The following is a 118417-nucleotide window of genomic DNA, read 5'->3' on the forward strand; positions in this document are numbered from 1 at the left end:
CCTCCCTCAGCTTTTTTTTTTTTTTAACTGAAGATCATGCTCTAGGCTGCTAAGGAAGGCTGCTCTGTGCCTGGTCCATCTGTCTATCTGGGAACCAAATGTCCTCTATTCTGGGGCCCTCCGCTGATTGGTCAGAGGAGCACTGGGCCAGGTTCCCCTGGGGCACCTGGGAGGACCATGCCCAGGGTTAACCCATGCCCTCTCCTGGGGATGGAACCTGAGGGGGACAGAAGCTCCCTGCATGCATGCCTCAACAGGAAAGCACTCAAGCCCGGTGACACTTGAACGTGATACAGAAGTGCTTGCGGAAACGGCTGTCCAGGAAGGCATAGAGAAAAGGGTTGAGACAGGAGCTAGCATAGCTGAGGCTGGTGATGGCATAGGAGATGCCCACCACCAGCGGCGTCGGGGGAAGGTCCATGGTCAGAGCCAGCACAGAAGCCAGGTGGAAAGGGGTCCAGCAGAGAAAACCCCCAGCCAGCACAGCCAAGACCAGAATGGTGACCCTTCTCCGGGCCTTGCCCAGGGCCTTGGCCCCAGAATGGAGGCGCAGGGCTCGCAGGCGACGCAGGAGGTCGGCATAGAGGATGAAGAGGGTGCACATGGGCAGAGCAAAACCTAGGAGCAGCGTGTACACGCGGCTGGCTTGGAGCCAGGCCTGCTCAGGCTGTGGAAAGCTCAGCCCACAGCTTCTGACCTGTAGCTCGTTGCTGTAGACGCCTGCGAAAGCGAAGAAGGGCAAGACCATGGCTGTGACTCCCAGCCAGATGCCCAAGCTGATGAGCCTGGCCACCCGCAGGGTACGCCAGGGCGTGCGGCGAGAGCGTACCGTGGCCAGCACCACCAGGTAGCGGTCCACGCTCATGGCAGCCAGAAAGTAGGCGCTGGAGAAGAGATTATAGTGATCCGAGGCCAGCACCAGCTTGCACAGCAGCTCCCCAAAAGGCCAGCGCTGCAGCAGGAGCTCTGCGATGTTTACGGGCAGCACCAGTGTGAAGAGGCTGTCTGCGACGGCCAGGTTCAGCACGAACACGTTGGTCACTGTCTGCATCCTGGGCGTGCCCACGATGACACAGATGACCGCTGCGTTGCCAGCCAGCCCCACAGCACAGATGAGGCCATACACCGTGGGCAGAGCCACGTAGAGGGCTGGCAGAGGCCCTGGGAAGAAGCCACTGTGACCAGTGCTGTTGTCCCAGGAGGGGCCGGCACTCGTGGGCAGCCTGGGCACCGGCTCTCTGCCACTGGCCATTTCCAGCTCAGGTGCCTGCATCCTGCACCTCCTCAGATGCTCCCGGCATGGAAGGGGACCTTGGAGTTGGGTCTGGGCTGGATCCTGGGGAGGACACGGGAGGACTGGAGGGGCGAACCTGTCGTCCAGAACCTGGTGGTGTGTTTTGAAGAGGGTCTCAGCACCCCCTGCTGTGGGTCTAGGATACAGGGGCTTAGTTACCACCCACCATCTAGCAGCCGGATAGCAGTGTGTGTGTGTGAGTGAGTGTGTGTGTGTGTGTGTGTGTGTGTGTGTGTGTGTGTGTGTGTGTAGGTGGGGTGTCAGGGTTCCTCCCACCCCCCTGCAGAGAATGCCTGCTGGATCCCTTGGAAGAGGGCAACATCAAGGTAGTATGACCCCTTTCCCCCAGAGTCAACCCTGGATTGCTGCGCCTGCAAACCCCACTGACCTTTCCGGAGGTACAGCTGCGGGGTCCCCCAGGGTCCCTCAGTCCCAGCAGCAGCAGCAGTCTCGGGTAGGAGTGGCAACCTGACAAGGGAGGTAGGGAGGGGCACCCCCCACTGCTGAGTGGTGGGAGGGGCTTCTGTGCAGCCCTGTGCGGGTGGGTGGAAACCACAGTGGCGGGAAGGCGTGTTAGCACAGGGCCTCTTCACTCACTACAAATATGTTCATATACCACAGGCACACATGTGGAGCTATAGACAGATGAATACATTCTCACAGATGTGAACATTCTCACACAGATGTAGCAGAAGCACTAAACCCTTGTTCACTCAGAGACATGCTTAGAAAGACAGAGGGATGCACAGAGATACAAAGACATGCAGACACGCGTAGGCACAGGACACATATGGAGGCATGTAGAGACACACAGACACACAGAGGCAGACATACAAAAAGACATAAACATAGAGACAGACTGAGGTACAGAAACACACATACAGACACATGTAAACACGTAGATTCACGTAGACATGTGGACAGTAAAGACCCACAGATAGGTGCATACACGAATAGATGTAGACATACATACATGTAGATACACAAATATATGCAAAGGTAGACATAGAGACACATGTAGACACGAGACACATGTCGACACACAGACTCATGTAGATATTTAGACATGTATGTATTACTATGGACCTGGTTGGGCGTGTCTCCCTTTGGTGCTTTGCTCACCGGCCTCATTTGAGTCTAGGGGGGCTAAAGTGTAGGCTCCAGAGGCCTCTGAGAACTGAGAGGTGTGAGCTTTGCCATGGGGTGGGAGATCACGTGGAATACCCCCTCTTTTCAGGAAGTCCTCCTGAATTAGCTTCTCTGGACAGGGAGTGCCACTCTCCTCCAGACCTGACCAGCCCGGGAATCAGAGCAGGAGAGCAGAACCAGCCTTTCTGGGCCTGCTTCTGTGTAATGCAGCGCAACCCTGACCCCCTGTGGCCGGATGAGGCCTGGCAGATGGCTGAGTGGGGAGCCCTGGGTTGCCTTGACTCGGCTGCCTCCCTCCCTCTCTTCCTCCCTCCCTCCGTCCCTTCCAGCTCCTGCTGTTTCCTGACTAGGTTCCCCACAAGGCTCTGAAGATGCTGTACTGCTGGGGATCCACTCACACCGCTGATTGGTTTTGCTGCTCAGTTGTTGTTCCTGGCTCTGCGCTCAGGGATTGCTCCTCTTGGTGCTCAGGGCCCTTGATAGGATGCTGGGGATTGAACCCAGCTTGGCCGTGTGCAAGACAAAAGCCCCTATACCCACTGTGCTATTGCTCTGGCCCCAACCCTCATATTTTATTTTTATTTTTTGTTTTTGGGTTATACCCAGCAGCTCTCAGGGGTCCCTTCTGGCTCTACGCTCAGAAATCGCTTCTGGCAGGTTTGGGGGACCATATGGGATGCTGGGATTCGAAACACTGTCCTGCATGCAAGGCAAACGCCCTACCTCCATGCTATCTCTCAGGCTCCCCAATCCTCACATTTTAGTAATTTGTGAACTCTTTTTTTTGGGGGGGGGGCACACTCAGTGATGCTCAGGGATTACTCCTGGCTCTGTGCTCAGAAATCGCTCCTGGTTTGGGGAACATATGGAACGCTGGGGGATCGAACCCCAGTCCGTCCTAGGTCAGCCGTGTGCAAGGCAAGGCAAGCCGCTGTGCCACAGCTCCAGTCCCAATTTGTGAGCTCTTATGAGGCAGCAGAACCTCAAGGACCAAGTTCAGGGGGTGTTGGCCCTCAAGAGTGTATTCTGGGGCCCGGAGAGATAGCACAGCAGTGTTTGCCTTGCAAGCAGATGATCCAAGATCAAAGGTGGTTGGTTCGAATCCCGGTGTCCCATATGGTCCCCCGTGCCTGCCAGGAGCTATTTCTGAGCACACGGCCAGGAGTAACCCCTGACCCAAAAACCAAAAAAAAAAAAAAAAAAAAAAAGAGTGTATTCTGGGGGCCTTCACAATGCCAGAAGCATATCTGGGTCACAGGGACAGTGAAGGGTCTAGAGGTCTCCCCCCTCCCCCCTGCCATCTCCTGCCATCGCCTGCTGTCCCTCTTCCCTGTTTCTGCTCTCCCTCCTCCCTGTCCTCCCCCTTCCTTGCCCTCCCCTCTCCTCCCCTGCCTTCCCAGGGACATCCCTCTCCAGCCCTCCCCTGGGAGAATGGGGTCTAGCACAGCCTGTTCAGGGGCTCAGAGATGGGCACGACACGTCTGGACATGGCAGTCTCTTCATGTGCCCAGCTGAGCAGATGGTCCAGCCCGTTCTGAGTGCCTCGGGCACTCGGGCCCTTGTATCCCTTGGTTCAGAGTCAAGTCCTTGATCCGGCTGCTCCTGCGGCCTCTGCCGAGTGGAATGCCCAAAGAACCACCACGGCCCTGCCTACACGCCTGGCCTGCTGCATTTCCACGGCACATTTATCCTCTGAGCTGCTGTGGAAATTCTAGAAGCAGAGAAAATGCATTTGCTCCATCACCTTTCCAGATGTGACGAGTCCTATGAAATCTCGGAAAGCTCAGAGCGGCTCCTTGAATAGATGTGCAATCCTTTTAAATGAAAATGTTTTGGAGCCCACAGTCTTAGCCAGAGAAGAAATTGAAGGGACAGCGCCCCTCTCTGATCTGCTCAGACTTGGGCCTCTGGACTCAGGGTTTTCTGATGAATGCTGAGTGTGTCAACTTTTCCAATCTGGGATGGGTGTCAGGGAGTGATTGTCCCCCACGAAACAGCCCACCTCTGTCCTAAGAGGACCACAGGTGAGGGAAGGCCATTACCTGTGAAGAACAGGGTTCTCTGTACTAGCTGACTGAGGATGTCCCAGGTACTGGAGGGACAGACATGCCTGCACAGGGTCACTCCAGAAGTGAGAGTATGAAGAATGACAGTATCAGCCAGCTGTAAAAGGACTCTGCCCCTTTAAATAAGACCCTAATCGTGATTGGCTGGCTGAGTCTATAATTGCCCTCCTAAGACGGGTAGTGGAGAGTTGGTTGGCATTTTGGAGACAGTTAAAGGAGCCAGTAGATTGAACTGTTTCTACCCCTGAGTATAGCTTTTCTCTCTTTTTGTTCTCCTCCCCCTTTTTTAAGATGCTAAGAACCTCACAAACATTTTATTTATTTATTTTTGTTTTTGTTTATTTTGGGGCCACACCGGCAGTGCTCAGGGGTTACTCCTGGCTCTGTGCTCAGAAATCTCTCCTGGCAGGTTCAAGGAACCATATGGGATGCTGGGAATTGAACCCTGGTCTGTCCCGGGTCGGCCGCATGCAAGCAAACACTCTACTGCTGTGCTATCTCTCTGATTCCATGATTTTGGTTTTTTTTTTTTTTTTTTTGGTTTTTGGGCCACACCCGGTAAAGCTCAGGGGTTACTCCTGGCTATGTGCTCAGAAGTTGCTCCTGGCTTGGGGGACCATATGGGACACCGGGGGATCGAACCGCAGTCCGTCCAAGGCTAGCGCAGGCAAGGCAGGCACTGATTCCATGATTTTTCTTTCTAGTTTGGACAGGCCTTTATCTACTTTCAGCTGTATCCTTTTACCTTACCTGGCCCTCAATCTGATTTTACCCTGGTCCCAAACCCAGCTCTCTCTCCCTCTTTATCTCTCTCTTGGCCTAGGGGTTGTCATAGGCCCCTGGGCTTCTCTAATAAATAAAACTGTGATATTGGTTAGAGTCTTCCGTGCAAGGCCCCATGGACATCAGCAGTGTGGGCCATCTCTGGTAGCTCAGCTCTGATAGTGGGGTAGAATTCAGAGCAAGGTGGAATGGAAGAAACGGGATGACAGTATAATTAAAGGGTCTTAATGAAAGAGATGACGGGCCCGGAGAGATAGCACAGCGGCGTTTGCCTTGCAAGCAGCCGATCCAGGACCAAAGGTGGTTGGTTTGAATCCCGGTGTCCCATATGGTCCCCCCGTGCCTGCCAGGAGCTATTTCTGAGCAGACAGCCAGGAGGAACCCCTGAGCACCTCCGGGTGTGGCCCAAAAACCAAAAACCAAAAACCAAAAAAAAAAAAAAAAAAAAAAGAGATGACACTCAGAAGAGGGAGATGACACCAGGCTAGGAGATGACACTCAGCCCAGGGTTATTCATTCAGATTTGGGGTAGAATGAAGTGTTAATTGGTGGCTTCAGGGCAGACCTGAGCTCTGATGGAAAGAAACCAGATCCATTTGCTACAGGCATCGGGTCCCCCTGCTGTGCTGGGAAATGTGGCACATCCGGAGAACCCCCAATGGAGTCTACTTACAGGACAGGGCCAGGGGGATGCAGACATGTTCTGGGAGGGAGTGGGTCTGGGATGAGTCCGGACTGAATGTGGACATGGCTTGAGGAGGGAGTGGATTTGTGGACCTGCATCTTTCTTTCCCCCATGACACATGGTTCACGACTGAGCTTGTCTCCAGGGCCTGAACATAAAGGAGTTCCAGGAGGCTGCCTGGCCGGGTGTAATCAGGGCGGGCTGTTTCCTGCAGTTCAACAAGTATCATCAACACAGTTAAACTTTTATTTATGGCACAGCTGCTAATTGCACTGTAAACATTTTCCATCAAGCAATTGCTGTTTACTCTCTTGCCAATCAGCTCTATCCAGCCCCCCCTCTCCCTGCTCACACTCCCCTGTCTCCTGCTGTTGCTGGGCTGGGCCCAACTACCGCCCTGTGTCCTGTGGTCTGCTGTGAGGCTGTCCTGATATAATGGAAGATATGCGGAGGGCTTGATTTGAAAGAAACGGGGTGCCCCTGGAACCCAGTGTAGTGGGAAAGGAGCTTGCCTTCCACAGGCTAACCCTGGTTTGATCCCCACCAACCCTTATGATCCCCTGAACCCCTCAGAAAGGAGGAGCTACTATCGTGAGGGCTATTTATTTATTTATTTATTTATTTATTTATTTATTTATTTTGTTTTTGGGTCACACCCGGAAACGTTCAGGGGTTACTCCTGGCTTTATGCTCAGAAATCGCTCCTGGTAGGCTCAGGGGACCATATGGGATGCCAGAATTCGAACCACCATCCTTCTGCATGGAAGGCAAAGGCTCTAGTCTATCTCCATGCTATCTCTCCTGCTCCAGTGAGGGCCCTTTCATGCTCTTCCACATCCCTATTCTCACAGACTGTGGACTCTGGGGGGATGATGGAAGGAACCCCAGGTCCTTGTCATCTCCAGACAGCACCATACCCGCAGGTGACCATCTTGAGCCTGCAGGCATCTTTCTACACTGGGGTGTCCCCAAAGATAGGGCTGGTGTGGGCTACAGGCTAAAAGCTCTCACACAGTTTCAGCTCCACAGAAGGGGTCCACCTCAGAAGGGGACCCCAAGCTCAGGACAGGCAGTTTACTCAAGCCTCAGACACCTCAGGAATGGCATGCTGGCTCATCCTTGGCACTAGGAAATCGCCCTTTCAGACCTGGGGCCTCTCAGAGAAGAGGTTCTTTTTCGTGTGATCCCTTTTCCCCCCACTCCTGTTGCTCCCAGCTGCACCTGAAGTTCTTCACAAAATAGGATAAAACTGGGAGAGGGAGGAGGGGTCTGCAGGAAGCATAAACGCATCAGCCTGTTCTCTCTGGATGCTTCTTGTTCCCACAACAAATCTCACTGCTTGGTAAAGCAATTTCCAATATAGCATAACGGCCCCACATTGTGGAATAAATGGGAAAAGCTACCGAGAGAGGCAAGAAAGAAAATCATGTGCCGAAGGAGAGAGCAGCAGGCTGGGGCTTAGCACTTATGTTTAGGGGAGCAGCCCTGCAGACCTTACACTTGCTGCCTGTGGCTTCCAGCGTGGTGAGAGGCAAGGCAGGGGGACATGGACACAGGCTGGGCAGAGTCACAGTCCGGGTGGGGGGGCAGGGGCAATTAGATGGAGACAATACCAAAATGGGTCAGACCCTTGTCCAGGTGAACAACATGTGTGCTCAGAAAGACACATGCCAGGGTCGGAGAGATAGCATGGAGGTAGAGCATTTGTCTTTCATGCAGAAGGTCATTGGTTCGAATCCCGGCATCCCATATGGTCCCCCAAGCCTGCCAGGAGAGATTTCTGAGTCCAGAGTCAGGAGTAACCCCTGAGTGTTGCCAGGTATGGCCCCCAAACAACAACAACAACAAAAATTGAATGATTTCTGAGGTTTTTTTTTTTTTTTTTTGAGAATGTGCCTTCTTCATCAGTTATGCTTGGAAACTCTGGGTGGTTAGTTTAGAGTGTCTTTGTATTCAATTCCTGTTTCTTTTTACTTTATTTAAAAAATGAATCACATAGTTGACATAGATGAGCATAAGACATTTGTTCCAAGATAAGTGAGGACAAAGTAATCAAAGAATAGGAAAAAAAATAAAAAGGAAGATAATAAATAAAATAAAAAAGTACAGTGGCAAGATAAAAAGTCCCTCTAGGACTCTGGTTTCCAGCAAGACCCTCGCCTGCAGCTGGTGACGTGGGTCTGCCTCTGTTCTCTCTCCCTCATTGCTCTGTGTGGGACACGGACCCACAGGGGGTATATGTGGCAACGTGGAACAGGGCAGGATGTGGTGCTGTAATCAAGGAAGGTGGATGTGCGTGTGAGTGTCTCTCTGTGTGTACGCATGATGCAGGTTGTAAACACACATTGCTCTTTCCTGGGGCTCTCACAGGTCTGTCCCAGGAGCACCTATGTCTGCCCCAAGGGTATCCACCTGTCTGTCCCCGAGTACAAGTGAGTCTGTCCTGTCTTGTGACACTGTGGCACTAGTGGCTTCCTGCTCCTCGGTGCTCCCTGGCAGCTCTCCAGGGCAGGGCACCTGGGAGGGGCGGGGAGGGGAGGCCTTTGCCTTTCAGAGCCAGAGCCCTGGGCTTCAGCCCTCCTCTCTTCTGTCTGCTGCTGGCTCCTCCTGGTTGGGTCCTGAGCACCAGTGGCAAGTGTATAGTGTCCCCCTCGAGGCAGTCCCGGCCAGCCTCATGAGTGCCCTGCTTGTAGACCCACCCGGCCTCCCTGCATTTGCATACAGGTGCCTGCCCAGTGCAGCTGCAGGACTGGGGTGGGCCCAGGTGGTGGGACAATGGCGGTACAGAAAGTGGCTTCCTGCTGAGTCAGGAGCAGGGAGCGGGTGGGACAGGATGGCAGGAAGGCCCTCACACCTCTGGGAACAGCTGGTTGGGGGTGGCTGGAACCCCCGCAGGTCCGAGTACCTGCCCCAGTTGTCATCGGGGGCTGATTTTAGGGGTCTCTCCCAGCTGCTTCTGCTGCAGTCCCCAGTCTGTGCCTTGTCAGAACCCATAGGCACTAGCTGTGGCAGGGTGGGCATCCAGGCAAGGACCTGGGTCTACACCCCAAGCCTGTCCTCACGTGTGTAGGTTGAGCTCACGGCTGCTCATGGCAGACCGTGGCAACCATCCAGAGCCCCAAGTCCAGTCCTATCTATCATGCCGTCTGCTCCACTGCTGAGTCCCAAATGTCATCAGAACAGAACTGGGGCAGAGGGCTGGAGTGATAGCACAGGGATAGGGTCTTTGCCTGGCACACGCTGACCTGGGGACTGACCCAGGTTTGATCCCCGGCATCCTATATGGTCCCCCGAGTCTGCCAGGAGTGACTTTTGAGCACAAAGCCAGGAGTACCCCATGAGCGTTGCTGGGTATAGTCTCAAAACAAAAACAAACAAAAAAAGAACTGGGGCAGGGAGGGGCATTGAACACACAACCTCTCAGACTGTGTACCCACACACGAGCCCCTATACACACTTAGGGTGAACCTACTGCAGGGTACAGGGCCATGGACACACACCCAGGGCACCCTTCGCAGCCCTTCCTGGGAACCTGGGTCCTGCCTCTCTCACTGTTCCCCACCAGCTGCCCCCACTTGCCCAAACCTGTCTGATCACCTCTCAAGCCTCACAGCTCTTTTCTATTGCGTGTCCCTCTCTGTTGTGTGTGTGTGTGTGTGTGTGTGTGTGTGTGTTTTGGTTTTTGGACCACACCCGGCAGTGCTCAGGGGTTACTCCTGGTTCTTCGTTTAGAAATTGCACCTTGCAGCTCGGGGGACCATATAGGATGCTGGAGATTGAACCAGGGTTGGCAGTGTGCAATGCAAGCATCTTTTTTTTTTTTTTTTTGGTCACACCCGGCGGTGCTCAGGGGTTACTCCTGGCTGTCTGCTCAGAAATAGCTCCTGGCAGGCACGGGGGACCATATGGGACACCGGGATTCAAACCAACCACCTTTGGTCCTGGATCGGCTGCTTGCAAGGCAAATGCCGCTGTGCTATCTCTCCGGGCCCCAATGCAAGCACCTTACTGCTGTGCTATCACTTCGGCCCCTTTTATTTGTTTGTTTTTTTCTTTTTGGTATGGTTTGGTTTGGTTTTGGCCACACCCAGTGATACTCAGGGGTTACTCCTGGATCTGCACTCAGTAATCACTCCTGGCGGTGCTCAGGGAATCATATATGGTGCCGGATATTGACCCCGTGTCAGCTACTTGCAAGGCAAGTGCCCTCCCCACTGTCCAGTCTTTCAGCCCCTGTTTGCACTCTGACCCTGTTCTTATCATTTAGGTTGTTTTTTTTTCTCTCTACTCTTTACTGGATCTGCTCCCCTGGGACAAACCCTCTAGACCTCTGCTCAGGGTCGGTCTCCTGGACACCCAGAATGAATGAGTTCAGTTGATATGTCCAAGACACACAGGCCCCAGACTAGACCCTGGTGTACATATACCCTGGTGATGGCCACCCCTAGATGCTCCCTGCTCCCCTTCTGTGGGCCTTGTCCTCTGAGCCTGTCTGTTCTGCCCTGTCTCCACTCTTGTTCTGTGTCTCTTGCTGCCCACTCAGTTCCATCTTTTTAGGGTCCCGTAGACCCTGAGCCCTTCAAACAGCTACTCTCCTTTACCCACTGATTTTTGCTGCACCTGAGCCTCTTTGGGTCCTGGCTTCATTCCACAAACCAGCTTTCCACCTCTCAGCCTCTCTGCTCCCTTCCGGCCTCACCATCCCTGTCTGCCAGCATCCTTCTGGGCATGCTCTATCACCTGTCTGCCCAATTCCTGTCAAGCTGCCCTGGGTGGGGGGGTCCATTTAGAAGTTAAACTCAGTGATTTGTGGTCGTTGGACAGGAAAGGGACTGGGACAACCAGGGCTAGGTCTGTTCTAGGACCTTAGAAGGGAGTCCCAGGGTGGGAGGGGCAGGAAACACAGGCCCATGGGAGGGGGGCACCCTGTTATTCACAAGTATGGCCAGTATTCCTGGATTCCTCCTGGCCTGAGAGGGGCCTTCCCTGGGACACAGGATGTGGCACTTTGAAGCTCAGGGGCCATGGAGGAGGTAGGGAAGAGCTCTAAAAGGGCTCCCTGTGCCCAAATTACCATATTTTTTTTGTACCGCAAGACTAACTTTTTTCCTCACCAAAAGATGGAGGAAAATGTCTGTGGGTCTTATGAAGCGAATGCCGCCTGTATTAAAGTCTGAGTGCAGGGGAGGAGAGCATGTACTTGATATCTGCAGTGTTATGCCCCTTTATTGTGCAAACAAGCCACATAGAATGAGCAATCAGGTTAACGCACTTTCACCGTCACATAGAGAGCTTTCGTTTAAGACTATCTGATTGCTGAGGGGGCTGGTGGTAGGGTGTTTGCTTTGCATATGGCTGACCCAGGACCGACATGGTTTGATCCCTGGTGTCTCATATGGTCCCCTGAGCCAGGGGTGATTTCTGAGTGCAGAGCTAGGAGAAATCCCTGAACACCGCCAGGTGTGACCTCCCCCCCCCCCAAAAAAAAAAGACTATTTGATCGCTGCTGCGACTTTTATTTAATTTAATTAAATTAATTAATTAATTAATTTTGTTTTTTGGGTCACATCTGTGTTCAGAAATTGCCCCTGGCTGGCTCGGAGAACCATATAGGTGCTGGGAATGGAACTGGAATCTTTCTGGATTTGGCCACGTGCAAGGCAAATGCCCTACCACAGTGCTATCCCTCCTGCCCGACTTTTTTTTATATTAATGAAAAAGTATTTATGAAATGTTTTTTTTTTTATTTTTCAGATGTAAACAAAAAAGTCAGGTAAATGTGCTTAACCAGCTGCGGAATTGTCATATTGTAAATATACTTTGGCCTCAAAGGTTGGTTGTTACCAGCTGCTGTCTCCTGACGGTGTCTCGCCTTGCACCATTTGCTTTAGAATATTTTTTTTTTCTTGTTTTCCTCGCCTAAAATCTATGCGCGTCTTAAGGTCAGGTGCGTCTTATAGATTGAAAAATACAGTAGTCTCGCCTGCTCTTGTCTTCCCTCCTGACCTCGCCCTGAACCTGATTCTGATTTGACCCAAGCTTGACCTTGATCCTTGACCCTGACCCCCAAGGGACTTGACTTGGTCCTGCCTTCTCTCCCACCTGCTCTTCCGGCCTAGAAGAGACAAGAAAAGAAGTGTGTATTTGGGGTCGAGGGTCCTCCACTCCCAGTGAGCATTAGTGAGGGTATTAATTAGGAAGGCCCCAGGCCCCTGGGCCTCACCCTAGCCCATCCCATCCTTATGGGTCTCTCAGCCTAAGAGCTGAGGGTCTGAAGGGAGGCTGAGGAGCAGGGAGAGGAAAGGGTTGACAGGGATAGGAAGGTAGAGAAGGGAAAGTTGGGCTAGAGGAGGGTAGGAGTGAGGGAGAGAGAGGTAAGGGAGGACAGGAGTAGGGGAGGAAAGAGGAGGGCAGGGCAGAGGTGAGGAGGGAGGAGAAGGGCAGGCAGGGGAAGGGAGAGGGGGAGCAAGGACAGACAGGGGGTGGGGCCTCCTCCTCCTGCTCCTGGTGGGGCTGGGCTCATTGTCTGGGCCAGGGTCTATTGTGTGGGGAGGAGCCTCATTGGTCAACTCTGGTATCACTTTGGCAGTGGCTGCTCCCTGGCCCCTCCTGGCCCCTCCTGGCCCCTTGAGAGCAGCTCTTGGGGTCCGGGACACAGAACTCTTCAGCGACTTTCTCCTGTATGTCGGGACTGCATGGAGATGCATGGCCCAGTGAGGATGGCGCTCTGCGGGACCTTCCTGGGTGCGTGCCCCTGACCCTCTGCAAGGCCTTCCTGGGTGCGTCCCCAGCCCTGTCTGCGGGACCTTCCAGAGTGCGTGCCCAGCCTCTCTGTGGGATCTTTTTGGGTGTTTCCTCATTCCTTCCACACACTCCAGGGCTTGTCATACTTTTGTGCAGTGGGACTTGGCAGCTGTTTCCCCTTTCTGGCAGTACAGGAGGTGACAGAGCACAAATCCCATCCTGGGAAGCCGGGACCCCCACATTGGCCATAGCCTTGACTTTGGCCTTGAGGTCTGCGGGGGCTGCTTTCCTCTCGTGGTGGTCTTGCTCTCAAGGGTAGTGGTGGGGTGCGCTGAGGGTGGGGTGCATACACAGCGCCTGTGAGGCACTGGGAGAGGCCAGGGTGGAGAAAAGCAGGTGTGAGACTGCAGAGGGCTATGGCAGCCCATGACTCTGTGTGTGTGTGTGTGTGTGTGTGTGTGTGTGTGTGTGACAAGTCAGGACTGGGAGCCCCCGTCTGTGTGTGAACCAATAAGGACTGTGTGTGTGTGTGTTTGTATGTACACGTGTTTGCTGTCTCAGCAGGAAACAGCCTTATACCATGGGTGATGTGTGTGTGTGTGTGTGTGTGTGTCAGAGAGAGAGAGAGAGAGACAGACAGACAGAGAGAGAGAGAGAGCGAGAGCGAGAGCGAGAGAGAGAGAGAGAGAGAGAGAGAGAGAGAGAGAGAGAGAGAGGAGAGAGAGAGAGGGGTTCCAACCGGCATGTGTGTATGTTTCTGTGGGAGAGCGAGAGACAGGCACTCAGCTGAGGTGCTGAGAGTTTTGTTGGTTTTGTTTGTCCCATCTGCCAGCCCCTGCCTGGGGCAGTCCCCCTCACCCTCAGCTGTTCGTATACAATATTAATGCTGACCATCTCAGCTCCGCACACAACGGCCCTAATTGTCGTCTGCGGCTTTAAGGCGGGCGCCCATCTGCAGGGAAGCTTTGAGAAGGAGAGAAGAAAACCCTCACCCCCAGCTGGTCACCAGAGAAGGTGGTGCCCCATTATAGATGCAGAAAGTTGAGACCAAAATTGCTTGAAAGAGTTTTTATGAAGCAAATGAACTGACACTTGGAATGTCTGTGTGCAGATTTGCACAAGTAATTACACTTGATTTGAAAGATCTTCCCGGCTAAGCCATTATTAAGCCCTCTCTCCCTTTGCACAAAGCACTTCCTCTGTAAGCAGCACGGCCACTCCGGGCTGGCTCCTGTTTGCAGAGCTACTGTCCTCCGGAGGGGCGTGTGTGTGTGTGTGTGTGGGGGGGGGGGGCTGTAGGCTGACAGAGTAGTGTTTTTCTGCCGATCTTCCCAATTCAGAAACACACGGAGTTCCCTGCAAGTTTTAGAGGCACTGTGGCTGCAAATGTAGCTATGGAAAACGTTTTTCTGATTTTAGAAAGAAAGAAGCGCTATTTGCACTTATGTCAGAAAGTCTCCAGAAAACAAAACAAAACAAAACAAAACAGGGTGTGTGTGGTGTGTGTGTGTGTGTGTGTGTGTGTGTGTGTGTGTGTGTGTGTGTGTGTGTGTGTGTGTGTGTGTAAGATCCAGACAAAGGGGTGGGGGCCAGGGTGGGAAGGGAGGAGCGCTGTCCAGAGTGCTGACCAGACCCGGCATATGTATGTAGCCCAGGAGGTGGAGAGCAAACTTCCCCTCAAGTCCCTTCCTGCTAAACCTTCCTCTGTTCCCCTGAAAAAGCTGGTTTAAGGTTCTGAACTCTTCAGAAAAACCTTCTGAAACACTTGAATCCAACTTGAGCCTCCCCTCTCTGAGCTCTGGGATTGTTCCATCGTTCCCTGATTTGAAACGTTTGGTACCTTCAGCTCTGAGTGCCTGGCAGGTGGGGTCTGGTGTCCCCTTCCCAAACTTAAGTCCTTCACAGACAAGCACGGTGCTGTGCCTTCCAAAAAAGTGATTTTGCTGTAGCAGGTCATTTAGGAGAACAACAGGGTGACAACTATTGTGGTTTCTGTCTTGTGGTTATTTCCTAAGTCTTTCTGTAGCTGAACTTAATGGCTTTCCTGAGAGATTGTGGATTGTCGGGAATACGGCTGATTCAGCACTGGTCTTCCCTTTGATTCCACAGTCAGTGGGGGGAACAATGGGGAGCGGCTGCCCCGAGCCTGCAGGCTGCCGATAAGGGCTTAATAGAATTCCCGAATGCCAAAGGTTTGGGATGTGGAATATCTTGGCACTCGATGTGTCCAGAGGAGATAGAAAATGGCTTTTCAGCAGCGCTCTCCGCTGAATATACCCTCTTATGCTAATGGATGTGAATTGATGGAAGAATGAAAAAAAAAAAAAAAGGCGAGCCGTATGCTGTAGCCTCACAAGCTTCTCCATGGGTTAATTAATATTTCATCCCCAGTTTGGTCAGTGAAGGGTGACACACACTTCCTGTGCTCCATCTAAGAATCGTCTGGAATACACAATTTATTTTTCTTGATGTGCTGAGAATAACATGTGTTATTTCACCTGGAAAGTGGAGGGCAGCATTGCATGTTAAAACAATGGCAAGTTGTGAGAAGTTGTGGTTAGTCCTTAAGGCTGCTCTCCTAGAGGAGGGCGAGGCTCGGTTCATGGGCCACTCAGTAGCCTGCTGGTTCTGACACTGGTGTGTGACACGGTGACTCTATAGGACATCCCCCTCTGCCCGTTGATGCTGAGTGGGTCATGCAACCCAGTTGTGATTTAGGACAGCTGTTCCCCAGCTAAGCAGGAAAGAACGGAATGTGGAGAGCGTGAACAGTGCCTGGGCCCCGAGTCCTTTCTTTGAGGAAAGTCCAGAGTTGCCTTATGGCAAACATCGCACACAGATGCAGAAACAGTACTGGTTGCTTGGCTTAAAGAGTGTGTGGGTGTCTCGGGGTGCCCCAGGCCATGGCTCCCACCCTCATTTCCAGCAGTATCACCTTCCAGGCCACTTAGAAGAGGCTCAGATAGTGTCTCCAGGGCTGTGCTGCTTCTGACTGTGATAAAGTTGTAGTTTGGAGGAAAGGAACACTTCTGTGTCAGGAGCACACAGCTCTCTTTGAGGGAATGGATTATTTTAAAACTTGAAGCAAGAAGGGACAGTGCGATGAAAGTAAAAAGAAAAAGCACCTTTTCCAAGTCTATTTTTGTAGGCATGACTTCATTTTTCTAGACTGTGGCCATTGGTACCTTTTATGAACCAAACCAAACAAAAAAAAATGTAGGGATTGAAGTCATTGGTACTTGAATATGCAGATGAGCCAGTAAGTCATCGTCCCGGTTTGTTGGAGTAATACATCTGTAGTCTCTTCTTCAGGATGGTAGGTCATATTCCGAACTACCAATAAATATTGTAAAGTACTTTCGCTGCAGCCGTGCAAACTCAGGGCATCTGTCATTCTGCTCGCTGCTATTAGAAATTATTGGACTAAACCACTGGTGGAGGAAGCAGGGGGGGTGGGTGAGCATGATGGTTTGATGCTCTCTTCCCTTCTGTGTGTTTTGCATTCAAAAAAAATCTCCATCACGCTGCATATTAATCATGAATTGTTGTGGCCAGCGCAGGCATCTCTTGTGCACTGGGGCTGGAAGTGGAGACGTGGCAGTCCGCTTGCCGGCCACCTCTGGCGCTCCCAGTCCGTAGATCCATCTTTCTGATGCTGTACTGTAAATTTATTTCACCTCAGAGAGTAAACAGATATATTGGAGCCCCAAGGGTTCATGGGTAGCGTATTTACAAAGGAGCGTCTCCGCCAGCCCGTGCCACCGCTGCTAATGAGAGCGGTCATTAAGTAAATGAGACGTCGCCTTTAGCTGGCTTAGGAGTTCGACACTAAGGGGAGAAGATATTTAATTGAAACCCTCGCATAGGCTTCCCCACATGTGATGCGAGAAGGAGCCAGCTGCCTTCCTTCTCCTCCTCCTCCTCCTCCTCCCGGCCAGCCTGCACCCCCATGTAAATTTCATGACTGCCTTCGTGATGTCATTTTGAAGGAGGACAGACAATAGCAGTAGGGAAAGGTAAGTCGGCAATCTGCTCTTCGGTTGACAAAGGCGGGTGTCCTGTGGGAGCTGGGAGTGGGCAGTGAGAGTGCTGAGGGCTGAGATGCGGCTTTCTGTGCTGGAAAAGGCAGGTCTGGGCTTGTGTTCAAGCCCTTGGACCCGGTTTTCTTCTTTCTCTTCGGGGTGCTCTCTCCTCTCTCTCTCTCTCTCTCTCTCTCTCCTCTCTCTCTCTCTCTCTCTCTCTCTCTCTCTCTCTCTCTCTCTCTCTCTCCTCTCTCTCTCCTCTCTCTCTCTCTCTCCTCTCTCATCTCTCTCTCTCTCTCTCTGCTCTGCCCTCCTCTGCCATCCCTGCTGCCTTGCTTAGCTTTCTGGGAGACAGGATTACAGGAGAGATATCGGGAGATCTGGTGTCAGGACCAGAAACTTTATGTGGAAACAGAGCACAGAGAGAGAGAGAGAGAGAGAGAGAGAGAGAGAGAGAGAGAGAGAGAGAGAGAGAGAGAGAGAGAGAGAGAGAGAGAGAGAGAGAGAGAGAGCTTCTGCCACTGGAGAAGCTTCTGTTCTTTCGGGCTGGGAGCTCTGCTGCCTCTCCTGGGGGAACCCCCCACCCATGTGGATCCCCCCCCCCCACCCGAGACTGTGCAATCTCCGTCATGTGAGCAGTTGGTCTGCGTGGCCACGTAAGGAAGGCCAGGAAGGTGCTGTGTCTGTGGGGAGATGCCTGACAGCTTTTGGGACTTCCCCTTTCCCTGTGACTTTGGGGTTAGTTAAAGTGGGTCTTTGGCGTAGCTAAAAGTGGGCCGGTGACCAGAGTGAGTGTAGACAGTGTCCTTGCTGCGGACAGGCACCGGCCCTGCCCTGGATGCCAGCTCATATCTCCTTTGTGGCCCAGGACACAGTTAGCTCCTAGCCAGGGGGCTGCCGGACTCGGTCTCTCCGCTGGGTGAAGTCTGCTGTTCACTTTCTTTCTTTCTTTCTTTCTTTTTTCTTTTTTTGTTGTTGTTTTTGGAGTTATCCACCTGGCGATGCTCAGGGATTACTCCTGGCTCTGCACTCAGAAATTACTCTTGCTCAGGGGGGACCATCTCAGAAGCTGGTGATTGAACCCAGGTTGGCCACGTGCGAGGCCAGTGCCCTCCCTGCTGGGCGATCCTTCTGGCCCTCCCTGGCTGTCACTTTCTACAACAAAATGTCTGAGTGCTGTGCTCAGCTGGGCTCAGGCGATGGGCTGGGTCTTTTCACTCTGTCACTGTGAGGGCAGTGGCAGTAAGGGGGGGGGGTTGAGAAGATTATTATCTTCTGCGAGAGTGAGGTTAGGAATTTTGCTTTGGAGCTTTAAACAACAAGCAAAGCAAAGCAAAGCAAAACAAAACAAAACAAAACACTAGACAATCCTGAGGTCGTGCCCGAGGCCAGTGGACAGAGGAGCAAACAAAGGGGGGGAGTCTGAGGGGCAGAGCTCAGAGGCCAGACTAGTCTTGGAGGCCCTTATGAGAGGCAGCACCTGGCTTTGCGTCCTGAGGGCCAAGACTTGCTCAGCTGAGCCACAGGGCTAGCCCGGAGGGCCACTCTTGGGGGCTGGGGAGGCCCTGGCTTGCACCCCAGTCTCCCTCCCGTGGGCCCTTGCTTCGATTACTGATTACTGCCTCCTTCCATATGGCCTGTTAATTAATGGTAAACAAAAGGCTGGGGTGAGGGACAGGCCTGAGGTTTGTGGTGTGGCCAGGAGGCCCTGCCAGCAGGACAGAACCTACCTCAGTCTCTGGGTGCTGTGTGATGTGCACAGGAGGCCAGTGAAAGGGCCCTTCTGAGGGGGGTGCTTCTGTCTAGAAAACTGGAGACTCCTGTCCCCGGGTGCAGCATGTTTGCTGGCCTAGAACAGTGACCTTCATGCCCTCTGACCCGCTAGCTGTGGGGCTTCTGAGTAAGTGAAATCTAGTGGACCCCATGTTCCCAAGTATTGCTCACTTGTCCGAGGCCACCCCAAACATTTCTAGCTAATACTTCAGGCCAGAACCTTCCAGAACCCACAAGTCCCCTTTGCTCCAAATTCTCCTGGACTTGAGGTGAGATAACCCCACACAGTGAACAGATACAGGGGTGGGGGGCATGGCGTCTGCCTCAGGGCACTAGGGACTTTTCAGGGAGTGTGTTGGGAGTTTTTGGGTGACATAGGACCCTCCCAGCAGCGGATCTAGAGCTTGGATGTGATGAATTTGCTCCCCGAGTCTGTCCAGTGCAGTCTTGTCCCTCCTTTCTACTCCATTATTTCCCTCTGGGGTCAGCAAGTGTGGCCCTGAAGACAAGGAGATATGGTGTGAGCGTGTTCATAGCATTTCCAGCCTGTATATTCAGCAGAATTCAAACCATCTTCATGATGTGACCCCTGAATACCTCTGTGTTCTGGCCCAGATATGAGCAGAGTCAGCAGAGGGAGCCCCCAACTCTGTCAGTCAGGTCCGCTCCAGCCACACAGCTGATCTGGTGGCAGAGAGAGATCTGTGAGAGCCTAGTGGGAGCCTCCGGGGGTCAGCCCTAGATCAGTGACCAGCGGGGGTGGAACTGACTGGTCACCTGACCCAATTAGGGGTCACTGGGCAGGGCGCTGGGCTGCTGGCTGGCTAGTGGCTAAAGACATGCAGAGTTCTCTATGCTATCCTGGCCAAAAGGCTCTTCAGTGGATTGGATCTGGCACATACTGACTGGAGAGGGCAGGGGGAGGCTTCTGTGCTCCCCTGAGAACGGTCTCCTTTACCCCATTCTCTTATCCCCCTCTTCTTGGCCAGGCACTCATGAATAAATATGGGTCTTGCGTGTATAGTTTTTATGAGAATCATGTGGTGTGTTGACAGGAAATGTCTTGGGGAGCTGGTCACTTGGAGATTGGTCACCCCTTTCCCAGAAGTGGGGAGACTGACTGTGCCACCCTCTGCCCTGTGGGGTGCTGCACCTCGGCCCAGGGTCTGCCCCGCCCAGGCCCCTGGGAACTTTGGTGAAATGATGACATCTCGGTATGTCTTTATTTTCATGAACTACAGGATTTCTCCAAATGTTTAAGCCGAAGGTGAGAGGAGCATTTTCACCTGATGTGAAACGACTTTGCTCTTAGCCTTGCACTGAGCTTGCTTCTTAGATAGGGAACAGATTGTGCTGGTGAGTGGAGTGCTCCAGCCTCTCCTCTCAGGCTCTCAGGGTCCCTGAAGCAGCTTGTCAAGGCTCAGCCTCACAGGGTTGGGAAAGCGTGCTCTTCTTCATTCTCACTCTTCCTTCTCTCTCTTTCTTTCTTCTTTCCATTTCTTTCTCTTTCTCTTGCTTTCTCACTTTTTCTTTCTTTCTTTCTTTCTTTCTTTCTTTCTTTCTTTCTTTCTTTCTTTCTTTCTTTCTTTCTTTCTTTCTTTCTTTCTTTCTTTCTTTCTTTCTTTCTTTCTTTCTTTCTTTCTTTCTTTCTTTCTTTCTTTCTTTCTTTCTTTCTTTCTTCTTCTTTCTTTCTCTTTCTTTCTTTCTTTCTTTCTTTCTTTCTTTCTTCTTCTTCCTTCCTTCCTTCCTTCCTTCCTTCCTTCCTTCCTTCCTTCCTTCCTTCCTTCCTTCCTTCCTTCCTTCCTTCCTTCCTTCCTTCCTTCCTTCCTTCCTTCCTTCCTTCCTTCCTTCCTTCTCTTCCTTCCTTCCTTCCTTCCTTCCTTCCTTTCTTCTCTTTTCTTTCTTCCCCACACCTTGTGGATGCTTAGGATGCTCAGGGCTTACTCCTGGCTGGTCTCAGGTTATCATATATGGGGATCAAACCCAGAGCAGCAGCAAGTGCCTTACCCACTGGCCTCTCATTTCCACTTTTTAATGTGTATTATTTAAAAAAGTGTCCTTGGATGGAGTGTCACTGATTCAGGGTATCTGCATACACCCAGCTGGGTTGTGAGCACTTGGACTCCTTACACAACTTCAGAGATGGCAGTAGAGAGGGTATTGACATGGTTGTGGCTGCCCATAGTCCCTCCTCAGACCTACAAGGCTGGTCTGCTCAAAACTCAGGCAGGGCTGGTCCCAGGGTAGGATGGTGCCAATGTGTGTGTGAGGGGAAGGCTTGGGGGGATTGGTTGGCGCTGCACGTGCAAGTATCAATGCCACCTAAAACATGGGGGGACGCATGGGTGTGCCATATGGTCTGAGTGGAGGACAGCTGAGTCTGCTTGGCTCTCACCTCACCCTCACGCCTGGCTTCACACCTTGATTGTACTCCACATGGTCTCAGGGCCTTGCCGCAGCCATCTGGGCTCTCCGTTCTGACCATTTGTTGCCCAACCACAGTGAGAGGAGTGTGTGAGCTCTGTGGTCCATAGCCCTCGGCCTCTCATTCAGACCTGCACTGCCCAGGGGGTTGGCAGTAGTGTGGTCCTCCACTGTGCCCAGTGCCCAAGTGTCCAGACTTCAAATTACAGGGACAGCAGCAGGAGCAAGCTCACAACCAGCTGAGTTCGTGACAGAACTCCTTGGTCTTTGAATCTCCTGCACTACTTCCGGCTCCTCTGGGTAGCCCATGTACTTCCCTGTCAGAGGTGAAGATGGCCTTGCCTCGAAATCCAGCTGGTGTCATCACTGAGCACTGCTGAGACAGTCTCTCCTTGGCATCTCCTTGGCATTGACCCTCCTACTAGCCCAGACTCTTTTCAGAGCAGACTGAACAATGAGTTGGCTTATTACCTAGAGGTCTGTGCTGGACTCCTGTGACCATCACATCTCCTGCCTTATTTAGGTTTTGCTCTGGAAGGACCAGGACTGAGATGGATGGGCTTGCTGTGTGGAACTTTGTCACTGGGGTGCAGCGAAGGGCCTGTGATTCTGTTGTGTGCACTGGAACAGGGGTGAGCCCTCACAATCAGTTCCCAGGGACACATAAGCGTGGGTGCACTGTTTCATAGGCAGAGCTCTGTAGCTGGCCTGGAACCTTCTCACATTGGGGTGCAACTTCCAGAAAGCACCTCCCTTTACCATCCCTGCCTTGCTGCTCAGACTCCCAAAGGGAAGTCTGACTCCCTCCTACTTTGGGTCCTAGCCTTACTCTCCATCCCTAGACCCCAAGACCCCCCACATTCCCATTCTCTCTTCACTTCCTGCTTTGAAATCTTGCCTTACTTGTCTTTTTCAGGTTAGCACAGAGGTTTCTATTTCCTGGGGCTTCTTGACTTCCCTCTTGCCTTTAGTGTGTTTTGTTGAAGAACTTCTCTGGCTTCTTGGTCACATTCTGGGTATCTCTGTAAGACCCCAGGTCCAGGGCTGGCTTGCTGGGGGCACACTTAGGCTTTGGATCTGGCTTCAAAACTAGTGTTGGCTCCAGAGTGCATCCTTATGAACTGAGTGTTCAGTGCTAATCTGAGTATTGCTAAGGAAAGGTCTAAGTTTTGTTTGGTCTTGGGACAGGAAGGAAAACTGAATTGGGAAGAAAAGGCTCTTCAGTACTCTCGAGCAACTTTCCTTCTGAAATTCCCTCTCTTGCTCCTCTTGGAGGCCAAATGGAGAGGCAGATCTTGCTCTGGCTGTTGTTTGATGTTCTGTGTGCTCATTTCCTGTCCCATCTACTCTTAGCCATGGGGACCATTTGATCTCTTTTGGTACCACAAAATGACTGTGAGGATGCCCTAAATTGACACACACCGTAAGCATATCACTTTTTTTTTTTTTGGTTTTGGGGCCACATCTAGTGGCGCTTAAGGATACTCCTGGCTCTGTGCTCAGAAATCACTCCTGGCAGGCTCAAGGGACCATAGAGGATGCCAGAGATTGAACCCGAGTCTGTCCCAGGTTGGTCACGTGCAAAGTAAATGCCCCCACCATTGTGCTATTGCTCAGGCCCAAGCACATCACTTTTGTGGAAGTTTGGACAGTGCTGCTCTGACTCTGAGGTCTTTGGAATATTCTGGAAGCAACAGTGATTATTAGAAGAGTGCAGAGACTCTAAGTCTCTCCAAGTTTATATCTTCAGGCCACACAGGCAGGGAGAAGAGCGAATTGTTAGGTGAACTGCATCCGGCAGAGCTTTGCAGTAATGGCACTGCGGGAGCAGGTCCTGTAGAGTGACCCCCTGTGCTGTCCCTGGCATGTTTGCTCTTCCAGCAGTGGCTACATTTACACCTTGCCTCTGGGTGTGGGTCCCTTTGGTGAAAGAGAGTCTTGTGTGAGAGATGCTGTGTCAGGAAAGTATGCATGAGGGATAATTTGTGTGAGGGACGGTATGTGTGAGGGACAGAGTGTGTGAGGGAGGTCATTTTGGTGAGAGGTGAGAGAGGGTACTATGAAGCATGGTGTTGTGAGGGAGGGTGTGTGTGAGGGATGGGGTGTAGTAAGGTGTGTGTAATAAGAGATAGTGTCAGGAGGGTTAGGGTCTCCCCTCTAGGTTGTTTATCTCATGTTGGCTCTTGATGTGTTAAATGCTGTGCATTAGATTGGAACCCATATTCCTAGCCCTCAAGGGCTGTAGAGTGAGTTAGTTTTGGGTTCCTCCTGAGCCCCAATATTGACCTTGATGGGGGCCACTGAGCCCTGGAGCTGGGACATCTAATGTTCTATCTTCCTTTCAAGATTTTACTATCCTGGGCCTGGAGAGATAGCACAGCGGTGTTTGCCTTGCAAGCAGCTGATCCAGGACCAAAGGTGGTTGGTTTGAATCCCGGTGTCCCACATGGTCCCCCGTGCCTGCCAGGAGCTATTTCTGAGCAGACAGCCAGGAGTGACCCCTGAGCACCGCTGGGTGTGACCCCCCCCCCAAAAAAAGACTTTACTATCCTTTTACTCTGTGGGTAGGGCAGAGCTTGAACCTCTCAAGTGGATCCTGAGCGGCCTCCTCTGGGCTCTGGAGCAAGGTTTCTCAGAAGCTCCTAAGACCTTGGGGAAGGTACCCCGAGGAATCCTCTTGCCCACAACCAAACTTGGATTCACTTTGGTTCTCTGTACATTGAGAACAGATAGCTTTGTGAGCATGGCCTGCATGTGTCCTCCTGTCCCCTCCTTTCCTGAACCCAGCCTTCAGGGACAGTACCCACACACTCCAGCTCATATTACCTGTGTCCCCTCCCAGACCTGAGCCAGGACAGTGTCCTTTGCAGAGTCAGTCTCCACATCTGTTCCTTCCAAGCCCAGTTCAGGAGCTTCCCTTTCTTCTCATCTTTTCTGTTGGGCTGGGGCCCTTGGGGGGCTATGGAAAAGGTCAGGGGGTACTGGAGGAAACCATTTTTTTTTGGTTTTTTGGCCACACCCGGCATTGCTCAGTGGTTAATCCTGGCTGTCTGCTCAGAAATAGCTCCTGGTAGGCACGGGGGACCATATGGGACACCGGGATTCGAACCAACCACCTTTGGTCCTGGATCGGCTGCTTGCAAGGCAAACGCCGCTGTGCTATCTCTCCGGGCCCCATGGAGAAAATCATTTGAGGTATGCCACCTCTGACAAGTGTGGGACTCTTTGGTATGGGCAGGGTCTCCATGAAACCCCTGTGCATCTGTGTGGTCAACAGCGCCAGCCCTTCCCTGGGTGGACAGCAGGGTTCTAGAGGGTGAGGAGCAGAGATGCGAGAGAAGCCTTGGCCACCAGGATCTCGGGGATACAGTCTGCCTAGGGACTCCCCCCACCATCTTCTCTGGTTGCCAGGCTCATGACAGGCCTCCTGGAGACAGTCCTGTGATTTGGATTGGGAAGTCATCATTATGGGGAACAGTTTAGCACTTGTTTTTACAGCCTGGGTAAGGTTAAAAGAAATAATAATAATAATAACAACATAAGACTCAGCCACTGTAACTGCCTCTAACATGCTATTTGCATTTTTAAGGAAACTTCTTTGAGACAGCCTGGGTGAAAGGTCACTATTTGCATATAAATAGGAAGAAAGTGTGTCCTATTGTTTTCTGTGCCTGCACTTGCCATTGCTGCCGCTGCTGCAGAGATTACGGGACACGGCCTGCATTTGGCTTTTATTGAATAGAGAAAGTACCAGAAAGGTTGATCTAGAAAGCAGAACATGGAGAGAAATGTGCAAAGCTCGAAATTGCTGTGCTTGCCCCCCCTCCTTCCCCCGTTTTCACCTAAACTCAGCAAAAGCAGGTCTGTCTTTGCCCCACTCAGCAAATCTTCCTTGGATTTCTCTCTGGATTCCAGCCTAAAAAAAAAAAAAAAAAAAAAAAGAAAATAAAAAAGAGCACAATTCATCCACATTTCTCTTCGGACTTGTTTGTGTTTCTGCCAAAGGCTGGTCAGAAGAGTGCATGCGTTCCTCCCTACCAAAATTGTGCGTCTAGGTGTATCTGTGTGGAATGTACTGGGACCACAGGTCTAGGAGTGTGTGTGGGGGGTGTGATCCTGGGGAGTGGTTAGGGGATGTTGCACAGAATCTGGCAGGCGCCACCTCTTATGCCTCCCTGTCCTGGCACATAGATCACTTCCTACGGGGTTTCCAGGACTGCCCCATGGAGTCTGTCTCGGGGCCTGGCTGGAGCTCCTTCCTGTCTCAGCAGTGGGGCTGCTGGCATTGGCATCAGCCTTAGTCCAGGATACTGGTCCCTGTGGGCTGGAGATTTGGCCCTGGGACTGTGGGAAGCGGGACCTCACCCTCCTTTTCTGCTCATGGAGGTTTCACTGAACACCCTTTTCTGAAACTAAGGGATGACCCCACTTCCCAACTCTCTTCATGGTACAAGTGTCACCTTTTCTCTGAAGTCACCTGAGGGCTGAGGAGCCTGAGGTTCTGCTCTCACTTCCTCAAGAGTCCCATCAAGGTCTTCCCTCAGCTGGTGCTGTCTGCCTGTGCCCAGCCAGCTAGAACCTCACTTGGGTTTTGCCTTTGACTTGGTCTTGTGCTTGGTTCCTTCTTGGCAGACCCCCCATTGTGGATCTATCGGCTGTTCCTAGGAAGACGCTGCAAGAGGCAGCCCAGCCCTTGGCTGACCCTGTCAGACTGTGCTTCCTGTCCCTCCCTTTTGGTCCACATTTCTGCCTTGTGCCAACTATGGAGACTCACAACTATTTTTATCTGTGGGTTGTGATAACCGACTCGATGCTTAGATTGTCCCTGAAGCTCTTCCATGTCTCTCTAGCCCCAGACACTTTGCTCTGCCTGCTGCCCTAGAAACCCCTGCGTATCCAGATCACCATTCTAGGGGTGCAGGGGTGCACCACACACAAGCATACTTGCTCCAATTCTTCTTTTTCTCCATCTTTTGTGCATGGGAAATGAACATGCTTGCATGAAACGCCAGATGCTGCACCCCACAGCCCACCCGAATTTCCTGAGGGGGGCCTGCCTTCTGCATGCAGACTTCCAGCTTCACTACCTTGCTGACTTCTGGTTGGACAGATCCCCTTCTCCACCCAGACATTGATATCGGGCCCACTTTCTCCTCTTCATAGTGGCCAGTCTTGGTGTCCCTCTGACCTCCTTATTCCTCCAGGTCAGGCTTGGTTGGGGCACTCCCCCATCCTGGCTGAGGCCCTGATGTGGGGGGAACTCACTAGCCAGTGAGGGGACTTAGGGTAGAGGGTGCCTGGGATGGGGCTTCACTGCTGCCTCTTCCATTTCTTACTCTCTCTCTCTCTCTCTCTCTCTCTCTCTCTTGTTTTTGGGCCACACACAGTGGTGCTCAGGGATTACTCCTGGCTCTGGGCTCAGAAATCGTTCCTGGCAGGCCTGGGGAGACCATGTGAGATGCCAGGAATTGAACCCAGGTCCATCCTGGGTTGGCCACATGCAAAGCAAACTCTCTACCACTCTGCTATCTCTCCAGCCCTATCTTTCTCTCTCTTTTTTTAATTATAAGAAGATTGTTAGCAGCATCCTTTATAATAAAGCTAATGTTTGAGTATTGTGTCACAATGTGGTCACACCCACCACCAACATGTCAATATTCCTACACCCTGTCCCTTTTTTTTTTTCACAGATTCATTGCTGACCTCTGTTCTATGTCAGGCCCCCCAATTTTTTTTTTCAGTGGTTACAGGTCATCCCTCCCTTTCCTCGGGTTCTTTAGAGACCAAGTAATGAGTGCGATCTTTGGCATTCGTCTTTCTTCCTTGGGCTTAATCTGCTTAGCATGACCTCTCTAATTTTATGCTGCAGTAAAGGCAAGATTCTCTTTTCTTAGAGTTGAGTAGGATTCTGTTATGTATTAGTTTGCACACTCGATCTTCTCATCTGTTATTGGGCCCTTGAGTGTTGGTAGACTCTGGTTCTTGTGAATATTACTTCAGTGAACACCGGTGGGCATACTTCTTTTTGCATTCTTGGAAGAGTAGAATTTCTGGATCCACAGGTGAATCTATTTTATTTATTTATTTTGGTTTTTGGGTTATACCCGGCAGTGCTCAGGGGTTACTCCTAGCTCTGCACTCAGAAATTGCTCATGGCAGGCTAAGGGGACCAGATAGGATGCTGAGAATTGAACTACTATCTGTCCTGGATGGGCTGTGTGCAAGGCAAATGCCCTACCGCTGTGCTATCTCTCTAGCCTGGTGAATCTACTTTAAATCTTTTAAGCAGTGTCCTTTCTGCTTTCTATTGAGGTTGACACAGACAATAGTCTAATCTGTGAGTGTGAGGGCCCCCTTCCCAGCACATCCTGCCAGTTACTTCTTTCTGGAAGTTCTAAGAAAGCATCTCTCCAAAGTTGACCTGGGGTTGGTTTTGTGGGGACTTGAAATGGTTTCTGTCAGTTCATTCAAACACTCTCTTTCCTTCCTTCCTGAACCTTTCCTTGGACCTGAGTAAGAGTGAGGAGGGAATTGGTGGAGACTGGGATGAAGGCAGGACCACTTTTCCTTTAAAATGTGAGATGTGTTTATACACAGTACCGTTTCCAGTCTTTAGATGGGCATATTTGATTTTGTTCTTCTTTGAAACTGAAGCTATTTCTTTGTGGTGCTGATGGACATTTCTCTAAGGACTAGGGACTAAAGCATTTTTTCATGTACTTATTGGATATTTTGCTGCCTTTGAAGACATGCCTCTTCAAATCCTTTTATATTTTAAAATTGGATATTTTTTCTAATGGAATTGTAAGCATGGCTTTTTTGGGGGCGCTCCTGACTGGTGCTCAGGAGGTCCCATAATACTCCCTTTAGATACCTGGATGCTTGGGACCTGTGTGTTGGGTTTCACCTGGCCAGGAGGGGTTTTTTGGGGGGCTGTGTAGCACTAAGGTTCCAACCTGGGTTCTCCCCAATTCCCTGGCCCTGTTTTATGCCATTTGAATGCAAGATCCCATCAGATCTGTGAAAACAGTGTCAGGATGTGGGACCCAGAATGCCCCAGTGCTGCAGTCCTGCTGGGGAGGCAGGAGAGTGAGGGACTGGGGTCATTAGGTCGGGACAGGCTGTCTTGGGTTGGGTTGGGCCAGTGCATCTGAGCATGTCTGCACACCAGTCCCACTGGGGGAAGTCTGGGGCAGGTCCCTGTGCCTGGCTTCGGGGTCACAGTCTTGGGCCCTCTCTGCCTCCCACTACTAGTGACTCCCTTGCTGTTTGTAATGCTGCCTGGGACCCTACATGCTCAGCAGAACTAGGGACAGGGCTCTGCCCTTGGCTCTTGGAAGGGGGGTTCTTACATCATACTCACCACCAGAGATCTCCAAGCCCCTCACTGGTCAGGATGGTCACTACAGGCCAGGCCGGGTGGGGACAGAAGCAAGGATCCTCTTTTTTGGATCCCAGCACTGGAAATCTCTGGGTGTCTCTCAGAGAAGTAGCCTCTGCCTTTCATCTGCTAACATGACCCCCATTTAAGGTAAATGACCATTTCAGGGCAGTGGGCTTCTCTGCAATGAAGTCCTGTTTGGGGGTTTTGCTTGGTACTTTGGGGTGTGGCCCCAAAGATGTTGACAGAGTCAGGGTAGCACTGGAGTTGAGGTTCTTCTGCCAGCTCTGGGAGAAGTGGCATGTTGGGAGTTGGGGCTTCTCAGTCACTTGCACCCCATCTTTTGCAGGCTGGTAGAGGGGCCTGCTTCAGGTTCTCTGTCCTATATGACCACAGATTCCTTTTCAGAGCTGCTCAGAAACTGCTCAAGGAAGTTGGTCTAGGAGAACTGGGTCCTGGGTGCTCCTGGGGAGAGGGAGGAGGGAACGGAACTCATGCTCTGCTCATGGCCCTCAGCCAGCTCATTAACTCCAAGGCAGGAGAACCTACTGAACTCCCCCCCCCCCCCTGAAGCAACACAAGTCTCAGTCCCCTTGCCCTGTGGGAAGGGGGTGCCTATTTCTTCACCCCAACTCTGTAGTCCTCAGGCTGTTGGCAGCCCCACTGTAGCTTTGGGGGTCGTTTTGCACCTCCCTCTCATCCTTGTCAGACTGAAGAGGGCGGGAAGGTTGTGGGAGGTGTTGAGACTCCAGGGGACCTGCAGTCCCTAAACTACCCCAAGTGGACCACCCTTAGGTTAGTGAGGGTGCTTGACAGGCCTTGGGGGAAAGTCTGTGACTCCAGGTGGCTTCAGTCTGTGCCAGAGCTCCTGGGGACCCTGAGGCATTTTCCTAGCATTTTCCAGAGAGATCAGGGGTCCTACAGATTCAGGAGGCGCTGGGTTCTAGAAAAAAACCAGCCTTTGGGGTGCACATTAGAACAGAGGCAGCAATGGTAACAGGGACACGGAATGTGTGCGACCTGCCTGTACAGCCCCACTGACTTCTAAGGAGTAGTGCTGAATGGGGGAATATTCATTTCCTGTTGTTTTTTTTTTTTTTATTGTCACTTACTTAATGACCTTCCTTTGAAACGCTGCCATTGTAGAAAGCTGGTTGTCATGGCGACCGGGAGTGCCGGTGGGGGGGGGGTAGGTACACAATGCATTTCTTTGTCCTGTCCAGCTGATGCCTTCAGCCTTGGTTCAGACGTGTGAATTTATGTGAGGAATTAAATATTAACTGGAGGCGCTGCCCTGGAGTGAGACAGAGCGCAGGGAGAGAGAGGGAGGTGCTGGGATGGAGGAATAGGAGGCCGTGATGAGGCGCCATGGGGCACACAGGTGACCCTCCCTGAAGCCAACCTTACAACTGGCCATGAGGCAGAAACCTGGGTTCCTCTGTCCGAAGCCAAGATAAATTTAAGGAGCAAGAAAGAATTTAGGGCTCTAGGGATCTAGGGGGTCCAAGTCAGAGGCTGCCCTGTAACAGTCCCTGAAAGGAAACTCATGTGTTCCATGTTGGATATCAGAAAAGGGGGAGTTTCTGGGGCCGAAGAGATAGCACAGTGGTAGGGTGTAGGCCTTGCATGTGGCCGACCCTGATGGTAGCCAGTTCGATTCCTGGCATCCCATATGGTCTCCTAGTCTGCCAGGGTTATTTCTGAGTGCAGAGCCAGGAGTAACCCCGGAGCACCATTGGATGTGGCCCAAAAACCAATTAATCAATCAATCAAAAAATAAAGTTAAAAAACAAGGGGGGGTTTGCAAGTGCACCACAGGGTTGGCAAGTCTTGCCCATCCCTGTCTGCCCTATTGAAGCTGGCTCTGTGGCCGTTCACCAGGCCTTCCTTCTCTCTCCCTCAGAAAATGAATTCCGGGGCGAGCTGCTGAGGCAGAGGTGGACACGTGCAGACAAGGGCAGCGTTGCCAGCTCTTCCAGACTCCTCGTGGGTGGACACGGCGAGGTGAGGTGGCCAAGTGCAGCTGGGCTTCCTGCCCGGGACTCATGGCGGAGGTGACTTTTGGCCTTTCTGCCCTGGGGTTGATCCCTATCTGGGGGGAGGGGGTTGTATGTTTGCACCGTCCTTCATCAGCTGCCACAAGCCACAGGACACTGCACCACACCACCACACAACACTGGACAGTAACCAAAGCACACAGATACACACAGCGTGCATATCACACACAGCAACACAGGACTCACAGTCCATCTTTGGTTCTAGAACTTCCTGTGACAGGTTTGGGTGTAACCAAGTATCAAGGTTAGGGCATCGCAGAGATAGATGTGCATGTGACAGTGAGCTGGGGTGACTCTTTTTCAGACATGGGTGACCCAAGTTAGTTTGTAAACATGACCTGGATGCAGACAGGAGGGGGCTAAGGATGGCTGCACCCCACCCCCCATATGTCAAGCTTGACATTCTCATCTTTAATCACCATCGGAGTGGGAGCCAGCTACTTAGCATCCTGGCTACGTCACCGGACCTGTTCCTGTCAGCTATTAGCTCTCACCTAGTTGGAGTCTGAAGCAAATGAAAAGTCTGTGAGACCAATCCTGTCAAGACTCAGTCTGGGCATTTTGTTCATCAGAGGGTTTGACAATGATGTTTTAAAGTAGTTGATTAAAGTATCAATTTACTCCAGTTACTTCATTTTTTTCTCCTTGAATTTGCCTCATACTTCCGCATTACAGTTCTAATCCTTCCAGCAGCTCCTGAAAGCTTCCAGATTTGAGACCTGTTCCTCTGAGTCTTTTTTTTACTTTTAATTAATTAATTAATTGGTTTATGGACTACACCCAGTGGTGCTCAGGGGTTACTCCGGCTCTGCACTCAAAAATCACCCCTGGCAGGCTGGGGGATCATATGGAATGCCAGGAATTGAACCGGGTCCCTCCTGGCTCTGCTGCATGCAAGGCAAATGACCTACTGCTGTGCTATCACTCCACCTGAGTATTTGTTTGTTTGTTTGTTTTTTGGGCCACACCCAGCAACACTCAGGGGTTCCTCCTGGATTTGTGCTCAGAAATCATTCCTTGTAGGCTCAGGGGACCATATAGGATACTGGTGATCAAACCTGGATCCATCTTGGGTCACTGCATGCAAGGCAAATGTCCTACTGCTGTGCTATCACTCTGGCCCTCCTCAGAGTCTTGGTTTCCTTGTTTCTTCAAGTCTGGGGATGATGAGAGGCTAGAGAGGTGAAGGGAAAGGAACTGCCTTCCCTGGAACTCGGGCATGGCCAGTGTGAAATGTGACCCCGGACATGGCTTTACTCAGCTTCTCTGGGGACTTCTTCCTTTGCAGTCACTTGTCTCTGTTTGACTGGCACACTCACTCTGTTCTCATGATATCTGTAGGCAGCAAAGGCAGAGGAAGTATCTTCCTAGAGGTCTGCAGAGCAGCACGATGGCCCTTTTGGAGGGCTTCAAAGTAAGGCACAGCCCAAGAAAACTGGTAACAAGAGAGCAAGGCATTAGCTCTGTGGTGGTGACAATGGGTGAGAGCCGGGCCTTGAGAGAGGCTAGGGGCCCAGTGAGCTCTGGAGGGCAGAGCAGAGCTGCTGTGAACCGGGTGGAGACGGCTCAGTTCCTGCCTCTGAGTTCAGCACCAGCCAGTGGACAGCTCAGTATTGGAAAGGACTGTTTGAAAGGCGGGGTGGCTTTGTGTTTGGGGGCGCCGGGCATCTGCTAAGGAGAAGAGGACAATCTTCTTTCCTTGCCTGGCCTAGAAGGGTAAAGCCTCTGGGTCCATTTCACATTCTGTAAGTGGGTATAAGTTGTGAGGCTCAGGCACAGGCTGGCAGGTGGGCATTCAGTTGGGCTTCTCTGTTTTTGTTTTTGTTTTTGGTTTTTGTTTTTGGGTCACACCCGGCGGTGCTCAGAAATAGCTCCTGGCAGGCACGGGGGACCATATGGGACACCAGGATTTGAACCAACCACCTTTGGTCCTGGATCGGCTGCTTGCAAGGCAAACGCCTCTGTGCTATCTCTCCGGGCCCTGTTGGGCTTCTCTGCCATTCAGAGTGGTGCTGCTAAGGCTGAGGCCTTCCTGCCCCCCCCTTTTTTTTTGTTTTGTTTTTTGTTTTTTGGGCCACACCCGGCGGTGCTCAGGGGTTCCTCCTGGCTGTCTGCTCAGAAATAGCTCCTGGCAGGCACGGGGGACCATATGGGACACCGGGATTCGAACCAACCACCTTTGGTCCTGGATCGGCTGCTTGCAAGGCAAACACCGCTGTGCTATCTCTCCGGGCCCTTTGTTTTGGGTCACACCCAGTGGCTCTCAAGGGTTACTCTAAGCTCTGTGTTCAGAAATTGCTCCTGCCAGGCTTGGGGGACCATAGCGGATGCCTGGATTTGAACCGAGATCCTTCCTGTGTTGATCATGTGCAAGGCAAACACCCTACTGCTATGCTATTGCTCCAGCCCCCCTCCCCTTTTCTGGCTGCTTCACTCAGCAGGGCTAGTCTCTGCCCTGGGCAGTCAGTGGCTCCATTTATGTCCCCTTCAGACTAGACATCTTTTCTCAGAGCATCTAGTAAGCAGTTACGAGTTTTACTTTTGGGGTTAGTGGAAGTTATGAGTCCATGCTTAGAGGTGTCAGAAGGACCACCCCCAGGACATGTGCTAGAGAAACTCTAAGGAGATCTTCTCCACACAGGCGTGTGCCCTGATACCCCGAGGAGAAGGCTACCCCGCTCAGCCGACAGGGGAGCCAACAATAGGTGGAGGAGCTTCAGGAGAATTTCAGACACACAGTGGGGTGCTTCCAAGAAGGGGCCAGACCTGTCCTGCAAGGATAAAGGGGGTACTGTGAGGAGTGGAATTCTGAGAGGCTGTGAGAGATTCAGGGTTTCTATGAGGGATTCTGTGAGGGGTCAGGAGTTTGGAGAGGCTTTGAAGCTTCAGAGGTTTTGTGATATTGCAGGGGTGCTGTCAGCACAGTGAGGGGTGCAAGGATGCTTACAGGGGGGCTGTGAGGACAATGAGAAATACAGGGATGCTGTGAAAACTGTGAAGGGTGCTCTTGGGACTGTGAGAGGCACAGGGGTACCACAAGGACAATAAATTTGCAGGGGTGCAGGAGGGTGAGATTCAGAATCTAGGGAGCAAGATGCATGTGGAGGGCTTTGAAGTGGCGGGATTTTCCACTATGAGGCCAGTAGACTGAGTCTGGTCTGAGCAGGTGTCTGCTCAGAAGAAGGGGAGACAAGCAGGTAGCTTGAGAGACCACCTGAGAGGACCCCGGTGGGCTAAGTGTGGGCTCAGGTAAGGGCTGGGTGCTGCCTCTCCCTCAACATGTGCCCTCAACTTCCTCCTGAGAGGAAGGTTCCTTCACTCTGTGCCCTACTGGGCAGGGCTGCCAGCAGGCTCCTGAAGTGTCCAGAGGCCCCCCTCCTCACCCAGGTCTCAGACAGACCAGGCAAGCCTCGCATACGTCATAATCTCCAATTCCTAGTCACCCTAAAGCCATTCTAATCCCACAGCTTTGCAGGCTGTCAGACACATTTCCAGTGAAACTGGGTCTTACTGAGTCTTGACCCCCAGCCCAGGGCTAATCTCAGGGACCTCCCTTCTTCACCCACATGAGCCAGTATCAGTTTAGCCCCCATACCAACTGAAGGGTTCAGAGGTGACTGTCCACCCTATCAGGAAAAGGGCAGTGATAAACCATAGCTCAGCTCTTGTGGGGTCATGACCTTGGGGTAGAAGCAAATGTGCTTATTCTAGGCAAATTTGAGGACCAGGAGAGCTCAGCCAGGCACAGGGGAGGACTGTGGGACTGAGAGAGGAGGAGTTTCCAGGCCCCAGAGTTCTGTTCCCAGCTGCAGCACATGACCTCGGGCCTCCCCAATAACCTTAAAGTGGATCTGTGGGTCCCCACTTCTGAGGACCCATTCTGGAGTAACACCATGCTCTTGGGGGAGCCATGTGTCACCTCAGGGCAGGATGTCACCTGAGTGAGCATGAGGTGGTGGTGGGAAGATGGGGCCAGGGTTCAGTGTGGTTCTGCCCTCTATCATGTCCTGGCCCTCTGCTGGGGGCAGAAACTTGGCACAAACTGCTCAGGACACAGAAGAGCATCAGCAATAAAAGCCCGAGAAAGGCTCCAGAGAAGAGAGTGACAGAGATAGAGACATAGAGACATTGAGAGATACAGAGACAGACCCAGAGGTAGATACAGAGACACAGGCAGAGACAGAGAGATATGAAGAGACACAGAGTCACAGAGACAAATGCAGAAACATGGAGAGACACAGAGATACGGAGAAAGACACAGATACATAGGACCCTGGTTCTCATTTCTTTTTTTAAATTTTTATTGTGACCAAAGTGCATTACATATCTTTCACTGCATCATTTATGGTACATAGTGACAATGAATGAGGAGCATTCCCACCACCAGTGCTGTCCTCCCTCCGCCCCTGTTCCCAGTATGCATCCCATATCTCCCTCCTCTACCCCCCAGTATGCTAGTGCAATTGGTCTCCACTTTACAGCTTGTTGTAGATTGAGCATCTATTCTACCGTCATTGGAGATAAAAAGGATAAGAAAAAGGGGAGAAAAAAAATTGGAGACAACTACCAAAAAAAGAAAAAAGAGAGAGAAAAAAAGAAAAGAAAAATGGAAGAAAAAAGAAAAAAAATGAACCCGGCAAATAAAAATAAAAATAAAAATAAAAATCTAAATAATAACCACAAGAGTGAAAAAGAAAGAGAAAAGTGGAAGAAAAAAGAGAAGAAAAATAAAGTCAAAAACTAACAAATCAAAACAAAACAAGAAAAAGTATGGGTGCTGGAGTGGTAGGGTTTGGCGTTCCCCCCACTTTTTTTTTTTTTTTTTTGCATAGGCACAGTAAGCATTGGGGATGAAAGGGAATTCCCATGGCCTAAGAGTTTCAGGGTTTCTCCATCCTTGAAGCAAACCATCATGGGATCAACCCCTGGCTCCATATATACTCATTACCCCATCCCAAAGGCTTTTTTGTGATGCCAGGAAAGTTTCCTCTCGGTTGTGTGTGAGAAAATCAAGCCACTGTAGCTAGCGATGGTTCTCATTTTCTTTGACTCTTACGAATGCCCTGACTCATCAGAGATGAGGGCAGGAGACCCTGTGTGTTGTGGCCAGGTAAAGCAGTAGGAACGAGCCTGGTGGTCTGTCCTCCAATACAGAGACATAAAGAGAGACACAGAGACACAGAGGAAGAATTCCTGAGCAGGAAAGAGGAGAAGGAGAAGGGTGCCTTTCAGACTACTATGGTCTGCCGACCTGAACGTGGTGGGCACAGAGAGAAGGTGGTGCTAAGCTTGATGGACACTGAAGAGCTTTCATTGATATTCTGTGGCATCTGCCCTGCACCTCATCTCTGAGAACCTAGACGCAAGGGTCCTCAAACTTTTTAAACAGGGGCCAGTTCACTGTCCCTCAGACCATTGGAGGGTCTGACTATAGTAAAAACAAAACTTATGAACGAATTCTTATGCACACTGCATATATCTTATTTTGCAATGAAGAAACAAAACAGATACAAATACAATATGTGGCCTGCGGGCCATAGTTTGAGGACCACTGATAGAGGGTTCCCCACAGCCATAGCCTGCAGCCCTCAGGGCCCACAAGCTTGAGAGCTGCTTACTGGGTCTCACTCATCTCTGTTGCTTCCAGAGTTTGGAAGGGCAGCGTCAGAGAGCTGGGCCGGGCAGCCTGTCCTCTGCGAAAGGGCACTAATTGGCAGTCGCTAATCTTGACTGGCTTGGGCCAGAGTGATAGCGCAGTGGTAGGGCATTTATTTGCCTTGCATGTGGCAGACCGGAACTGATCTGGGTTCAATCCCTGGCATCCCATATGGTCCTTGAGCCTGCCAGGAGCAATTTCTGAGAGCAGAGCCAGGAGCAACCCCTGAGCTCAGCCGGGTGTGGTCCCACCAAAAATGTTTTTGACTGGCTTAGTTAAAAGATAGAAAAAAAAAAAAGAAGAAAAAAGATAGAAGGCAGAACAAATTAATTCCCTCTGGAGAACACAGTTGCATTGTCCTAAGGAAGCAAGATGGGGGGAAGTGAAGAGACAGACTGACTTGGCGCATAGGTTATCCACAGGGGAGTATTCTCATCTGTAGTGTCTTCCTGTTATTTTTCCCAGAGACAAGGGGTTGGGAAGCCACTTTCTTGTTGGCAAGAGAGGCAGGGTCACAGAAAAAGAATTTTGTTGGTCTGTTTTGGGGCTACACCAGGCCCTACTCAGGGCTCACTCATGGTGTTGCTCGTATGGGATGCCAGGGATTGAACCCAGATTGGTCCACTCCAGGCAAGAGCCTTCCCCCAAGTCCTCTGTATCGTTCCAGCCCCATAGAAGTAGACCTGGCTCTCTTTCTTGCTCAAGGTCAGGGAGGAGGTAGGCATGAGAATGACACAAAGGTCTTCAGTGCTGTGTATGGACAGACCTAGGTGGGATGTGCTTGGAATAGGAGAGGTTTTAACAATAGCCTCACTGAAGACCCCAGTCCTCATTGTCTTTGTACCTGCGAGTGTCCTGAACATGCAGAAGTGAGGGCAGAAGACCCTGTGGGTTGTGGCCAGGTCAAGCAGTAGAAATGAGCTGGTGGCCTGTCTTCCCATCAATCAAGTGGCTCGGGCCCGGAGAGATAGCACAGAGGTGTTTGCCTTGCAAGCAGCCAATCCAGGACCAAAGGTGGTTGGTTCGAATCCCGGTGTCCCTTATGGTCCCCCGTGCCTGCCAGGAGCTATTTCTGAGCAGACAGCCAGGAGTAACCCCTGAGCACCGCCGGGTGTGGCCCAAAAACAAAAAACAAAAAAAAAAAAAAAAAAAAATCAAGTGGCTCATCTATGGAAATCCACCTTCAGAGTTCTCCAGAAGGATGATGTGGGAGGCTGGAATGTGTTTGCCTTTCCTGGCCCAGTCTCTGCTCTGCTGACCTTTCACAGCACAGAAACCAAGTTTCCTGCTTTATGGCTGCTGGCTGCTCGGCCACACTTATTCTCAAACAAAAGAGTCCAGTTTTCCTTCCTTAGTTCTTTGCCTTGCCAAGTCAAAGCCAGAACTACTGAAGAGCCCTTCTCAATGGCCATTTGCTGCAGAAAAATTGCAAAAGGGAGGTGCTCTGCAAAGTGGGTGCCATAGCACTGTCTTCAGCTCCTTTGATGGGTCTGATTCCTTACCCAACTTCATAGCCCTCTCGCTTCTTTGCTCCTCGAATAAATCACCTGCAGGAGATCCAAATGGCCAAAGCATGCTTTAGGAAGGCTTGCCAGTTCCCTTGGGAAAACTGATGAAAAACAGGGCTAGATTGCATTTCAGTGAGAGTCGGGTGTGTATGTATGCAGTCAGTACCCTGTGTGTCCTGGCCAAAGGCTCACTGGGGCTTTTGCAGGATAAATCTGGGAGGCTTCTACCTCTGACACCTGCTCCTCTGCACTTCCAGTGACAGTCACTGGTCCACCAGGAACCTCCACTTTAAAAATAGAATGGTAATTGTCTTCTGTGCTGCTGGGAGAGGTGGCAAACACGGCAGCACTGTGACATATGAATTACCCAGGTTTCTCTTTTCTTCCTTAACAAATCTCACAAATCACTGCGTGTTGGTGCTGCTGTGGTTTCACTCAGTAGAGTTTATTTCATGACATGGGCAAATTCCTTGTCTTTCTTCTTGAGTGGACTCAGGCAGGTTTAGGGAATTACAGTCCCTCCCAACTGCTCTCCTTTATATTAATTATTAATTAATTAGTCCAAGAGGTGTATGAAGTGAATTGTGAGGCCTTTCTTGGCCCAACCCAGTGCCTTCAGCCCCTATGGCCTTGTGGGGTCTGTAGGTATCAGAGTAACGGAGAGGAAACGACACACAGCAGTTAGATACAGTTTCAGGAGACATCAGCTTTATTTACAAGGCCCTAACAGCCATGTGCATTTTCCTTACATGGCCTCTAAGCCAACCAGCCTCTCTGCACCCAACCTCTTCTGTCCTTCTCTTCACTCTTCTCTCCTTCTCTTCACTCTTCTCTCCTTCCTCTTTCTCCTTCTTTCCTCCTTCCTCTTCTCTCCTTCTCCTTCACTCTTCTCTCCTTCCTGTTGCGTCTCTCTTCCTTGCTGAGTCTCTCTCTCACCCCTTCCTCAGGCCACTTTAATTACCAATCACAGACCCCTTCCAGCTGTGGGAGGGTCTGACCATTCAGGTAAGATTAGCATTTAACCTTGAGGAGGGATAACACCCACCATTTCCTTCTCTGTCCTTCACTGTCCAGCTTTCCCTTCGAAGACTTGATTGTGGCCTGAATCAACCGCAACTGTTCCTGCTCTTTTTTGTCCACAGGGTAGTGGAGGGACTCTGGGCTCTACTGGAGAGGGCGGGTGGGAAGCATAGTGTGCTGATGGACAGAGATCTCCCTCTCCAAGAGACTTGTGTCCTTGACGACCCACCCTACCCTCTCATGGGTCTCACCGCAGAACTGTCTGACTCTGTGCTTGGGCTGCCCTTTTTGGAGCTCTCTATATGTGGAAGTTGGCCAGCAGCAGTCAAGACTAGGAGGGCAGTATATCTCTCCACTGGGAGTGGGGCAAAGAGGCCTGCAAGGGTGCTCAGTTGGGAGAACCAACACCACTGGTAGAGTGGCCTGCTTGTGGCTACTAAGATCTTGCCTAAGCTTGGTTTGCTCTCATGCCTACTTCTGCCTCCAGAGTCTGGTGGCTGGCCTGTGGCTGGTCCACCTTGGCCTGTGGCTCGTCTAACTGAAATGTGTGGCAAAGTCCCAGACATAAACAGAGATTACCAGGGCTGCATAGATGGGGTGTATCTGTAAGGCTTATATGCTCATATGGAAAAACACTGCTCCCAACAGAAGAGTTGAGTGAGGGGTCACACTGTATTGAGTGGTCCCCAAGCCTACTGACCATCTCACCTGAGCTTGGTTCTTGGTTCATCTTGGTTCTCACATCTACATGCTTTCTCTGGATAGCCTCCCTGTAGAAACAGTAGCTACCCCACAGGTCCCATCAATACTGGCCTAGCATGGCAGTGCCATGGGCACCTGGGAATGGGTTCCAGGACACATGGTGACTGTGAAGGTCAGCCTGCCCCAGAGGGACAGAGCTGTTGGCCAGGTGAGTGAGCTATAAGAGGTCAGACAAGGACATCTAGCATCCAGGGAGTCTGTGACAGGGCTTCCCCCTTCTCATCAGCAGCAACTGGCAGGTTTGGGGAGGCAGAGCCAGTAGGGCTGTGTCCTGAGGTCTATCCTTGGCTCAGTGTCCATCAGAGCTGTCTGTGTGCTTGCTTGCAGATGAGCTTGGACAACGATGATAAAAGAGCTCGAACCCGATCCAAGGCCCTCCGAGGTAAGTATCCTCATCCCTTCTGATGAGACTTCCCCAAACTCTGCTCTGGCTGGGTTTTACCTCTTCATCTGTGAATGCTGTTAAACCTCATGTTTTCCATAGGACTCCAGCAGTACCCAGGCCTGGGACATAGTTCTCCTTACTGGGCACTTGGCTCTGAAGGCCTGTGGGGGTGGTCATTGGCCCAAACCTTACACCAGTAGTAGGGTAGGGGTTCTTCTCTGTGAGGGTAAGTAAGGGTAGTAGTGGAGGTAGGATAGTGCTCTGTGTGGAGAACATGAGCAGTCAGTCCCTGCCTGATGTCTTGACCTGGTGATGTCAGGAACTGGAGGGATGGAGTGGTGGTGGGGTTGGGACAAACCTTGCTGCCTGGCATAGTCAGGTCTGAGCTCAGCCAGGGCGATCCTGTACATGGAGGTTGCAGGTTTCTGGGCACAACAAGGCCTGGGGTTCCTCTCCTTACCACCTTGCAGACCTTGGGCCACTTTGCTCTAGAGTCCTGCACAAGGTCGGTTCCTGTTCAGCTCCATCTGCAGAGCCAGCTGTAGTTAGGAGACAAGACACTGTACTGGCCCCAAGGGGTACCTGACTGCCTGGTCTGATCACAAAGATGGGAAGACAGCTCTTTGCTTAGATCTTATGAGACATGAGATCTGAGACATCAGAAAAGGGGGTTTAGGCTCACTGGTTGGGGGTGTCACTTTTGCTCTGCTGTGCTCTTCGGGCAACATGCCTTTCTGTTTCTGACCCCACACCTGTCTCCCTTTTTCTCTCTCATGCAGCCACTCCAGAGCCTGCAGTTGCTGACCTCAGGTAAGGAAGGGTTTGGACAGTGTTAAGCTCAGGCTACATTTTGGCTCTGAACCAACCTGTCCCCTGTGGACACTTGGAAGTGTCTGGCTTCTCTTAAGCCTTGCTCTGCCCAGCCTGGGATGCCCACTGACTGTGCATCTAGACTACCATGCACCCCATTGGTACCAGGGGCATGGCTCTGTGCTCCCTATTCACTTCCTGAGTCTCAGACAGCCATAGGGGCTGTGCCAACTCTCACAACTACTTCTCCTTCTTCTCCTCCTTCTTCTCCTTCTCCTCCTTCTCCTCCTTCTCCTTCTCCTCCTCCTCCTCCTCCTCCTCCTCCTCCTCCTCCTCTTCCTCCTCCTCCTCCTTCTTCTTCTTCTTTTTTTTTTTTTTTTGGTTTTTGGGCCACACCCGGTAATGCTCATGGGTTACTCCTGGCTATGCACTCAGAAGTTGCTCCTGGCTTGGGGGACCATATGGGACGCCGGGGGATCGAACCGCGGTCCGTCCAAGGCTAGCGCAGGCAAGGCAGGCACCTTACCTCTAGCGCCACCGCCCGGCCCCCTTCTTCTTCTTCTTCTTCTTCTTCTTCTTCTTCTTCTTCTTCTTCTTCTTCTTCTTCTTCTTCTTCTTCTTCTTCTTCTTCTTCTTCTTCTTCTCTCTCTCCTTCTCCTTCTCTCCTTCTCCTCTTCTCCTTCTCCTTCTCCTTCTCCTTCTCCTTCTCCTTCTCCTTCTCCTTCTTCTTCTTCTTCTTCTTCTTCTTCTTCTTCTTCTTCTTCTTCTTCTTCTTCTTCTTCTTCTTCTTCTTCTTCTCCTCCTCCTCCTCCTCCAGGCAGGTCCTGGGGGACCATATGGGATGCTGGGATTCAAACCAACATCAGTCCTGGTTCAGCTGCTTGCAAGGCAAACATCCTACCACTGTGCTATATCTCTCTGGCCCCCATCTTTCACAACTTCTGTGGGAACAGTCTGATCCTGTGACTTGGTAGCAGTTCCAATCCCTCCCAGCTCTTGACTCTCTTCCTTGGGGTATACTGAGTAGAGGGGGTGTGGTTCTAACAGCTGTCTCAGTAAGAACAGGAGGCCAGGTCCCCTTCCCAAGGTCAGAGGCTGTGTCCTCATGAGTGGCTGACTTTGGCTTCTTGATTTTTTTGTTTTGGTGGTAATTGGGCCACAAGTGACTGTGCTCAGGGGCTAATATTGACTTTGTGCTTAGGAGTCACTCCTGGCAGTACTTGAGAAACCAAATGTGATGCCAGGAATCAAAGGGGGTCAACTGTATGCAAGGCTATAGCTTCTGTCCTAACTCTTCAGTTAGGAGGAGGAGGAGTGGAAGAGGAGGAGAAGGAGAAGGAGAGGGCCAGGCCAGGCAAACCCACAGTACTTACTCCTTGACCACCCCAGTGCCCACCCTGGCATGGAGCCATGAGCAATGCCATGCCTTAGTGTTTCTGTTCTGCTTCTGAGAAGGGCAGGGATGATGCTTTCTTCCTCAAAGCCCAGGAGACTGAGGTCTTGCTAAAAGGTTCTGAGAAGTTCCACATGTCTTCATGACTCACAGAATCCATAGAGACTGGGTTAGACTTTAGCTGTAACTGTAGAGCCTGCTGGAGTTTGTTCTGTGTCCCTCAGCCCGGCTACATCTCTGGTGGCCTTGGGAGAGTGTTGGGTGGGGGCTGTAACAGGCCTGGGGAAGGAGACCGGAATTCAGGGCCTGACAGATAGCAGTCCTCTCAGGTCCATGTGCATTTCCTGGTGGCTGTCAGCCCTTTGGTGGAGAGGAAAGCCAGGACAGAAGTCAGAGCTCAGTTCCGGTCTTGAGGTAGCAGAGAGGGTTAGATGTAGCTCTCTAGAGCTGTTCTGTATTTCCCCCTGTACCCAGCTTCTTCAAACCCTGGAGATGACTCTGTGCTGGGCCCTCAAGAGTTGGGATCTGTATAGAGAGATGCTTCCAGAAGGGGGTGCCCATCACAGGATAGTCATTGGGGACACTTGGTCACAAGGAGGAAGGAAGTGGGACAGAACTGAGAACTCTGGGTCTTGGTAACTGAAGTTTTGAAGCAGGTTGGAAAGGCAAAGGAAAAGATGATGTTCTCTTGTAACTCTGAAGCAGCAGGAGCAAAAATAGCTCAAAGTAGATTGTTCGGAAATGTTCTGAGGCTCTGGCCATGGTAAGTGAGGGAATTGTGGGGTACCTGGATTTAACAATGCTTCATCAGTCTGTGGCCTCATCTCACTTTCTTGGTAGAAGTGAGACCAGTTATTACTTTATGAAGAAAAACGAGGGTCAGTGCACTGATTGAGTTCCATGTTCTGACAGGGTCTCCAGCATTTTCTTTTTCTTTGTTTGTTTTGGTTTTTGGGTCACACCTGGCAGCATTCAGGGGTTACTTCTGGCTCTATGCTCAGAAATCGCTCCTGGCAGGCTCGGGGGACCACATGGGATGCCGGAATTCGAACCACTTTCCTTCTGCATGCAAGGCAAATGCCTTACCTCCATGCTCTCTCTCCAGTTCCCAACATTTTCTTAAACTGAGTTGGTCCTCAGAGCGGCCCACAAAGGCCTACATGAAGCTCAGTGTTCCTATGTGCCCCTCCTGGGTCTGGGCTGTAGTGACTATAGAGAGCCAGGCTGTCTTCCTCTGAGGACAGTTCTTTAGCCCCAGGAGCTGGAGGTACATAAGCTAGGAGTGAGTCCTCACAGCCTCTCCCTATGGTGGAAAGAAAGTGCTCACATGACAGGGCTCTCCCGCAAGGGCTTAAGAAAGGGAACTCTGGGAATAGGGCTCACTGTGCCCCCCAAAACCATAGTTTTGAGGCCCTACCCTGCTCCAGCTGAGCATCAGGGCTCTGTGAGCACCTGGCAGAAGAAGGATAAGATTGCTCTGTGGAGCCGAGGGGCTGGAGCAGGTGAGTCTTGTTGCTTCCTTAGTGCATTACAGACTTTCCCATGAAAACCCAGAGAAGACATGGCCTGTGGTGCTTTTCGTGAGGAGATTTTTTTTTGTTTGTTTAATTTTTGGGCCATACCTGGCGGCACTCTGGGGTTACTCAAAAATTACTCCTGGCAGGCTCAGGGGACCATATGGGATACTAGGAATTAAACCTGGGTTTGTTCTGCGTTGGCCATATGCAAGGCAAATGCCCTACCTCTGTGCTATCTCTCTAGTCCAGGGGTCTCAAACTCAATTTACCTAGGGGCTGCAGGAGGCAAAGTCGGGGTGATCCTTGAGTGCAAAGTCAGTAGTAAGCCTTGAACATTGGGGGGTGTGACCCAAACAACTAAAACAAACAAAACAAAACAAAAAAAGATTCCTCTAGGGCAGGGCCACAAAATGTTGTACGGAGGGCCGTTTGCAGTCTGTAGGCCGTGAGTTTGAGACCCCTGGAGAGACAGCACAGGCTAGTCTCTGGTGAGGGAGTTTGACTTTGTTGTTCTTTTTGGCCACACCTGGCTATGCTCAGGTCTTGGCCTTGCACTCAGGGATCACTCCTGGTAGGCCTTGGGAGACCATCTGGGGTGCTAGAGATCAAATCCAGGTTGGCCCCTTGCACCCTATCCACTGTGCTATCTTTCTGGCTCCAGCCCCTTTGACTTGAATTTGAGTTGATCCTCAGCATGGGTACTTTCTTGTCCTGCATCCCAAACCCCTCTCAGCAAGCCCTTCCTCACCAGATGGCCTCCCCCTTGAGCCTAGAGGACAGGTGAGACTGTGTGTGTGTGTGGGGGGGGGGCTGTTCTATGCCTACCCCTGGAGGGCTGAAGGGATGGATGATGGCAGCTGAGGCGTGACTATGAGGTGGGGCTCTGGGCATGTGCCAATATCCCAGACACGGTGCATACAGGTTGTTTTGTGAACAGCTCCTGGGGGGCCACTTGCCCTCTCCCTGTCTCTGCATGCTGGGGAGAGGCCTGAGCATGGGAAACCAGTCAATGTGGTCCTGGAGGGGTCTTCAGAGAGCCTCCACAGGCCTCTCGGTCCCTCCTCTCCAAGCACCCACGCAGCGTCCTTCTCACATTCTCTGTGTCTGGCTGCTGCTCTTCTCTTCTGTCTGGGGGGGGGCGAGGTGTTTTTGAGAGCAGGTGACATGTTTGGGGCAGTGCCAGTGCCCCACAGGCCTCCACAGCAGCTGTCACCTAATTGCCTGATTAACTCAGTGATTAACCCACTAATTGGGCCCTCAGCTTCAAATCCCCAATAACAAGGAGCTTCTGTGAAAAGTCTCAAAGCTAGTTCTGGAGTGAGTGAAAGCGAGTGTGAGGCCAAGATTCTCAGAGATACAGACCCCCACCCCATCCCTGTGCACTCTCCTCCCCTGTTCACAGTGAAGTCAGTAAAATGGCAGCTTCCAAAGGCAGGTCACTGCCCAAACCGACCACCATCCTGGCTACTGATGAGTGGCGGACAGGACAGTGAGTCCAGGCTACCATCTGCCACATTAGAATCCAGAGATGGTGCCCTCTCCTCTGGTATCCCAGAGTACTTCCTTCCTGGGGGAGGCGCAGAAACCTCTGTTGAACCACTGAGAATGGGGAGTACAGGCCTCGTATACAACCCTTCATCTTTGGCACCACTGGGGGGCCCTAGAGACCCCAGCACTGTAGGCCCTAGCCCTGAGCTGGGGCCTGCTGAGTGTCTGTCACCAGGAGAAACCCTTGACCTCTCAAGTGCCACTTAGAGGCCATCGTAGAACATCTCATGTCCAGCAGGGGGGCCTTGGGACAACCTGCCCCAGTTAGTTAATCTTCCATGGGTTCTTCCCTGTTAAAACAGGGTGGAAATGGGCCCGGAGAGATAGTACAGCGGTGTTTGCCTTGCAAGCAGCCAATCCAGGACCAAAGGTGGTTGGTTCGAATCCCGGTGTCCCATATGGTCCCCCGTGCCTACCAGGAGCTATTTCTGAGCAGACAGCCAGGAGTAACCCCTGAGCACTGCCGGGTGTGGCCCCAAAACCAAAACACACACACACACACACACACACACACACACACACACACACACACACAAAACAAACAAACAAACAAAAAAACAAACAAAAAAACAGGGTGGAAATATGGCCAGTCCCTACCGGCCAGTACCTATAGAGTGATTCCACCCTGACCTCATTTTGGGGAGCACTGTAGGTGCCTATGAGCCACTTTGAGACTTCCTTATTGAGTTCTAAGGGTGACAAATGAGGCCTCTCCCCTCATCTGTACCCTGCACTCCCCTGGTCTCCTATTGTATCCCTTCCCCACACCCCATTTACTCTCCTTCACCCTTAAATCCCCTGTATTCTTTTTTATTTTTTTGGGTCACACCAGGCGGTGCTCAGGGATTAGTCCTGGCTCTGCACTTTGAAATTGCTCCTGGTAGGCTCAGGAGACCATATGGGATGCTAGAAATCGAACCCAGGCCCTTCCTGGCTCGGCCACATGCAAGGCAACGCTCTACCGCTGTACTATCAATCTGGCCCCATACCCTGCATTCTTGTGCTCCTTTGTAACCCCTGCATCCCTGAACCCCCACACTTCCTTGTACTTCTGCACTCCTCTGTATCCCTGCACTTGATAGCATCTAGCCTAGGTAGTAGCTGAAGGAACCAGTGCTGTCAGTGCTTCTCTCCCTGTGGGACCTGCCCCACATACACAGTTGTCTTGTGGGTTCAAGGATGGGTCTAGCCCTTCTTCCTCTTTGGAGCTGTGACCCCAGCGGGTCTGCATGTCAGGCTTACAGTGTGGTACAGGCAGATAGGGGTTGCACAGGCAACTATTCTCTCTAGCAGTGGTCTTCACTGCGCTATTCAGAGCCCTAGTGTTGGTGCTGAGCCCTCTGGGGTCTCAAGTAGCTTGTTCTGGGTAGTCCTTGTTGGCCCTGGTTCTTGCCCATAGAATCCTGGCAGTTAACCTGCTATGAAGCAGATAATCTGGAAGACAAGGACCCACCAAAGAAGGTTGCTATGGGAGTTGATCTCACTCAGATGGCTCTTGAAACACACGCACACATGTGTATGGCGTCTTCCCATTACTTACAAGAGGTGAATAATTTCATGAATGTTTTTTGCAAGGAGAGGCAGTCATTCTGAGAGGCACTGTTTGGAGCCCATCTTCCATGGTCCAGGGTGAAGGTGAGGGTCTGGGAGGCTTCTCCTCTCTCTTCCTGAGCCCTCACCCTGCTTTCCCCCCAGCTGCCCCACCCCAGGATGCACAGGCTCAGGACACATCCGGGGCAAGTACTCCAGGCACCGAAGGTAAGGAGCCAGTAGGCCTGTCGGTACTGCCTGGAAAGGTGCTGTGTGCTGTGGGCACTTTTCTGCCATCCTGGGCCTGGGGCACAGGGCCATGGGGGATTAGGGCATTTCAGAGAAGCCATATATGATTTCAAGAATCGTCAGGGACATTTCACATCATCTTGTTCAGTTTTTGGATCACAGTCACTGGGGATCAGAATCTGGTCTTGGTTGTGTTGTTCAGGGGCTGCTCTTGGGGGGTCTCTGGGAGCCTATCTGGTGCCAGAACTTGAACCCAGGCCTCCTTGTATGCATGCAGATTCTACTCTCAGCTCATGTGAGTCATCTCCCTGACCTTACAGAAAAATAAAAAAGTCACACACTAGCCTCCCATTCCTGAGTTGGGGAGTCTAGCTGAGATGCCAAGAGAACTTCAGGACAGCCAGGGGATTCCTGCCGAGGGGAAGGAAGGGTGGCAGGATCTAAGAAGGTGCTGAGGGAGAGCCCGCTTGGTCTCCTGCTGCCCAGTCTGCAGAGCTGCCCCCTGGCCAAGAAGAGAAACATGGAGGGTGCGGAGACCGAGCACCTGGTGTGCAAGCGGAAGTCGCTACCCCTGAAGCTGGCATTGGACGAGGGCTGTGGCCTGGAGAGCGAGGGCAGTGAGGACGCCGGAGTGAAGGACGCCTCTGTCTCGGATGAATCGGAAGGAACTCTGGAGGAGGATGAAGCCGAGATGTCAGGACAGGAGGATATTCATCGCTCGGAGCCAGCTGAAGGTGCTTTGTTGCTCATTCTTCCCGAATAAAGGCATTTAGTGTGGCCCTGAGAATCGCAGCCTGTGAGCGGGAGGGGCCCCTCCATGCCAGTGAAAGGGCCTCGAGATTCCCTTCCTGAGAACAAGAGTGGTCTTGTCCCCATGTGCTGAGCTTTTCTGGAGAGGGGCCCACTCGGGGAGTGGGGCCCTTGGGTGCGTATGTGAACTGCGGGGTTGTGATTGCGGCTGTGTTTGTAGGCAGGAGAGAGTGGGGGTGGATGTGGGGGACACAGAGAGGCACCACATAGCTGACCCCAAGTCTCAGCTACTTAGAAACAGGGTGAGGAAGCAGGTGACTGACAACCAGGCAAGCTAGCTGGGAGCGAGTTGGGGTTCTCTCTTCAGCAGCTGCCCTGGACTCTGCTGTGAGAATGCCACAGAGCCCAGAGGCTGAGGCTTCGGGCAGTGCTGGGACCCAGGATTTAGCTCTCCAGTTCCCGCCTGGCCTGATATCTTTGGGACTGAAAGAACATGAGATGCATTTTTGTTCTGTTTTGGCGTCAGTCCATGGAGAGTGCTCACACCTGCCTCCTGGCCCTGCTGTACCCTAAAGTCCATGCAGAACCTTCCAGATTGCAGCGGGCAAGGGCTTTCGCTGGCATCTTACAGAGGAGTGGGCATCCTGGGGAGAATCCGCATGTGGCGAGTGCCCACGCATCTTAGTCACGGCAGCTAAAAGACTTAAATTTGGGTCTTTTAAAAATACAACTACTTCTCAGTTGTGAAATGCTTTTTTGAGATCATTGGCTGCCTTCTCCCAGTTCTGCTCCATGTGACGTAGGCTCACCTGAACTGAGACCGTGCGCATACCAAGCAGGGCTGTCCCCATGGAAGGTCAGAGTGACCCCAGCTCTTGAATAAGGAAGCCTAGAATCAGGTCTCGGGGATCCCATTTCCCAGGGTTCCTGCTGTGAGGGTGCATTGAGGCAGGGTGGGCACCTTCTCCCTTGCCCAGATGCTTTTCCCACACTGTATTTCTGGTTCTGTCCAGGAAGGAACCCTGCCAGGTGCCACTCTGCATCCACCTCCCTCAGCAGCCGCGGCTGTGCAGGCCCCTCTGAGGGCAGCTACAGCAGCTACCAGGAAATCGTCGCCGCTTCTCTCTTGAACCTGGGCCAGATCGCCAAGGAGACCTTGATCCGGGAGGACTCGGGCCAGGCCTCCAAGCAGGGCCCTGGCATTGTGCACCTGGTTGAGGAAGAGGCTGAGGAAGGGACCAGCAGTGATGAAGGTGAGAAGGAGGTCTTCATCCAGCCCGAGGATGCTGAGGAGGTCATCGAGGTCACCAGCGAACGCTCACAGGACCTGTGTCCCCAGTCCGTGAAAGGAGTGGCTAGAGAGGAATCCAACAAGCAGAAGGTCACCCTGGGCCAGGAGGAGGATGAAGAGGAAGAGGAGGAGGAGGAGGAGGAAGAAGAGGAAGAGGAGGAGGAAGAGGACGATGAGGACGAGGAGGAGGAGGAGGACGAAGACGAAGACGATGAGGAGGAGGAGACTGACCCTGATGTGATCTGCCAGGAGGATATACCCAACACCTGCGCCCCGAAGGGCCCTGTACCCCGCTGTGCTGCACTGCCCAGCCCTAAGCCCGAGTATTCTGTCATCGTGGAGGTGCATTCTGACGATGGCAAGGATGAGGACGCAGGTTCCCAGAAATCGACCGTGACTGATGAGTCGGACATGTATGACATGTTGACACGTGGGAACCTGGGCCTCCTGGAGCAGGCCATTGCCCTGAAGGCCGAGCAGGTGCGCATCTGTGAGCCTGGCTGCCAGCCCGCCGAGCAGGGCCACCCCGGGGAGCCAGGAAAGGGGGCACGGCCGCAGGACTCCGCTCGGAAAAACTATTGCAGCAAAGGTAGGTGGGGCTGGGATTTCCAGCATCTAGAGAATGACAGGGGGTGGTGGTGGTGGTGGTGGTCAGAGGGGGCCATTCATGACTGCAGGCTCACAAGGGAGAGTAGGAAGAGGGGATCTAATTCTTGGCTCAGTGGAATGATTCCTTGGGTCCAGAGGGGTCACCTGGGGAACAGAAAGAGGAAGCTGGAGGGAGTTGAAGGTTGATGGCCTCTGTAGGTAGACAGGTTGGGACACTCATTCCTGTGATGGGCTCTGGCAGTTGCAGAGACCTGGATGAAGAAATTGTCTGGGCTGGGAGGACAGCTGTTGAGGGGTACCCCTTCAAGGCAGTGCTGTTTGGGGGTGTCAGAGTCAGGTCACTAGAGATGCAGATACAGGAAACACAGGTGAAGGAACCTTGAATGCGGGGTCGGGTCAGACAGACTGGGAGTGTCAACCTTCATAGTACATGAGCCTACACAGCCAAGTGATAGTCCTGGAGTAGGTTGCCAAGCTGGATGGGCTTGGCAGTGCCTGGCTGTCCTTAGTTGAGGGTTTGAGGGTTGTGCTCCTGACTTCTGGGGCCTCCAGAGGCACAGGGAGAGGATCTGGGAAACCACCTTTCAGGCCCAGTTTTGGGACCTTTTAAACTCATAGGAAGGACTGGAGGCTCTAGGAAACCCACAGGGACTTCCTGGGATGGAGTTGGAAAGTGGGGCTTTGAGAAGCACAGAAGGAGTCCAGGGCTTGGATTCTTCCTAGCATTCCATAGCGTGACCTGAGCTGATTTTGCACCTGCCCAGGTGAGACTTACGTAGGCAGCGACTGCATCACAAACTTCCCTGGGCGGAGGCAGTGCAGGGAACTCCTTGCCAGGGGAGACGGAGTGGGAAGAGCCATTCTGCTGGGTATTTTATGCAGAACACTGTGGGTCCTGCTCTCTGGGAGGTCACCAGAATTGACACAGAGTTGGTGCATTCGAGTTCCCTGGTTGCTTGCTGTCTAACTCCTGGTGGCAGTTTGGCCATCATCACTCTGGACGGCAGGGACACACACCTGACCACACCTTACCTCTCCACCAACTCCATGTCTCCTATGTTTAGATCCCTCCAGAACTGAGAAGCGTGAGATCAAGTGCCCGACTCCAGGCTGCGACGGCACAGGCCATGTGACAGGGCTGTACCCCCACCACCGCAGCCTGTCTGGCTGCCCCCACAAGGACAGGATCCCCCCTGAGAGTGAGTGTGGGGCCAGATGGTGTGGGGACAAATCCATATCTGTAGGACTGGCAGCCCCAAGCCCTGCTTAGATGCCCAGATGCCCAGTCTGAGCTCCATGAGGCCAGGGTACAGAGGGTGCCCGTTACTCACCTAGTGATCCCAGCCTGATTGGTATTTTCCAGTTGGGAAAGTGCAGATGAGGGAGGGGAAGACAAGGGGACCAGGCTGTGTCCCTGCAGTGAGTGTCCCTGTTCTGAGGCACTAATCAAAACGGGGACAGGCTGAAAGTACAGTGGCTCATCGTGATGGGGCATGGTCTTGGGTTCTGGAGATGCTCCAGGCTGCCCATGCTCACCCACTCTCTGGCAGGACCAGTCCCTCTGGAGATGCCCATAACCTCTCCAAAGGTGCTACTTGGCTCCATCTTCTGGCAGGTGCCCCAAAGCCCATCATCTCACAGGCATCCCCTTCTGTGCCAGCCCCCCAACCCCACCCTCTGTGAATCTCCCCAGCTCCTGAGCTTGCTCACTGCTTCTCTCTCGCAGTACTGGCCATGCATGAGAATGTGCTGAAGTGCCCCACGCCCGGCTGCACGGGGCAAGGCCATGTGAACAGCAACCGCAACACACACAGAAGGTACTGGGCTGGGTGGGCACCAGCAGCCCAGTGGGGTGGCGGACGGGTGTGGTGGAGCCCTGCCTGGGACAGCTGAGGCCTGACGTGTCCCTAGATGATGTCCAGTGTCCTTGAGTGTGGCTGATCAAAGATGCTGCTGTACTGGGACTGAAGGCATATGGGGGCATGTTTGGAGGGGTGTTCTAGTGTCCATGCCCACTGGCATCCTTACAGCACCAGAGAGCTGGTTCTCTCTTATGGAAGGGCCCATACATGCCAGGGTGAGCTCTGGACAGCTTTAGGGCCACAAGTCAGACTCTAGAGCAGTGGTCCTCAAACTATGGCCCGCGGGCCACATATTGTATTTGTACCTGTTTTGTTTCTTCATTGCAAAATAAGATATATGCAGTGTGCATAAGAATTCGTTCCTAAGTTTTGTTTTTTCTATAGTCAGACCCTTCAATGGTCTGAGGGACAGTGAACTGGCCCCCTGTTTAAAAAGTTTGAGGACCCCTGCAGAGGGTGGACATGTAGCTAAGAGAGGGTAGAAGTGTCTGAGGTTTCTTCTAAGATGAGGACATTCCCAAACACGATTGATGGGGCCAGCCCCCATTAGATTCTTCTCTGAGGGGACAAAGCTGCTCCCAGTTGTTCAGGTCAAGGGCATTTTGGAGTAGTTCCTGTATCCTCAGTGCCACATCAGGGGTCAGGCTCAGTATTAAGTTCTATTCTGGGCCTTCATAAGGCAGCTGTTGGAATATGAGTTAGGGACAGACTGAGTCCAGGGTGGGAATTAGAGAAGGGAAGGAGGGGAGTCGGCAAGAGTTATAGGGGAGAAAAGTAGTGGGAAGGGTGGCAAGGGAGAGGAGGAGAGGAGAAGAGAACAGGGAGATGTGAGGGAAGGGATAATGAAGGAAATGAGGAGGGGTTGAGGAGAGGTGAGGAGGAGGAGTGAAGGGAAAAGATGGGAAAGGAGAGGAGGAAGGAGAATGGGGGAGGAGTAGAAAGGGCTGGGAAGGGAGATGTAGAAGGGTGAAGGAAAGAGGAGGGATGGGGAAGAAAAAAGGAAGGAATGGTAAGGGGTGGAGGAGGGGTGAAGGGGAGAGGATGGGGAAACGTATGAAATTCCTCAGACCTTCTTGAGGTCACCTCTGCCCAGAGCTCTGAAGATCTCTATCCTGTTTTTTATTTTTATTTATTTATTTATTTATTTATTTATTTATTTATTTATTTATTTATTTTTGAGTCACACCTGGCTGTGCTCAGGGGTTACTCCTGGCTCTGCACTCAGAAATAACTCTAGGCAGGCTTGGGGGACCATATGGGATGACAGGAACCAAACCGGGATCCATCCTGTGTTGGCCGCGTGCAAGTCAAATGCCCTACCACTGTGTTATAGCTCCGGCCAATGAGTACCTCTAACCTGTTTGTATGTTGCGGTACAAAATCTTCCAGAGCAGAAACCCAGGCAGCAGCTCTGGAGCTCGAGGGCCCTGCTGGAGAGAAACTGCTCTGGTGAAAGGAGCTCCCCCAGGGCTTTTGCTGTTCCTTCCTGTCCCTGTTCCCTGTTTGGACAGGCAAAGGCTGCAGGGGAGGGCTCAGAGGTCTCCCGGTCCTTCCTCTAGTTTGTCTGGGTGTCCCATTGCTGCTGCTGAGAAACTGGCCAAGTCTCACGAGAAGCAACAGCCGCAGTCAGTAGACCCTTCCAAGGGCAGCTCCAGCTCAGACCGAACTCTCAGGTGAGCAGAACAAGCCTTGGCGTGAAGAGATGCTGTGCTCCTGTGTCATGTTCCTGCCAGTGCCGTGGGATGCGAGTTCCTGCTCCAGAGTGCGTGTGTGGACCAATGTATGTTGCTGTGCCTATGTGTGCGCCTATGTCTGTATATGTGTGTACTTATATGTACCCATGTACCTCTATCCAGGTCTGATGATGTGTGAACCTCATTATGGAGCCTCAGATATGGATTTGTTTGGGGGGGTCACACCCAGTGGCATTCAGGGGTTACTTCTGGCTCTGCGCTCAGAAATAGTTCCTGGCAGGCTTGGGGGACCATATGGCGTGCTGGAATTGAACTGGGTCCGTCCAGGTTGGGCTACGTGCAAGTCAAATGCCCTACCACTGGGCGATTACTCCGGCCCCAGGAGCTTCAGCTATGGCATGGCCACCCTGCCCTACTCTCCAAAGGCCCCAGATCCCTTCATGAAGTAGTTCAGGGTGCAGGTATGGAGGTGCTGGCCTTGTCTGCAAGAAACACACTTCTCACACTCAGGGGCCATAGAGAAAGTTAGAGGCTCAGGGCCTTGCCCAGAGTCATTTTCTGCTATGGAGGAGCTGCCAGCACCCAGCTGGTCTCAGGGTATTCACACACTCTCTGACATTGTGGGTCTCCTCTCAGCCCACTCTCTGAGAAATAAAAGTTTCTGCAGTGATCTCTTCTGACCCTGGTTTGGCAAGGCCCCGATTTCTGTGCCTTTCTCTCTCTCTCTCTCTCTCTCTCTCTCTCTCTCTCTCTCTCTCTCTCTCTCTCTCTCATTTTTTTTTTGTGTTTTTGTTTTTGGATCACACCCCGCAGTGCTCAGGGGTTAGTCCTGGCTCTATGCTCAGAAATTGCTATGGGAGGTAGGACAGAAACAGAGGTGTAGGGAGGACAATTTGGTGATGGGAATCCCCCCTAATTTTATGTAAATATGTACCTAAAATATTATTGTCAACACTATGTAAACCACTATGATCAAAATAAAAATTAAAAAAAAAAAAAGAAATTGCTCTTGGCAGGCTTGGGAGACCATATGGGATGCCGGGATTCAAACCACCGACCTTCTGCATGTAAGGCGATTGCCTTACCTCCATGTTCTCTCTTCAGCCCCTGTGCCTTTCTCTTAGGTCCCCTGCTGTCTCTCTCTGAGGGTTCAGACTGGGGTCTCTGGCGGGGAGCAGATGCTCTCCCTCCCTCTGTTCTTCCGTCCTATGGTCAACTCCCTCCAGTTGACTTGTTCACACCAACTGGCTGGCACTGCAAGTCTAGACGCTGTTTTTTTTTTTTTTTTTTTACCATTTTTCAGGGATTTAATCTTTTTCTGTCTTGAACTCAGTCCGCGATGTCACATCAAATACAAACTAAATGAGGCTGTGCAATCTTAGAGCTTCCTGGGGACTTTATTGGCTTCTGCATCTTGTTTTCTCATAAACTGCTCCCAAGGATGCTGGACTCAGCTGTGCTCAGGCCTACTGGTACTTGGGGGCCATGTATCAGACAAGGCTGTCACTAAAGAGGCATATACTCTACCTGTCCAGGCTGAAGTCATGTTCCTGAAACAGGGACAAAGAAAGTGATGGGCAGGCTGCTTAATTACCCTCCTCCTTCATCTCCATGCTGCTCCCTCTGGCCTTCTTCACTGGCTCTTATGTTCTCTGGGTCACTGCTTCACAGTATCTTTTTTTTTTTTCCCCCAATTCTTCCAGAAGTTTCTGTAACACAGACACTTGCAGGGCCTTTCATGCCTTTCCGTGCAAGGCCATTGCAGCTGGGCTTCATGCAGAACGCAAGACAGGGTTCACTTCCTCAGTGAAGCTGATTTCCTGACCCTGAGAGTCCTATATCTCCTCTGACTTCTACCCTTCCCCAACCTGGCACCCCACTTTTTTTGTCCTCCAACACCATGCCTGGGAATTCTCTCACTCTTTTCCTGGTTGCTCCTGCCAGTAGCTCTAATTGTAGTAGAGCTGTTTGAGAGTTTTCTCAAGGTCTGGGGAAGATTGCAATTTTCTCTCTGCAAGGCAAAGAACATTGTTTCTTCATGGTGCCGTCTGCTTCCTTCTTATAGGCCCCAGAAAGCCTTGATTATGGGATGAGGGAAGAGGGGACTCTCCCGAGTCTCTGTCCACCTGGCCTCTGAGGGTCCTTGTCCTGTTGTACAGTGAAACACTAGAGGTGAGGGTATGGAGTCCCCGAGTCCTGTCTTCACGATCTGTGTCTTTTATCCTGCATCCCAGACCCATGTGCTTTGTGAAGCAGCTTGAAGTTCCTCCATATGGAAGCTACCGGCCGAGTGTGGCCCCCAGCACGCCCAGAGCCAACCTGGCCAAGGAGCTGGAGAAATTCTCCAAGGTGGCCTTTGACTACGCAAGCTTTGATGCTCAGGTGTTTGGCAAACGCATGCTTGCCCCAAAGATTCAAACCAGCGAAACCTCACCTAAAGCCTTTAAATGTAAGTTGGGAGGAACTGTGCTTGGGAGATGCAGGATATGAGGGGTCCTGGGAGAGGCACTTGTGTTGAGAAACATGTAGAAAATCTAGAGCCCAGCTGTCCCATGTCACTATGATGACTTCTCAGAGCCCCCCCCTCCCCACCTTCATTACCAGCATCACAAGACATCACCATCACCTGATGTTTGTCCTGCTATCTTGGTAAGGATCTGTCCAGAGACAGGAATGGCTCCTGGAGGTACCTTCTGCCAGTACTCCCTCCTGGGCAGTGTTGGTGTGAGCTTGGGTCTTGAGAGCCAAAGCAGAATCTGGAATGGTGTCATGGAACCTCCCTCCCTTTAGGGGAGTGTATAGCTGGATATCATAGGCTATTTGGGACATATTTTTTTAGCACTAACAAAAACAATCAGAAGTTATTCCTGGCTCTGCACTCAGGACTCACTTCTAGCAAGGCTCGGAGATCATATGGGATGCTGGAGATTGAACTTGGGTCGACTGTGTGCAAAGCAAGTGCCTTGCCTACTGTTCTATTGCTTTGGCTCCCCTTTCTGTCATTTATTACATGGCTTTGTATGTTAAAAGCCATAAACTCTGAAGTTGTACATGGACTGGAAAGGTACTTGCTTGCATACTCCAGCTATGACTGACCCAGAAACCCTTGCAGCTCACTTTCTAGAAAGGGGTCATGCTGCACCTCCATATTTTGCTGCTTTATTTAGATTGTGACTGTCAACTGTCGGCTTGAGAAATGGTCAGGTGCTCCAAATTCTCAGCTCTTTACAGTCTGGTTATCTCTCAGCAAGCACGCATGCTACAGTGTTTTTGCGTGAATTGCTCATACAGTTGACAGGTCACTGGATGCGTTGAGGTCAGGAATGAAGTTTCTGCCTCCACACCCGACCCCTGAGTACATGGCAGTGGGAAGCCAGTTCCAGACTCCTTTTCCATGGGATGCGCTCAGTGTGCTTCCACTTGCCCCCCCCCTAACCCTGCAGCCCCCAGTGTGCTTGTGTGGTCACCTCCTATCTAGTTATCTAGCTGCCTGGTATTGTTCCCTCTTTTCAGCCAAACCTTTCCCAAAGGCCTCTTCCCCTGGGCACAGCCCCCGCACTTCACCCTCTTGTACAGGCTTCGATTACGCACAGGATGCTGAGGCCGCACACATGGCTGCGACCGCCATCCTGAACCTCTCCACGCGCTGCTGGGAGATGCCTGAGAACCTCAGCACCAGGCCGCAGGCCCTGCCCAGTAAGGTGGGTGTTCCTCCTGAGAGCCCCTTTCTTTCCATGAGGCATGTGAGTGGGGATTGGTGGTCAGGCCACATGCCTCCTGCTTAGAATGCCCTCAGGAATACCCAGGTCTACAGCACGCTTATTTTTCTGCACCCAGAAATTGCTCCTGGCAGGCTCGAGGGACCATGTGGGATGCTGGATATCAAACCCTGGGACCATCCTGGGTTGGCCAGGTGCAAGGCAAATGCCCAACCGCTGTGCTATCACTTTGGCCCCAACACAATTATGCCTTTTTTTTTTTTTTTTGGTTTTTGGGCCACACCCGTTTGACGCTCAGGGGTTACTCCTGGCTATGTGCTCAGAAATCGCCCCTGGCTTGGGGGGGACCATATGGGACGCCGGGGGATCGAACCGCGGTCCGTTCCTTGGCTAGCGCTTGCAAGGCAGACACCTTACCTCCAGCGCCACCTACCCGGCCCCTTTTTATGTTTTCTTATACTGGCCCATTTATCTGGATGATGAGAGATGCAGAAAGGGCTCATCAGAGAATTCTGTGTAGTGCAAGGACTAAGACTTCAAGCTCACACAAGTTCCGACCCATGTCCCTGGTTCGAGACTTGCACATACGCGTCTCCAATTCCAGGCTGTCACTCTCTGTTCTGTGTTGTCTCTGAGTCAGTATCATGGATTTATCTGGCCTGGCCAGAATTTCTCAGAAATCTGGTGGAATTTTGGACCAAGTCTTAGAACATTCCCTAGGCCACTTTTAGGAAGTGGCTAATGAGAATCTTGCAGAGGCTGGTCCTCTCCTGGGTCCTCCAGCCCAGTCTCCTCTGCCTCTCTGGCCATGCTACCATCCAGACATCGGTGCAGGAGTTCCCCAAGAACTGGAGTAGAATCCCTCAGCTTGCACCGTTGCTGTTGCAGTCTGTGGACATCGAGGTGGATGAAAACGGAACCTTGGACCTGAGCATGCACAAGCACCGCAGGCGGGAAAACACCTTTCCCGGCAGCGGCAGCAGCAGCAGCAGCCCCGGTGTGAAATCCCCAGAAGCCTGCCAGCGCCCTGGTAGCACAAGTGCCCCGAGCAGCTCCATGACCTCGCCCCAGTCCAGCCAGGCCTCTCGGCAGGATGAGTGGGACCGGCCCCTGGACTACACCAAGCCCAGTCGCCCACGAGAAGAGGAGCCCGAGGAGGTGCGTGAGGGGCTGAGGGTGGTGAAATGCACTGCTCAAGGCCTGCATAGCTCAAGGGCTATGTCACAAGGACACCCCCAGGCTCCCTCAGGCTGTCAGGGAGGTGCCTTTGTACCTGTAGACTGCTGAGTGCTATTTACAGAGAGCAGAACAGATGGCCTCTTTCACTGTCCATGGGCATATCATGGGGTCTACAGTGGTTCTTTGCTTTTGGGAGTCCCTACCAGCCCATTCAAGTGGAGGTCCCTGAATTATGGAAGCTGTCCCTACTCACTAGCCAAGGCCACTGCCAGCTACTGGTTCCCTGGGCAGGGGCAGAAGAAAGCACCCTGGTCACAAGGGCCTGGAGTGTCCTACAAGCAAATCATCTGCTTGTAGGGGGTGTGAGGGTGTGAAGGTGGCAAGTCTTCCCCAGATAGGATAAGAGCTTCTACACAGACAGGATTAAGATCTGTTTTAGGAGCAGGGCCTGAGTCTCAGGAGGCACTTCTAAGGGTCACCCAACAGGAAAACAATGGGGCATCAGTGCCCAGAAATATCTGCTCCTAACACTCTGAGGACTCAGGTCTGGTGGCTCAGGTCTGGTCAGAAGTTGAGGAGTGATTGCTAGGATGTATCTGGGGCCAGTGTGATACTTCTTCATACTCATCTGATCCCTGGAGTTGGGGCTCTCCCCTTCGACTGTACCCCTGAATTACAGAGGCCCCTTGGAGAGCATTAGGTAACAGGAGCTGCTGTACAAGGTGTTCAGGAAGTTAGGACAGAGACCTGTGGGTGGATTGGGGAGACCCTTAGGAGGGAAGTGCAGGGTGGTTAGGGCTGCCTCCATGGAGGCCTCGGGGCTCCCTCCCCAACTTGTTCCTTTCCCACTCAGCCCCAGCACTTGTCCCTTGGCTTAGCGATAGGCCAGTTGTAGGGATAAAGATCCAGAGGAAGCCTCACTCATACTGGGTAGGGGGCATCTGGGTTGAACCTGTTTTTCCATGATGGGGGTAGACCCATCTAGGGGGCTCATGGGTGGGGACACTGCTGAGTGTCTTTCTTCCCTGATGCAGGTCATGCTCCTCCTCCCCACACCTCTTTTTTGTTTCATCATCTCTTTCCAGAGGCTGGCCCCAAGGAGCCTACTGACCTCCTCCCTTAACTAAGGGCACCCTACCCTCCCAGAATAGGCATTGTTAGGGTGGAGGTAATTCAGTTTGTCAAGTTTCACTGCTCACTCCAAGGTCAGTAGTTATTGTCTAGCCTGAATAATCCACTGGTCCCAGGTAGTCCATTCCTGCAGTCCCATCGTCTGGGCAATGATATCCTGTTGGAAGGCCCTCAGGAATGCCTCTGGAGACCCTGGCCCTGCACCTAACTCAGATCCTCCTCCTGTCTGTGTAGAAGTTCTTGGCTTGTCTGGAGAAGACTTGCATCTCCACCCACATCTAGTAGATCACTTGTTTGTAGGACATTCCAGGCCCTTGTGACCATAGCTTCAAGGGTGTGTCTATGAACTCTTGGGAGTAGCATGTCTGAGGATCTTGGTTCAAAGCTTAGGCCAATGAGGCCTGTTACATGAGTAGCTGGACACAGGGCCACTGGCTATTCTGGCAGTGACAGAGCTACAGTTCCTGCTGCTCACTTACGGACACTCCCTCACTGGGGACCCCTATCTTTGTGGGTGCTTCTATTATGGCAACTATAAAAGTTGTGAGGCAGAAGGAGCACAAGCTTTGCATGTTTAAGGTGCTTGATTTGATCCCTTTACATCAATTCCAAACTCCAAACAAGCAGATTAGGGTTTGTCTAGCAGAGGGGCACCATCGAGACTATGAGATCCCATGTGCTTCCTGTCCTCTGGGGTCTTCTGGCTGTGTCCTTCCATGGAGGGTTTTCCTCACCACACTTACCTTGGCAGACAGCCCATTTAGGGCTTTTGGGCTCCAGCATCATATGGATGGACATCAAGTCTTGGACATTGGAGGCGTCAATGCATCACCAAGCCTTTCTCTGATTTTGGGTGCCATGCTGTAGATAGCATAGTTGGTGGGTTCTCATGTGAGGAGGCTTGAGTGGAGGGGGGGCATTAGGAACTGGGGGGCAGAAGCCAGGCCTTTCCAATCCAGGCTCCAGGCTCAGCTTAGGGGCCCTGATGAGGGTGCATGCCATATCATGCAGAGACTGGGTTACCACAGAAAATAGTGCCTCTGTGGACACTGCTCTGAAGGGTCCCGCCCTCAGCGCTGGGTCAGCGCCCGGCTCCAGCTGCTGGCTGAAACCTCTCCCTGCTGGTCTTTTTCAGTCAGAGCCAGCAGCCCATTCTTTTGCTTCTTCTGAAGCAGATGACCAGGAAGTGTTGGAGGAGAACCTGGAGGAGCGGAAGTACCCCGGAGAAGTCACCTTGACCAATTTTAAGCTGAAGTTTCTCTCCAAGGACATAAAGAAGGAACTGCTCACGTAAGTGCCTACTCTGGCTGCCAGACACTGTGGTCAGTCAGGAAGAAAAGTCTGACTCCCCTGGGGACACCCTATCATGCCCCAGGGCCTGTCCACTGACAGGTCACCCTCCCAGCTTGACTGCTTTACCAGACCCAGTGAGGCCCTCTTGAGGAAGGCAGCAGGGGAGAGACCCCCAATTAGTTTCCTGCCTATGCCTCTTTCAAAGTGGCTCAGGAGAAAGTGCTCTGCCTGGCAGCTGCAGACAGGACCAGCTGACCAAGAGACATTCAATAGCCTTTCCTGATTGATTGGGGGCTTGTCACATGGCTCAGTGCCCCACAACCCTAGTGGACACACCTGGCATTGAGTGTCCAATATCAGGGCCTGTAGGCCTGTTGGCCCATGAGACCCTTTAAGAAAGACAGGGCTCACCTGTGCTTAGAGTTCTCCCCTCTATAAACACTTTTTGGTTCTCTACCTGGGGCCCCTCAGAGATGGCCAGTTTTGGATAGCACCGTGGGATGCTTTGAGGCCTCCTTGCAGAAAATGCTTGAGAAGTAGTGTGGGAGAAGCATAAGCAAGTCGGAGAAGGGCTGTGCTCTGAGCATGGGATTATGCTCTTGGCTTTTTTGAGGAGTCAGTAGGACCGCACAGCTCAACCCAAGCAGGCCTGGCGTGCAACCTTGCTCTGTTCTCATGCTTTTTTTCCTTTGCCAGCTGTCCCACCCCCGGCTGTGACGGCAGTGGCCACATCACCGGGAACTATGCCTCCCACCGCAGGTTTGTCTCCCACTCGGGCCCAGTCTGGCCTGGGTGCTGGCTACGTGGTGGGGCTTCCTCCTGTCCTTCTCTGCTTCTCCTCTTTGGCTTACCCCATCTCCCATCTCTTCTCTTTCAGCCTCTCTGGTTGCCCTCTTGCTGACAAGAGCCTCAGAAACCTCATGGCTGCCCATTCTGCTGACCTCAAGTATGTCTGCCTCCTGGCCTCCCCCCTGGGAGGCTGCCTTGCTCTGCTTTCTCCTTCCCTGAGGCTCCAGCCAAAGTCAGTCTTGCCAGGATTTCAGTCCAAGACTGGGCCCGGCCCAGCAGCGCAGCATGGAGGGCAGGGTCCCTGATGAGTTGGGCCGACTGTTTGGCTGGGGCTACCTTAGCTGGGCCTTCCTGCTCTCAGTGTGCTGTGTGCCTATCCCCTTGGCTGTGGTTGCTTTGGGCCCCCTCACTGCTCTCACTCCTGCCCACCTTCCTGCAGAAATCAGCTATGGCTCCTGCAGGTCTCTGGTCTTCTTGCTCTCTCCATTCTCCTGATGGCTGCTTGGGCCTCCTCTCCTTGCTGCTGAGAGCCTGGAAGGGACCAGAGTGGCCTTGGCTTGGGAGTCTAGTGGAGTGCAGCAGGCTGTTCTGTATGGCTTGCTAAATGTGAGGAGGAAGGTGCTTTGTCTTCTTCCCCCTGTACCCTGGCCGCTGCTTCTGTCTTGGCTGTGTCTCCCACAAAGATCTTTCTGTGCTGACCTCCCACTCTTTGCCAAGCCTCCTCTTTCTGCTTCTGCTCTTCCCGACCTGAGCACATAGGCACCTTCTAGCTGGCCTTCTTGATGGCTCTGCTCCAATAGATGCTTGCTCCAGTCTCCTGGGCAGTGGCTCTTGGGCTCTCCCCAGGACCGTTATCTCCTGCCGGTGTGGTGTTATTGCACATGATGGTGCTCAATCTATGTGCTGCTGACCCCAGGATCCCAGGCTGAGCTATGGTTATGGAAGGTTCTATTGCTGGCCCTTCACATCAACCTCTCTAGGTCGCTCCTCTCTCCTGCCTGCATCTGTGTTGGGGGACCCCGAATCCGGGCCAGGCTGCTGGGGCACATTGCATATCTGGGGGCAGATAGAAGCTGGTTGCTTGGGAGCCTGTCTGCTGAGTGGCTGTTGCTGTTGAATCTGAGCTGACTGGGAATCAGGACAGACCAGATCTCACAGGCTGGTTTTGCCTCAGCTGAGGGCCGCAGGTCCCAGCACTCAGGAGAAGTTTCATGGCCACCGGCCTCAGTTCCCATAGCTACACCGGCAGGCGGCAGGGTTTACCAAAAATCCTGTTTCAGGAGGTTCACAGCTTGGACATGACCGTTTTCTGAGGCTCAGCTCAGCATGGTACTTTTACGTGCCCCAGAAATCCAGCTGAAACTCAACCTTGGAGGCTGGTGCTTCCTTCCCTGGCCTTTTCTCCCCATTTGCCTTCTCTTACCTTCTTTCTTCAATTCCTTTCTCCTTTTCTACTTTCTTTCCTAATTACAAACACTTCCATGTTTTCCTACGGGCGGCCACGGGGCTCAGTGGTCCATCCCTCCTGCGGATATGTTGATTGCTGGGGGTGGTGGTAGGAGATTGACCTAATAAATAGCATTGAGGGGTCAGCACCCCCAAACCCTGGGAGCCTATGGAGTTTCACTAAAAGTCATTTAGAGGGGTCAGAGAGATAGTACAGTGGGTAGAGTGTTTGCCATGTATGTGGCCAACCTGGGTTCATTCCCTGGTATCCCATATGGTCCCCTAACCAAGGATCCCTGAGCACCACTGGGTATGGTCTTGCCTCACAAAAAAACCTAACATTAAAACTTGCTTAGAAAAAGTGACAATACAGGGTCTGAGAGATAGCATGGAGGTAGGGCGTTTGCCTTGCATGCAAAAAGATGGTGGTTCGAATCTCGGCATCCCATATGTCCCCCCCCCCCCCCCGAGCCTGCCAGGAGCGATTTCTCAGCATAGAGCCAGGAGTAACCCCTCAGCGCTGCTGGGTGTGACCCAAAAAGAAAAGAAAACAAAAGAAAAAGTGACAATAGACAGTCCTCCTGTGTAAGACATTCTATCAACCCCAACAGTGTGCTGGATAGGCCTTCCATGGGTATCCGTGTGTGGGCTGGCTCTCTAGGGCCAGAGTGCGAGGATGCCCACCCTATTTCTGGGTGCTGATTTCCTCTCTCTATGATCCTCTTCCAGCCTGGGTCATCTGTTTTGGCTGCTCTGAGTTCTGCATAGTTTTCCCATTGTGAACTTTGTTGTATGGTACTGTTATTAAGTGTGGTACAGGTCCAGAGTGAAACAGAGTGGCTGCCCTCTTGCTGGTCTCAGCTACTTCCGCTGGATTCAAACTGGGTTTTTTTCTTTCCCTCAAAGTCTGTCACAACCGATGAGCAGCTGTGTCGGGGTTCGTATTTGCTTGGCTGCTCTGGAGTTCTGGTTTTGGCAGTGGGTAAAACTGAGTCACCAACAGGCAGACTCCCACCACCTTCTTGACTGCTGGGTGCACACAGGCCTGCTCAGGGCTCACCACACTGGGCTTAGTAGTGTAGATGGCATTTCCAAGTTCTAAATGCCAAGGGAAAGGCTCTTCCCTCTGTGACTCAGTTGAGCTACCCTACTAGTGAACTCACAGGAATGTGAGGTGCCTGAAACATCTCTGGAAGCCTCAGGGTCCAGACCTCATATCATAGCCCCTTGAATGGGCTTTATCAGGGAGTCCAGACAACTCCTATTTGCAGCATGCATTGCATTGAGGACTCTGGAGATGGCCTGACCTGGTGCTTTCCCTACCCTTCAGTCACACAGGTACTACTGGTCTGTACTAGTGTCCTAAACAGTGAGGGGTGACTCCTGAATGGACACAGCCTGGGCTCCAGTCTAGACTGTCTTTGAGTTCTTGGCAGGGGCTCCCGAATGAAGTAGGGACACTATGGGGTTTGGTTTCAACACAGAGGATTGCATGGGGCCTCCTCACGTGCCTAACGTGTGCAGTGTCTACCGAGTCATCTTGAGAGGCACAGAGCATCAAGACAGATGTAGGGCTGTTTGGAGGGTGAGGCCTTGAGGTGGGGTGGAGTTCAGCGGCTCTGTGCAAAGACAAAGCCCTCCTTGCACTGGAAAATGCAGGCAGAAGTCCTAACTGCACAGGGGTTGGACTCACCCCAAACTCGGGAAGTGACTAGACATCTGTCTGTTCACAGACCGGAAAGCTTCCTGGAAAGGGAGAGGCAGGACTAGAGAAGGCCTATGCCTATAGCAAGGCAATCCTGAGGTCTCTCTATAGAGGAACAAGCAGTAGGCCCAGTGCTGAGGTTGCTGGGTTTCCTCTGTGTCTGGACATCATGTATACTGAGAGTAGCCAATATGGAGGAAGGCCTGGGCTCAGACAGGAGCTCAGGAAATGTACCATCTGTTGACTCAGGGCAAAGGCCTGTATCCCCTCCCACGTTCATGAGCCACCTTAGTCCTGAGCCCAGTTCCCACATGAAGATGGACCCACAACCAATAAGAACTACTCTGAGGGAAGGTTTTTGGCAGGTTACAAGGATCCACTGGGCTCAAATAGGTTTGAGCTGTCTTACCAGCAACAGGATTTCCTTGGCCAATGGGTTCATGGGCCACTTCAAATGCCCTTCTCTGGCCTTAGCAGGAACTCATCCTTCCCACCTCATGAGCTTTGAAGAAAATAAAGTTACAAACCTGTGCTTGAATACCGGAAATGGAACTTTACTTTCCAATGGGGCAGGTTTATCTAAGATTTGGGTGTGAAGTTGGCTATTTGGTCTGTTTTTCCTCACCCTCTACTGGAGGCTGCACTTTCACACTTTCACAGGCTCTGGCCACACGGTTTCTGTACTTCCTAAGTCAGGCAGGGTTTTGGGGTGTGTGTGTCAATGCTGTCAATGCTGGTCCCTGAGTTACGCTCAGACACAGGGTGTGGGTACTTGGATAGTGTGTCTCCTACTCTCTTTTGGCTCTCTCATTTGTTCACCCTCAGGAGAGGAAGCTGTCTTTTCTTCTTCAGGAAAGAGAAGCCAATATCACACTATAGGTTGCCTTTTTGAGAGCTTGTGCGTAAAATTTCAGTCTCTGTGTGTTCTAGAATCTTCTAGTTCTGCCTGGCATCCACAGGAGGTGAAACTGAAGCCTTGGCCACTTCAGTGCAGACAAGTGGTCCTGCCCTCCAGGGCATCCTCTGGAGAAATGGCTGAGTTCTGACTCAGGGCCGCATCCCTCCTGGAGGGCATCAGGCTAGCAGGGGGAGGGGACATACAGGGCCCAGTGCTGTGCGGGCTGTGGTCCCAGCTCTGCTGTCCTTCACAGGTGCCCCACGCCTGGCTGCGATGGCTCTGGCCACATAACAGGGAACTACGCTTCGCACCGAAGGTAAGCCTGATACACCCTGGGCCTCTTCCTGTTGGTCAGGTAGAAGGCCAGAGGCTGCTCCAGCCCTGTTCAGCGTTTTGGTCTGCAGTGCTGGTGGCACAGATGAGATGGGGTGCCCTCTACAGCCAGTGCTGGGACTCACAGAGGTGCTTCTTGTTTGAATTCTGCTGCTGCCCAGAACTTCCTAGTGTCTGTCTGGGCTGCTGCTCACAGAACTTGCAGTGGGGACGCAGACGGGCAGATGCAATTGCTTTGCAAAGTGACAATGGTGTCTTTCCTCTCTCAAACTCAGCCTGTCAGGATGCCCTCGTGCTAAGAAGAGTGGAGCCAAGGTGACACCCACGAGAGATGACAAGGAAGATCCGGAGCTGATGAAGTAAGCTCATCTTGGTCTTCTTTCTTGCTTTGTGGGATTGGGAATTCCCAATGCTGCCATTGATTTATTTATTTGCCTAATTATCTATTTTTCACACAGGGTGAAAAAAATATGATGATTTCTTGGCAGTGTGCAGGGAGCTATGTAGTGCTAGGTTTTAGATTCAGGGCTTTGAACATGCTGAGTGTGATGTGCTCTACGAATCCAGCTGTCTCCCCAGCCTGCCAATAGTTTTTTTTTGTTTGTTTGTTTTTTGGGTCACACCCGGTAGTGCTCAGAGTTACTCCTGGCTCCACACTCAGAAATCGCTCCTGGGCAGGCACGGGGGACCATATGGGATGCCAGGATTTGAATCAATGACCTTCTGCATGGAAGGCAAATGCCTTACCTCCATTCTATCTCTCTGCCCCCCTGCCAATAGTTTTTGACTTTAAGAAGCTCATTCTAGGAGCTGGAGCCATAGCACAGCGGAAGTAAATTTGCCATGCACACGGCCAACCTGGGACAGACTCAGGTTTGATTCCTGGCATCACATATGCTCCCCCTAGCCTGCCAGAGTGGTTTATGAGTGCAGAGCCAGGAGTAAACCCTGAGTGCCACCAGGTGTGGCCCCAAAACCAAAACCAAAAACAAAAAAAGGAAAGAAACAAAGAAGCTTCTAGATTTCCATGGATACAACTCATCCATAGTATAACCCATTTTTTTCTTTGATCTTGGGTTACACCCGATGCCACCCAGTGGCCACCCTGAGTTCTGTCCTTGAAAATTGATTCTGCTGGTATTCAGGGGACTACATGGGATGTTTGGGATTGAACCTGGGTTGGCTGCATGCAGACAAATGTCCTATCTGCTGTTCAGACCAATTCCTGGATATTCTTGACCAACCGGGCAGAGATTCAATACCAGGGCTTGAGGGTGCTACTTGGGTCCTGTGGTGTTAGGGATTCCTGGGGTCACCCCAGGGCAGTCCCACAGACACTTGTCAGCAGCATGAAATGCACACACACACACACAGACACACAGACACACAGACACACACACAGACACACAGACATAGACACACACAGACACACAGACACAGACACATACACACACACACACACACACACACACACACACACACACACACACACACACACACACACACACACACCCTCCACAACTGCTCTAGCAGGGAAGATCAGGTGAGAGGCGGGGAGGGCAGGTGGTTCAAAGAGGAGAAATCTCTGGAATGTGTGAATTGTTGTTCTCAGTAGTTGGCAGGGAATCAGTGTAAGTGGTGCACAGCTGAAGAGTTGAACTGGGACTGGGTCCTGCTGTGGGTAACAGAAGTCTTAGAGACTCTTCACTGCCCGCCTCATGTTCTGGGGGTGACACTGGATGTGAACTCTGATCCTGTGTGTCCCTTTCCAGTAGGGGCAGTGTCACTGCAAACACATCTGTTTAGAAGGGAATTTGCCACTTCAACCCACCACTTGCAGATGGGGGCATGTCTGTGTCACAAACACTAACAAGCTGACCCAAACATCCAATTTTCTTAGGCGTTTCGAGCTGTCACTGGGCATAGCAGGCAGTGGCCCCTGGCAGATGGGGACCAGAAGGAAATGAATCTGGCTACTGGGGCCCACGTCACAGGTGGGGTTGGTCACACAGGTCTTCCTTGACTGTGTTACTACAGGCCAGAAACATCCAGGTACTTAGTCCTATGGAGGGAACAGCTTGGTCTGAGGCCACGTCTTCTTGTTACAGCTTCCTTCAGTGGCATATGCACATTGGCTTGGCCACACAGGAGCGACCTTGCTGGCCAGCAGCATATCTTTCCCATGATCAGTAATCACACATGGATGTGCCTCTGACCTGAGGGCCGCCCATTAGGAGCCTGAAGAATATAGGCAGTACTGTCCACACTCTGTAGATTGGATCTGAGAGTGGGGACAAGGAAAAGGATCTTGAAGCAGTCTTTAGGGCCTGGAGAAAATGCCTGTAGCTCCTTTCAGAAGGGTTAGGGATTTGCAAGAAATGAGCAAGGAGCAAAGATTTGGTGTCAGATGGGTATGTAGTTGTTTTTATTTAAATCTTTTACAATAAGACAGTAATGAACACTAGATTAGAAAGACCAATTACTTGGTTCTTGACTGCTGCTTTTTTTTTTTTTTTCTGAGAACTCAAGGACTTACTGTGATTAGACACTGGCTTGCAGTGACTGGTCTCACTGCAGGCGGCAATACTGAGGTGAATGGTGATGCCTTTGTGAAGGGTTGCAGAGAAGGCCAGTGGTTTTGAAGTAGCTGGAAAAAAAAAAACGGTTTCTTCTTCCTGAAGTGCTGTCAACATTGCTTTTGCTAAGCAATCTCTGCAACCAAGTGGGAAAGTGGTTTTTAGCAGAGGTTGAGAATCCCCAGGATAGGTAAAGTCCTTTGGTTTTTGGGCCACACCTGGCAGTGTTCAGGGGTTACTCCTGGCTATCTGCTCAGAAATAGCTCCTGGCAGGCACGGGGGACCATATGGGATGCCGGGATTCGAACCAACGACCTTAGGTCCTGGGTCGGCTGCTTGCAAGGCAAACACCGCTGTGCTATCTCTCTGGCCCCTGGATAGGTAAAGTCCTAATGGTTTTGCTTTATGGCTAGGAGGGGCTGTGCCCACAGAGCCTTCATCATGAGTTTTTGCTATTAGTGTGTTGACTTGGATTTCCAACTATATGGCAGGGACAGATTCCCAATAGCACCTGCTGTGGGGTGGCTGCCTTAGCTTGTCTTAGAAGAATTTCCTATTAAAAAACCACTTTATTATTTATTTATTGGATTTTGGGTCACACCTAGCCGAGCTGGCTCTGCACTCAGAAATCTCCCCTGGAAGGCTGGGGGACCATATGGGATGCCAGGAATCAAACTGGGTTTCTCCTGGGTTGACCACATACAAGGCAAAATGCCTTACCACTGTGCTATCTCTCTAGCCCCAGAGAAATTCCCTTATATGGTACCTTGCTTCTGTACTAGATGAGGGAGTCAGATTAATGCTTTGTGGTAAAGTCATTGGCTGTGCTTAAACTGCTGATTATACAAAGTCTGTGGAGTTCTGGGGCAGTCCCTAAAAGTCTGTCATTGGCCTAGGCCCTAGATGTCCCTGGGATGCTGGCACTGGATACATGGATGTGCTTCTGACCTGAAGGGCCCCCCACCCCATCAGGGCCCTGGGGAATATAGGCAGGACTGTCCACACTCTTGCAGATTGGATATGAGAGTGGAGACAAGGAAAAGGGCCTTGAAGCAGTCTTGAAGTAGGGCCTGGAGAAAATGCCAGTAGCTTCTTTTGGAAGGGTCTGGGATTTGCAAAGAAGTTAGCAAGGAGCAAAGATTTAACAGCACATGTGACAGTGGAGCTGCCTCTCACGTGGGGACAGGGACCTCCTGGGTCTCTAGTCTGTCCTGTGGGGTCTGGGGACAGCGCTTATTTTGGGGGCAGACATGAAAAGGGTCCCTCCAGCTTTTGGAAGGACCCCTGGTGAGGGGTCATCAAAGGGATCTTGTATGGACTCAGTGTACACTCCAGGGCCTGTAGTTGCCAGGAAGAAGGAATAAGAGCCAAGAGGGGGTGGGGCCAGAGAGAAAGCACAGTGGTAGGGTGCTTGCCTTGCACATGGCCAACCCAGGAAAGATGGTGGTTCAATTGCCAGCATTCCATATGGTCTCCGAACCTGCCAGGGGCAATTTCTGAGCATAGATCCAGGAGTAACCCCTGAGTGCTGCCAGGTGTGATCCAAAAAAACCCCAAAATAATAATAAAAAATGTAAAGAATCAAGAGGGGGACAGGTGAGAAGCGTCTGGTCTGAGGAGCACAGATGGCGGGAAGTGCCTGGGGCAGATGCTTTCCCTTCACATGGGGTTCTTTGAGGTTGTTGTTTTTCCCCTAATAGATAGGGGATGGTGGGAGCTGACTGGAAGAGCCTCGTTTGGTTTCAGGGGAAGGAGAATTTCAGTTGGAGAGGCCTTTTCCTGAGTCAGACAGCATTCTGTCACATGGGCCCTCCAGATGATGTCCAAGTAAGCTCCAGCGTGGTTCTGACCAGGGCCAAGGTGCACAGTTGCTGGGGGACAGAGATAGAAGGAGGCTGATGGCCCCAGCCACCATCACCATTATGTGGGTGATGCAGACGCCTTCCAGAGTCTCCTTCAACTGTCAGCTGTTTATCCAGGTTGTGACCTGCAGGGTCTCTGGACTGTTCCTCTTCCCTCAAGTTTCACATTTATTTATTTATTTATTTATTTATTTATTTATTTATTTATTTATTTATTTATTTATTTATTTTTACCTAGATGCCCTGTTCCTGGCTGTGTGGGGCTTGGTCACATCAGTGGCAAATATGCATCTCACAGAAGCGCATCTGGCTGTCCGCTCGCTGCCCGGAGGCAGAAGGAGGGGTCTCTCAATGGCTCATCTTTCTCTTGGAAGTCTTTGAAGAATGAGGGGCCCACCTGTCCCACTCCAGGCTGTGATGGCTCTGGTCATGCCAATGGGAGTTTCCTCACCCACCGAAGGTGACTTCCCCCTTGCCCTCTCTCTTCTGCAGCCTTGGCAGTGGCAGGCTCCCCCAGGAGGCTTTATCTCCCAGGGGTGCAGCTGTGAAAGCAAGACATTAATTATCAATGACTGGGGAGGTCCTGGCAAGGCTGTTGGGGCTACAGAATGATTTGAACACATCTGCCTGTCTGTCACTTATGCTCTCAGTCTTGGAGGAGACCCTCTAGCAAAGGGGCAGAGTCCTACATTGGTCTGTGTGGACTTGAAGAGCTGCCTGCTGCTTACAACAGGTTGTACTCACTTCAGGTCCTGCCTTTCCTGCTGGGGCCTCTTTTCTAGTCTTTTGGACCCCATCTCTCCCTGCATTGAAAGGGACCCTGTGAAAAAACTCCTTGTATGTATGGTAGGCTCTGCAGGCAACTGGTTCTTATCTCTCCAAACATTTGGTTTAAGGGAGGGCAAGATCTTGCTTGGCAGCAAAGGGCTCTGTGTCAGCATCAGTCCTGTCTGATATCACCTTCTTTTCTTGTCCTTTTACTCCACTCTGGGGATTATCAGACTCCCTAAACATGGCTGGAGAGTCCTCTCAAATACAAGGCTGTGCAAAGAGAAGTGACAGGTAGCTCTCCTGGAGATATTTTGGGGGAAGGCCTGTGGAAATGCAGCCTAGGAGTACATAAAATGCCCAGGAGCTCAAATAATAGAGGAAGCTGAACAGCCTAGAATGATGAAGAATGTTTAAGGGCATCAGGAACTTTCCCCAAACCATCTGGTAGGCCAACATGCTTTCAGGGCCTTAAACTGGACTAGAAATAGCTGTCACCTAGTCACAAGGGACAGAGATAAGGTGCTGGAGTAGGAAAACTGGGGAGGCAGGAGGAGATGGACTAGAAAGTTCCAAATCAAGTTCCTGTTGTGATGCTGGTTAGTGAGGACTTGTTTGTAAATTCGGTGTGTGACCTTATACTGCTCTAATGTGACCTCACATTGTCCATACTGTATAACCTTGGACAGTACGATCTTGAACCAGAACAGCTAGACTGGCCCATATTATGTAACTTTGGTTTAACTGCGGATGTGTGTTCTTTGTTTGCAGCTTGTCTGGTTGTCCCAGAGCCACTTTTGCTGGAAAGAAGGGAAAAATCTCAGGGGAAGACGTTCTCAGTACCAAGTTCAAGACCAGCGATGGTAAGGTGCCCTCCTATAGTCCCTGAATGTGAACTTTGTACATCAGGGGCAAGGAAGGGGTACCTGTGGAAGGGGATTACTGAGACAAAAAGCCCCAACTGGAGTGAATCATGATGGTTACAGACCCAAGCTTGACCTGAGCTGAATGACCTTTTGACCTTGGCTCTAGACTTCTGGTTCTCACAAACCTAAACCCAAGTCCGTTCCCATGCTCCTGAGTGGTTTTGTTTGTTTGTTTGTTTGTTTGTTTTTTGGGACACACTTGGTGACACTCAGGGGTTACTCCTGGCTATGAGCTCAGAAGTCGCTCCTGGCTTGAGGGACCATATGGGATGACTGAAGTGCATCCTAGGTTAGCGTGTGCAAGGCAGATGCCCTAACGCTTGCGCCTCTGCTCCGGCCCTCCTGAGTGGCTTTGCCTGTTTTAACCTGGATATTGTGATATTGACTTTAATCTATGCTGTTTGTATGTCCTGAGGGGCTGTGGGATTGTGAATTAAGTGTAAATGAACAGGGAGGCTGAGCAAACTCAGTACAATGTAGACAATCTTTCACTTTTTTGGGGAAGGAGGAAGTTGTTAAACCTGGCAATTCTCAGCGGTTTTTCTTTTTCTTTTTCTTTTTTTTTTTGGCTTTTTGGGCCACACCCAGGGTTTACTCCTGGCTAAGCGCTCAGAAATTGCCCCTGGCTTGGGGGGATCATATGGGTCTCCGGGGGATCGAACCGAGGTCCTTTCTTGGCTAGCGCTTGCAAGGCAGACACCTTACTTCTAGCACCACCTTGCCGGCCTCTCTCAGCGGTTTTTCAAGCTTATTGCTCAATGGTCAACTGCTGACTGTGCCTGAGATACCTTGCAGTCCCTTTAACTATCTGTGGCCCTCAAAATTTCACGCTTAAATTAGCACTTACTTAGTACTGACTTTTATACTAGATTTGTACTTTCCTTTGACTAATGGTCTAGAAGGCTGGTACAGGCACCTACTTCACTAGCTTTAAGATAAACTTACCCATGGGCTGGGGCTAGGAGATGAGGCACCTTAAAGAGAGTTCTGAAGCAGGTCAGATGGTATCTGCTTGTAAAGGAGCTCCCTAGACCCACCTAGTCAACATGTCTCTGCATCATAGCTTGGGTTAAAGCTGAAAAGCATGATGATAGTTTCCTCTCTGGGACAGTATTGGACAATGATGAGGACATCAAACAGCTGAACCAGGAGATCCGGGACCTGAATGAGTCTAACTCCGAGATGGAGGCCGCCATGGTCCAGCTGCAGTCCCAGGTGGGTGGCACTCACAACTGATTTATCCCTAGTCGTTCCTTATCCCTGGTTTCCCCAGTGTGGAGCTCAGGCTTCCTAGCTCAAGCAGTTTATCTAGGAACAGTGTGGTGTTACTCAGCTCCGAGTGATGGATTTCAGAGGCTCTGAGTTCTCAGTCTTTTCTTCATGAGTGAAGAGGTAAGCCCTAGGACTATGTAACTGTTGGGGGCCATGCTGACACACACTGGACTCTGTGTAGCAGGAAACCCCAGATGCACACCTGTTATTGGCATTTCTCCCATGCCGGAAGTGGCATAGAGATGGTTGCCTATAGTTCTATCAAGGTCAGTGATTCCTGTTAATAGACTTAGTCAGTAGAGGTAGCATCACACTCTGGATTCAGAGCTTGGTGGAAGCTGGGTTCCATCCCAGCACTGCAATACTGATGCTGAATAAGCCAGTCAAGTGCTTACTCATCTGTGCTTGAATTTCTCAGAAGAAGGGAGAGACTAATGGGAATCCACTCTCTCTCTCTCTCTCTCTCTCTCTCTCTCTCTCTCTCTCTCTCTCACTGTTGTAAGGTGACATATTTCTGAGGAAAACAGTTCACACAAGGTCTAATCCAGAAAGAGCTCTGTTAATGAATGATAGGAAACAGATGAATTATATCCCTCCCCAAAATGAACATTTAAAATAAAAACAAAACAAAACAAACCCCCCCCCCAACATACAAAACAACAAAACCACAACCACAACAAACTGTGGTAAATGTATTATTTTAAAAATAGGATGTGTCTTGCTCTTGGCTGCAGAATGAAGGCCAGAACTGAGCTGAGGCAAGAAAGAGCTGACATATGTTCACATTTTGAGGGCTGGAGGGACAAAAGGAGAAGGGGACAAAAATTTCAGTAATGCAGGCAGATAGGAGGGGAGAGCAGAGTTTTCTTGCATGCTGCCAAGGGCCCAGTAACAGCACCACTGCATCTGTAAAGAGGCTCCACCCTCCTGTCACTAAAAGGGAGCTCAGAGACGTTCTCTCCCTTTCCTTTCTCTTGCTGTGGGATGAGTGGGTGGTCCTCATTCTATTTGTTGTGCTCAAATACTCAGCCATGGTGGTTGTGGGACTCTCATCCTTATGGAGAGTGGTCTCTGTGGTCACATATGTGCCAATACCAGGGTTGCACTTCCTGGCCATGGTGCTTGCACACAACTTATTGTGTGGTCACACATCACCAAAGGCATTGTGGGTCATTGTAGTGATCTGGGAGGGTGGGGAGACCTGTAGGTCAGGGGAGAGAGATAGAGACAGAGAGTGACACAAAGAGAGACAGAGACATAGAGAGACAGAGACAGAGAGAGACAGAGAGATTGCTGTGGAGTGAGCTGCATCTTATGCTGCTCTTTATCTCTGGGCCTCCTCAATATCTTCTAGGTTCTCCTATACTTTTGGGGCAGTTGTCAGTTACAGGGAATCGTGTCTTAGTTCAACTACCATTATAGGAGGTCTCAGTCCAACTGCCATTATGTGTGGGGGGGAGGGATGTCATCACCTCTTAAATGTACAATGACTAATTCCCTTAAGTATATTGACAGGTCACAGACAGTAGAGCTTGTAGGATTACACTCAGTGCATATGGTGGCAATAAGGTTCAAACTCTCAGCCTAACACTTGTAAGATAGGTGCTGTGAGTTTCTCAGCTACTAATTCCTATGCCCCTTCTTAATCCCTTCTTAAATAGCAGGTTCTTCCTGACTCTTGAGCCTGTATAGCCTTAGGAGACTATAAAAGAACATCAGGAGAGATTTTTGAGATCTTGTGGTGCTTAGGGGGCCTAGAGCCAACTGGGTCAGAAAGTGGAAAGTGCTAGAACTCAAAGATGCGATGCTATTTAGCCACTTCAAAGCTTGGGGGCCACGAGGGCCACACTCATGTGCTCTGGAGGCTCTGGTGCTAGAGATTGAACCAGAGACTTGCAAGGCACATGCCCTGAATTATTTCCCTGGCTCTTTCAGGAGACATTTTTATTTTGTGAGCAGAATTCTCTAAATAGCAGAAGCAAAACAGTGCTAGACGGTCACTCTAGATTCACCTCTGACTCTCCTACTCTGTTCCTCCCTGGTCCTTGCTCTTTGTAAAGTTCTAGGGCCTTCCAAGGTCACCCTTTCAAGGTCACCCAGAGAAGCCCCTCTGGTTATACTCTTATTTTCCAAGGTCACTCATTTTAGAGCTAGATTATTCACTAACTTCTTGAAGGAACTCGGGAATTTTGAATCAAAGTCACGTGTAAGGCGAGCACCTTGCTATCTGTCTGCCTCCTTCCTCAGAACTTTTCAGGCTAAAGGTGAAGGAAGCCTGAGAGAGTCATACTGTGAGCTACATCGCACCCCAAGACCAAGGCCAGACCCCTCCCCACAGTGGATCCAAGTCTCTAATCCTGAGCTGGCGATCAAGTTGCCTTTAGTTCTGCGTTATGGTCCTCTGAGTTCTAACAGGGACTCCTGAGATCCCCTTTAGGAGAACGTTTTGGGTTTTGAGCTGCATTTATCCTCCCCTGGTTCCAGCTCCTGCCTTTTATTTTGGTCTGTGTGCATTTTCCTACAGGGCCATGCCAAGGCAGCCAGACACCCAGTGGCACAGTTTCTACACTGGAGACCAGGGTCGGGAAGCAGTGTATATTTAGTGCCTGCTGGTGCCCTGGTGTTTGAGGCTAGGGCACTTGAGACTTAGTATACTTCCTACTTTTTGGCACAGCAAACTGTGGCTCTACACATTCCTGGCTTGGGCATCCTATTCTTCCATTATCCAGGAACCAGGCCACTTTATCCCTTATTTGCTGAAGGACTCCCATGTCTACTTCTTCTCTTCCCAGAGAAGCGTAAAGTGCTTCTAATGAGCATATGGGTACGTCTCAAGAAGAGGAGGAGGAGGAGGAGGAATGCTGGTGAGGAACTCAGGTTTTGGGGGGCCATGCTTGTCTCTGATGCAGATCTCGTCCATGGAGAAGAGCCTGAGAAACATTGAGGAGGAGAACAAGCTCATTGAGGAGCAGAACGAAGCCCTGTTTCTGGAATTGTCAGGCCTAAGCCAGGCCCTCATCCAAAGTCTTGCCAACATCCGCCTTCCACACATGGTAGGCACTATAGAGTCCTGCAGACCTCACAGAGGTGGCAGTGGGCATTGGGGTGGGGTGCACTCCTCCTCTGCTTTGAGGTCCTCTTGACAGGGCCTTCATGGGTGTTGGCCATTCTTTGCCCTATCCAGAGGTCTTCCTGGGCAACCTGTGACTTCAATGGCTTGAACTTCAGGACCCATAGCTAAGCCCCAAGTTGGGGCAGCCAACATAATGGGGCCTAGGTATCCTGGGCTGTGTGGAAAGATGTACCCTCCTGACTTCCATTGCTGCTGAGGACCCCAGGCTTACTGCATGGTGAGACTGACTGAACTGGTTCTGTGTTGCAGGAGCCAATCTGTGAGCAGAACTTCGACGACTACGTGAGCACTCTCACCGACATGTATTCCAACCAGGAGTGCTACCTGGACCCCGAAAACAAAGACCTCCTGGAGAGTATCAAGCAGGCTGTGAGAGGAATCCAGGTGTAGGCTTTGCTGTCCCAGGAGCTGTCTTGCCAGTGCGGGGTGCAAGCCACGCCACCCCAAATTCCTAGCTCCATCATTACCTCCCTTGCCCTGCCTGCCCCGTGGAGACCCCCAACTCACAGTGACCTCTCGTTGACAGCCTGGGTGCCCTCAGGGGGCTTATCCAAAGGGGGCTTGCAGCTCACTGTCTCCCTTGAGGTGCTCGCCAGGCGGTGGCCTCTATGCCCCATGTGAATGGGGGAACAAAGTATTACAAAGTGATTTATTTTTGTTTTCTGAAAGAAATCTGAGGAGCAGCTCGAAGTCTCCAGTGGAAGCTCATGGACAAGGTTCTCAGGGAAGTTCTGGAGTTTGCAGCCACAGTATTTGTCTGTCGAGGCGGGAGGGCAGAGTGCCCGGCGCTGTGGGTGCGTGTGATGGTGCGGCCTGGCCGGGCATCTGTTCTGTGAGGCCCGTCTGGCAAGTGTGTTTTCTGTTTTCATTTCACTCCGTTCTGTGTTCAGGATGGAACAAAGCTCAGTTCCAGAGGGTCAGTTAGGGGTAGACCGGCAGCCCCATTGACCTGGGGCACCCCTCAAGTCATCCCTGCTGGTTCCACTTTCAAGCATCCATGTCCAAGGGAGATGACAGGAACCCCAAGGCCTCACAGGCATGGGCTGGGCCATTCTCCACTTGGAGCTTGGCCTTCACACCCACAAAGGGTCAGGGTTCACCTCTCCGTGTCCTCTCAGGACCCTGACCAATCACCACTGCACTCCCCGGTCACAGCTGAGCTGGACCAGGGAGGACAGATCAGAAAAGTCAGGGCGCATCCCTCATGACAGACCACCCATTGTCCTTCTTTTTAGTCATTCAAGATGTTACAAAAGGTAAATTTTAAATTCAGTGTGTTAAAAACACCATGTCCTAACGTGTAAATAGAGTCCACATTGATTGTGACTGCAACTTCCAAGTTAGTATTTAAACGTAGAAGAAATGGCGCTTCTTGGAAGAAATTTTTTAAAGTAGTTAGTTTAATTATTGTGTAAATTATTTGATTTTGTCAAGATGTAAGTATTTATATTCACGACCTCTTATGTTCATGTTTGCTATTTATTTAACCTTTTTATTTATTAATTTTATACTCTTTCAACTAGACCCCTCTCCCCTCCACCAGGGCACCATGAGAAGAAAAGAAATAAAATCGAAGCAAAATTAACTCTACTATGACAGGCTTTCCCCCAACCTTCAAGTTCTTGCTATAACTTCTAGCTATAATTTTGATGGGACCAAGCATTTTCATATATTTTTATTTATTCTTTGAATAATGGAATTTTTTAAAATGTTTTTTGTAACAGGAATTTTGATAATTTGAGGATTTTTTTCCATCCCTTGTTCCAATGGAGACATCAATTTTTTTTGGGTTTCTTTTGTCCCTTTCACTTCCTTTGGTTTTAGGCACGGACAACAGCAGATGGAGTTGTGTGTTCTTTCGTTGTGTGTAGGCAGATGTGTGTGCCCTGCGTGTTCTTGTGTCGCGTCTGTGTGCCAGTTCTCGATGGCTGAGTCATGTTGCTGTGAGGGAAGCTGGCTGCCGCTGGCCCCGACAGTTCCAGTACTGTGATCCTCCTTCCTCAGGAAACCCGTGCAGCCCAGACATAGCACTTCTCGGTGTGTCGCAGGGTGACTTCCTAATAAAATCTCGCGTGACTGTGAGCAGAGCATGGTCTGTCTGTCCTGAGCTCTGGACACTGTGGTGGGCATGATCCTGGCTCAACTTCCTGGTGCTTCCAACCCAAGCATCTCCTGGCATCTCCTGGGCCTCTAGGAACCGGACACCCTATCCTCTCTGTGTGGTTCTAGAAGGAACCTTGTGCCTGATATTGCTCCTAGCATGAAGCACATGTAGACCCTTTTTCACTGGGGAAATTATCTGGAGATATTAAAGGGGTTATGAATTTCCAGGATCATTGTTTCTGGGCACAGCATGTAAGAGGCAGGAGGAGCCCTGCGGAGCCATCTCTTGACATACAAGAGTGATTTGGTTTTTGTTTTGGGGTGGGGGGCTACACTGGTGATGTTTAGAGTTTACTCCTGTGTGTATTTCTTTATATATATTATATATATAATGGTATATATATATATATACAATGTTATTATACCTATTAATCAGGGATAGTGGAGAATGGCATCAATGAGGGATAGGTACTACAACCTAGCCATAGACCCCTGATGCCACAATAGTATTTTGTGGCAATATCCTTTTTTTCTCTTTTTGCATAGGTGCAGTAAAAGCTGGGATAAAAACTTTTAACTTAGATTAGATTTAGTGCGGGGTGGTCTTTCCCAGGAAGCATTTAGCCAGACTTTTTTTTATCTGCAGGCTTCAGGCAGAACTCCAGAGTTGAACTCCAGTTCAACTCCAGAGGGTTCTTGTAAGTCTTGATGAAAGTAAAGGCCCCCTGCTCCCCATTTTCTTCTAGTTGGTGGCTGTCATTATAAAATATCAGACTTGAGCTCTTAGGCTCTCTCATGTTCCATGTTGTTGCCAGGGTGGCACGAAGCCTGTCCTGGTTGCATGTCATTGTCAGGGTGACACAAAGCCTGCCCCATTTCCATTTAAGGCCCTTAGTGGGACCCATATTTTTGGGTGTATAGCCAGTCTTAGAGCAACTGAAGCTTAAGTTAAGCCAATATGACAAACATTAAGGGTTTAAGACCCACCTACAATGTTCAAACTTTGAAATTCTTAGGCCTAATAGGTGGGGACTCCTTTATTTCAGTAAGATATCCCATTTTACTGGATCTATACAAAAAAGGGGAAAAGGCTATTGCCACAAAGTTCTATTGGGGCACCCCTTGGTACTATGGCTAGGTTATAGTATCTATCCTTTAGTTGATGCCATTTTCCACTATCCCTGATTTATAGGTATAATAACAACACTGGTACCCAAGAAATACACATAAAGAAAAACACTCCTGACTGTGCTCAGAGATCACTCCTGGTGGTGTTCAGGAGACCATATGGAATACAGAGGATCATGCTGTATGCAAAGCAAACATTCTACCTGCTATGCCTTCTCTCAGATCCCAAGATTGATTTTTAAGTGTCCCCTTTGCCATCTGATGTGATGGTACTCTTGAGTCATAGACATGTTGGGGAAATACTTGGCAGTAGATGGCATACAAATGCTGGAACTATGACTGAGACACTTAAGAGTGAGTGTCGGGTCACACCACGTAAAGTGCCTGGTGGTGTCTGTCCCTTTCTCTGTGTAGATTTTGTTAGGGAAAGTTTAAGAAATGGAGATGGGAAGCCCCAGGTAGGTGGAAGAGAAAGGAGTTTATTCATGTGGATCAAGATTTCGGGGAACGCGGCTCTGAACAAAGGGTACACTCTGGGTTTTTTTTTTGTTTTTTGTTTTTTTTTTTTTGGTTTTTGGGCCACACCTGGCGGTGCTCAGGGGTTACTCCTGGCTGTCTGCTCAGAAATAGCTCCTGGCAGGCACGGGGGACCATGTGGGACACCGGGATTCGAACCAACCACCTTTGGTCCTGGATCAGCTGCTTGCAAGGCAAACACCGCTGTGCTATCTCTCCGGGCCCCACTCTGGGTTTTTTTGTTTGTTTTTGTTTTTGGGTCACACCTGGCAGCACTCAGGGGTTACTCTAGGCTCTATGCTCAGAAATTGCTCCTGGCAAGCTCAGGGGACCATATGGGATGTCAGGATTCGAACCACTGTCCTTTTGCACACAAGGCAAACACCCTACCTCCATGCTATCTCTCCAGCCCCTACACTCTGTTTTTATGTCTCCAAATGTAGAAGCAAGCAAGCAAGTGAGCAGGATTGCACAGGCTAATTTGTGACTAAGGCTGAAATGGCTTTGAAAAACAAAGGATTTTGCATGGAACTAACTGTTTAGCTTCAGCTGATATGCTTTGATTCGGGCATTTCTTGTGCTCGGAATTATTCATCACCTTCCTTCACTCCCCCTTGTACCCACAAAACTCTGCCAGTTTCTCTCATATTTCCAGATTTTCATCAATTTCCCTCACAGTTTGTCTATGCTCAAATCTTTTCTGATAGGGGCCGGCGAGGTGGCGCTAGAGGTAAGGTGTCTGCCTTGCAAGCGCTAGCCAAGCGGTTCGATCCCCCGGCATCCCATATGGTCCCCCCAAGCCAGGGGCAATTTCTGAGTGCTTAGCCAGGAGTAACCTCTGAGCATTAAACGAGTGTGGCCTGAAAAACAAACAAACAAACAAACAAATCTTTCCTGATAGCGGAACATTACAATTCCGGTTACTAATTAAAATCAGTGCCTATCCTTGAAGCTCTTGGCATGGGTATAGAACTTGCTTTCAAGGTCTCCAGACAAGTTTTTCTTTTTTTTTTTTTTTGGCCACATCTGGTGGTGCTCAGGGGTTACTCCCCACTCTATGCTCAGAGATTATTGCTGGCAGGCCCGGGGGACCATATGGGATGCTGGGGATCGAACCCGGGTCTGTCCTGGGTTGCCAGCATGCTAGGCAAATGCCCTGCTACTGTGCTATCACTCCGGCCCCAGCGCTCCAGACAATTTCTAAGAGGAGCAATGCTGAGAAGATGTGTTCTCTGACGACCTACTGGCCTTCAGTTGGGGTTCATTATTCAGTGAATATTCATTTATCTACTGTGGGGTCTGTGGGTTCTTGGTTGATCTAAAGATCCATGATAATATGAGAGGGAAGGGGAGCAGAAGTCAGCCTCAAATTGAGGGCGCTATAGGAAGGGAAGGGAACCTGGACTTTGGCAGGGTTGTGGGTGACAAGGGACTCTTCCCTGAGCTACAGTAGGGTAGAGGCCTCTGCTCACGGGGCAGAGCCTGCAGGAGCCAGCTACTCAGGATACCCCTGAGAGAGGGTGTCACTCCCTGTGGGGTGACTGTGCGTGGTTTAAAGATGTCTTAGGGAGTCAGTGTTTGGGATGTAGCCAGAGCAGCAGGAAGAGGAGGGGATTCATGGTGAGGCAGTACCACAGACATGGGCCCTCAACACGGAAACTGCTGCCTTGGACCTTCACGAGCTCTGGACTCTTCACATTACTGGTCAATTCTCAGATTCTGAGGAAACTATTCTTGGGGATTTCTTGTCTTCAGGGTCCCAGGGGAGAAGTGCATTCAAACTCCATCCACCATCATCACTCAAAACTTCTGAGGGGCTGTGTGCTGTGAGCTCAGCATGCTGGGCCCAGAAGCAATCAGCTATAGCACCTCCATTAGTGAGGAAGTGGGATTTCGTGTGAGGCAGCACAAAATTCTGGGAAAACATGACATACAGCTGTTACCACTATGTTACTGCCTATCCATAGTTGGATGATGACATGAGCCAGTCCCCCCAGATGCTGCCAACTCCTGATTAGAGGCCCTGAGAGGAAACTGGAATTAGGTCTTGTTTTAGCAGGGTTTCCTGCTGTTAGGCCATGTCTCTCCCCAGCAGGGCCCTTCCTTCCACTCTCCAGAGGAAAAAGGCCTTTTTCAAGTGAGATTCTCAGAGTTTGCACAATCACCCTGCATGCATTTCACTCTCTAATTTTTTTTTTTATTCGCCAACCTTATTGTTCCAAACACCCCTTCCATGTCTTTCAGGAGTCTGACTCAGAATTCTGTTTTCCAGAGTGTGGGTCCCTCGGGTCTGAACTTTTCCCTCTTGCACGTCAGTGTGAGGATGCACAGCTTGTATTTATTTTTTCCAACTTCTGCCTCATTGTTCTCACCTCCTCTTGTCTCACATTCCTGATCATCTCGCACCTCAGATCTGCCACCTTGGGTTGGGGAGACAGCCAAATGTGTGGAGCACAGTCTGGGCCCTATGGGGGTCACAACAGTGCCAGGTTCCCTGAGTACTGTCATATCTAGGTTACAACCTGGGAGGCCTCAAAAACAACAGAAAAGAAAACATCCCAATCACGTTAAAAGAAGGTTGTGGGGGGCCTGGACGAGAGCAGTCTACGTGGTAGGGGTTTTGCCTTGCATGCAGCCAAGCTGGGATGGACCCGGTTCGATCTCCAGCATCTCATATGGTCCCCTGAACCTGCCAGGAGCGATTTCTGATTGCAGAGCCAGGTGTAACCCCTGAGCACCACCGGGTGTGGCCTGAACACCCCTCCCCCCCCAAAACAACAACAACAACAAAACCCTGAAGGTTTATGGGGAGGACTTCCAAAATAAATAGATGTGCACATGTGGCCCCTCTACCTGGATGTACAGGTAACACCCCAAGTGGATATTTTGGGGGCTCACACCCTGCGGCGCCAGGGGTTACTCTCCTGGCTCTGTGCTCAGAAATCACTCCTGGCAGGCTCTAGGGACTGTATGGGATGCTGGGATTCGAACCACCATCTGTCCTGGATTGGCTGCGTGCAAGGCAAATGCCCTACTGCTGTGCTATTTCTCCAGTACTTCCCAAAGTGGATTTGTATCTGACCTTGTGCCATCTTATGCCAGGATTTATCCCTGAGCACAGAGCCAGGAGGAAGCTCTGAGTACCACTGGGTGTGGCTCTGTCACCAAAAAAAGAGAAAGTTTAATATTTTTTTAATTATGGGGGGCCACACCCATAGTACCTGGGGGCTGGGAATGTGGTTCTAGGGAATGTGGTTCAAAGGTCTCATACATAAAAAGCATGTACTGCGGGCCCAGAGAGATAGCACAGCGGTGTTTGCCTCACAAGCAACTGATCCAGGACCAAAGGTGGGTGGTTCGAATCCCGGTGTCCCATATGGTCCCCGTGCCTGCCAGGAGCTATTTCTGAGCAGACAGCCAGGAGTAACCCCTGAGCACCGCTGGGTGGTGGCCCAAAAAACTAAAACAAAAACAAAAACAAACAAAACAAAAAAAAAGCATGTACTGCACCCTTCGAGCCACCTAGCTGTTCCTTCTTAGTGTATTTTTGTTGCCATGTCATGGTTAAGTGGAACCTTAAGTCCCCAATGAAAAGTTGCCCCAAGGCTCCTGCTGCTGACTTCAGCAGCTCTTTCAACTGCAGGGGCTTTGCTCAGTCAGCTAATTTAGGGACCACCAGCCAGGGCAGTAGTTCAGTCAGCAGTTCCTAGGGATCAACGTTGATACCCTTCTCTCCACTTCCCTTGCATTGAGGTAGAAGAGTGTTGACTTCTTCGTCTCAGAAAAGTGCTGATTGAGTTAGAGGACCCAGGGTGGTCTCACCTATGGGAACACATGACCTCTGTGTGTTCCAACCCACCTCCAGGCTTCTCTTTGGTCTTCATCATGCTTCTTTTCCTCCTCTTGCTCATGTCTGTCTTTGTAGACACCTCTCACACCATTCTCCAAGCCTAGCCTTTCCTTATTCTGGGCACCTTCTGAGTCTCTTGGACATCTCAGGACACAGGATAGGGCTTCTCCCAGGTGGAATCTCCCAGGCTCAGCAAGGCAGAGCATGGTAAGGAGCCCACCCCAAGCTTCCCAACAGGAAGCCTCACATACATGGAGTCCCCATGAGGAGCCATGCTGAGGTGAAGGCCCTGTGGATGCCACCTAGATGTGGCCTCAGTGAAGACTGTGGCTGTGGAGGTGATATTCACTCTGCCTGTTCTCCCCAGAAAACATGTGTGATCACAGAGAATTCCTAGGAAGCCCCCCCCCCTCATGAAAGGACCTCTTTATGTTGGTTCTGGCACCTGAAGGCTGGCCCTGTACCCAACAGATTCTTTTATTTGGGTTGAGTCACATCTGGTGGTGTTCCAGGCTTACTCCTGGCTCTGGCTCAGGAATCACTCCTAGCAGGCTTGGGGAACCACATGGGATGCTGGATATTGAACCCAGGTTGGCCCCATGCAAGCAAGTGTCCTAACCACTGTGCTATCGCTCCAGCCTCCAGTTAGCTTCTTGAGTCAGTATTAGACTGAGGTCTCACCTGGAGTCCCACCAAGGTAGAAGAAGTGGAGGTTCTCTCCAGCACTAGCTACTTCCAGATCTTGGGTCTGGTGGTAGAGCCAGGGGAACCCACAGAGCAGACCTGCCCCATTTATGGGGTCCTTATGTCTGTGCCTTCTCTAACACATCAGAGCGAGATGGTGTTTGTGAGGTAAGATGGGTTCACCATGGCCCACCGATGCGCACGAGACAAGCACAGATGCTGCAAACAGAATCTCTACCCCCAGGGCCACTGCCAGAGGCTGTTGATGGACACCCTAGAGGTGCCAAGCTCAGTGTTCCCTCTCCCCACCCTACCCTGAAGAGCTCACCCTGTCTCAGCGAGGAGCAGGAACAGGTGAAAAATAACAATGAAAGTTTCCTGGGCCCAGACTTGACAGGCTCCTCTAATCTCTCAGGCACCAAAGTGTAGCTGCTGGGATTGGCCCACCAGGAGGGAAGTGGAAAATTGAGACCTGGGAAATTTCTCAGGGTTACACAGAGATAGGAGACATTGCCAGGACTTTCCCCAAGCTTCTGACTCTGGGGTTTTCCCAATTTAATAAGACAAGAGAGGATGCTGTCTCAGTTCAGATGAAAGCAAGGGACATCATCTTGGGGTTCCCAGTGGCTGGACAGAATGCCCCTTCTGATCATAGGGCTTTGCCAGTGTCTGTACTCCCTGTGTTATGTCCCTGTAGGTCCCTGCTGCCTGATACCCCACTGCACTGACTTGTCTGCTGTCCTGTTTATCCAGCAAGCTAAGAACAACAGGGCAGAGTGCCAACACCTGGGTGTCCCCCATCATGGGTGAGGCCACAGACCTTTGAGGAGAATCCCACTTCTCCTCAGGAAGAAGATCTGTGTCTGTTCCCCTCAGAGAAGGCTGGTCACTGTGCAGCATCTGGTGTGAATGCTTTCAGCTGTGTGAGAGAGGGGAGGTTTCCTCAGTTGTGTGAGGGAAGGGTGGTCTCCAGCACCACAGTGGCAGATGCTCCTCACTGTGAGGACTGATCTGTTGTTCTTCCCTGCTGAGACTCTGGCATGGGTGGGATGGGACATTGCTGGACATTTCAATGTAAGTGAACCTGAGAGAATATGGACAAAGGCAACCTTTGAAGGGAGTCATAAGAGTTAAAAAGTGCTTGGGGTTCCTTCAGTCTAACTTTCCTCAACAGGCAACTCCACTGTGATCCAGAACCAAGCCTTCATCTCCCAGCCTTTTCCTGTCCAGGTACACAGTCCCCAAGAGAAAATAATAAAGGAGTTTCTAGTGCATAGGTGGCACTGATTTTTGGCACAAAGGGGAAGTATTATATCTTTACCAGGAGCAACATAGAGCATATTCCGGGGCACTGTGAGAGGAGCCGGACCTTGGAAGTATCTCTGGGGACCCTTCCATGACAAAAAGGTAGTCATAGCTCCCTGCCAACTTGGCCAGAAAGGTGCTTTCTCCTGAGTGACTACTTAGGTATGTGCTGCTCCTGGCCTGCAGGTAAAGGGAGGCGCCTCTGTGCTCTTCCCAGATGTTTATCTGCTGAGGGTCCACAGTCACTGTGAACTCAGGGCAGGTAGGCAGTTCACTTGTCAGTGTGACTCTGAGCAAATGGATTCTGAGAGACTGTAAATTAGCTGGGCCCAAGGGTTCCTTGGAAAGCAAGGGGCCAGTGAGCGCTCACTTGTTCACAGCTGGCTGGGCCTTGCTGCCCAGTCACCAGGATGCTGTCTACTGGCACTTCTTCTGATGCAGACATTGTCATTCAGAGCAGAAAGAATCCACACCTGAACCTTCCTGAACCCCAACACTCCTGATGTCTTGACAATGAGTTCAGCAGTTTCAGGTTTGATACTAAATTGGTGACAACAGACATGTTCTTATTTTAAGAATAACAAAGGCAATTATTAATAAACATTATCCTCCTATTTATTTACAGCTAATATTTCTTTCTCTCCTTCCTTCCTTCCTTCCTTCCTTCCTTCCTTCCTTCCTTCCTTCCTTCCTTTCCTTCCTTCCTTCCTTCCCTTCCTTCCTTCCTTCCTTCCTTCCTTCCTTCCTTCCTTCCTCCTTCCTTCCTCCTCCTTCCTCCCTCCGTCCCTCCGTCCCTCCGTCCCTCCCGTCCCTCCCTCCCTCCCTCCCTCCCTCCCTCCCTCCCTTCTTTCTTTCTTTCTTTCTTTTTTTTTTTTTTTGGTTTTGGGGCCACACCCTGTGACGCTCAGGTGGTTACTCCTGGCTATGCGCTCAGAAGTTGCTCCTGGCTTCTTGGGACCATATGGGACGCCGGGGGATCGAACCGCGGTCCGTCCTAGGCTAGCGCAGGCAAGGCAGGCACCTTACCCTCCAGCGCCACCGCCCGGCCCCCTCTTTCTTTCTTCTTCTTTCTTTCTTTCTTTCTTTCTTTCTTTCTTTCTTTTTCTTTCTTTCTTTCTTTCTTTCTTTCTTTTTCTTTCTTTCTTTCTTTCTTCTTTTCTTCATTCTTCTTCCTTCCTTCCTTCCTTCCTTCCTTCCTTCTTCCTTCCTTCCTTCCTTCCTTCCTTCCTCCTCCTTCCTTCCTTCCTTCCTTCCTTCCTTCCTTCCTTCCTTCCTTCCTTCCTCCTTCGTTCTCTTTCTTTCTTTCTTTCTTTCTTTCTTTCTTTCTTCCCCTTTCCCCTGCCATACCTGGTGGTGCTCAGGGGATATTCTTGACTCTGCACTCAGAAATTACTGCTGACAGTGCTCAGGGAGTCACATGAGATGCCAGGGATCAAAACCTGGTCAGCCAATGCAAGGCAAACACTCTACCTACTGTACTATCTCTCCAGCCCCAACATGATAAATTTCTGATCAATTTACAACAGCATGGCAGGGACAAATTAATTTAATAAAAATCAATATTTTGGTGAGAATGTTGGTCTGGTTTGGACCTCTGTAGAAAACTGTATAGGGAGAGTTCTCAGAAAAGATAAATAATGAATTTCCATATGATCCAGAAATTCCACTTTTGAGTAGATAGCCCAAGACTGTGAAAACATTCATTCAAAAGGACATATACACATCATTATTCATTGCAGCACTTAGTATCATAGCTAAAATATGGAATCAAGCTAAGTAGTCAATGAGAAATAAATTATGAAGATTGTGGTATGTATATAAAATGAAATACTACGCAGCTGCTAGGAAGAATGAAAGCATGCAATTTCTTGCAACCTGAATGAAACTGGAAGATATGTTGAATGAAGTTAGTCAGAAGGAGGACAAACACATGAAAATCTACCTAATATATCTGCCACATATAGAAAACTGGATGAGAAAATGCAATGTAATAAAGGGAGGGTACCTAGATCACCCTTTGACCTCTTAATATAGAAAGGACAAAGAAAGAAAGAAATCTAGGTGAGGAAGGAAGAAGATGCAAAAGGGAAGTAATGGGAGGAAAGAGGGCCAGGGGTCTCAGTTATATTGGTGATTTGGGAGAACAATAAAGGTATACCATCAAAGTACAGACTTAACAAAATGAAAGCATGAGATCCAAAACTATAAGCACCAAATTTTAAATAGTTCCTGTCAAGGTATCAGGTTTGGGAGACAGGAGGAACTTGGGAACATGGGAGGAGGAAAGTGATACTGGTGGTGGAACTGGTGGTAGAAAATTATGTCTAAAATTCATCTTTCAATAACTTTGTAAATCATGGTTGTATCAGTCCTGTTGGATGGGAAGGGTCAACTTTGCCCCCCATCCTATATGTTTAGGATCGAGGACATTCTCCCCAGCTGATGACCAGGAAAGAACAGGTCTAGGCTAATGGCCAAAGATACTTTATTCCTTTTTTTTCTTATTCTATTTATTTATGTATTTTTTTTATAAATAATATCTTTATTTAAGCACTATGATTACAAACATGTTGAAGTTGGGTTTTAGTCATAAAAACGAAAAACGCCCTTCACTAGTGCAACCTCCCATCACCAATGGCCCCCATCTCCCCCTCCCCTACTCCCTGACTGTCTTCAAGACAGGCATTCTATTTCTCTCACTCACTACCATTGTCATAGTTGTCAGTGTGGTTATTTCTCCAACTGAACTCACTACTCTTTGTGATAAGCTTTATATCATGGGCCTGTCCTTCCAGTCCTCATCTCTATCGTCCTGGGTGTTATTACAATGATGTCTTTTATTTTCCTTAAATCCCACAGATGAGTGAGACTATTCTGTGCAAAGGCACTTTATTCCATTCCAAAAATGCTTATATAGGACACGAGAAACTGGGATACGTGCAGGGTGGCAGGACGTAGCAGAAGCATAGCCAAAGGCGAGTGAGGTGCCAGGGAGAAGATAAGCATAAACACTGGGGTTTAGGAATGTCTCAGGAGCGACACAGAGTTGATAGGTGATTTCTCCTTTAACTAGAACTTTCTGTGAGGGAGAAGGGACAGCTGGAAGTCAAGCCTGAAATGAATCATGAGGAGGTGGCGCCCCCTTTGTGCTGTTCTTCCCCATCTCTGGAGCCTTATCTCTGAAGCTTTCCCTTCAAGGAGAATCCCTGGAACAGTATGGTCTGCTAAAGGGAGATTGGTCTGCTAGGTGGTTCAGAAACAGCGTCACAGGGATCCAACAATAGTTCTTTAAGTAAATAAGAAAACCCAAAACTTTAAAGGATCAGAATGGATAAGGTCCCTTTCACAAAGCTGGCCCAGGTTTAATCCATGGCATCCTATATGAAGTACCACCTAGATGCAGAATCAGGAGCATTCCCATGTGTGGCCCAAAAAAACCAAAAAAAATTTTTTAAGTAAAATTAAAATAATTAATATAAGATCAGGACTGGAGAAAGAGCTCAGGGGCTAAGACTCTTGCTTTGCATGTGGCTGACCACTGTTGGTCTCCTAAGCACCCTTAGGAATGACAGATGTGCTTCCTCTCAAATATCCCACCCCCATTCCCATGAGAAAGATCAGTGCAAGGGACAAATGGCTGTAAGCAAGCTGAGACTGGTTCTGTTAAGTTCCAAGAAGACACTGGTAACAGCTATCCCCTCTTCCCAGAGCTGCTCATTTTCCCTGTTAATGTATTTTTGAGATTGGTATGCAGACTCTTGTTTCTCAGTCCACACCCTGTCCAGTGAAGTTCTGAGCACTGACAATGTTCTGTGTTGGATGTCAGTGAGGGAGACCTGAGGCCACTGCTGCTCTGTTGCCCACAGCCCTGTTCTGTGCTTGCATAACCCAGCTTCTCGCATCCACCACAGATCAGCACTCTCCTGCAAAGTTTTGCACCTTTGAGGATGCATTTTTTTTTTTTTTTAGCAACTTTAGGGGGCATGTAGCTCAAGAACTCTAGCTCTGTCCTTGGCAGATTTTATTTCTTGGGTTCACTCCACCATTTGGTCAAATTCAAAGCAATACCCTGTGCCAAAAGGGTCCTCTTCCCTAACACCTGTAGCAGTGAGGTGTTGCTCAGCTCCTACTCTTTCCATCATTTAGTGGGGTGCTTCCCTCCCTCCAGAGTCAGGTCTCAGCTGTGCCCCTGGAAGAGTGTGACCACATGATGTCAGACCAGAACCATGTTGACCAGGGGAGCTGGATGCAGCCAGGATGCAGGATGCCCCCTCGGGAAATGGAGCAGAGGGCACCTTGACTGGTAGGCTGGGGCTAATGGATGGCGAGGGACCTTGTTGGGATGGATAGTGGCAAAATGTGGCCCAGGGGGATGGAGATCCTCCTCCTAAGAGCGCTTCCACTGTGGGCCTGCACCTGGGTGCCCAGCTCAGAGACCATCAGTCCTTCTGGGGGAGACGCTCGCTGGGCAGGTGTGTGTGCATGGACGTGTGCATGGGGGTGCAAATGTGTGCATGCTGGGGGCCTAGCAAAGAACCACAAAAGCCCACTCCCAACCAAAATCGCAGCAGCAGGGACAGGGGGACAGTGCCTAGGGCCGCATGGGGATCGCCCTTGAACCAGCCACAAAGTGGGGCCTTGGGGTGGGGGTGGAGTCTGCACTTCTGCAAGGTGGGGCGGAGGAATCTCAGCCCTGGGAACTGGGCGGGGGGAGAGGCCGGAGGACCGGGGCGTCCCCGCGGCTGCTGCCACCTGCTGTTCGGGCTGCCTGGAGCACCCCGAGAAGCGGGAGGAGGCCCGGGGGTGCTGGTGGTGTTGTTGGTGGCGGAGAGTCCCCTTAAGGCGGCAGCGCCGGCGGAGGCTGCGCGCGCCCCTTTAAGCGCTCCCCGCGCACGCGCAGTCGGCCGGGCGGCTGCGCGCTGGCGTCGCGGGAGTCGCGGCCTCGCTCCGAGGTCGGCGCGGCGGGAGCTGACGCGGGACCCCCGCCCCCCCCCGACCTCCCCCCCCCGCCCCGGAGCTGCGGGCGCCACGCGGCGGCACGGACCGGCCCGGACCGGCTCAGGCAGCCCAGCCCGGAGGTAGAGCCGCCGCCGCCGCCCCGGGCCAAGCTCGGCCTGCGAGCGCCGCCTCCCCGCCGCCCGGGGTGCGCCTCCTCCTCGGCTGTCTCCTCGCGGGGCGCCCCGACTTTCCCTGGGCGGGGGAGGGGGGTCTTCCTCTCAGGTGTCTACTTGTAGGGCACCCCAACTTTCCCTAGGCGGGGAAGGGGGTCCTGTCCTCAGGTGTCTCTTCGCAGGGCACCCCCAACTTTCCCTAGTGGGGGGGAGGTTCTCTCCTCAGGTGTCTCCTTGCAGGCACCCCAACTTTCCCTAGGCGGGGGAGGGGGGTCTTCCTCTCAGGTGCCTTCTTGCAGGGCACCCCAACTTTCCTTGGGCAGGTGAAGGGGGGTCCTGTCCTCAGGTGTCTCCCCGCAGGGCACCCCAACTTTCTCTAAGAGGAGGAGGGGGGTCCTCTCCTCAGGTGTCTCCTTGCAGGGCACCCCAACTTTCCCTGGGCAGGGGAAGGGGGTCTTCTCAGGTGTCTTCTTGCTGGGTACCCCAACTTTCTTTGGGCGGGGGAGGGGGGTCTTCTCAGGTGTCTACTTGTAGGGCACCCCAACTTTCCTTAGGTGGAGGAGGGGGGTCCTCTTCTCTGGTGTCTCCTCGCAGGGCACCCCAACTTTCCCTAGGTGGGGTAGGGAGTCCTCTCCTCAGGTGTCTCCTCGCAAGGCACCCCAACTTTCCCTGGGCAGGGGGCTCCTCCTCATCTCCTCAGAGTGCGCCTCCTCTTCAGGTGTCTCCTCAGGGGAGCCCCCCCCATCTCTAGGGAGACATCTCCTTGGGGTGCACCTTCTCTCTGGTATCTCTTCTCAGGGGTGCCTTCTTTTCTGGGGCATCCTCGTCTCAGGTGTCTCCTTTCACGGGCACCCCAACTTTCCTTAGGCAGGGGAGGGGGAGGGTCCTCTCCTCAGGGTGCGCCACCACCTCAGGTGTCTCCTCAGGGGAGTCCCCTTCTCTGGGGAGACATCGCCTTGGGGTGCACCTTCTCTCAGGTATCTTCTCTCAGGGGTGCCTTGTTTTGGGGGCATCCTCTTCTTAGAGTGAGCTTCCTCCGTAGGTGTCTCAGGGGCACCCCAACTTTCCCTGGGGGGTTCTCTCCTTAGAGTGTGCTTCCTCCTCAGGGTTGCCTCCCTTCTCTGGGGCGTCATCTCCTTGGGTTGCGCCTTCACCTCAATTGTCCCCTCTCAGGGACACCCCAACTTTCCCTGGGGAGCCCTCCGCGGGGTGCTCCTTCTTCTCAGGTATCACCTCTCAGAGGTGCCTCCATCTGGGGGGTGTCCTCTCCTCAAAGTGCACTTCCTCCTCAGGTGTCTCCTCAGGGGTGCCTTCTTCTCTGGGCGTCCTCTCCTTGGACTGTGCCTCCTCCTCAGTTGTCCCCTCTCAAGGACACCCCATCTTTCTCTGGGGAGCCCTCTGCAGGTGCACTTTCTCCTCAGGTATCTCCTCTCAGAGGGGTGTGCCTCCTCCTCAGTTGTCCCTCCCAGAGTACACTCCCTCCTCTCTGGGGTAGGGGCCTTTCCTTGTGGGGTGCATTTCTCATGTGTTTCCTCTTAGGGGTGTCCTGCCTTCCCCAGAGTCCTCGTGGAGGGGTGCCCTGCCTCCTCAAGTGACTCCTTAAAGGAATCACTTTCCCACCCCCTTTCTTGCCACGTCTCTCCAACCCACACACCCTTTGCAGCTGTCACTTGCACCAGAGCGTCTCTGGAATCCCTTTGTCTCCCCACTCCTCTTTCTCTCCCTGTCCCTGCTGGGAGGTGATGGCTGCTTCCCTCCTGGGTTACTTTCTTTCTGTCTGACCCCAGAGACCTGGTCCCTAATCTCTGCATTCGTGTGTGGTCACAAATAGGAGAGCAGGGCTTGGAACACCTTCCTGTGGAGAGGAGCTGACCCCCTGGCCTGCTGTCTCAGCAGTGGGGTCAGAATCTGGGTCATCAGTAGTGGGGGAGAGATGCCAGGCCCAGGATTGGTGCTGGTTGTGTCTTGGATTTTGCAGGCTAAAAGCTGTGTGACAACCCTTTTCCCCTTTTCTCCACCTGCCAGTGGTTCCATATTTCCGTTTCTTTTGCAAAAAGAGTAACTGAGGTCCCTGGCAATGTTTGGTCATCTGGGAGGTAGAGACTAGGATCCTCGAAGCAATTCACAATGTGTGTCCTGGGGGGCTGGAGTGATAGCACAGGGATAGGGTCTTTGCCTTGCATGCCAGCAACCCGGGTCATCCCCTGCTTCAGGAGAGATTCCTAAATGCAGAGCCAGGAGTCACCCCCCCTACCAGTCTCCCCCTGCACAGCCAGGTGTGGCCCTAAACCAAAATCAAACAGAGTGTTTGGGGCTAGGGAGTGAGGCCATCCGTTTAGGGCTAGAGGAATTCTCTAAGTGATGGGGTTCAGCTCCCAAGGGTAGGTAGCCTCAGTCCCTGGACTGCCTTGCTTCTGCTTGACCTGGGGAAACCCCTGGGACAGGAGGTAAAAGTTGCGGTGGTTGCTTTTCCAGTTGTAGAAAGTATTTTTGTGTGTGTCATGCCTTTGAAGTATCCTGAAAAAAATCCTTTGATTTCTCTGAGGAATTTAGGTTTAGAAGAGAAAAGTCAGTTTCCATTATTCCATGAGCTGGAGTTGTGTGCGATTGGGTCCTTTTCTTTGCCCATTGTCCACATGAATTTTGTCCACATTCCCCTTAAGAAATGTTGACATTCAGGGACAGGTAGTTGTCACAAAGGATCAGAACATATGTTTTGCATGCCAGAGGCCTGGGTTTAATCCCCAGTACCATAAGATTTCCTGAGCAGTGCCAGGAGTGACCCTTGACCCATGAGCCAGGAATAGCTCCTGCTGAAAGTTGGGTATGGCTCCAAATTAGACCAAAACAAAAAAAAACAACCAAAAACAAAACCCCAAAGCTATTACCTCTCATTTGGAATATTACTTCCACATCATAGGTTGAATTTGTGACCCCATTTATAAGGCTTCACGCAGTAGTGAACTGACTATAGATACTTCCTAAAAGGTCAGCATGAGACCTTTCCTGGCATGCTGCTGCTGCTCAGGGTATTTTCACTGAGCTTGGCAGTCACTTTTGGAAGAACTAGTTTGGGACAGTTGACTGTCCTGTTAGGGTATACCAGTTACTGTGGGAATAAAGTAAGGATAGCAAAAATAATCAGGCTATTCAGCCAGAAAATGATGACTTGAAAATTGGATTGGACCCAAATCCAGATTTGGTTTGTCATTGAACCTATTGATGTTATTTTTCACACATCTCTGCTGCACTAGTGGCAGCATTAGGGTTACTTATAGTTATTTGGTCTGTCATTTAATACAAATATCACCAGTTGTGTCGCATGGTAAATAATTCCATGAGAATATTTACAACTGTTCGATGTGGTGTAAAGAACACTGACCTTTGGCTAAAGTTCCCAGGTCTGAATTTCAGTCCTTTCCTCACATACCAATGTGTGATCATAAAAGCAAATTAAATGTTGAGATCGCGTCTGCTTCATGATGTTGCGAAGCCATAAAGAAGGAGTTCATGACAAACCTGTCAGAGGGTGCCTATCAGATGAGTAGCTATTTTTTTACCAAATTGTCACGTCTTGCATATGGAATAAGTTTTCAAAGTGGGAAAAATTGGAAATCAGTAGTATTTTGTTAAAATTGCAATGCATGCAATATCTAGTTTGTGTCTGAAGTTAAAGTAGTAGTATTGATTTAGAACAAGTTTGTGTGTTAATAGCACAAACTTTCAACTGGGTGTCCTCACCCAGTTTGGAGGGCGTTTGTTTGCAGGTCTTTCCCAAGCAGATTTAAGACACTAAAAGGACTCCACTTTATGGTTGTTTTTTGTTTGTTTTGTGGTGTGTGTTTGTTATGGTTTTGTGTGTGTGTGTGTGTGTGTGTGTGTGTGTGTGTGTGTGTGTGTTACTCAGGCAAGTGCTCAGGGGACCATGTAATGCTGGTGAATTGAGCCTGGAGCTTGCACATGGTTCCACTTTCAACCAGTGACTTCCATGTTGACAAAATCAATTTAGATTATGGTCAGAACTCAGTGGCTTATGCAAGGTTAAACTCCTAGAATTTGAATCCTTTTTGTCTAAATCAGCTGTGTGGGGCCATAATATAACTATGGCCTTGAGCCAAGTTAAAACAGAAGTGGACCTATACTCGTTGGTCTTCACAAACCTTAACATTAAAAATTAACATTCAGCAGAAAAATGTTGATACAGTCGAGCTGTTCCAGTTCAGGGTGGGGGGAGCTTTAGTTTTTACCCCTTCTTTACCTCTTACACCTGTAGTCTTGTTGTAAGCATTAAAGAATTAGTGTGTTAGGGGGGTTGATTTCATACCTGGAAAACCATTTAATAATTAATATTTAATTGAATCACCACAAATCACACAATTCCACTTGTAATAACTCAAGAAGTTATTATTGATTGTGTTTCAATCATATACTGTTACAACACCCATCCCTTCACCAGTGCACCCACCATTAATGTCCCCATGGAAAACCTTTCCTACCATAGTGGCTGGGTTGTATGCATGGCTGTGTCTGTCTGTGTCCTCTCTCTCTAACCATCTTAATGATTCTACTATAAAGAGGTTTGTGAGGAGAAAAGAATGTATGGACTTTGTGATCAGTACAGTTAGGACTGGTTCTAACAGAAACGGGCCTGATTCAGAAAATGCATCAGTTTTTGTGTTGTCTAGTATTTTCTTTTTCCCTCACCTCCCTGCTCCCAAACAAATTAGATGCTTGCAAATCACTGCCAGTTTATATAAAATAAAACCTTTATTTGAAAAAGTTACTGGGGGTAAGTAAAAGTTGGAAAATGTGCTTCTGTGGTTTTAGGAAAAGTAAATAAATGCTCTGAGGAGGTTATGTGGTGAAATAGTTAAAGGTGCATTTTAGTGGGTGGCTCAAAGGTTGTCACTTTTTCCTTTTGCAGGCTTCTGTTGAGGAGGTAAGAGATATCCTTTTTACAGTTGAATGTCTGGAAGCGTGATTCAGCTTTACTTAAGAAGGGGTACAGGAGCTGGATCTGCGCCTGCTCCAAAACTACTTAGGGTTGTGGGTGGGTTGGGGTTGGGAGGATTGTTTGTCATAATGAGGTGTTTGTCATCATAGTGCCTGAAATTTGTGCATCAGAATATTCAAATCAACATGAGTAGATTGCTTCACTTGATATTGTAAGTAGTAGGGGTATGATCTGCCAAATAAAATATAGGACTCCAGTTAAATCTTAATTTCAAACAGTAATTCATTGGGATTGTTTACCTGAGTCCATTTTTTTGCTTTTAAAGATTTATTTATTTTAAAAATTTATAATAAATGACTTTTTAAAGTAAAGTTGACATTAGAACAATGTCAATTTTTAGAAACATTAACTCTTTACATTCAATAATTTTTCCGTATATAGATATACTTAAGGCAGATCAATATTCAACTTAATTTTCACCCTAAATAAGTGACTTTTGTTTGCACATGGCTGATAGGGGTTTGATTGACCCCATAAGGGCCCCTGAGCACCACCAGGAGTGATGCCTGAGTGGAGAACCAGGAGTAAGCCCTTAACATAGCTGGGTTAGGCCCCAAAACAAAATTAAAAAGTGCTTTTTGGGTTAACAACTTTCAGTAAAGTTTTGAATTTGTGCTTGAAATTTTTTTTTTTTTGTTTTTGGGTCACACCCGGCAGTGCTCAGGGGTTACTCCTGGCTCTATGCTCAGAAATCGCCCCTGGCAGGCACAGAGGACCATATGGGATGTCGGGATTTGAACCACTGACCTTCTGCATGAAAGGCAAACACCTTACCTCCATGCTATCTCTCTGGCCCCGTGCTTGAATATTTTTAAGTTGTTCTTTGTTAAGTATCTCAAGTTCATTTGAATTATTCAATGTTAAAATTACAAAATATTTCTGAATGAGTAGAATGGAGTTTCAAAATTAAGTGTTTGATTCTTCTTCTGAATCTGATATCCTCAGTGGCATGTGGGGTTTGAATTGGCAAAAGGGCATCCTGCCTGCCTGCATTATTTTCAGAATTGGTCTTGTTAGGAATGTGATGGTTTGTTCTCACCTTTCATGTCAACAGCTCTTTTACACACTGTTTCCTTGTAGTGTTGTCTAAAAGTGGTCTCCAAGATGGGAGGTGCTGTGAGTGCAGGGGAAGACAACGATGAGCTCATAGATAATCTCAAAGAAGCCCAGTACATTCGGACCGAATTGGTAGAGCAGGCTTTCCGAGCAATTGATCGTGCTGACTACTACCTTGAAGAATATAAGGAAAATGCTTACAAAGATTTGGCATGGAAGCATGGAAACATCCATATCTCAGCTCCGTGCATCTACTCAGAGGTGATGGAAGGCCCTGGAACTGCAGCCTGGTCTCTCATTCTTGAACCTGGGCAGTGGCACTGGGTACCTTAGCTCCATGGTGGGGCTCATTCTAGGTAAATCTGGAGTTTGGGAGTTTGCCTTGTGTCGTGGGTGCAGTAGGAGACCTTGCTGGTCCTCTCTCCTCTGTTGGAGTCCCAGAAGTTACTTGATGTTCACACAGGGTTACTGAACTGGAGAATGGAGGGAGGCACTAGATTTCTAGAGGATTCCCTCCTATTTGCTCTCCCCTCCAACCCCTTCCTCATTTGATTAGCATACTCTTCTTAACCAGTGCTCCTTAAACTTCTTCCACTTGAGACTTCTTGTTACTTGAGACATTTTTTTTTCAGCCCACCCCATCTGAGAAATTTTATGAGCTCCTGGGCAGAAAGTTTTATACATTAAAACAAATGTTAATAATTAAAAATTTACTTATAAGAAGTCTTAAGTCTTGGGGCTGGCGTGGTGGCGCTAGAGGTAAAGTGTCTGCCTTGCCAGCACTAGCCTAGGACGGACCTAGATTCGATTCCCCGGCGTCCCATATGGTCCCCCAAGCCAGGCGTGATTTCTGAGCTCATAGCCAGGAGTAATCACTGAGCGTCACCCAGTGTGGCCCAAAAACCAAAAAAAAAAAAAAAAAAAAAAAAAAAAAAGTCTTCAGTTTTCTCTACATTTATTTATACAACTGATAATAGATTTTGCCCATAAGATTAAGAAGTGAGGTCCTAGACAACAGCTGACCACTGAGTAACAGCCTGTGTGAACTTCTGGGAGATTTCAGACTTAATTCAATAACCAGACTGTTATTATTCTCTCTATATACAGGGTAATATAAAGTCAATTTTGAGTTTTTTTCCAAGGGCCTGGAGAGATAGCACAGCGGCGTTTGCCTTGCAAGCAGCTGATCCAGACCAAAGTGGTTGGTTCAAATCCTGGTGTCCCATATGGTCCCCCGTGCCTGCCAGGAGCTATTTCTGAGCAGACAGCCAGGAGTAACCCCTGAGCACCACCAGCGTGGCCTAAAAACCAAAAAAAAAAAAAAAAAAAAAGATTTTTCCAAGCAGTTTTTATTAATTTTGTTGTTTTGATACCCAAAGAGAAGGTGTATTTTGTTTATAATCATTTATTTATTTATTTTTTAAGATTTTGAGCCTCCCAATTACTATTTCAAAGCTCCTGGGCCACCCCCACCCCATGGTATTTGACCTGACTTTGCTGGCCTGAAGCCTTCGTGCTTGGGACCTAGAATATAAGGGCCACCAGGGCTGCATCCAATGGTGATTACTCAATCTTTTTGAGCAATGTCCTTATCCCCAAATTGACTTTTATTTTTTAAAAATATATTGAAACTTATTCTTTTTCTGGGGGTAAGTATGTGGGATTTTGGGGCCATACCTCGCAGTGTTCAGGACTTATTTTTGCATGTGCACTCAGGGATTACTCCTGGCAGTTCTGGGGACTATATGTCATGCCAGTGATGGAACCCAGGTTAGCCATGTGCAAGGCAATCACCCTATTCCCAGTACTGTCACTCTGACCTCTGAATTGGACTCTTTTCTTTTTTTTTTTTTTTTTTTAGATTAGAACATCAGTATCTCTAAATAAAAGAAAAAAAGAAAAAAAAAAGAACATCAGTATCTCATACATTTTTTTAGTTTTTGTTTTTCGGGCCACACCCGTTTGATGCTCAGGGGTTACTCCTGGCTAAGTACTCAGAAATTGCCCCTGGCTTGGGGGGACCATATGGGAAGCTGGGGGTTCGACTTCGGTCCTTCCTTGGCTAGCGCTTGCAAGGTAGACAGACACCCTACCTCTAGCGCTACCTCACCGGCCCCAGTATCTCATACTTTTAATGAATTAATTATTTTTTGGCCACACTTGGTGATGCTTAGGAATTACTCCTAACTCTGTGTATCGGAATCATGCTCAGGGGACTGTATTGGATGGTGGGGACTGAACCCGGGTCAGCTGCAAGCAAGGCACAAATGTTACATGCTATACTATTGCTTCAGCTCCATTCATACCTCTTTTTATGAGTCTCTGTATGAGATGCTGAGAAGTAAATTTGGAGACAAGGACGCTGGTTGCTGATGTGCCAAGTACACCCACATATAGATGGTAAAAGAGAGGGTGCACAGATGCTCACCACTATATTTCTGTTTGACCATAGGGTTGTGCCTCGTTTTTTATTTATGTATTTATTTATTTATTTATTTTTGTTTTTGTTTTTTTTGGGTCACACCCAGCAGCACTCAGGGGTTACTCCTGCTCTATGCTCAGAAATTGCTCCTGGCAGGCTTTGGGGGACCATATGGGATGCCGGGATTAGAACCAATGATCTTCTGCATGAAAGGCAAACGCCTAACCTACATGCTATATCTCTAGCCCCTATTTTCTTTGTTTACTTTTTTTTTCTTTTCTTTTTTTTTTTTTTGCAGGGAAAGTGATAGGCCACACTTGGAAGTGCTTGGGACTATTTTTGGCTCTATCCTTGGTTGTCTTGCTCCCAGCAGTGACTAGGAGACAGTATAGTGCTAGGAATCAAATTAGGGTTAGGAAGTGCCTTAACCCCTATACTATATCCCTGGCCCCATTGTGTCTTTACTGCATATATGTGTGAAAGGCCCACATGACTTCTGGGCTTCAATGTTGATTTTAAACACTAGAGATAGTGTCTTAACTCTTGTACATTAACAGTCCTTTAACCTCCTTCAAAACATGAACCCTATACAGACAGTATATGGTTACCTCCAGTAAATGAATAGCCATTATATGAGCAACCGATTATCTCCAGATACAGTCACCGCCAGTGTAGAAACAACTACTTTCCTACTACAGTACACGGGTAGCCACTTAACCTCCTGTACAGTGTTACTTACCTGTACTTTACGAATATCTGCTTACCTCTAGTACTCAGTTGATTATGTCAAGCTTGGTGCTGTTTTACATGTGTAAAATCTGTGTAAGCCTAACAAGGTACAAAGTAGAATCAGCACCTTAGAGGCTAACCCTCCACGCCTCCAGAAAGGAGATCACTGTTTTTCCTTATTGGCCAGCATAGAGAAAAATGCCTTTTTTATTTCTGTTTTGGGGCCACTCCTGGTAGTGCTCTGGGATTACTCCTGGCAGGGAGTAATATGCGGTGCTTGGGATCAAACCCGGGTTGACAGCATGCAAGGCAATTAACTTACCCATTGTGCTATCACATCTAAGTGCTGTATTTTCCGGTGTATAAGACGACTGGGCATTTAAGATGACCCCCTAATTTTGCAGTTAAAACATAGGCTTAGGCCTATATTCTCTGTATCAGACAGAACGTTCCTGTGCTGCAAGTGTATGTACCACAGTGAGCCAATCACAACAAGCAAAGGTTCAAAGGTTATACTGTAATAGACTTCCTCTCTGACTCTGGCCCATCTGAGCAGGCTTTTGACAGTGTAGATTCGGGTCCAAAGCATTGTCTAATTTGCATGCATCAAAAGCCTGCTTGGATTGGCTGAGTCATAGAGGCGGTCCGAGCAGCCTTGCAGTGATTGGTGCAGGATCGAGTTGGAAAATTAGTTTTGTGGCAATATTCAGACAATTTTCGTTTAGCGGCATATTGAAACACGACCCCCGATTTTTGGTTGACTTTTTTTTTGTTTCAAAAGTCGTCTTATATGCCGGAAAATACGGTATATTCAGGAAACTTTTTGTGGAAGAGACTTGTATCCAGTTTCATTTACAAATATAATTTTTTTTGATCCATTAATAAGATCTTGAATTTTTCAGACCTTGACTTTTTACATTTTCAAATGATGAAGTTGAGAGCAGAAAAACAGACGTTAGAAAGTGTTGGAATGTCTAAATGGTCATAGAACAAATGATCATAACTTTCTAGTTACTCTGAATCACAAAGAAGTAAGCAGAAGCGACCCTTCATACTTGGGCGATTTAGGTTCAGAAATGTGGTCAGACTTCAAAAACTCATGGTTTTCAGAAATTATGTATGCAAAATTGAATGGGCTGCATTTGATAAACTAGAAATAAAGGGAGTTCTTTCTTGTCCTAGTTCTAAATGTTTTCTTATTCTGAAACCTTTTAGGTCCTTTTGGTGTAAACCATGGGGTGGAGCTCCATTCAGATGTGATAGAGTATGCAAAGCAGAAACTAGACTTCTTCATCAGAACGAATGATAGCTTTGACAAGTAAGATGAAACACTGGGTGGGGGTGTAACTTCTGCCATAGATTTTTGTTAGATGTAGCGAAGTCAGCTTCTAGTTCTTATATGCCAATGAATATGAATAAACTGATAGGTGAATCAGGATGACATGTATCCTAGTTGTTTTTTTTTTTTAATGTAGGTTTTTTATTTTTCAACAGTTACCGAAGTAAAGGAAATTGTCCCTATTGTAAGAGAAGGGAACAACATGCATCTTGCTAAATTTTCATGTTTCCAACAGACAACATTTTATCACTTATTTTAAAACAATATTTTTGCCTTTGTCTTAATATATATGACTAGCTCTTTCTACTTTAAGGCCTTGAATCTCTTACTTTAGGTATTAACTTTAGTAGAGAAATGTATTTCCTTCCTCATTTTATGTGTTTAGTAGATTTTGATTAAAATAATGAATTATAAAAAACAATGGTTGGGGATTATATTAAAGTTGGATACTTGCTTTTATTGTATTTGTATTTGGGATTTCTATGACTCTACCTAGTCTACCATTTGGAATTCTGGCTTCTACCTTTTAAATTATATCGCGGGATATTCATACTTAAAACATAACTTTTATACTTAAAACATAACATAACTTGGCTAGCATAGATTGACTACATAGATTGAATAAAATATGTTTACTTATAGAAACTATTGTTTACTTTCAGGTTTGATTTCTGTGAGCCTTCCTTTGTTACTGGCAATTGCCTGGAGATTTCTCCAGATTGTTCTCAGTATGACCGTGTGTACTGTGGGGCTGGAGTGCAGAAAGAACATGAGGAATACATGAAGAACCTTCTCAAAGTTGGGGGCATCCTTGTCATGCCTCTGGAGGAGAAGGTCAGACCCCCATCATGAGTGTTGTGCACCCACCAGGAAGTTCACGCTCACTGTTGCTTTCTTCCTTCCTGAGAACCTCCATGTTGCATTGGAGGAAACAAAGACAGGCATAGGCCCTAAAGATGACCTGAGAAGTATGCAGGCTGATCTGCCTGGGCAGTGCATTCTAGAGCCTACTCTGAATCCTAAATCATTCTGCCCTCCACACTCGCCCCTCCTTTGTCCTCCTCCTCCTCCTTCTCCTCCTTCTCCTCCTCCTCCTTCTTTTCCTTTACACACTCTCTGCAACTATTCTTTACTTGAATTACAGATATAAATTGTTAGTCATTGCACTCCCAATGTTAGTTTGCTTATTAGTCCTGTGATGGTGAATATTTCAGGGAATCCCTTGCTTGGTAGGAATCTTGCCCATGTCTGCTATTTTAGACATACATGGTTTATATACTGTCGTAAATGTTTTAGAACTGTTTTTTTTATTGGTAAAAGCAGGTTGTATTAAATGTGCAAATTAATTAGATTGCAGGTAGTCGCCAGGAACAGTGTCTCTTAGTCACCAAGAATAAGGAAAAACAAATGATAAAAATTAGGAGAGTGTGCAATTTTACATAATGTCCTGCAGTTTTTAAAATGTTGGCATTTAATTTTCTAATCAGTCATTTTAGATAGTTTAGAAGAATATTAAGAAATTGTTATGTTAATGTTAAGAAAAATTATTCCTAACTCTATAATTGTTAGTAGTATGTCTCTTGAATTTTCTTCTTATGATCTTTATTATAAAGGTACTGATATAGTTTAGAATTTAAGAGTTTTGCTTAAAAGGGTTCATGGGGCCTGAGCAGTGGCGCAGGGCGTAAGGCATCTGCCTTGTACACGGACCATGGTTTGACCCCCTGGCGTCCCGTATGGTCCACCAAGCCAGAAGCGATTTCTGAGTGCATAGCCAGGAGTAACCCCTGAGTGTCACCGGGTGTGGCCCCAAAACCAAAAAAAAAAAAGAAAAGTTTACTTAAAAGGATTCATGCCGAAGCAGTTAGAAGTCATTGCAATTTTGACATTTTTTTTGGTGTTAATTTGTTAAATTGAGGACCACAGTGTATTTAGTTCTTATAACTGGCCATAAGGCTGAGTGTTATTCTCACCATATTTACTGTTAAGAAAAGGCTTTAGTGAATATTTCTGATTGAAATTTCTTTATAAATATCCCAGTACGGGGTTGGCGAGGTGGTGCCAGAGGCAAGTCATGCAAGCGCTAGCCAAGGAAGGACCACGGTTCGATTCCCTGGTGTCCCATATGGTCCCCCCAAGCCAGGGGCAATTTCTGAGCGCTTGTCAGGAGTAACCCCTGAGCATCTAATGGTGTGGCCCCCCAAAAACAACACCCCAAAAAAACCCCAAATAAATATCCCAGTACATATTTGTAAAGTATGTACATCTAGTATCCATCAGATAAGGGGCCAAGGTACTAACAACTTAATAAGAAAAACACTTCTTACCCCATCAAAAAAAATGGGGAGAAGAAATGAACACTTTTTCAAAGAAGAAATATAGATGACCAAAAGGCACATGAAAAAGTGTTCCACATCACTGATCATCAGGGAGATGCAAATCAAAACAACAATGAGGTACCATCTCACGCCACAGAGGCTGGCACACATCACAAAGAACAAGAACAATCAGTGCTGGTGGGGATGTGGGGAGAAAGGAACTCTTATTCACTGCTGGTGGGAATGCTGTCTAGTCCAGCCTTTATGGCAAACAATATGGAGATTCCTCAAAAAACTGGAAATTGAGCTCCCATATGATTCAGTTATACCACTCCTAGGGATATACTCTAGGGACACAAAAACACAATACAAAAATGCCTTCTGCACATCTATATTCATTGCAGCGCTATTTACAATAGCCAGAAACTGGTACATGTACACAATGAAATATTATGCAACCATCAGGAAAAATGAAGTCATGAAATTTTTCTATACATGGATAAACATGGAAACTATTATGACCTATGAAATAAGTCAGAGGGAGAGAGATAGACACAGAATAGTCTCACTCATCTATGGGATTTAAGAAAAATAAAAGACATTATTGTAATAACACCCAGAGACCATAGAGATGAGGGCTGGAAGTACCGCCACAATATGAAGCTTATGAGTGCAGTAAGAGAAATAACTACACTAACAACTGTTATGACAATGGTAGTGAGCAAGAGAAGTAGAATGCCTGTCTTGAATATAGGCAGAGGAAGGGGGGAGGAGGGAGATGGGTGACATTGGTGGCGGTAAGGTTGCAGTGATGAACGGGGGTCGGGGGTATTCTTTTTATAATGGAAACCCAACTACAAACATGTTTGTAATCATGGCGCTTAAGTAAAGATGTAATTAAAATATATTTGTAAAATATTTGGAATTTTTGGGGGGCTGCTCCCAAGTGGTACCCAGGAGACCTAGGGGCCTTACTAGCAATTCTCTATTTTTTTTTAAATTACTTCATTTAAACACCATGGTTACAGGATTTTTCATAATATAGTTGGTGTTTTTCATAGTTATAAAGTTGTTCATAATTTAATTTCAGTCATATAATGTATAGTACCCATCACTGGTGTACATATTTCCTGCCACCAATGTTCACAGTTTCCCTTCTGCCCATGCCCTCTCTCCTGTCTGCCTCCGGGGCAGACGTTTTTCCATTTCTCTCTTTCACTTCTTCTTTTTCTTTCCTTTTTAGACACTGTGGTTTTCAATGTTGTTATTGAAGGGGTATCATGTCTATCATTTTATCTCCTTTCAGTACCCAGTTCTTGTCCAGAGTGACCATTTCTGACTACCATTGTCATAGTGGTCCTTTCTCTGTCCTAACTGCATTCCCTGCCACTATTTGTGGCAAGCTTCCTACCATGGAAGGACCCTCATCTCTATTGTCTCTGAATACTATTACAGTACTATCTTTTATTTATTTTTAGTTTTTGGGTCACACCCGGTGACGCTCAGGGGTTACTCCTGGCTATGCACTCAGAATCAGAAATCACTTCTGGCAGGCTCGAGGGACCATATGGGAATTCAAACCGCCATCCTTTTGCATGCAAGACAAACGCCTTATCTCCATGCTATCTCTCTGCCCCCAACTTAATTTTTCTTAATAGCTGCATTGTGTAGATATAACTGGTCTCTTGATCCACTCATCTGTTCTCAGGCACTTGGGTTGTTTCCAGATTCCGGTTATTATGAATAGTGCTGCAATGAACATAGGAATACACAGAGCTTTACTACTTTGGATTTGGGGGCTCCTAACATATATTTCTAGGAGTAGTATTGTTGGGTGTTAATGAAAGCTCATTTCTAGTTTTTTTTTTTCAGGAATATCCATATTATTTTTCAAAAAGGCTGGACCATTTGACTAGCAGTGAATGAGTCCCTTTCTCTGCATTTTTGCACCAGCACTGATGGTTCTTGTTTTTGTGATGTATGCCAGTCTCTGTGGTGTGAGATTTTTTTTTGTTTGTTTGCTTTTTTGTTTGTTTGTTATTTTTGTGTTTTTTGGGTCACACCCGGCAGTGCTCAGGAGTTATTCCTGGCTCCAGGCTCAGAAATTGCTCCTGGCAGGCACGAGGGGACCATATGGGGCACCAGGATTCGAACCAATGACCTCCTGCATGAAAGGCAAACGCCTTACCTCCATGCTATCTCTCCGGCCCCTGTTAGTTTGTATTGATTTCCATCTCCCTGATGATTAATGATGTGGAGCGTTTTTTTGTTTGTTTGTTTTGTTTGTTTTTGTTTTTGGGTCACACCAGAAGCACTCAGAGGTTACTCCTGGCTCTATGCTCAGAAATTGCTTCTGGTAGGCTCAGGGAACCATATGGGATGTCAGGATTTGAACCACCGTCCTTATGTATGCAAGGCAAATGCCCTACCTCCATGCTAGCTCTCCGGCTCTGTGGAGCATTTTTAAAAATATTTTTTATTTAAATAATATGATTATAGTTGGGTTACAAAGAGAACACCCCCCTTCACCAGTGTAACATTCCCCCCTCTCAATGCCCCCCTCCCATCCCCTGCCTGTATTCGAGACAGGCATTCTACTACAGTTATTTGTTTTTAAGTTCAGTAATTTTTTTTTCTTAAAGGATAAGGGTTAAAGAAAAAATAGTAAAAGTGTTACAGTGGCAATCGCCGTTGTTGCATAGGCCCAGAAAAATATGGGGAAAACAGAAAAAAAAAAATCCTTGGCCTGATTACAAGAAGGCCTCACCCCCGAGGTTTATTGGCATAAGATCAACTCTGGGCTCCAGGTCTGTGGAACATTTTTTTTTTTTTTGGTTTTTGGGCCACACCGGCGGTGCTCAGGGGTTACTCCTGGCTGTCTGCTCAGAAATAGCTCCTGGCAGGCACGGGGGACCATGTGGGACACCGGGATTCGAACCAACCACCTTTGGTCCTGCATCGGCTGCTTGCAAGGCAAACGCCACTGTGCTATCTCTCCGGGCCCTGTGGAACATTTTTTAATTTGCCTTTTGGCCATCTCTATTTCTTCTTCGATGAAATGCTTGTTCATTTCTTCTTCCCATTTTTGGATGGAGTTAGATGCTCTCTTCTTGTTAAGCTCTACCACTGCCTTGTATATTTGAGATATTAACTCCTTATCAGATGGATATTGGGTGAATAGTTTCTCCCATTTTGTGGGAATCTTTGTATTCTAGTCACCATTTTCTTTGAGGTGCAGAAAATTTTTAGTTTAATGTAGTCCAATTTGTTTATCTTTGCTTGGTCAGTGGGTGTTTTATTCCTTGAAAATGCTTTAGCTTTAGTGCCATGGCGTATTCTGCCTACATTCTCCTCTATGTACCTTATTATGGTTTCAGGTTTCATATCAAGGTCTTTAATCCATTTTGATTTGACTTGTGCATGGTGTTAAGAGTTCTGAGTTTATTTTTTTGTTGTTGTTGTTTTGTTTATGGTTTTTGGGTCACATCCGGCAGCACTCAGTTACTCCTGGTGCTGAGCTCAGAAATTGTTCCGGGCAGGCTCGGGGCACTACATGGGATGCCTGGACTTGCACCACTGACCGTCCTGGATTGGCTGCGTGCAAGGCAAATGCCCTATCCCTGTGCTATCTCTCTGACCCCTGAGTGTTAAAATTCATTATCTATGTTAGATAAAGCCTGTTGCTAAATTCTCATACATGAAAGTTGATTCCTCCTTGCTTCCTGGGGCTACATAGTGGAGGACTGTGTTTCATCATAGTAAGCAGCATTCTCCACCTTATTCTTCTTGCTCAGATCTCTGAACTGTCAGAGGGATGGAATTATTTTTAAAGGAATCCTTTCTTCTGAAGAGTGGATCTCGATAGTGTGCTTCAGGATATTTAGGAAGTCATGTTGATGTGTTTTCTCTTGGGTTTTGAGAGGAAACATAATCAGGACTGACGTAAAAAAAACAAAAAACAAAACAGGTCATGGGGCTGGGTTGTTCACACAGTGGGTATGGTGTTTGCCTTGCACTCAGCCTACCTGGGTTCGATCCCTGGCATTCCATATAGACCTCTGAGGCTGCCAGGAATAATTTCTGAGTGCAAGCCAGGAATAAATCCTGAGCTCTGCCAGGTATGGTCCAAAAACCAAAAATAAAACAAAACAGAAGCAGGTCATGAAAAAGTTTAAAACATTGAGAGAATTCTCCAAATATAATGCAAAATTCCCCAAATGTGATTTTCCAAATGATAGTACCTGCTGTTGGGAAAATGGCACCAATAGGGCTGGAGAGATAGTAAGTAAGCCAAGCTCTTGCTTTACATGCACCTGACCCAGGTTTGATACCTGGTACTGTATAAGGTCCACTGAGCATCTTCAGGAGGATCCCTGATTGCAGAGCCAGGTATGTCCCCCCCCCAAACCCACAAGAAAATAACAGAAAAATGGTACTGACACGCCAGCTACAGGCCAGTGGGGGGAAAATTAGCTAGTTTATATAAGAAATCAACTCTTTTTTTTTTTTTTTTGTTTTTTTTTTTTTTGTTTTTTGTTTTTTGGACCACACCTGGTGGCTTTCAGGTTACTCCTGGCTCTTTGCTCAGAAATGATTTGTGGCAGGTTTAGGGGACCTTATGGGATGCCAAGGATTGAGCCTGGCTTGGCTGCATGCAAAGAAAAATGCTGTGCTATTGCTCACTTAACATTTTTTAAATAGATGATTATTTAAGCACCATTGTTATCAACCTCAATTAAAAATTTGATGTTTAATTTAACAATAATTTAGTTTATTTATTTATTTATTTATTTATTATTTATTTATTTGGTTTTTTGGGGTCACACCCGCAGCGCTCAGGGGCTCCTCCTGGCTCTATGCTCAGAAATCACTCCTGGGCAGGCTCGGGGATCCTATGGGATCCGGGATTTCAAACCACTGTCCTTCTGCATGCAAGGCAAATGCCTTACCTCCATGCTATCTATCTCCGGGCCCTTAATTTAGCGATAATTATCTAATTTATCTTTTTTTTTTTAGACTCTAAAATCTATGATTCAGAATATATTAGGTGTTCTTTTTCTCCCCCCCTCTTTTTTTTCCCTCTGCTTTCGGGGGGATGGCTTCCAGGGAACTTGTGCACTATGTGGGTGCTGGAATTGAATCCTGGGGTATACATTGCAGAGAATATACTCTAGTGCTTTGAGCGTTCTCCCTGCCCCCGCGGATTTTAGATTTTTTGGATTTGCTGGTTAGATATTTTTAGACAAGAACGCATTAATCTTGGCTTGACAGCTGCGAGAAACAGTGCTATGTCCAGTGTGGGCCTTTGAACTCATAGGAGGGGCTGTGTTTTCTAATCAGGCAAGAGTCTTCCAAGTACGTGAGTTGGGAGTCTTAGTGGAGGTTTTCACGACCTTTTATTCTGCAGGGTTTTCATGACCTGCTCTGCAGTATGCTATTTTTTCTTTTTCTTTTTTTTTGTCATACCCGCAGTACTCAGGGGGGGTTTCTCCTGGCTCTACACTCAGAAATCATCGCTCCTGCAGGCTCCAGGGGACCATATGGGATCTGGCATTCGAATTACCCATCCTTCAACATGCCAGGCAAATGCCTACTCCATGCTATCTCTCCGGCCCCTGCAATACGCTTTGATGTAGATTTTGATGATATACTATGCAAGTTTCCTCACTGAAGCCCCAGTTTTCAGGAAATGAGGACCCTTGAGTGTCCATCTCCCAAGAGTGAGGCTTACTGCTCATACAGGAGGATGGTGCACATGGTCTCGAGTAACAGTGAACTCTTAAGACTTCTTGGTTCAGGTGTGGTTTGTGAATTTGTTTGTTGCATGCAGGACTTCTTGTACCAATGTACCACTTCCCTTACTCCCCAGGATAAAGAACAGCCCCAGATTCCATCCGAGTTGAAGAACTACCAGAGGCTGTCTTAATTTCTTGTGTGTGTGTATGGTGTGTGTGTGTATGTGTGTGTGTATGTATGTATGTGTGGTGTGTGTGTATTTGCATTTTCAGGGGTCACACCTGCCTACGCTTTAAGGCTTATTCCTGGTGATGTGCTCAGGATCACTCCTGGGTGTGTGTGGTGTGTGTGTGTGTTTGTATGTGTGTGGTGTATTTTGCAGGGATCACACCACGCTTATTCCTGGTGATGTGCTCAGGATCACTCCTGTGTGTGTGTGTGTGTGTGTGTGTGTGTGTGTGTGTGTGTGTGTGTGTGTGTGTGTGTGTGTGTGTGTGTGTATTTGCAGGGATCATACCCGCCCTACGCTTAGGGGCTTACTCCTGGTGATGTGCTCAGGGATTAACTCCTGATTGGGCTCAAGGGGGGGCCTTCTGGGGGTACTGGGGATTGAAACCTGCTTGGCCTTGTGCAAGGCAAGTGCTTTACTTCCTGTAGTCATACTCTGCACTAATGTCATTTTTTTAAGAGCAGCTTTCCTCACTTTTTTACTCTGCTTATTGGAATTTTTTGAGCTCTCAGGTTGTTTTCTTTAATAGTTTGTCTTATGTCATATAAAGAAATAATTCTATTTTAATATAATTTACCAATTGGCCAATCTTTTGGAATATTCTCATTTTGTTTTTTGGGATAGTTGACTAAGATTACACGTACTGGTCCTTCTGCTTGGGAAACCAAAAAGATTCTGGCTGTTTCATTTGCTCCTCTGATCCAACCCTGCCATTCAGAGTCTGGGAAAATCAAGACTTGTCCAGTTACGTAAGTAAAAAGACCCTTCCTTACAGTTAGATTTTCTGATCTTAGCAGAATCTGAAGGGGAAACAAAATGTATAAGGAACTTGTAAGAAGATAACCCCCTAAAAGCAACTTAAACTTTTGAATATGGCAGAAATTAGAGTATACAGAGAAAGGTTAAATAGAACTTATGTAGGCTGTGAGCTCTGGGTGGCATTTCTAGATGAGCACTGTGGTACAATTGCCTTACGAAACCCTGTTTGTGACCAGAAAGATAGTACAAAGAGTTTAAGGTGCTTGTGTTTGCTGCAGTCAACCCCACGCACTCCTCTTTGAGCTTTCTGTTTTTTTTGGTTGGACAGGTCTGTCATTGTGACACCTGATGAAGCCTGAAGTAGTTAGTGTCTGATGTAGAGGGCCACCTTGAGTTTGGGATTAGAGGCTTGGCCTTCAGAGGGCAGTATTGATTAATAATTTGTGACGCCATGTAGACTTTCTAAATGTATTGCGGTTGAATTCAGGAGCTGAGTGAAGAGGGGAGTGAGACAGGGCAAGAAAGGAGGGCTGGGTGTTGGTAAAGTGGGGGGAGGTGTTCTAAGTCAGGGTCTTCTGGCACATCCCAGGTTCCCAAGGGAAGAGGCATTTTTTGAAATCTGCACGAGCCTCCCTGAAGGTTGGATAACAGAAGTTATGGCACATTGTTAAGTGTGTTTCCTATGCTGTAGGTGATTATTTCTTGAGAAGTTGGGTTACTGGAAAAATAAAAGCGATGCCAGTTTTTTAGTTTAATGTATTTAAAAAGTATCCCAGGGAAAGCCCTTATATTGCCGTATTATCTCCATGCAATTCTTCATGTTTTTTTAATTTTTTATTTGTTCGATGGTTGAGACACATTACCTTCCATGCTCTGGACCCAGATTTGATTCCCCAGATGGTCACTGCCAGTATGATCCTGAGCACCACATTGTATGGCACTCCCAGACCTGGCTGAATGGCTTTTATTTGCTTTTCTCTAAAGGATTAAACATAATGAGCAAATAAATAAAATTTTAAAATAGTACCCAAATTCTAATGTAATGGCATGCTGAAGTCAAATGGGAAGTAGAGTAGTGAAACAATTAACCGCCTGAGCCTTTTACCCTGACACCTGCAAGCAGTACTGCTGCCTTCCCTTATGCTAAGGATTCATGCCTCTGAAAATATTTGTATGAGTGTCACCAGAATGCAAATCAGAGAACCAGATTTCATTTGCATTCCTGTACCACTGCCTGTAGTTCTGTGGATTCACCCAGGGGGGTGAGGAGGGTTTCCGGGAGAAAATCAGTGCCTCACTCATAGGCTTGGATCATCTCCTCTGTGTACAGCACCACTGGCAGTTCGAAGCCTTCAGGACTTGGCTCGCATTGCTATCCGGGGCACCATTAAGAAGACCATTCATCAGGAAGCTGTGGTCCAAAATGGAAGCGGGTTGAAGAACACTCCTAAGTTTAAACGGAGGAGAGTTCGCCGCCGTCGAATGGAAACAATCGTCTTTCTAGACAAAGAAGTCTTTGCTAGTCGGTATATCCAACGCCTCTGATGACAATAGCTGTGAAGGCTTAGAAGAGGAACGGAAGCAGTGGGAAGAAGAGGAAAACCCTGCTGAATCCAAGCCAGACCTCCAGTGAACTTCCTGCGTGAGAAGGGTCCTGAGCCTCCCCCTGCCAGATCCCCTGAAGTACTACCTGCTGTATTACAGAGAAAAGTAATGGCCTGTCCCCAAGTTGACTGAACAGATACAATCGAAAGGGAAGTGTTGGACCCTCTTTATTGCGTTATCTACGTCCTTGGTTTGTCTTCTAGAATTTATCCAGTGGTATGATTTCCTAAGAAATAATTTGATGTAAAGTAAAGTTCACAGGTGCATGTTTTCTCAGGAGGTAGAGAAGGTTTTCCCTCTTTAGCCACACCGATAAAACTTGACTCTCCAGCTTAAGAGATGCTTAATGACATTTCTCACCTGAGATACCTCCCCCCCCCTACCCGCAGGAAACCTGAAATCGTCCATTCACTCACGTTGCTTTTTAAAATATGAGACAAAGCACAAGTTTATAAATCTTAAAAGAGATGTTAATTGTAATTTAAGAAAAGTGGTGGGAAAGTTGAATACATCATCAAAGTATGAGATAACTTTCAGGACTCTCCAAAGAATTTTGAGGACTTTTTTTTTTCTTTATTCCAGAACCAATGTTAAATAACTCCTTGAATGAGGGATTATTAATTTCTGTAAGAACAGAATGACTACCAACAGTTCACCCAATAGTGGATGGTGGACACAGTAGACATAGAATATAAAATGTGGGGCCGGGCGGTGGCGCTGGAGGTAAGGTGCCTGCCTTGCCTGCACTAGCCTAGGATGGACTGCAGTTCGATCCCCCGGCGTCCCATATGGTCCCCAAGAAGCCAGGAGCAGCTTCTGAGCGCATAGCCAGGAGTAACCCCTGAGCGTCACAGGGTGTGGCCCAAAAACCAAAAAAAAAAAAAAAAAAAAAAAGAATATAAAATGTGTGCAAGAGTCAGCAAGGGTGTGCCCTCAGGAGAGGGAAAATGAGCAACAATTTGAAAGATAGATTGGAACTCTAGACAGCCTGCAGGGATATGTGGGGGTGCATATTATACTGTAGTGAGACATTTTTTTGTAATCATATTACCCGTACTGATTCAGATTTTAGCTTTTGTAATTCTGGCGGAAAAATACTTGTTAGTTTTCTACATTTTATGTAAAGAAATATCTTATGGAGCGTGGAGAGATAGCACAGCACAGTGGGGAGGGCATTTGCCTTGCATGCCATCAACCCTGGCTCCATCCCTGGTATCCCCATATGGGTCCCCTGACCACCACCAGGAAAGACCCCCAGAGCTCAGAGCCAGGAGAAACCCCTGGAGCACTGCCGGGGTATGACCCCCCCCCCAAAGAAATATCTATATTTATATACTTTCATTGTTTTAGAATAATGTAACTTACAGTGATTGTGAAATCCATCTTCTCCAGGCATGTATTGTGAGAGCCTTTTTATCTTTTTAGGCTTACGCTTCTAGGAAAAGGTGATCCTATCAGATGGCTGCTATATATTCCAAAACATTGATTCTTTTCAGTCTTTCCTTTTTTTTAAACCAAAGACTGGATGGTATAAACATGTTAATAAACCCAAACATTAGAAAGCTGATGTGTGGAATTAAGCATCCAGATTCTATAAATTGTATCCTTAGCCTCCTTTTTTTCTTCTTGTTTTGTTTTGGGCACAACCAGCAATGTTTAGAGGTTTCTCCTGGCTCTGCACTCAGGAATTAATTCTGGTGGTGCTCAGTGACAGTCTGGGATGCTGGAGATCAATCCTTAGTCAGTTGGTGTGCAAGAACAGCATCTTACTCACTGTATTATCTCTCCTGCTGTATATTCATAGCATCTTTGTGAGTGTTGTTGGTGTTCTATTCTCTGTTGTATCAGCATCTAACGAAGTTACCGCTAGTTTTTGTACATTCTCTGCTCTTTTATTAGTCATCGAATCAATTTTATCATGGATACTATGTGTCTGCTTAGATACAAAAATGTATATTGCTCTAGATTTGTAAATTTGAGTATTGCCAAGAAAATTACATCACAATTGTGTTTTTCCTGTCTTTTAACTAAAAGTCAAGCTTGATTCTTTCAGAGAAATGCATGTTTGACAATTTGCTTCTTGACATACATACGATAGTTCTTTGATCCTCGTAGATGGTATTCTGATCCATGAAAACCTCTGCGATATAGGGACTTTTTAGGATATAAACAAAATATGTAAATTATTTTTATTAGTAGCTTGATTGAAAATTTTCCCTCTAAATATATATTGAGCTGATAGTTTTAACCCAAGTTGCCTTCATGCTGCGTTGTAAAATCTCTTTACATGCTTTTCCCTTGATGTGTTAAATATTTCCTAACAATTTGAACTTATATGTTGTCATTTCTTGATTTCTATACCAACATTTGGTTAAAATATATATGTCTGTGCAACATATGTGCAATAGTTTCATGTTTCTCTTATACAAATAAAGGAGAATTATAAATGAGTGAGTTTTTCTTGTGCTTGTAGCACTTTGTACCTGAGTTTCATATGATGTATATATCTGTTCTAAACAGGTAAAATCCTGTATATCTGTGGGGTTTTGGAGCCCTGTATTATAACCCATACCCCTGACAATTCTTGACTTTCTTTATTGTGTATAGTCTGTGTTTATATGCGATTTGTATCTTTAGTTTGTCCAGTGGTCCTCAAACTTGGCCCGCGGGCCACATATTGTATTTGTATCTGTTTTGTTTCTTCATTGCAAAATAAGATATATGCAGTGTGCATAAGAATTCGTTCATAAGTTTTCTTTTTACTATAGTCAGACCCTCCAATGGTCTGAGGGACAGTGAACTGGCCCCCTGTATAAAAAGTTTGAGGACCCCTGGTAGACTATAGAAAAGCAAAAAGCCATAGACATGTGAGAAGCACATATTCAACTTATAAACATTAATATTGTCATGTAAAAACAACTACATTAGAGTTTAAGGGGATGATGCAACAATTGAAACCAAGGTTTTCATGAACTGATAAACAAAGATACACATAGAAGATAATTATAAAGGCTAAAAATGAATATTCTTGATGCCTCCTCTGATTGTACCAGATTCACTGATACAAGATTCACTGCTGAATCTTGGTCAATCAGGGTTGGTGTGTTGTAAGGACTCAGGGTGCAGCATTGCTGTTCCCTGAGGTAGCAGGGATTCATCTGGGCCATTGGGCCTGTTCTTAGGGACCAGGTAGTGTTGGGGAATCCGACCCTAGCATATACATAATTGTATTATCTCCTTGCCCTAAGATAACAAATCTTGACAAAAAAATGTTTTTTGGCCCACACCCTGCTGTGCTCAGGTGTTACTCCTGGCTCTGTGCTCAGAAATTGCTCCTGGTGGGTTTGGGGGACAATATGGGTACCGGGGATTGAACCCGGGTCTGTCCTGGGTTGCCCCTGTGCAAGGCAAACACCCTACCGTTGCACTATCACTCTGGCCCCTACATTTTTTTTCTTCAAAAATCTCTAAAAGAAAACTTCCTTTGAACCATTTGTTTTCTTTCACAATGTAGTCTTACTTGCCTAATTTCAAGCCATTTGAAGCCATTGATTAACACCCAATTGGAAGGGCCCTCAAGGTAAAGTGACTTGTTCCCACCCATAATAGGTGTCAGAGGATGGGTTCATTTTTGAGCTGTTTTCCCTAGAATGAAAATAGAGTAAGATACCATCAGAAGGCCAGGAAAAGTGCTTAGACTATTGGTGTTTGGGGTCTGGTTTTTGGGTTGCTGCCCGAAGCCTGCGGTTTGCAGTATTTGCCGTGTTTGGACAGGTCAGCAGCAGGGACATCACACAAGAAGCACACATAGTCATGGGAGAAGGTGCATATGGGCCAGGGTGGTTGGGCAGCCTCTTGGATCTTACTGAACTAGCCATGGAGCAGAGCTGAGCTGCTTTCCCTGCCACTTTTATTAGCTAGAGTTAACAGAACAAAGCTAATTCACCTGAGGTTCAGGGTTGATTATGTAAGGGTACTTATGCTAATTAAATTAGGTGTGTCCTGGTTCAAGGGGGTGGTGGTGGTAGTAGGTGTTTACACCTCAAAAAGGGTGTGAGGAGGAAAAGGGAAAGCAGGAAGTGATCTAAGAATCAAATACAGGAGTCTACACTGTACATGTTTTGCATGTAGGAGGCAGAATTTTGTCCTTTACTGACTTCTGGGCACTGAGCTGGGAATATTCCCTGAGCACCACTGGATGTGGTTTGATGATTGGAGTATATCTTACTAGACAACCAAAGAGTGGGTATTAGGGATTTGTAAGGATGGGGGTGGGGGAAACTGGGGGACTGCTGCTAGGAAGAAATTTGTAGACGTCATTGACATGCATAATCAATCATGTGTGTTAGCCAGCGATTCTGGGTCTTTCCATGCATTTATGGAGTTTACATGATAATTAAAACAACAAATACAATGACAATGCACCCATACGTTCTTTTTCTTTGTTGGGTGTAGAAAGGTGTACAGTATAGAACCCAGGGCTTTGAATATACAAGTCATGTGTATTCTACTCTGTGTGCCACATCCCTATGCCAATTGACATTTTTATTTTACTATATATAGATATTTATTTATATTGTTTGTTGTCCTCCCCAAGGATCCTCAAATCGTTGTTTTCCTTTCTGTATTTATTCCTAGTTGTTTGATGTTTACCTATCTCTCCCTGTCCTTTGCTTAGCGAACTCAGTTCTGCTGGCTGAACCAATGTTCTGCTTTCATTTGACATTGTGCATTTCCCCCCACCCCATTTTTCTCTGAATTTAATAGATTTTATTTAAAAGTAGGGAAATGTGAAAGAGAAAGACTTAGTTTCTCCTTGAAGCTGAGGTAAACAACTTGATTTTGACTGTCCCCATCTTAAAATTTAAAAATTCCTGGCACTTTTTGGATTCTTTATGAAACTGGGATAGTTTACAGTTTGCCAAGACCCTAAAATATGCTCCAGACCTTCAGTTCATAGGAGATTAAGAGGGGCTAGACCTGGGCCTAAGTTGAAATAAATGATCTAAAAGGTCTAAAATAAACAGCCAGTCACACCAACTTAAGAGAGAATGTGAGATGCAAATCTTAGCCACACCAAGAGGGCCTAAATGAACAAGACATCTCTGGGGAACAAATGGGAATCCTCAGATAGTTTGCTCAGCCACAATAAATCTTAGTTTTCCTCTAAAACCGCCCCCAAATGAGTCATATGGTACTTATTTCTGCACGAAGTGTTTTTCTGTCTGGGAATTTCTTTCTTTTGGACTTTCCCATAAACTTTTTCTTAACTCCGAGTCGGATTGTCTTTATTATTACTCAAATGGAAAACTGGAACGAACACAGAGAGCACCTTTCTTGCTCCTGCATGAGAAGAAAAAGAGCAAGAAATACCCCAAGGTTTGGTCAGAGTCTTCTAAGCACGACTCCATCTCTGTGGCTTTCTGTTATACAAGAGTGAGATAATCTCACTTTCGTCCTTTTCTTTCTGGTTTATATTATTACATAACAGGATACCTTCTAGCTCCATCCAAATTGTAGCCCAAAATAGGATTCCATCTTTCCTTATAGCTGAGTAGTAAGCACTTCATTGTGTATATATAGTCCATCATTCCTTTATCTGTTCACTTGTCACTGGACACCTGTTTTACAATGTTTTTACTTGTTCTTTTAAAGTTGTTTAGATATTTGATTATGACAGGATTATGTTTCGGTGTTAGGGGAGAAGAAGCTCATAGGATGCACAGAGACAGCCCCACACATGGGTATCCACTCCCCTTTGCAAAATGGTGCTGGTGAGTCATCAGGGTAAAAAAGGCAAAGAGCCCTCCAAACCCAGGAGAGCAAATGCAGCATGATCCAGATGTCTAGAAACAACCCCCACCCCTCACTTCCCAAAACATGACCGGAGAAGCAGCACATATTGGACAAACAAGATAGCACTCCAGAAATGTGGCACATCAGGTCACATAGGGCCCACCTAGTCAGGGGCATAAATTAGAATCTGGCTCAGTATCCTGCCCAGGCTAATGGCGTATTGGTTATCCTGAGCTTGAAGAAAATAATCTCCATAGGCCTTAAGATGCTCTGTGATTCCAACAACTTCAAAATCTTTTAACAGTTGTTTTTAATCATCACCTGTTTCCTATCTCTCCCATGTATTTATGTGATCCACTTTCACATATCCCTACATGATTTATTTAAATCCTCACCATTGTCTCAGTGTCATTAAGTTCATTCCTCAATGAAATATCCACGCACACTCTTGTATGCACACAACTATTTCACTGTCTCATGCACACATTGTAAATTTACTTCCTTGTCACACGTGCACAAGATAAAAGATGGCTCCCATATTTTGGTTTTCACTTTCAGACATTAACTGGTTTATCATTCAGACACAAAAGGTGAAAAGTGACCTAAAGCCCCCCGAACTACTTTCTGCCTTGTTTTTTTTTTTTATCACTTTTCACATAGTCTCTCAAGAATGCACCAAAAAGTTTCTTTATTTCTTCATAAACATGTATACAGGTTAGTCTGTT

The 118417-nt window shown here is 49.0% G+C and overlaps 2 protein-coding genes across 2 annotated transcripts; both read left to right on the top strand.

Annotated features, from left to right (window-relative positions):
• Nucleotides 1-16348: 16348 nt before the first annotated feature.
• MYT1 (myelin transcription factor 1) lies at nucleotides 16349-78074 on the top strand. Its single transcript, XM_049777470.1, has 22 exons — nucleotides 16349-16737; nucleotides 30225-30325; nucleotides 39652-39706; nucleotides 40489-40519; nucleotides 47243-47490; nucleotides 48520-49386; nucleotides 50471-50605; nucleotides 51133-51223; nucleotides 52828-52941; nucleotides 55197-55411; nucleotides 56476-56663; nucleotides 57570-57839; nucleotides 60127-60281; nucleotides 60981-61043; nucleotides 61162-61230; nucleotides 65376-65438; nucleotides 65731-65814; nucleotides 70132-70353; nucleotides 71433-71524; nucleotides 72699-72802; nucleotides 75769-75912; nucleotides 76242-78074. The coding sequence occupies exons 3-22, from the start codon at nucleotides 39652-39654 to the stop codon at nucleotides 76380-76382; spliced, it is 3351 nt and encodes a 1116-aa protein (XP_049633427.1). The 5' UTR covers nucleotides 16349-16737; nucleotides 30225-30325; the 3' UTR covers nucleotides 76383-78074.
• Nucleotides 78075-96665: 18591 nt separating this feature from the next.
• On the top strand, nucleotides 96666-112005 carry PCMTD2 (protein-L-isoaspartate (D-aspartate) O-methyltransferase domain containing 2). The gene is given in 8 exon segments (XM_049777473.1): nucleotides 96666-97029; nucleotides 97031-97115; nucleotides 101126-101228; nucleotides 101912-102083; nucleotides 110157-110255; nucleotides 110257-110281; nucleotides 111622-111818; nucleotides 111820-112005. Coding segments are annotated over 8 exon segments (1089 nt in total). The 5' UTR covers nucleotides 96666-96807.
• The last annotated feature ends 6412 nt before the right edge of the window (nucleotides 112006-118417 follow it).

This window comes from Suncus etruscus, chromosome 7 (genome assembly GCF_024139225.1).
Source record: "Suncus etruscus isolate mSunEtr1 chromosome 7, mSunEtr1.pri.cur, whole genome shotgun sequence".
Classification (NCBI taxonomy): domain Eukaryota; kingdom Metazoa; phylum Chordata; class Mammalia; order Eulipotyphla; family Soricidae; genus Suncus; species Suncus etruscus.

Excerpts from the sequence above, each read along its gene's own strand:
- MYT1 (XM_049777470.1), top strand. The coding sequence starts at position 39,652 with ATGAGCTTGGACAACGATGATAAAAGAGCTCGAACCCGATCCAAGGCC. Across the intron at positions 39,707-40,488 it reads CCGATCCAAGGCCCTCCGAG|CCACTCCAGAGCCTGCAGTT; the intron begins GTAAGTATCCTC and ends TCTCTCATGCAG. Across the intron at positions 61,231-65,375 it reads GCCCATTCTGCTGACCTCAA|GTGCCCCACGCCTGGCTGCG; the intron begins GTATGTCTGCCT and ends TGTCCTTCACAG.